General features: G+C 38.0%; 1 protein-coding gene across 1 annotated transcript; it reads right to left on the reverse strand.

Annotated features, from left to right (window-relative positions):
• Positions 1–20,755: 20,755 nt before the first annotated feature.
• Positions 20,756–97,871, reverse strand: LOC137234445 (uncharacterized). Its single transcript, XM_067757980.1, has 3 exons — positions 97,795–97,871; positions 21,360–21,540; positions 20,756–21,302 (listed from the first exon to the last, which is right to left on the reverse strand). Exons 2-3 carry the CDS (start codon positions 21,492–21,494, stop codon positions 20,847–20,849), a joined length of 591 nt encoding a protein of 196 aa, XP_067614081.1. The 5' UTR covers positions 21,495–21,540; positions 97,795–97,871; the 3' UTR covers positions 20,756–20,846.
• Positions 97,872–144,179: the final 46,308 nt, after the last annotated feature.

Consider the following 144,179-nt stretch of genomic DNA (forward strand, 5'->3'; position numbering starts at 1 on the left):
TGAAAATAAAAGTGAGGTTAGCGTGAACTTCATGAAAAAGAAGAAAAATTACAACAGAGACACAAGTCAATCCAACAAAAACGACCGAAAAACATGTAGTCATTGCGGTTGGCGTAATCATGAGTCCGAAAAATTCAAATTTAAGAAAAGCAAATGCAATTCATGCGGTAAAATTGGACATCTTGCTTTTGTATGCCGGATGAAAGTGCAATTAAATTATGTATCAAATATTAGTAAGGTTGAAGATGACTGAAAAGATGATATTTTTAATTATTCTATCTTTAGTGTAAATGATCAAAAGCCGAACGGGGTGTATTCTGTTTCTGTGTCGTTTGATGGAGTTGAGGTTAGAGCAGCCTGCGATACAGGTGCACCATGTACGCTGATATCAGAAAAATTTTTCAAACAACACTTTAACAAAAATATTCGCAAGTGTAAAACACCATACCTTGATTATAGTGGTGATCGCATACAAATTGTTGGTGAGTACAATGCACAGATTATGCACTTGGGTATTAAGAAAGAGATTACTGTAGTTGTGACCAAACATGATAACCCACCTCTGTTAGGTAGATCATTTTTACGGGCGTTCAATTTCGAACTTTTACAAGTCAATTCAATTAACAATCTTACTAAAGAGGAGTTAGCTCGGAATAGTAAGAGTGAATTTTCAAAGGTTTTTCAAGACTCACTTGGTATATACAATGTGAGCAAAGTATCTTTACCTATTATTGAAGGTTCGAAACCAATTTTTTTTAAACCGCGTCCGTTGCCATTGGCATGGAAAGCCAAAGTTGAAACAAAACTACGTGATCTAATGAAACAAGGAGTTCTTGAATTAGTTGACCACTCTGACTGGGGTACACCTTTAGTCCCAATCTTGAAGTCAAACGGTGATTTGAGAATATGTGCTGGTTACAAAGTAACTTTGAACAAGTATTTAGTTGACGTAAAATATCCCTTGCCGCGCATTGAAGAAATTTTCGCAGCTCTACAAGGTGGGGAATTGTTTACCAAGCTCGATTTAACGAATGCGTATAACCAATTAGAGTTAGATGAAGCATCACAATTATTATGTACGTGGAGTACACACATAGGCACACTCGTTTGCCATTTGGTATCAAGCCTGCGGCTGCAATATTTCAAAAAACTATTGAAAGCCTATTGCGTAACATCGCAAACGTCGTAGTTTATCAAGATGATATTGCTATTACAGGCAAAAATATGGAAAAGCATATAAAAACTTTAAGACTTGTGTTGGAGAAATTAAGATCAGCGAACATAACTTTAAATTCGAAAAAGACAGTTTTCTTTCAAGAAAAATCACCTATCTAGGATTTTCCATAGATAAGAACGGGTTAACAAAAACTGACGAAAGAATAAAAAGCGTAAAAGATGCACCTATCCCTAAAAATATTTCTGAAGTTAAAGCCTTTGCGGGGATGGTAAATTATTATGCAAAATTTATTAAAAATTTTGCACATAAAATTACACCTTTATACGAATTACTGCAAAAGAATGTAAAATTTGTGTGGTCAGAGAAATGTCAGAAAGCCTATGAGGAGATAAAAAATTATATATGTTCGGATCAAGTTCTTGTTCATTTTAATCAAAAATTACCAATAGTTTTAACTACTGATGCATGTAATAACGCAGTAGCGGGAGTTTTGTCGCATAAGTTTCCTGAGAATTCTTTGAGACCCTTAGCTTTTGTTTCTAGAGCTCTAAGCAAAAGTGAAAAGAATTATAGCACTTTAGAGAAAGAAGCACTAGCAATTACATTTTCAGTAACCAAACTCAAACAATACCTATTAGGCAACAAATTCAAGTTGTTAACAGATCACAAACCACTGGTGTCAGTTTTCAGTGAAATTAAGGGTTTACCTGGTATGGCATCGGCTCGGGTTCAAAGGTGGGCACTAATTCTATCTGGCTGTATACTGTAGAATATGTCAAGGGCAGTCTTAATGATGCGGACAACTTATCAAGAATTCCACAATCTGTTATTGGTAAAGATTTACCAGAATGCAATTATATAAATTTTGTTGAGTCTGATTATCACATTTCTTTAAGTTTTAATGATATCGCAAGAGAAACCAAACGGGATCCTTTATTTTCAAAACTGCTTGAAGCAATTCAAGGTGGTACACTACAAAATGTAAAAAATTAAAGTTTTAAAGCATATCGCGACAAGGCAGACCAGTTGATCGTTGAATATAGAACGGTCATTCCACAGAAATTAAGACAATCGGTCTTAGACTCTTTCGGATCTTTCTCATCTGGGTATAGTTAAAACAAAAGGTCTCGCGCGATCCTATGTATGGTGGCCAGGGTTAGATAATGATATCGAAATGTTAATAAAAAGTTGTAAACCATGTCAAGTTCTACAGTCTAGTCCAGAAAAGAGTAAGTTAATTTCATGGAAACCAACAGATTCTGTTTGGAGTAGAATTCACCTAGACTTTGCAGGACCTATTAAAAACTTTCATTTTCTTATTGTCATTGACTCTTATTCCAAATGGGTGGAGATATTTAAGACCAAAGACATAACATCCAAGTTTGTTATAAGTAAACTAAGAGAAACTTTCAGTCGTTTTGGACTGGTGGATATGTTGGTCAGCGACAATGGCTCACAATTCACTTCAGCCGATTTCAAGGAATTTGTACGTTGCAATGGAATAAAACAAACATTAACACCACCTGGCCACCCAGCATCAAACGGTCAAGCTGAAAACTTTGTAAAAACCTTTAAAAAGTCATGTCATGCTTGTCTGAAAGCAAATAATAATGCTAACATTGACATTATAATTAACCGATTCTTGGCAGACTATCGCAACTCAGTACATTGTACCACAGGCGAGTCTCCAGCTAAAATTTTTTTTTGGTAGGCAACTCAAGACACGTTTCTCTACTCTCAAGCCTCCTTTGGTAAAGCACAAAATTATTGAAAAACAAGAGAATAGTGAACGCAACTACCGTGGAAAACGAGAATTAGAACTGAGTCAGGGTCGGAAAGTTTGGGTCCGTGATTACAGTAATCCTAACAAAGCTAGTTGGTCACCTGGTACAATTCAAAAAGCACTAGGTCCTAGGTCGTACAGCTGTGTATTGTTAAATAATAAGACTATTAAAAGACATTTAAACCAAATTCGTTGTCGAAATTCTGATGACGGGTCGGAATCAACAACCACTAAAGATACAAATATTGGTGCTGGTGATCCCGAATCGCCAAGTGTAAACGATAAACCGGATAACGACAACAATGATAAGGACAATAGTGAAGAGAATACACTTCAGTCAGCCGATATAGTAACTCCTAGACGTAAATTAAGACCTCGTCAGGACGGTAAAGTCATTAAAAATTAATTAAAACATTTCATCATTTATAGTATAACTAAAACTTCAAATAATATCACTTGTTTTTTTTTTATGAATATCAATACTTTTATGTAAACGTTCACAAGATGATTAATTAGCATTGTAAGAAAAGAAACATAAGAAGAAAAATTTCATATGAAGCATGAATTACAAACAATACCAATTTTAAGTACTAATCAAACTTCAAATAATATCACTTGTTTTTTTTTTATGAATATCAATACTTTTATTTAAACGTTCACAAGATGATTAATTAGCATTGTAAGAAAAGAAACATAAGAAGAAAAATTTCATATGAAGCATGAATTACAAACAATACCAATTTTAAGTACTAATCAATGTTCTTGAATTTTCATCAAAATAATTAATTGGCATTATATAAAAGAATATATTATAAACTTAAGAAAGTTTCCACTTGTAAGGGGGCGTGTAAAGGAGCCTTAATTTTATTATATTACCTTTCCATTAATATTATATTACATACAACAACAACCGAATCTCATTGTACTATGTACTAGACTAAGCAATCGATAAATAAAGACACTTCACTATTACATTTTGACCAACCTAAGGAAAAGTCGTTTTCAAATCTTTTTTCTGTAAGACAACCAATAGTAAGGATCTGGGCACTATTATACCCATAGATATTCACTGGAATATTGGTGATACACCAGGAACATAAATTTATACAAATTCAAGTAAGTACATTGAATGCAAGAACACCACCATATATATACTATATATACCACCGATCTTTATGATTTTTTCAGACAATAATATATGCTATATACGTAAGCATTCGTTGAAATTTTAAGCCTCTAGCTCTTAAAATAGGGCAGTAATTACGAAAAGTTTCATATCTGAACAATCGGTTGTGGGAGATATATACTATATATACGACCGATCTCATAAATTTTTTCAGGCAACAATATGTGCAACATACGAAATTATATGGTGAAGTTGGAAGCTTCAATCTGTTAAATTGAGTAAGATATGACAAAAATCCTCTTTTTCTGAAAAATCTGTTGTATGAAGGATACATGCTATAGTGGTCCGATCCGGCCGGTTCCGACAAATGTCTAATCGGACACCCAAGTTCACCCGCTCACCAAATTTTATCAAGATATCTCAAAAATTGAGGCACTAGTTTGCATACAAACAGACAGACGGACAGACGGACATGGCTAAATCAACTCAGCTCTTCATCCTGATTATTTCGGTATACTTAATGGTGGGTCTATCTATTTTCCTTTAAGGACTTACAATTTTGGGTTTCGTGACGAAATTAATATATCATTTCATTTTCATGAAAGGTAAAAAAATCAGCCCGATTCTAAACGAAAATTCCGTGCGAGTTTTGTCCCTTCTCCCATTCCTCGTATTCTAAATAAAAATTCCTTGTGAGTTTTTTCACTTCTCCCTTTCCTCCTATTCTGAACAATGTTCGAAAAAGCGGAAACCGGTTATTGGAGAAAAGTAGGTATTATGAATGTGAGGGAGAGGGAGATTTCTCTGCCATTTCATAGGAGTTTTTTCACTAGTTAAATTAAAGGGAATGCATCAAAATATTTAAAGGAAATTGGTTCTTTTAAGAAAAAACACTTGTTTGTACAAATTTGTGCTAAAATATGTATTTACATTCTACCACAATATACTCACTGTTAATGCAACAACAACAACAACCACAATATTCATTATTTTAAGTCGAAAAGTATATCATAAGCAACGGAAGGGCTCTTCGTATATTTGATACAGCCATCCAGAAATTGCGCAAGGATTTTTTAAGAAGGCTTAAATAGATTTTGGCATATGGCGAAAGGCGAACTCAACTCAACTTGGCCGCCAGAAAATTGCTTTGCAGAATGAATGCATGCAACTCCGGCGGATTTGTGTTATCCCGCCGTCTTCTTCTTCTTATGCTCCTCTGTTGATGTTGCTGTGGCACCTTTTCATTACTTATTCCAGTGAATACCACATGAAATGCAATAATGTGCATTGTTTATACGTTATTTCTTAATTTCAAACAAATTCGCAACAATAATTAAACTTTTTAATTTTTTAAACAAAATAAGAAATGCGCAACGAAATTTCAAGTGACAAATCAGCTGATTTCGAAAATTCGAAATTCCTATTCCCCAATTATTCTTCTCCCTAGGAGAAAAGAACTGGAGGAATTTTTCCGCGGGAATAAAAAAATCCGCGAGAACAAAATTCCGCGAGAATATTTAGAATTGGTCTGAATATGTTGCGTTTAGCTAACTACACTTTGGTAAGTAATGCATTTTGACCAACTTTTCGAAATTGGCTAACTTAAGTTACAGTGACTCGTAAAAATAAAGTGGCCGAAATCTACGCAGGATTTTCTTTAAGCCTGGCTGCCAGTCTAACAATATTCGTTAATTCATTAACTTTCATAAAATTAATTCCAGTTTCTCTGCAACACTTTATGCATCTAAATTTTTGTTTCTAAACCTGAACTAACGAAGAAGAAGAACAAGTTTCTTCGAGTTTGAGTTGGAACTCTTAAAAAATTTACATTATAGATATATTATGTGTATGTATATTAAAAATCTAATTTTTATACTCAGTTGAGCAGAGCTCACAGAGTATATTAAGTTTGATTGGAAAACGGTTGGTTGTACATATATAAAGGAATCGAGATAGATATAGACTTCCATATATCAAAATAATCAGGATCGAAAAAAAATTTGATTGAGCCATGTCCGTCCGTCCGTCCGTCCGTCCGTTAACACGATAACTTGAGTAAATTTTGAGGTATCTTGATGAAATTTGGTATGTAGGTTCCTGAGCACGCATCTCAGATCGCTATTTAAAATGAACGATATCGGACTATAACCACGCCCACTTTTTCGATATCGAAAATTTCGAAAAACCGAAAAAGTGCGATAATTCATTACCAAAGACAGATAAAGCGATGAAACTTGGTAGATGAGTTGAGTTTATGACGCAGAATAGAAAATTAGTAAAAGTTTGGACAATGGGCGTGGCACCGCCCACTTTTAAAAGAAGGTAATTTAAAATTTATTCAAGCTGTAATTTGGCAGTCGTTGAAGATATCATGATGAAATTTGGCAGGGACGTTACTCCTATTACTATATGTACGCCTAATAAAAATTAGCAAAATCGGAGAAGGACCACGCCCACTTAAAAAAAAAATTTTTTTTAAAGTAAAATTTTAACAAAAAATTTAATATCTTTACAGTATATAAGTAAATTATGTCAACATTCAACTCCAGTAATGATATGGTGCAACAAAATACAAAAATAAAAGAAAATTTCAAAATGGGTGTGGCTCCGCCCTTTTTCATTTAATTTGTCTAGGATACTTTTAACGCCATAAGTCGAACAAAAATTAACCAATCCTTTTGAAATTTGGTAGGGGCATAGATTTTATGATGTTAACTGTTTTCTGTGAAAACGGGCGAAATCGGTTGATGCCACGCCCAGTTTTTATACACAGTCGTTCGTCTGTCCTTCCGCATGGCCGTTAAACCGATAACTTGAGCAAAAATCGACATATCTTTAATGAACTTAGTTCACGTACTTACTTCAATTCACTTTATCTTGGTATGAAAAATGAACGAAATCCGACAATGACCACGCCCACTTTTTCGATATCGAAAATTCCGAAAAAAGAAAAAAATGCCATAATTCTATACCAAATACGAAAAAAGGGATGAAACATGGTGAGGTAATTGGATTGGTTTATTGACGCGAAATATAACTTTAGAAAAAACTTTATAAAATGTTTATGACACCTACCATATTGAGTAGAAGAAAATGAAAAAGTTCTGCAGGGCGAAATAAAAAACCCTTAAAATATTGGCAGGTATTATATATATAAATAAATTAGCGGTATCAAACAGATGATGTTCTGGGTCACCCTGGTCCACATTTTGGTCGATATCTGGAAAACGGCTTCACATATACAACTACCACCACTCCCTTTTAAAACTCTCATTAATACCTTTAATTTGATACCCATATCGTACAAACACATTCTAGAGTCACCCCTGGACCACCTTTATGGCGATATTTCGAAACGGCGTCCACCTATAGAACTAAGGTCCACTCCCTTTTAAAATACTCATTAACACCTTTCGTTTGATGCCCATATTGTACAAACAAATTCTAGGGTCACCCCTGGTCCACCTCTATGGCGATATCTCGAAAGGGCGTCCACCTATGGAACTAAGGATTACTCCCTTTTAAAATACTCATTAACACCTTTCTTTTGATGCCCATAATGTACAAACAAATTCTAGGGTCACCCCTGGTCCACCTTTATGGCGATATCTCGAAACAGCGTCCACCTATGGAACTAAGGATTACTCGCTTTAAAAATGCTCATTAACACCTTTCATTTGATACCCATCTCGTACAAACGCATTCTAGAGTCACCCCTGGTCCACATTTATGGCGATATCTCGAAGAGGCGACCACCTATACAACAACCACCACTACCTTTTAAAACCCTCATTAATACCTTTAATTTGATACCCATATCGTACAAACACATTCTAGAGTCACCCCTGGTCCACCTTTATGGCAATATTTCGAAACGGCGTCCACCTATAGAACTGAGGCCCACTCCCTTTTAAAATACTCATTAACACCATTCGTTTGATGCCCATATCATACAAACGCATTCTAGAGTCACCCCTGGTCCACCTTTATGGCGATATCTCGAAAAGGCGACCACCACCTATACAACTACCACCACTCCCTTTTAAAACCCTCATTAATACATTTAATTTGATACCCATATCGTACAAAAAAATTCTAGGGTCACACCTGGTCCACCTTTATGGCGATATCTCGACACGGTGTCCACCTGTGGAACTAAGAATCACTCCCTTTTAAAATACTCATTAACACCTTTCTTTTAATACCCATATTGTACAAACAAATTCTTGGGTCACCCCTGGTCCACATTTATGGCGATATCTCGAAACGGCGTCCACCCATGGAACTAAGGATTAATCCCTTTTAAAATACTCATTAACACCTTTCTTTTGATACCCATATAGTACGAACAAATTCTAGGGTCACCCCTGGTCCAGCTTTATGGCGATATCTCGAAACGGCGTCCACCCATAGAACTAAGGATTAATCCCTTTTAAAATACTCATTAACACCTTTCTTTTGATACCCATATTGTACAAACAAATTCTAGGGTCACCCCTGGTCCACCTTTATGGCGATATCTCGAAACGTCGTCTACCTATGGAACTAAGGATTAATCCCTTTTAAAATACTCATTAACACCTTTCTTTTGATACCCATATTGTACAAACAAATTCTAGGATCACCCCTGGTTCACCTTTATGGCGATATCTCGAAACGGCGTCCACCTATGGAACTAAGGATTAATCCCTTTTAAAATACTCATTAACACCTTTCTTTTGATACACATATTGTACAAACAAATTCTAGGGTCACCCCTGGTCCACCTTTGTGGCGATATCCCGAAACGGGGTCCACCTATGGAACTAAGGATTACTCCCTTTTAAAATACTCATTAACACCTTTCTTTTGATACCCATATTGTACAAACAAATTCTAGGGTCACCCCTGGTCCACCTCTGTGGCGATATCTCGAAACGGGGTCCACCTATGGAACTAAGGATTACTCCCTTTTAAAATACTCATTAACACCTTTCTTTTGATACCCATATTGTACAAACAAATTCTAGAGTCAACCCTGATCCACCTTTATGGCGATATCCCTAAAAGGCGTCCACCTATAGAACTATGGCCCACTCCTTCATAAAATACTCTTTAATGCCTTTCATTTGATACACATGTCATACAAACACATTCCAGGGTTTCCCTCGGTTCATTTTCCTACATGGTTATTTTCCCTTATGTTGTCACCATAGCTCTCAACTGAGTATGTAATGTTCGGTTACACCCGAACTTAACCTTCCTTACTTGTTAACTTTAGTTTTATAATTCACATTTCCTTATATGATTTGGAGTATTGAAGACTCCAACGATGATGAACGTATGTATGTTAAGACGAGATTTTATGTACGGCCTAGATGAAGATCAGGGGCCTGTAGATTTTCAGGAACTGGTGATGATTTGAAGCTTATCACCGTGGAAGCGGAATGCGGGTGAGGTAAAAGGGAGAGTTTCTTGCGATTCGCGCAAGCAACCCACATGCATATGATGCAAAAATATTCTGGCAAATAAATTTTCGGTAAAATGTGGTGTTTGTTTTCGTGTAGAAAGGATCTGCGGAAGAAACCGATACCGCTCTATTAGAAATTTTACTTTCACTTTTAACACCACACAATTAAATATTAAACAAAGGGGTAAAAAGTGTTTAATTCTTTAAAGAAAAAGTATAAAGACTTACCACAGACATGTATGTTCTTCTGCTCAAGGTGCGTTTGATATGCTGACGAAAGGAAAAACTAAAAGCAGCTATAAATTAAAGTGGAAAAAAATTAAATTATATTTGCAGCTTAGTACTACGGTACACGTGATAGATTTTTGTCACTTCTTGAGCTTAAAAAAAGTTGTGGCATATGAACGTGCAACTCAAAGAAATTTGGCGGAATTTGCCACTGAAAAAAACTATTCTTAAATTGAAAACTAAATCAAAGCATGAAACTAATTTCTTTTATATAGTGCAAGCATTCCGATAGGTATTGAAAGTTTGTGAAACAATATATCGAAATGCCAAAAAAAGCAACCTTAAAAAATTTGTATAAAGAAATCCTATGTAAATATTTTGAAAGTGTTACTTTTCGTTTGAAATTTCGATATTTAAATTTTTCTTACACAGCCCAAAACAAAAGGATGAGTTTAAGGAATTTCCTTGTGAAAAGTGTCTTCTTGCGCACGACTCACACTGCGATACGGCTCTATTTTCTATCTTTGTGTCTGGAAGTTAATGGTATTTCTGCTATACACCTCTCATATTCAGTATCAGTCAACATTAAGAGTTTATTTATATTTCCGGCCTGCACTAAAGAGTTCAATCAGAAAAAGTTTTTCTGTCGATATTATACCATCAATATGAAGCAGATTTTGATTAATTTTAGGTACAATGATTATATCCAAATATTGGATATTTAAAAAATTTCAGTGTACATAATTTAGAATACTAAGCATTTTAACCCAAGGAATATTTTTATTGGAAGTAAGGCAGAAATATGTTTTGAAAGCGATAACTTTACAAATGCTCAACGTAGATCTGATATAAACGCTTTGTGCCAAATTATTCTCGTACGTGACACATCTGATCAAAATTTCAATACTACACAGTTGACAATTTTAAGACTTCTCAATGGTTAATCTGAGGACTGTGGCTATATTCAATAAATGTGCGAAATGTACATTTTCCTCGAACACAAATTATATGGAAAAAAGTGTACATTTCAAAACTCGCACTTACTGAATCTAGGCCATAGATGGGAAAACTGAAGCGCGAGGGAACACTGGTAAACGGAAGAGTAAAGAATTAAATAAAAAAATGGAACACCCAGCTATTGGAAACATTTTTTTTTCTTAACTTTTAGGACTGAATTTATGATAAATTGATACAACCAAGCTCTGGAGAAATTTATTTTAAAATCAAGATTTTTATGTAAATAAAACAGAACTAGTTTGGCTTGTGGCACGGGTTTTCCTCTAAAGGTTTTCGTTAAAACATATATTCATAGAAAGAAGGTTTTTTGTTAAAATGAAAAAGTTTGGGACATTGTGTGATATTTACGACAACCTGAATTAAAGATTTTGCAACGAATTCGTCCATTTGTGAAGTACCAAAGCCAATTAAAGAATACAAAAATTTGGTTCTAACCTTCAGATTTGGTCCTTTTTTCGATGAATTTTGGTCCCAAATGAAAACATGGCGTGGCAACCGTGGTTGCATTACATGTACTGGCAATTACACAACCGAAATTATTATTTACTGCAATAGACATTGATTTATCAAAATGCTGGCGTTCCCCTGTAAAAATGGTCCACAACTGATCAGCACCAATTGTGACATCGACAGATCCCTTGACAAAAAATGTTGGGTCAGCTAATTGCGAATTAAGGATTTGTTCCCACCCTGAGGTTGATCAGACGATGCGGTGTGTAGGTAAATCGATTGCCAATTTAGGTAAAACATATGCGCTTATTTCAACAAAATAGCCAGACAGGCGCGAAAGCCATTTAAGTTGAACACAGCCTCGTATAGTTCCTGCAGTACAGGCAGACAAACCAAGCACTGAAATACGTGCATTTGTACGTGAAATTCCGATACCCTGCGCGAAGTTTTCAGCAACGAATGATACATTAGACACTGTGCCAAGTAAAACGCGACAGTTCACCACATTCCCCCAAATCGTCAACCACGTTCGCAAGGATAGTCGGTAAGAGAGTGGTAGGCCTGAACGACATTTAGGCATTTGTGTTGTTAGCATATGCCGAGACAACCGAACTACAAGGAGCGTGGTCCGTTGATACTGTAGCTGTGATCGCAATACTTTCTTTAGGTTTCATGCTTGATTGTTATTGTAACTGCTGTGTTTTCTTCAATGGCTCTTTATTCATATGCAATAACGTGTGGTGATTTGAGCGACAAAGTTTGCACCGGAAATTGGATGGACATTGGCTTACATTATGAGATGATCGCAAGCAATTGAAACATAAATGCTTACCTTTTAAAAATGTCCTCCTTGTTCCGCTATCCTTTTGCTTAAACTTTTGGCATTGAGAATCTGTATGCTGCTCCGCACATACAATACAACAATGGGTTGTTGCTGTTGACTCTCCTGATTGAGCATAATGTGCCAATGCTGTGCGCTTTTTGTTGACTAAACGAGATTGACTACACGATTCTAACGCATCACACCGATGTGACAGAAATTTAACAAACTCATCAAATGACCGAACTGCGTAAGAATCACCATTCTTTGCCCATTCCCTTTTTGTTTCTTCATCAACTTTGCCCAACAAAATTGTTACAAACCAAGGGTCCCGACTATTGCAATTGAGGGCGTCCGAACCGCGTACAGTTTCGTCAGCTTTATCGGCAAAGCTACGAAAAGCTGCTATGTTGGGACTACTACATGGTGACAAATACAAAATCTGTTGCACAAGGGAATCAACAATTAGCGGCATTATAATTATTGTCAGTCAACGGTATATGCTTAACAAGATTTAATGCTTCATTTTGTAAGTATGACTTTAGGTAATGGAACTTTTGGATGTTGCTCAAATTTGACTTTTCGTCAATTGCGCTTCGATAAAGGTCGCGTAATGTCGGCCAAACTGAATAGTTTCGAGAAAAACTAGGCAGAGAAATTTTAGGGAGATACACATTTGAATGAGTTACTGATGCACTGAAGTTATCCAATAACTTGGCTTGCTGAGTCTGTAACTTATCAATAAAATCTTCGGATTAAGTTTCCTTCACGGATTGGGAACTCAGTTGCTCATTGATCAAACGGGATATAGCGGCATGAGCGACGAAGTATTTTTCTTCGTACAAATTCATTGTAGGACTCCTCCAACGAATGCAATCTATTCTTTAAATGTTCCATCGTCGTAGACTTATCAAAGCCCCTAGCGTTTGCACAGGCACGTGTGATAGTGGCTTTAACCCACCCACGTTCTTTTAGCAATTTATCCATTTTAAATTGAATTAAATTATAACACATAGAACGCGGTATTATTGTTTCAATTCAATCGAACATTATTTGTGGTATTATAGTTATTAAATTAACAGAGAAAATACGTTATGCGCGGTGTTTTACGAATAATTAAAAATTTGTCCGACTACGAAATTAACGAAATGACTGATGCCGTTTAGAGTTTAACCTTGACTGATTTATTAACAAAATGCATAATCCAAAATGAGTACAGGAAGTAATAAGTAATATATGCACATATGTATGTACATTTGAGTGGGTCGATTTGTATGGACGAAAGTTAACCGATATCGCGCCAACGATTTTTTGATAGGAATTGGGCTCAGGAAAAAAAAAGTTCCACTACGCATACCAAAAAAAATAATGTTCGAGCCTGCGAAATTTAATTTTTTTAACTTTTTTCGACATTGATTTTTAAGGTTTTTTTCACGACCTATTAAAACAATGTTCATATGTATACCCTGTCCGAACCAAAAATATCCGCTAAAAACGTTGTTGATAACAGTTTTTTGAAAAAGAAATATTTTAGCGAACATTTTTGGGTCGGACAGGGTATACATGAAAATTTTAAAACCAAATGAACAATTTTTTAGTAGGTCATGAAAAAAACCTTAAAAATCAAAGTCGAAAAAAGTAAAAAAATTAAATTTCGCAGACTCGAAAATTATTTGTTTGGGTATGCGTAGTGGAACTTTTTTTTCCTGAGCCCAAATCCTATCGGAAAATCGATGGCGCGATATCGGTTAATAAATCGACCCAGTCTAATGTAAATTCATACACACATATATACATATCGTATATGAATTACTGTAAGTAGGTAAAATCAAGAAATAAGGAATAGAAGTTTAGTTATTACAAATAGTATTGACCAGCGATAACAATTATCGATTATTACATATCGAAGCTTACGATATAAATTTAATGAATAATACTAAGGGCATATCAGTCGCGAACAGTGAACTTAGAAAACTTATCAATACAAGTAAGAAAATGAAATTTATCTACAGATCTACTTCTGTTTTTAAATACTGCCTATTGGACTTATTTTCTAAACATGGTCTATAACTTCGGATATTGTTGCTAAAGTCTGCTTTAATCGTGGGAAAAATATTCTGAAATCAGTTTGTAATTTTCTTGAACTGATCGGTGTCCCCTATTATGTTCCGTAGTAGCAACCTCGATTTGGTCTTATTTTCTGATCCGATCTATTACTAGTTTTTCGGTGTGTACAAATTCCGCATCCGGAAAGTTTGAGAAAAGTAAACATTGTACCCTGGCTAAAGTTTGATGACCGCAATAGATTCCGTTAACTACATTCGGATCTATCTTCTCTCGAATGGTTTGCAAGAGATATTCAACACTTTTAAAACGTATCGTATGCCATATTAGTTTCTGAAATAAAATTTTGGTCGATTTGCTGTTTACCTCGAATGGTATAAGGACTAGTTGCGCTTTAAATTGACTGACAGGATTCTTTATTGATTTTATTATTTCTGAAAGAGAAATCTCACTGTGAGCAGTCGACAATGAGTCTTTAAAGTTGTGGGTATACTGCCGCGAAAGTGCGTCGGCCACCTTATTTTTTTCCAAGGTTTGTAAAAGTATTTTGGTGCAAATGAGTTTAATAATTTATTTAATAATTTTGGAAAAATTTAAACAAGGCGACAGCTGTTTCGATTATACCTTGTAAATCTCTTCAAAGCCTTTTTCTCCCGGGAGTGGAATTCGAACCCGCACTCCTTCGATAGTTGAAATGGTTACAAACGCATTCAGCTACGTCATGCTTTAGTTGTTGTAAAGTTTTTCCCAATTGCCTTCTTTTGCATATATTACTCTTCTACACATCACATGCTTCGTATTTAATTATGTGTCGAAGTTATGCATGTTTGTAAGGCGGTTTCAGAGAAACTTTGTAATGTTGCTGTTTTTTGTTCTATTTATGGAACTACAACGAATTAAACAAATGTTGTCTGTTGTGTATGAATTAATTGGGGATTGCCCGTATTTCTTTAAATGTATGAAAACATTTATTTTAAGCAATTTTTAATTTTATAATTTATTTAATAATTTGGGAAAATTTAAACAACGTGACATCAGGACGGACAAGGCGACAGCTGTTTCGATTATACCTTGTAAATCTCTTCAAAGCCTTTTCTCCCGGAAGTGGGATTCCAACCCGCACTCCTTCGATAGTTGAAATCGTTACAAACGTATTCAGCTACGTCATGCCTTAGTTGTTGTAAAGATTTCCCAATTGCTTCCTTTGCATATATTAATCTTCTACACATCAAATACTTCGTATGTAATTATGTGTCGAAGTTATGCATGTTTGTAAAGCGGTTTCAGAGAAACTTGGTATTGTTGCTGTTTTTTGTTCTATTTATAGAACTACAACGAATTAACCAAATGTTGCCTGTTGTGTATGAGTTAATCCGGGATTGCTCGTATTGCTTTAAATGTATGAAAACATTTATTTCAAGCAATTTTTAATTTTATAATTTATTTAATAATTTGGGAAAAAATTAAACAACGTGACATCAGGACGAACAAGGCGACAGCTGTTTAATTATGTTGTCCATTTTTTAAATTTCCAATTCGGATTTCTATCCGAAATGGCAAACTCCAATGGTTGATGGTCGGCCAAAATTTTAATATTTTCGATACCGTACAAATATGCCTTAATTTTTGGAAGGCCCAAGCTATTGCCAGAAGTTCTCGTTCGTTTGCGGCACAGTTTTCTTCTATTTTTGATAATGCACGCGATATCATTGTAATGGGCTTTCCGTTTTGTGAAAGAACAGCACCTAAGGCGACGGACGAAGCATCCATGGTGTTATCTCAAATGGCTTTGAGTAAACTGGATATTGAAGGAGAACATCTTCTGAGACTAAAATACTTTTGAGCTTATTAAAGGCTCTGATTGCGTCGTCGTCAAGTGATATATTTTTTTTAGTGTTTCCGCTATTGGCATGTCCATTTTCACAGATACCTTAGTGATTTCGGTTCTTGATAATCTATATATATATAAATCAAATTATGTGTGTGTGTGTGTTTGTGTGTGCTCGCTATGGAAATGTATTTCCCACACTTCAATCATCACCCAAACTTTGGCTATAGGTTCCATCGATCAACGCGAAAGTTATAGGCTAAAAATAATTTCGATATATAAAAGGGGCGTGGCACCTCCCATACAAATCGAATCTTTCGTACTGCATAACTATGAAGGTATACATGCTAGAACATTGAAATTCAGTAAGGAGTTATATGAGGTCAATCCCTAGCACCACCAAGAAAATGTGGAATTGGGAAAAAGGGGGCGTTGCACCTCCATACAAATGGAATATATCGTACTGCATATCTCTGGACGTAGTAATGATAGGATAATGAAAATTGGTAAGGAGCTATAAGACGTTAAGTCCTGACACCTCCAGTAAAATGTGGAATTGGGAAAAAAGGGGCGTGGAACCTTCCCTAGAAATGGGATTTTTCAGAGCTATGGCTGCCGTACAAACTTAGGTTATTTTAACACCTTGACTGCAGGCCAAAGCGTGAGCCCGTGAAAGCCCAGACAGTGTTTTTACATTATGGGTATCAAATTGAAACTGTTGATGAGTGCTTTAGTACAGGGTAGTTTTCATACCTATTGGTGACTAGGGTCTCGAAGTATAGGCCAAAACGTAGATCAGGATAACACTAGGATGTGTTTTTACATACATTATGGGTATCAAATTGAAGCTGTAGATGTGTGCTTTAGTACAGAGTATGCCGCTGGGTAACTAGGGTCTCGAGATATAGGCCAACACGTGAACTCGGATACCACTAGAATGTGTGTGTAATATGGACATCAAATGAAAGCTGTTGCTGAGAGCTTTAAAGTAATTTTCATTGTGATATTCGATTTAGTCGCATCAACCTAGCAAAACTGATAAATATGCATGCGAAGCCGAAATTAAGACGTGAATTTATAATACCCACATACCTATTTACAAACGTTCTATTCGATTTGCCTGAAATTTGGTATATAAATTTGCCTATATTAGTATTTACCATCCTTTTTTCCAGGAAGTAGACTAGAGACAGACTGGGACTGCGATTAGGACTAGGAATGGGATTGGAACAAAAGACATACCACCCTCTGGGACTGGCAATAAGGGATGAATGAGAAGAACTTGAGAGAGGAGAAAGAGAACGAGACTGAGAAATAGATAGAATGAGACGAAGTTAAAGATAGACGAAGCGAAAAAGACGGAGGGTGGAGTGAATAAAAGGATTAGGAAAAAGTGAAGAGGGGGTAGGGCAGAGTTAGACAGAAAAAGCTTATTAAAATGTATGCAGATAGACCAAATTTAGGGCAGAACAACGTCTGCCGGGTCTACTAGTGTTCTATAAAAATCACATTCTGTGTGTGTGTGTTCCCTATGGAAACGTATTTCCCACGCTTCAATCATCACCGACAATGGTTATAGGTTCCTTCTATCAAGACGAAGGTTTTTCATATTTCAGAATTAAGAATTCAAAGTATGTTTGAGCTCTAGGCCAATATATACATATGTTTATTAAAATACAGCAAATGTGTTTAAACAATGTATATTTATTTGTCTTGCCAATATTTCGACTTCAATCTGAAGTCATCTTCAGGAACTTATGACTGCACCTGGTTCGACAAATAAATATACATTGTTTAAACAAATTTGCTGTATTTTAATAAACATATGTATATATTGGCCTAGAGCTCAAACATACTTTGAATATATTAACTAAAAGGCCGGAATACAAGAAATTAAGAATTAAGAATTTTAAATTTAAATTTTATTTTTTTGGCTATGCGAGCGAGCAATTTAAGCTCCCAAAAATGATCATGTTAACAAAATCAATGATCGCATTGAAAACCAAATGAAGTGACGAAATATAAATGAACGAAAAAACCAAAAATATTGTGTACCAAAATGCATTACAATAAGATACAATAATAAAATGTTTTAAACGAAAATGTCACCAAATGTGCGTACAAAATTCAATTGAATTTACAGAAAAATAAACTTAATTATCAACAGACAAAAGAGAAAAAATAACGCAATATTCATTCGATCTCGGGCGTTACAACGTACGCCGGGTAAAGCTAGTCTTCTATAAAAATCTAATTCTGTGTGTGTGTTCCCTATGGAAGCGTATTTCCCACACTTCAATCATCACCAAATTTTGGCTATATGTTCCTTCGATCAGGACGAAGGTTTTTCATATTTCAAAATTAAGAATTTAAACTTTTTTTTTTTTTTGGCTATGCTTCAACTTTGTTGGGGCATGTTTTAATTTCCTTATATGAAACGATGAACTCTAAAAATTCAACTTCTTCTTTGAAAAATTTGGACTTTACCAAGGATACTCGCATTCCTGCACGCTCAATTTTTTTCAATACTAGCTTTACCCGGCGTACGTTGTAACGCCCAAGATCGAATGAATGTTGCGTTATTTTTTCTGTTTTGTCTGTTGATAATTTAGTTTATTGTTCTGTAAATTGAACTAAATTTTGTACGCATATTTGGTGAAATTTTCTTTTAAAACATTTTATTATTGCAACTTATTGTAATGCATTTTGATACACAATATTTTTGGGGTTTTCGTTCGGTGCAAAGATAAACAAATTTTTTGGCGTTCCAACAATAGAGCAAGCAACATATAGCTGGCCATTGCAGACAATATAATCTTACAACTTTACACGCCTCCCTAAATTAATATTATTTTCAAGTCAATATATACATATCATATTTCTGAACTTTTCAAATTTTTCTCGACATAATGATTAAGTAAATCATGAGTGTTACAAAAAAGATATCGGATTTGCAATTGTCGGAATTTGAAACCGATATCGGTTTGAAATGGTGTTATGAAACCGAATTGATTTTGCTTTTTTCGAAGATAAGCAAAACCGAAATTCGAAATCAGCTGTTTTGTTTATTGTGAAGCAAGAAATAAAAAGTGAAAGTGCAAAAAATATGACTTCGGCCGTGATTGCGTTTATTTTAATGAATGAGGACAGAAAAGTTTCTCAAAAAATTAAGCGCAAGATTTTGAGAGATAAGAGTAATCCACTGGAGCTCCCCGAGGCAACGTAAGTGTAGTGTATCAAGTTTTCTGTGTCTTCAAGATTCTTCGTCGCTTTTGCAGGTTTGTTGATCAATATCGCCTAAATAAGGATGCTTTTGTTATGGTGCTAGATACTGTAAATGTAAGCTCAATCGGCTATCTATTCCACCAGTGTTGCAACTTGCAGCGGCTATGAGATGAGGGATCTTATCAAAGATTCGTAGGTAACGATCTGAGAGTGTGCTTGGCAAGGGGCACGGTGTCTGTGGTGTTAACAGAGGTATTGAAAGCCATAGAACAGTTGATATGCAGGCGCTGGGTTAAACTTGAAATTAGCGAAAGTGAGAAACGAAGGGCTAGATAATATTTCTACAAAAAACACCGCATTCCAGGTATTACTGGGTGCATTGACGGAACGCACATTAAGATTGTTAAGCCCTCTGTTAATGAACATTTATATTTTAATAGAAAGGGATATTTCAGCCTCAATGCTATGATTGTAAGTAAAAAATGTAGATTGAATGTGTCGTTAAATCTTTTAATTTTTTATATCTACTTTTTTCAAAGATCTGCGTCAACGACATGTTAATTCGGGCGGTTGATGCCAGGTATCCTGGTCCAAGCCACGACGCTTTTGTTTGGAACATGAGCAGAGCGTGACTATGCTATCTTAATCAATATGAGGACGGCGAAAAAAATCATAGGTTGCTAGGAGATGGCGGTTATGCAACTAAACCATTCCTTTTAACGCCATACAGGGATCCACAATACAATACCCGTGAATACAAATTCAATATGGTACATTCCTCAGTGAGAAATCTCATTGAAAGGACGATCGGAGTGCTTAAAAATCGATTTCGGTCTTTGATACGAACGCTGTATTACAGCCCAAAAAAGTGGTTCAAATTGTGAATATTCGTTGCGCACTTCACAACATTTGCAGACATTACAAAATACAATGTATCGAGAATCATTTGGAATCCTTCGAAGCTTTGCCTGACGATAGTGATAGTGATTCACTTCCTACCTTATAAAAAAAAAAAAAAATTTAAGGCGCGATAACCTCCGAAGAGATCTAAGGCCGAGCTTCTCTTCCAATTTGCTTCGTGCTCCTCTTGATTTTCCCTACAGATTGGCCGGACGGGACCTACATGTTTTATGCCGACTCCGAACGGCATCTGCAAGGCAGATGAGTTTTCACTGAGAGCTTTTCATGCCAGAAATACACCCGGAGCGCTTGCCAAACACTGCCGAGGGGCGACCCCGCTTAGAAAAATTTTCTTCTAATTGAAAAACTTTATTTCTAAAATTTTGATGTTGCTTTGCCCGGGGTGTGAACCCACCTTTTCTTTACAAAATGAAGGTCAAAGAATAAGGAATGAAATCGCAGCCACCCTTCAATAAACGTATTTAAGATTGCAATAGAAAGCCTTATTTTCAATTATCACATTTCATATATTTGTTACAGTTCATTTCAGTCTATTAATTTCAACATAAAAACAAAAAACTAAAAAAAAATAATTCACTTCTTAGAAATAGTATAAAGAAATAAGTCTTTAGATATGTGCAAAAGGTCAATAATCCAGATCGGAAGGAAAATTTAGCATGCAAAAATATCTAAATCTAACTGCCTCTTCTTCAATTCATTTTTCTCCTGCATGGCAGTTAACACGCGGACACTGATGCTAGACAGCTAATTTTTAAATTCTACTGCTTTCTTCTCAAACGACTCAGTACTTTTTCAATGGCTTTATATACCCGTCGTATATTACTAGCATTTTCTTTTTGTATATTTATAAGTTCACCGAGCAAACTATTTAAGTCCTTTTTATTTTCAGTGTCCTCTTCTAAAAATGATGTGAGCTGCTGCGAAATGTCTTTTTTACGTTTCTTCGGTGTGTTGGGAGCAGGTGGAGTCTCGGTTCTCCTCCTTGATGATATCGTGGGAGTATCATCACTTTGTTCATCGTCCGCCTCTTGCCTTAGGCCTAGTGACTTGCCTGGTACCCCGTCAACAGCCTTCGCCATTTCACATATTCGGACAATAGCCTCTTCGGTCTGTGTTAAAGAGTGTTTGGAGAAAGGCCCTCCACCAGTTGCTCGCGTTTCTTGTTTATTCTCTCCCAATTTCTTTTTTTTGTCGCTTTTCCACTCGGCCCATACCTATAGAAGATGTACCGTTATACAAAATTTAAGATTTCATTTAAAGTTCTTATTTACTTTTTTCCATCCACTAATATCCTTTGTTGGTGGACGTCCAGCGTTTAACGACTCTGCTAATTCCTGCCATAAGGAGTTTACGAGGGACCTATCTCGCTTGGAAAATCCCTTAGCTAAATCCGAATTCTCTTCCATAAACTCTATTAAAATTGCGATTTGGCTCTGATTTTTATGTTTGCCCCTAAATAGGTATGAGAAAAACAATTAAAGATTAAAAATTATTTTATTTATATAATTAAATTACGAACTTTTTACCACACTCAAATATTTAAAAGAAAATAAGCACGCAACGCGACCAAGGATGAAAAACGACTATTTGCGCATTATATTTGCAATTCCGTTAACTCAAAGCGCTTCGGTTTAGTTCAGATGAATAAACCGATAAATCAGTTTCTGTAACACCTAAAATCGATATCAGTTCAGATTCGAACATGAAACCGATAAAATCAGAATCTGCGACACCAAACCAGAATTTTCGTCGCTTTTAATTCCGATTCCGATAACGATAAAAATCCATAACATACATGAATATGTCAGCAATATTCCCATTTGAGTTTACTTTTACTACATTTATGATATTTCTTTGTACGTATTCATGTACATAATGATAGTGAATTTCAATATGCTTAGAATTTTTAGTAAAGTTACCATGCTTTGCTATATTAACTTCTCCGGAGTTATCTTCATATACACTAATTGGTTTTACAAATTTTAAATCGAACGCTTTCAATATTTCTATTACAATTTTCAATTCACTTACTGCTTCTGACAATGCTACATACTCTGCAAATGTTGAAGATTTCGTTACATATTTTTGCTTTCGCGATTTCCAATATACAACTCCTATCAAAGGTGTCACCAACCCAATCGGCATCGACATAACAATCGATAATATTGACACTTTCGTTTCATTTATAGATAAGTTTCAAATCTTTAGTTGAGTCTAGATACTATAAAATACGTAGCAAATATTTGTAATGCGTTTATCGTAACAGTTTTGATACCTACTCAAGTAGTTTACAGTAAAACTTATGTCTGGTCTTGTTGCTGAACTTAGATATAATAAAACCCCAATTAAATTTCTATATTTAATGCTTGATTCACTAGGGCGGGTCGATTTAAAAATCGCTTATTGCTCTGTGAAAATCGTATTCTAGGGATAAAAATGCCGAAGGAACTATACCTCTAAAACGAATTCTGATGCTCCCCCCCCCCCCCCCCCCCCCCGGTAGGGGCAAATTTTGAAAAATCCCACTTTGACCCATTTAGAGTGCTCCAATCGAGTCCAAATGTGTGACCGACCCCCACTAACTTTGGAGGCCCGACCCACCGATGCCAGTGGCACACCCCCTGAAACCCCCCTGGGGGTTCACCATACAAACATTTCCAAATATCGCCGGTTTTGCACTTTACATGAAAAAATGAGCTAAATGGCTATGTATTTTCTTTATTTTTTTTTTTTATTTATTTATAATAATATTTATTATTTATTTATAATAATATCTATTTTTTCTCTTAAGAAATTTATTTAGTCAGAAAATATGTAAATGAAAAATTAATTTAAGTGAGTTATAGAAAAGAAACTAAAAAAAAATTATTGTTTGAAGCCTTTTTTACTTTCAAGTCTGGGCAATTTCGCACGGCTCTCTAATGTCGTCGCATTACAGCCTCTACATTTTCCGGTATAACTCGTTTGGAAACGCTAGCTAGCAATTGAACATGTCGTTCCGTTCCTTGTATGTGTGATGGAATTTTTGGATCATTAAACGGTGGATCATCTTGATTTAAATATTCTTTCAATGCATCGTACGGAAAGCTTCGCGTGAATGGTGGTTCAAATACGATATTTATATCATTCAAATTGATCATTTCCGTATAACTTGTGCATTAAAGTTTATATCTGGTTTTTTATAAACTCTAAGTTCCATTGGCTCGTCAACATCGGTTCGATAGCGTAGAATTTTCTTGATGGCACAGTCGCGCTTTTCTTTGCTATCATCAAACAACATTGGTAACAAGATATTTTCCGAATGCGCATAAAATGAATTATCTTTAATTACTTGATTGACAATTTTGCATAAACGAGGTTCTAGAAATCGTGACCAACCAATGAACTTGAAAAATAATGCACTGCCGTACACGACAGAGCTGTAATACTTGATATTGAAGTACATTGGCACATAACATTTAATTATAAATTCAACCAGCTTCAAACAAATGCCGAAACGGAAGTTCGTTGAAGTGTAGAAGGCAAACGAACCAATGCAATGGTCTTTTTAACAGCAATTCGAATCGTCGTATAATTCCACCGTGTGGGCCAATGTTTGTTGGCTCACCGTCAGTGCATATTTCAATTAATGCATCCAGTGATATATTTTTATAGTTGAAAACACCATTTAATTTGGTTGTTTTGTATTCAGCGGTTTCATGTTCCAGTCTTACGTAACCAATCAATTCAGAATTGGGTTCTATCAAAATAACAAGTTGAGGTTCTTCTACCATCCTGGTATGATACTTCTCATCAATCGTTTAAGTATCATCTTTTCTGCCATCGAATGAAAACGCTAACAAATTGGTATCATCTAACCGTTTGCGAAGCACTTCTTGTCTGCATTTCTCTTTTTCTCTGCGAACTTTCGATTTATTCATGATGAGAGGTTTCCCATGCTTATCTTTAATTTTAAAATCTTGAAAAAGAGCGGTTCCCAATGCTGATGCTACCTGTCAGGCACACCAAATCTGTCACATACCAAGGCAAAGTTAAAACAATCGTATCTCTCTGTGTATTGTGAACTTTTGCTTCTATCCATATCTTCTTGAACCGGTGGCGGTGCGTATGTTGAATCATCGGGATCTTGGTATGTTGCCATTGATGACATAGAAGTTGCTCTTTGCTCTTCAGTTTCCATCATAAATGCATCCATTGTTAGTCTTCTCTGATAATGTTGATCGTGCATGAACTCTTTGAGGCGTTCGGGAACCCAGCCGCATGCACACGGAGCTTTTACATGTTCCAATGTAAAAAATTGTTTCAAGAGATTTTACATACTCTGTAAATTGTTGGGTGTTGTTTCTTCTCTTGATTTGCTCTTGATACTTGTCAAGAAATGTATTCAATTTATTAAATACACTTTTTTCAGCAGTATTTCCATACCAAGTTTTTCCCAAATTCCTATCAATTTATCTTGTACTTGAATAGTGAATGATTTATGGGAATACTTTTTTTGTTCTGTTTTAGCACGTTCGCTTAAGTAAAAATAATATCCCAAGATATCCAGATGGGTTGGTAAATTAAGATCAGTTAAATCAGTAGACACAACAAAAGCAGTAACATCATGCTTGGGTATATGACTCAATGGGTTTTCGATAGTTGTTGATGTAGTTGCTTGTAAAGGATGGTGGATTCATTGTAAACTTTTTGATTTGGAATGGTCACTTCACTTACTATTTTTTTTTTTTTTTGAAATATTTTTTTATCTGAAATTAGCACTTCACACTTTGAGTTCTTCACAACGACTTAATGCATTCACAAAAACTGTTGCGTTATATATGGTCTACGAGACGAGGTAATAAGAATGAAATGGTAAATTCAATTCTACCTGCTGTATCTTGTGGTGGCTTAAAAAAAACAACACAAGCAATTTTACGATCTGCAATTGTGTCACAGTGATACCTTCATTTTTTAAAACCGTTGAATAAAAAACCCACACAACTATGTTTACGACATGCAAATGCATCACAGTGATGTCTTGGTTTTAAAAGGGTTCTAAAAACGATAATTCTAATAATTATTTTATATTTTTTTTTTCTACTACTAAGTTAAATTAATTTTTTCATTTACATATGTTCTGACTAAATAAATTTCTAAAGAGAAAAATAAACTCCAAAAAGAAAGAGCATAGGCATTTCGCTGATTTTTTCATGTAAAGTGCAAAACCGGCGATTTTTTGAAATGTTTGTATGGTGAACCCCCAGGGGGATTCCAGGGGGTGTGCCACTGGAATCGGTGGGTCGGGCCTCCAAAGTTAGTGGGGGTCGGTCATACATTTGGACTCGATTGGAGCACTCTAAATGGGTCAAAGTGGGATTTTTCAAAATTTGCCCCTACCCAAAGGTTCGACCCAAATTGGGGGACATCAGAATTCGTTTTGGAGGTATGGTTCCTTTGGCAAAGTTTCTTATTTTGATCCCTAGAATACGATTTTCACAGAGCAATGAGCGATTTTTAAATCGACCCGCCCTACTATATATATACTATATATACCATCATATATATATTATATATATCACCGATCTCTACGATTTTTTGACACAACAATATATACTATATACGTAAGGAATCGGTGAATATTGAAGCTTATAGCTGTTAAAATGGGGTAGAATTTGCGAAAAATTTCTTATCTGAACAATCGGTTGTATGAGATATATACTATATATACAACCGATCTCTCTGATTTTTTCAGACAACAATATATGCTATATACGTAAGCATTCGGTGAAATTTGAAGCTTGTAGCTGTTATAATGGGGCTAAAATTGCAAAAATATATATATATATACTATATATATATACTATATTATAAAGGAGCCTTAATTTTATTATATTACCTTTCCATTAATATTATATTACATACAACAACAGACGAATCTCATTGTACTATGTACTAGACTAAGCAATCGATAAAAAAAGACACTTCACTATTACATTTTGAGCAACCTAAGGAAAAGTCGTTTTCAAACCTTTTTTCTGTAAGATAACCAATAGTAAGGATCTGGGCACCCATAGATATTCACTGGAATATTGGTGATACACCAGGAAAATAAATTTATACAAATTCAAGTAAGTACATTGAATGCAAGAACACCACAAACTGGCGACGAGTCCAAACACACAGTCATTCAAAATGGAAGACTAATTTAAAGCAATGATTATGGTACCTCAATTTGAGCCCAGCATGGAGGCATGGGCAATATGGCGTGAAAAATTAGACATTCACTTGGACGAAGTAAAATGTGAAGAAAAGGAAGAAAAGAAAAACGTGTTGCTCAAAATGGTGGGTACGGCCGCATACAGTACACTACACAGTTTATGTAGTCCGAAATCTCCTCGACAAAAAACCTTCAAAGAATTGTGCCTAATTTTAGAGACACATTATACGCCTCCAGTAATTGTGTTCCAAGAACGAAAGAAGTTTCACTCATCCAAACAATTAGATAGCGAAACAGCTGCAGAGTGGTACACTGGCGTAAAAAAGCTTGCGTTAACCTGCAAATTTGCAGAAAATTTAAATGCGTTTATTTTAAATCAGTTTATCGTTGGGGCAAAGACAAAAATATACGAAAAATTATGTGAAGAAACTGAAAAGATAACGTGTGAAGAAGCTTTAAGGAAAGCAATGGTTCTTGAGTGCAAAATGGCGGCTAAGGTTGAAAATAAAAGTGAGGTTAGCGTGAACTTCATGAAAAAGAAGAAAAATTACAACAGAGACACGAGTCAATCCAACAAAAACGACCGAAAAACATGTAGTCATTGCGGTTGGCGTAATCATGAGTCCGAAAAATGCAAATTTAAGAAAAGCAAATGCAATTCATGCGGCAAAATTGGACATCTTGCTTTTGTATGCCGGATGAAAGTGCAATTAAATTATGTATCAAATATTAGTAAGGTTGAAGATGACTGCAAAGATGATATTTTTAATTATTCTATCTTTAGTGTAAATGATCAAAAGCCGAACGGGGTGTATTCTGTTTCTGTGTCGTTTGATGGAGTTGAGGTTAGAGCAGCCTGCGGTACAGGTGCAACATGTACGCTGATATCAGAAAAATTTTTCAAACAACACTTAAACAAAAATATTCGCAAGTGTAAAACACCATACCTTGATTATAGTGGTGATCGCATACAAATTGTTGGTAAGTACAATGCACAGATTATGCAAAGAAAGAGATTACTGTAGTTGTGACCAAACATGATAACCCACCTCTGTTAGGTAGATCATTTTTACGGGCGTTCAATTTCGAACTTTTACAAGTCAATTCAATTAACAATCTTACTAAAGAGGAGTTAGCTCGGAATAGTAAGAGTGAATTTTCAAAGGTTTTTCAAGACTCACTTGGTAAATACAATGTGAGCAAAGTATCTTTATCTATTATTGAAGGTTGAAACCAATTTTTTTTAAACCGCGTCCGTTACCATTGGCATGGAAAGCCAAAGTTGAAACAAAACTACGTGATCTAATGAAACAAGGAGGTCTTGAATTAGTTGACCACTCTGACTGGGGTACACCTTTAGTCCCAATCTTGAAGTCAAACGGTGATTTGAGAATATGTGCTGATTACAAAGTAACTTTGAACAAGTATTTAGTTGACGTAAAATATCCCTTGCCGCGCATTGAAGAAATTTTCGCAGCTCTACAAGGTGGGGAATTGTTTACCAAGCTCGATTTAACGAATGCGTATAACCAATTAGAGTTAGATGAAGCATCACAATTATTATGTACGTGGAGTACACACATAGGCACACTCAAAGTCACTCGTTTGCCATTTGGTATCAAGCCTGCGGCTGCAATATTTCAAAAAACTATTGAAAGCCTATTGCGTAACATCGCAAACGTCGTAGTTTATCAAGATGATATTACTATTACAGGTAAAAATATGGAAGAGCATATAAAAACTTTAAGACTTGTGTTGGAGAAATTAAGATCAGCGAACATAACTTTAAATTCGAAAAAGACAGTTTTCTTTCAAGAAAAAATCACCTATCTAGGATTTTCCATAGATAAGAACGGGTTAACAAAAACTGACGAAAGAATAAAAAGCGTAAAAGATGCACCTATCCCTAAAAATATTTCTGAAGTTAAAGCCTTTGCGGGGATGGTAAATTATTATGCAAAATTTATTAAAAATTTTGCACATAAAATGTCACCTTTATACGAATTACTGCAAAAGAATGTAAAATTTGTGTGGTCAGAGAAATGTCAGAAAGCCTATGAGGAGATAAAAAATGATATATGTTCGGATCAAGTTCTTGTTCATTTTAATCAAAAATTACCAATAGTTTTAACTACTGATGCATGTAATAACGCAGTAGCGGGAGTTTTGTCGCATAAGTTTCCTGAGAATTCTTTGAGACCCTTAGCTTTTGTTTCTAGAGCTCTAAGCAAAAGTGAAAAGAATTATAGCACTTTAGAGAAAGAAGCACTAGCAATTACATTTTCAGTAACCAAACTCAAACAATACCTATTAGGCAACAAATTCAAGTTGTTAACAGATCACAAACCACTGGTGTCAGTTTTCAGTGAAATTAAGGGTTTACCTGGTATGGCATCGGCTCGGGTTCAAAGGTGGGCACTAATTCTATCTGGCTTCAATTATACTGTAGAATATGTCAAGGGCAGTCTTAATGATGCGGACAACTTATCAAGAATTCCACAATCTGTTATTGGTAAAGATTTACCAGAATGCAATTATATAAATTTTGTTGAGTCTGATTATCACATTTCTTTAAGTTTTAATGATATCGCAAGAGAAACCAAACGGGATCCTTTATTTTCAAAACTGCTTGAAGCAATTCAAGGTGGTACACTACAAAATGTAAAAAATGAAAGTTTTAAAGCATATCGCGACAAGGCAGACCAGTTGATCGTTGAATATAGAACGGTCATTCCACAGAAATTAAGACAATCGGTCTTAGAATCTTTCGGATCTTTCTCATCTGGGTATAGTTAAAACAAAAGGTCTCGCGCGATCCTATGTATGGTGGCCAGGGTTAGATAATGATATCGAAATGTTAATAAAAAGTTGTAAACCATGTCAAGTTCTACAGTCTAGTCCAGAAAAGAGTAAGTTAATTTCATGGAAACCAACAGATTCTGTTTGGAGTAGAATTCACCTAGACTTTGCAGGACCTATTAAAAACTTTCATTTTCTTATTGTCATTGACTCTTATTCCAAATGGGTGGAGATATTTAAGACCAAAGACATAACATCCAAGTTTGTTATAAGTGAACTAAGAGAAACTTTCAGTCGTTTTGGACTGGTGGATGTGTTGGTCAGTGACAATGGCTCACAATTCACTTCAGCCGATTTCAAGGAATTTGTACGTTGCAATGGAATAAAACAAACATTAACACCACCTGGCCACCCAGCATCAAACGGCCAAGCTGAAAACTTTGTAAAAACCTTTAAAAAGTCATGTCATGCTTGTCTGAAAGCAAATAATAATGCTAACATTGACATTATAATTAATCGATTCTTGGCAGACTATCGCAACTCAGTACATTGTACCACAGGCGAGTCTCCAGCTAAAATTTTTTTTGGTAGGCAACTCAAGACACGTTTCTCTACTCTCAAGCCTCCTTTGGTAAAGCACAAAATTATTGAAAAACAAGAGAATAGTGAACGCAACTGCCGTGGAAAACGAGAATTAGAACAGAGTCAGGGTCAGAAAGTTTGGGTCCGTGATTACAGTAATCCTAACAAAGCTAGTTGGTCACCTGGTACAATTCAAAAAGCACTAGGTCCTAGGTCGTACAGCTGTGTATTGTTAAATAATAAGACTATTAAAAGACATTTAAACCAAATTCGTTGTCGAAATTCTGATGACGGGTCGGAATCAACAACCACTAAAGATACAAATATTGGTGCTGGTGATCCCGAATCGCCAAGTGTAAACGATAAACCGGATAACGACAACAATGATAAGGACAATAGTGAAGAGAATACACTTCAGTCAGCCGATATAGTAACTCCTAGACGTAAATTAAGACCTCGTCAGGACGGTAAAGTCATTAAAAATTAATTAAAACATTTCATCATTTATAGTATAACTAAAACTTCAAATAATATCACTTGTTTTTTTTTTTTATGAATATCAATACTTTTATGTAAACGTTCACAAGATGATTAATTAGCATTGTAAGAAAAGAAACATAAGAAGAAAAATTTCATATGAAGCATAAATTACAAACAATACCAATTTTAAGTACTAATCAAACTTCAAATAATATCACTTGTTTTTTTTTTATGAATATCAATACTTTTATTTAAACGTTCACAAGATGATTAATTAGCATTGTAAGAAAAGAAACATAAGAAGAAAAATTTCATATGAAGCATGAATTACAAACAATACCAATTTTAAGTACTAATCAATGTTCTTGAATTTTCATCAAAATAATTAATTGGCATTATATAAAAGAATATATTATAAACTTAAGAAAGTTTCCACTTGTAAGGGTGGCGTGTAAAGGAGCCTTAATTTTATTATATTACCTTTCCATTAATATTATATTACATACAACAACAACCGAATCTCATTGTACTATGTACTAGACTAAGCAATCGATAAATAAAGACACTTCACTATTACATTTTGAGCAACCTAAGGAAAAGTCGTTTTCAAACCTTTTTTCTGTAAGATAACCAATAGTAAGGATCTGGGCACTATTATACCCATAGATATTCACTGGAATATTGGTGATACACCAGGAACATAAATTTATACAAATTCAAGTAAGTACATTGAATGCAAGAACACCACCATATATATACTATATATACCACCGATCTTTATGATTTTTTCAGACAACAATATATGCTATATACGTAAGCATTCGTTGAAATTTTAAGCCTCTAGCTCTTAAAATAGGGCAGTAATTACGAAAAGTTTCATATCTGAACAATCGGTTGTGGAGGATATATGCTATATATACGACCGATCTCATAAATTTTTTCAGGTAACAATATGTGCAACATACGAAATTATATGGTGAAGTTGGAAGCTTCAATCTATTAAATTGAGTAAGATATGACAAAAATCCTCTTTTTCTGAAAAATCTGTTGTATGAAGGATACATGCTATAGTGGTCCGATCCGGCCGGTTCCGACAAATGTCTAATCGGACACCCAAGTTCACCCGCTCACCCAATTTTATCAAGATATCTCAAAAATTGAGGCACTAGTTTGCATACAAACAGACAGACGGACAGACGGACATGGCTAAATCAACTCAGCTCTTCATCCTGATTATTTCGGTATACTTAATGGTGGGTCTATCTATTTTCCTTTAAGGACTTACAATTTTGGGTTTCGTGACGAAATTAATATACCATTTCATTTTCATGAAAGATAAAAAAATCAGCCCGATTCTAAACGAAAATTCCGTGCGAGTTTTGTCCCTTCTCCCATTCCTCGTATTCTAAATAAAAATTCCTTGTGAGTTTTTTCACTTCTCCCTTTCCTCCTATTCTGAACAATGTTCGAAAAAGCGGAAACCGGTTATTGGAGAAAAGTAGGTATTATGAATGTGAGGGAGAGGGAGATTTCTCTGCCATTTCATAGGAGTTTTTTCACTAGTTAAATTAAAGGGAATGCATCAAAATAGTTAAAGGAAATTGGTTCTTTTAAGAAAAAACACTTGTTTGTACAAATTTGTGCTAAAATAGGTATTTACATTCTACCACAATATACTCACTGTTAATGCAACAACAACAACAACCACAATATTCATTATTTTAAGTCGAAAAGTATATCATAAGCAACGGAAGGGCTCTTCGCATATTTGATGCAGCCATCCAGAAATTGCGCAAGGATTTTTTAAGAAGACTTAAATAGATTTTGGCATATGGCGAAAGGCGAACTCAACTCAACTTGGCCGCCAGAAAATTGCTTTGCAGAATGAATGCATGCAACTCCGGCGGATTTGTGTTATCCCGCCGTCTTCTTTTTCTTATGCTCCTCTGTTGATGTTGCTGTGGCACCAATTCATTACTTATTCCAGTGAATACCACATGAAATGCAATAATGTGCATTGTTTATACCTTATTTCTTAATTTCAAACAAATTCGCAACAATAATTAAACTTTTCAATTTTTTAAACAAAATAAGAAATGCGCAACGAAATTTCAAGTGACAAAACAGCTGACTTCGAAAATTCGAAATTCCTATTCCCCAATTATTCTTCTCCCTAGGAGAAAAGAACTGGAGGAATTTTTCCGCGGGAATAAAAAAATCCGCGAGAACAAAATTCCGCGAGAATATTTAGAATTGGTCTGTATATGTTGCGTTTAGCTAACTACACTTTGGTAAGTAATGCATTTTGACCAACTTTTCGAAATTGGCTAACTTAAGTTACAGTGACTCGTAAAAATAAAGGGGCCGAAATCTACGCAGGATTTTCTTTAAGCCTGGCTGCCAGTCTAACAATATTCGTTAATTCATTAACTTTCATAAAATTAATTCCAGTTTCTCTGCAACACTTTATGCATCTAAATTTTTGTTTCTAAACCTGAACTAGCGAAGAAGAAGAACAAGTTTCTTCGAGTTTGAGTTGGAACTCTTAAACAAATTTACATTATAGATATATTATGTGTATGTATGTTAAAAATCTAATTTTTATACTCATTTGAGCGGAGCTCACAGAGTATATTAAGTTTGATTGGAAAACGGTTGGTTGTACATATATAAAGGAATCGAGATAGATATAGACTTCCATATATCAAAATAATCAGGATCGAAAAAAAATTTGATTGAGCCATGTCCGTCGGTCCGTCCGTTAACACGATAACTTGAGTAAATTTTGAGGTATCTTGATGAAATTTGGTATGTAGGTTCCTGAGCACGCATCTCAGATCGCTATTTAATATGAACGATATCGGACTATAACCAAGTCCACTTTTTCGATATCGAAAATTTCGAAAAACCGAAAAAGTGCGACAATTCATTTCCAAAGACAGATAAAGCGATGAAACTTGGTAGATGAGTTGAGTTTATGACGCAGAATAGAAAATTAGTAAAATTTTGGACAATGGGCGTGGCACCGCCCACTTTTAAAAGAAGGTAATTTAAAATTTATTCAAGCTGTAATTTGGCAGTCGTTGAAGATATGATGAAATTTGGCAGGGACGTTACTCCTATTACTATATGTAAAAAAAAAAAAAAATATAAATAAAATATATATGTACGCCTAATAAAATTTAGCAAAATCGGAGAAGGACCACGCCCACTTTAAAAAAAAAATTTTTTTAAAGTAAAATTTTAACAAAAAATTTAATATCTTTACAGTATATAAGTAAATTGTGTCAACATTCAACTCCAGTAATGATATGGTGCAACAAAATACAAAAATAAAAGAAATTTTCAAAATGGGCGTGGCTCCGCCCTTTTTTTCTTTTAATTTGTCTAGGATACTTTTAACGCCATAAGTCGAACCAATCCTTTTGAAATTTGGTAGGGGCATAGATTTTATGATGTTAACTGTTTTCTGTGAAAACGGGCGAAATCGGTTGATGCCACACCCAGTTTTTATACACAGTCGTTCGTCTGTCCTTCCGCATGGCCGTTAACACGATAACTTGAGCAAAAATCGACATATCTTTAATGAACTTAGTTCACGTACTTACTTGAATTCACTTTATCTTGGTATGAAAAATGAACGAAATCCGACAGTGACCACGCCCACTTTTTCGATATCGAAAATTCCGAAAAATGAAAAAAATGCCATAATTCTATACCAAATACGAAAAAGGGATGAAACATGGTGAGGTAATGGGATTGGTTTATTGACGTGAAATATAACTTTAGAAAAAACTTTATAACTTTACCTACCATATTGAGTAGAAGAAAATGAAAAAGTTCTGCAGGGCGAAATAAAAAACCCTTAAAATATTGGCAGGTATTATATATATAAATAAATTAGCGGTATCAAACAGATGATGTTCTGGGTCACCCTGGTCCACATTTTGGTCGATATCTGGAAAACGGCTTCACATATACAACTACCACCACTCCCTTTTAAAACTCTCATTAATACCTTTAATTTGATACCCATATCGTACAAACACATTCTAGGGTCACACCTCTATGGCGATATCTCGCAAGGGCGTCCACCTATGGAACTAAGGATTACTCCCTTTTAAAATACTCATTAACACCTTTCTTTTGATGCCCATAATGTACAAACAAATTCTAGGGTCACCCCTGGTCCACCTTTATGGCGATATCTCGAAACAGCGTCCACCTATGGAACTAAGGATTACTCGCTTTAAAAATACTCATTAACACCTTTCATTTGATACCCATATCGTACAAACGCATTCTAGAGTCACCCCTGGTCCACATTTATGGCGATATCTCGAAGAGGCGACCACCTATACAACAACCACCACTACCTTTTAAAACCCTCATTAATACCTTTAATTTGATACCCATATCGTACAAACACATTCTAGAGTCACCCCTGGTCCACCTTTATGGCGATATTTCGAAACGGCGTCCACCTATAGAACTGAGGCCCACTCCCTTTTAAAATACTCATTAACACCATTCGTTTGATGCCCATATCGTACAAACGCATTCTAGAGTCACCCCTGGTCCACCTTTATGGCGATATCTCGAAAAGGCGACCACCACCTATACAACTACCACCACTCCCTTTTAAAACCCTCATTAATACATTTAATTTGGTAACCATATCGTACAAAAAAATTCTAGGGTCACACCTGGTCCACCTTTATGGCGATATCTCGACACGGTGTCCACCTGTGGAACTAAGAATCACTCCCTTTTAAAATACCCATTAACACCTTTCTTTTAATACCCGTATTGTACAAACAAATTCTTGGGTCACCCCTGGTCCACATTTATGGCGATATCTCGAAACGGCGTCCACCCATGGAACTAAGGATTAATCCCTTTTAAAATACTCATTAACACCTTTCTTTTGATACCCATATTGTACAAACAAATTCTAGGGTCACCCCTGGTCCACCTTTATGGCGATATCTCGAAACGGCGTCCACCCATGGAACTAAGGATTAATCCCTTTTAAAATACTCATTAACACCTTCATCTTGCGGTGTAGAGGATGGTGGATTCATTGTAAACTTTTTGATTTGGAATGGTCACTTATTATTTTTTTTGAAATATTTTTTTATCTGAAATTAGCACTTCACACTTTGAGTTCTTCACAACGACTGTTGCGTTATATATGGTCTACGAGACGAGGTAATGGTAATTTCAATTCTACCTGCTGTGTCTTGTGGTGGCTTAAAAAGAACAACACAAGCAATTTTACGATCTGCAATTTTGTCACAGTGATACCTTCATTTTTTAAAACCGTTGAATAAAAAACCCACACAACTATGTTTACGACATACAAATGCATCACAGCGATGCCTTGGTTTTAAAAGGGTTGTAAAAACGCTAATTTCTAATAATTTTTTTAATTTCTTTTCTATTACTAAGTTAAATTAATTTTTTCATTTACATATGTTCTGACTAAATAAATTTCTAAAGAGAAAAATAAACTCCAAAAAGAAAAAGCATAGGCATTTCGCTGATTTTTTCATGTAAAGTGCAAAACCGGAGATTTTTTTAAATGTTTGTATGGTGAACCCCCAGGGAGGTTCCAGGGGGTGTGTCACTGGCATCGGTAGGTCGGGCCTCCAAAGTTAGTGGGGGTCGGTCATGCATTTGGACCCGATTGGGTCAAAGTGGGATTTTTCAAAATTTACCCCTACCTGGGGGGGGGGGCATCAGAATTCGTTTTACAGGTATGGTTCCATCGGCAAAGTTTCTTATTTTGTTCCCTAGAATATGATTTTCACAGAGCAATGGGCGATTTTTTTGCCTCCCCACAAATCGACCCGCCCTAATATATATACTACATATATACTATATATACCATCATATATATATTATATATATCACCGATCTCTATGATTTTTTGACACAACAATATACACTATATACGTAAGTAATCGGTGAAATTTGAAGGTTATAGCTGTTGAAATGGGGTAGAAATTCCGAAAAGTTTCTTATCTAAACAATCGGTTGTATGAGATAAATACTATATATACAACCGATCTCTATGATTTTTCAGACAACATATATATGTGCTATATATGCTATATACGTAAGCATTCGGGTGAAATTTGAAGCTTCTAGCTGTTAAAATGGAGCTAAAATTGCGAAAATATATATATATATATACTATATATACCATCATATATATACTATATATAACACCGATCTTTATGATTTTTTCAGACAACAATATATGCTATATACGTAAGCATTCTTTGAAATTTGGAGCCTCTAGCTCTTAAAATAGGGCAGTAATTACGGAAAGTTTCTTATCTGAACAATCGGTTGTGGGGGATTAGTTAATTTGGGATGGAGGATACAACACTCACCTGGTGTCCCGATGTTCCTGCTGTGGCTGCGGAGATGGCACTGAGGTGCGGCGATGTCGGCGACAGCTGGAGTGGATGGTTCCTGATGTATTAGCTGTTATGGACTTTGCTGTTGCGGCTGGTGCTTCCGTCACGTTGCTTTAAACCCAATGTTATAAGCAAAATTTTGTTTGATTCCGCGTTTCGTCTTTGTTTGCTTACTTCTTGATTATGCGCGTAAAATAAATTTACAAAGAAAACACTACCGGGATTCATGTTTCAAACCTTTTTATTGGCTTCAATTTCTCATTAAGTAGTTAACTCACAAATTTTAATGGTGTACAAATGTAATCGAAAGTAAGTCCAATAATAATTAAAATATGCAATAAAATGGTTTCCAGACTTGTAATACAAAAGGAAACGATTTATTCGCTATTGACCACAAACGCACAACAAAAGGCAACTTTTTTAATAAGATTTGCAGATCTCCAAAACTATTTTTACAAACTAGATATAGATATATAATTTGCACGAAAAAAAGTTTAGCAAGAAATGGGACGGGTGGCAGCCTACAGCGCGTAAACTTCCTGGTCCGCCTATGTGTACTAAGCGCCTAACGTGTGCTGCAGCTCGGTCAGAGCTCGAACTGCTTCTTTGATTAGGATTTTGCCCACTTTACTTTTGTACGTGGCGGTGCGTAAACCGGTGGCGCTGCACCGGATGGTGCGATCTGACACGGTCGGTGGGCGCTGGTTACGCCGGGAACGGGGTGTGGGCGCTCTTGCTGCCGGTTGTTGTTGATGAGTGCTGCGTTTTGGTGGTTCGCGGCGGCGCGACTGATGATGATGGCGCCCCGGCTGCGAGGGTTGGCGACTCCCGGTGTCGCGGTGGAATAGTGTGTGGTGGAATATTGTGTGGTGGTGGAGCCCACCGACGTGGAAGCGCTCGTGGGACGTACACACGCTCGTGTGATGGGACAATGCCAGGCAATTGGTACGGTATTTGTGCGCCCTGGCAATCAAGGCGCGTTGTTAGGGTTCCATGGCCGTTGGAAAGTCGAGAGCGCGTGGCGCCGCATACACAAACGGCATCGTCGATAGTCGGCGACGGCATCGGCATTTCTTGGTGGGATCGTTGGGCTTGTAACTTGCGATGCCAAGGAGCGGCGCGGTGTGGGAACCGGGGGCGTTGGCGATCCATCTGAAGAAGATAGGATAAGGTACGTGTTAGTCACTCATGATGATATCCTAGGCTCCATTCGGTAGGGGGTAGGTTGTCTTCCTTGATGACGACTAGATCGCCGATTTTAGGGGGAGGTTGAGCGGTTTGCCATCGATAACGCTTGTGTAGCTCCATGAGATATTTATTCTTCCAGCGCTTGCTGAATTGGTGATGTAAAACTTTCAACCGCTCCCAATGGTTGATCAAAGAGAGGTGTTCATAGTTCGGCTCGGGGATGGCGAGAAGGGGTGCGCCTCGGAGAAAGTGGCCAGGTGTGAGGGCGGTGAGATCCGCTGGGTCCTGGGAAAGCGAGGAGATAGGACGAGAACTGAGTACGGCCTCTATGCGAATTAATAACGTTGAGAATTCTTCAAAGGTGAAGGTGTGTGTTCCGGCGACCATTTTAAAATGGGTTTTAAAGCTTTTGACGGCAGATTCCCATAATACGTCCATGTGGGGTGCGCCGGGGGGTATAAATATCCATTCGATACCTTGTGGCGCGTACTTTTAAACAATATCTGTTTAGACTTCGTTGAGGAAGGTGACGAACTCTACTTCGGTAGCTCGCTTAGCACCAATGAAGGTTGTGCCCTTGTCGCTCATCATTTGTTTCGGGTACCCTCGCCGCCCTACAAACCGGGCGAAGGCAGCGAGAAAAGCCTTACTAGTGAGATCCGAACACAATTCCAGGTGGATCGCCTTGGTGGTGAAGCAAACGAAAACGGCCACATAACCTTTTACGAGGGTTGGAGATCGGAGCATCGAAGCTTTAATTTGAAACGGGCCGGCGAAGTCTACGCCAGTAGTAGTGAAGGGGGGCGCGAAAGTACATCGTTTGGGGGGTAAAGCTACCATTATCTGGGATTGCGTTTGTCGCTTATGGATGGTGCAGACTTTATATTGGAAAATACCTTTTTTCAGCTGAGGTTTGAGTCGGGGGGTATAGAATTCCTGCCTCATAGCTTGTTGCAGGAGCGGAGGTCCGCATGGAGGCAGCTCTCGTGTAGAAACCTTATACAGAGGGAAGTAAATCGAGCCTTTTCGGGGAGAATAATGGGATGACACTCATTGTAGGTCATGTCGGCGTTTACTAATCGTCCGTTGGCACGGAGAGTCCCGTTTATGTCCAGGAAGGGGTCAAGTGCCAGTAGGGGACTTCGCTTTTCGATGGGTTTTTAATTTTCGAGGGAAGCTCTTTCGGAAGCGAAGAATCTCGACTGAGTCGAGCTCAGCAGACGGATTTTCGCGAGCATGACTTCGGCGTAAGAGAGGGCGGGATCGTTAGGGGTACGATTGCCTCCTACAGCATTTCTAAGCCTAGTTACAAATTTCAACACGTACGCTGTTACGCGTAGGGCGCGGGGATAGGCGGAGAACCGTTCTAAGAAGTCTTCTGACTCTTCCGCTGCATGCAGTGCTTCAACTCGGCGAAGTTCGGGGGTTCAATATTTCTGGCCGTTGGTGTTGGCCAGTCCTCGGGGGGTCGGGAAAGCCACTCTGGACCATTCCACCATAGCGATAAGTTAGCGAGATCGTCGGGGCTGCATCCTCTGGTTCCAAGATCCGCGGGGTTGTCTGTGCCAAGGGACATTTCCAACGAGGTCTATAATCTGCGCTGTTCGGTTGGAGACGTATGTTTTCCACGAGTGGGGTGGCTTTTCCAGCCAGGCTAGCACGATTTCCGAATCGGACTACGTGATTAATTTTTTTTGACTTAGGCCGAGATGGGGTGGGACTACTGCGACTAATTTTGCTAATAAGAGTGCTCCGCATAACTCCAGGCGTGGCAAACTAATAGTTTTGAGAGGACCCACTTTGCCTTTGGACACTATAAGGTGAGAGTGGACCTGAGTACCGACGGTACTTCTTAGGTACAGGGTTGCGCAATAAGCCTTTTCTGAGGCGTCGCAGAATCCGTGGAGCTCAACATATTGATCGGGCGTAAAATTCATCCATCGGGGTATATGGATGGCTGAGATAGAGGGAAGATTTTAAGAGAACTGCGCCCATTTGGCTAGACGGATGGTTTTAACCTTCTCGTCCCATTCGGTCCCGTCTAACCACAATTCTTGCATGAGCATCTTCGCTTGGATCATTATGAGCGTCAGCCACCCTGCGGGATCGAAAAGTTTCGCAATGGAGGAGAGGATTTGCCGCTTCGTGGCTGCAGTGGATGCCGGATTTGAGTCGACGGTATACGAGAATGCATCCGTTAGGGCGTTCCACTGGATGCCCAGGGTCTTGGCGGTGTTAGTTTTTTCGAATTCGAGAAAGTTTGTTTCCAGCAGATCAGTTTTCGATATTTTTTGGAGGATGTTGGGATGGTTTGCCGTGATCTTTTTAGGGGAAAGCCGGCTGAATTGAGAGCGTGTATAGTCTTTGTTAGGGATTGCTCGGCTGATTGGAGATCATGACTGCCAGATAAAATATCATCAACAGACGTCTCGGATTTTAGTATTGGCGCTGCGCGTGAATGCGAATCGGCTATGTCTTTCGCCAGCTCGTGTAGGGTGCGAATAGCCAGGAAAGGCGCGCAATTAACCCCGAAGGTGACCGTTTTTAACTTGTAGTCCTTTATTGGACTGTGTTCGGGATTCGGAATATTATCCGTTGGTAGTCTCGGTCATCGGGGTGCAACAGAATTTGGCGGTACATTTTCTCGACATCACCATTAAACACATATTTATATGTTCGACATTTTAACAACATAAGTCGGAGATCGGGTTGGAGGGTTGGTCCGGTACATAAAACATCGTTAAGGAAGTGACCGGAACCCGACTTTTTAGAGGCGTTGAATACAACTCTGACTTTTGTTGTCTTCCTGTCTGGCCTTACGACTGCATGGTGAGGGAGATAGAATGAGCATTATTTACCCAGGGATTCTATTTCATTGGGACTGCATTCTTCCATGTGGCCTAGGACAGATATTCTTCGAGTATCTGGTCGTATTGCTGCTTGAGATCGCCCTTTTTTGAGAGAGTACGTTCCATGCCATGGAACTGTCCTAGGGCTCCAGTACGGGATTGACCTAGGTCGATATCGTTCAGGAATGTTGGTATAAGGGGAGCCGAAGCATATATCGACCGTCATCCATGCGAGTGATTGTGCTTTGATAAAAGTCTTCGCACATTTTATCTTCTGGGGTTTCCACTCGCACTCTGGGTATTTCTTCGATTTCCCAGAATTGTCTTAGCTGTCCATTCAGCTGGACATTCGTCACTTCCCATGCTTGAGAGGAGTATGATCCGACCTTTTCGGGGGTTTGGCCGCTTAGTATCCAGCCAAATATTGTGTTTTGGGCTAGCAGTGTGGGGGAGATCTTTTCGATGCCATTTAGCATTATTTGTGGGATAAGATCACTGCCTAATACCACATCAATTTGGGAGGTGTTCTGAGTGTTCTGGTCTGCTAGCTTGAGATGGGACCATTTACGCATTTGGCCGTTATTTAGCCTGAGTGTTGGGAGTTGCCTAGTGAGCCGAGGTAGCACTATTGCCTAGGCCTTTATTTTTACCTTGTGGTCATTTGAGACTAGGGTCAGTGAGCATAACTTGTTGGCGGTTTGTACTACTCCGCCTCCCATGTCCGATATTTCAAATATGGAGTGGGTATATGGGAGGCCTAGCTTGATTTGAGCTTTTGACGAGATGAATCTACGTTCTGGCCCTTGATCCACCAAGGCTCTGAGCCTGAAGCAGTCCCCTCGGTGTTCTATGGACACTATCGCTGTGGGGAGAATGATCCAGCTATCATTTTCTGCATGCAAAGATTGGATGCGGGCAGCGTTTGAGGTGGTGGGAATTACCTCGTTGGGATCTGGGTTGGTAACGCCTGACTAGTTGCTACTTGAGATGTTGTTTTCCGAGGGCCATTGGTTTTATGAGATACTCCAGCGTCGTGGAGGGTGGAGTTGTGACGACCTTGGCAGTAGAGGCACGTTCTTGTGCTTGTGCAATCTTTTAAAAGGTGGGTTTGGGACAGGCAGTTTTCGCACATATTGTTTTCTCTCACGAATTTTTCCCGTTCAGGGATTGCCAGCTTTTTGTAATGCAAGCACCTTTGTAACGTGTAGGAGGCCTGCTTGCAATTCTGCAGGCGTAGATTTTTTGATGCTCGGCCACGTGAGCATTTGTTCGATTTTGCGCATAGTTGCTGTTCTGCGGGGGGTTGCGGCTTTGGTTTTGGGTCTGAGCCTGCCTGAACTGGGAATTGTTCTGACTTGGGGAAGGCCTTGAGAAGTCGGCGGAGGGTGGATTATATCGGGGTTTGGCTGGTCGCCATTGATCCACCCTTTCCACTATCTCGTAGCGAGTAGTCAGAAGCTGATCCATTTGGGACCAGTTCGGTAGGTCGCTTCGCGAACTTAATGATTGTTCCCAAAGCGCAACATCATTTTCTGGGAGCTTGGACGTTACTAAATAAATTAAACTGGGATCCCAACTCTCTGTCGAGACTTGTTGGGTTGCTAATATCTGGAGGCAGTTGTTTACAGAGGATTGCAATCTTTGGATTTGATCGCTGTTTTCCGATTGAATCGTTTTTGGATTCATAGAATTCGGATTTGATTGTCGACCAGGACTACTTTGTTTTCATAACGGGATTTCAGGGCTTCCCACGCCAGAGCAAAGTTGTCATCACTAAGTGGGAATTGCTTTACTATCTGGCCGGCTTTTCCTTGGGTCTTGTACCTGAGGTGGTACAGTTTTTGGGCGCTCGAGAGTTTGGGGTGGTTGATATAGACCGCCGTGAACATGTCACGGAAGGACGGCCATTGATCATAACTCCCGTAAAAGACTTCGGTGTCACAGGCGAATACTTTGAGATGCATCCCGGAACTTTTTTGGGGTGTGGTGGTTGTAGCGGGGACGGGATTGCTTAGTACCCTTAGCTGGAGCTGATCGCCTATTCTTGCCTTTGTGTCCTCATACGCTATAAGGCAGGCGCGGAGTTTGCTGAAAGCTGAGGCCATAAAGTCGTCGGGAAGGTCGTTGTCATCTGACTCTACGACGGCGTCATATGCGCTCTGTAGCCTTTCCCAGAACACATCGATATTTTTGTCTTTTATTTTTAGGGATGCCTCGGTGTTATCTTGGATGTCGGTTGTACCGAACCGAGCGCAGTAATCCGAAAAGAGATCCGTTTCGGATATAAATTTACTTTCGACCACGCTAGCCATTCTGAAGAGGGATTTGCTTAATTTTACTTTAGCTTTTTTGTTTATTTTGGAGATTGCCGAGTGTTTATTTATATGGGAAATCCAAAGCGAGAAGTTTCCCTATTGGTCGAGAGTGTAGTAGGCTTGGACCAGTTAGACTGAATTGGGAGTAGACTGGGTCAGTTGGGATGAGCGGCCGAATTTGCTGCTGGGTATTTCAAGCAATGCAGATGTGGCTGAATTTTGTGCTGGGTATCGCCAACAATGTAAATGTGGGGATATGTATTTAAATTATACCGCAACGGACTCAAGTATTAAAGGGCAATGAGCTAACTTTGTGCAAGTGTGTGTGGGATTTGCCTCGAAATTTTTTAATGCACCGCTTTTAGGCACAGGTGTATATGGGGGTGAGAACGTATATATATATATATATATATAAATGTATTTTTGGCGGGAAATTATAATTCTGGCGGGAGAAATTTGGATTTGGCGGGAGCCACCAAAATTTATTCGGGGGATATCCTTATTATATTTACGTGTTCGTATATTGTTGAGAGGCTGGTTTCGTCAATGCCGACGAAGGACCATTAGTTAATTTGGGATGGAGGATACAACACTCACCTGGTGTCCCGAAGTTCCTGCTGTGGCTGCGGAGATGGCACTGAGGTGGGACGATGTCGGCGACAGCTGGAGTGGATGGTTCCTGATGTATTAGCTGTTATGGACTTTGCTGTTGCGGCTGGTGCTTCCGTCACATTGCTTTAAACCCAATGTTATAAGCAAAATTTTGTTTGCTTCCGCGTTTCGTCTTTGTTTGCTTACTTCTTGGTTATGCGCGTAAAATAAATTTACAAAGAAAACACTGCCGAGATTCACATTTCAAACCTTTTTATTGGCTTCAATTTCTCATTAAGTAGTTAACTCACAAATTTTTATGGTGTACAAATGTAATCGAAAGTAAGTCCAATAATAATTAAGATATGCAATCAAATGCTTTGCAGACTTGTAATACAAAAGGAAACGATTTATTCGCTATTGAGCGCAAACGCACAGCAAAAGGCAACTTTTTTAATAAGATTTGCAGATCTCCAAAACTATTTTTAAAAACTAGATATAGATATATAATTTGCACGAAAAAAAGTTTAGCAAGAAAAACTGCTCTGCCTTGGCAAAGATGACAACAAACGATAATAATAATTTCAATACCCAAAAGGTGGTGGCAGGATCGCTACTACGTAGTTGCGGCGAATTCCATCTGGTGGATTTGCGCGGTGGAGGCTGCCACACGTCCATGAGGAGACCCAATAGGGAATTTAAAGGTAAATACAATGCATTGATTCTAGGGGATAATTCGATACAATACAATTCAATAATCGAATACAGTACAAGATACGGGTATATATAAATTCATAGATATTCGATACAATACAATTCAATAATCGAATATAATACAAGACACGGGGTAGATATATAAATTCATGGATATACGTATGTGCAAGGGGGGGTTGGGGGGGGGGGGGATGGGACGGGTGGCAGCCTACGCCGCGTAAACAGGGATATATACTATATATATGACCGATCTCATCAATTTTTTCAGGCAACAATATGTGCAATATACGAAAGTATATGGTGAAGTTTGAAGCTTCAATCTGTTAAATTGAGTAAGATATGACAAAAATCCTCTTTTTCTGAAATATCGGTTGTATGGAGGATATATGCTATAGTGGTCCGATCCGGCCGGTTCCGAAAAATGTCTGATCGAACACCCAAATACACCCGCTCACCATATTTTATCAAGATATCTCAAAAATTGAGGGCTAGTTTGCATACAAACAGACAGACGGACATGGCTAAATCAACTCAGCTCTTCAACCTGTTATTTCGGTATATATTAATGTATATTAATGTGGGTCTATCTATTTTCCTTTAAAGACTTATAATTTTGGGTTTCGTGACGAAATTAATATACCATTTCATTTTCATGAATGGTAGAAAAACAGGTAGGTACTTTGTGTGAGGATGCAAAGTTTCAGGTTTTTTGTGGTCTGCGTGTAACACCTATGACTACGAATCACGTATTTCAACAATATATGACGTAAACGTAACTATTTGATGAAATTTGATGAATTTTGAAGCTTCTAGCCGTAAAAAAGGGGCAAAAATGATAGTTTATATGGCGTATATAATATATATACCACCGATCTCTATGATTTTTTCAGACAACAATATATGCTATACACGTAAGCATTTGGTGAAATTTGAAGCTTCTAGCTGTTAAAATGGGGCAGAAATGGCGCAAAGTTTCTTATCTGAACAATCGGTTGTATGAGATATATACTATCTATACCACCGATCTCAATGATTTTTTCAGACAACAATATATGCTATACACGTAAGCATTTGGTGAAATTTGAAGCTTCTAGCTGTTAAAATGGGGAAGAAATTGCGCAAAGTTTCTTATCTGAACAATCGGTTGTATGAGATATATACTATATATACCACCGGTCTCTATGATTTTTTCAGACAACAATATATGCTATACACGTAATTTGGTGAAATTTGAACATATCTAAACGATTATTAAGATAAATATATAAAATTCTTTTGTCACGGTGTTAGAGGCTTAACTCCTCCGAAACGGCTGAACCGATTCTCATGAAATTTTGTGAGCATATTGGGTAGGTCTGAGAATCGGCCAAAGTCTACTTTTTTTCGCTACGTGCCTAGGGTCTTGCGATCAGAACGTGGACTCGGATACCCCTAGATTGTGTTTATAAAATATGGATATCAGATGAAAGCTGTTGATGAGTTGTTGTTGTTGTTGTAGAAATGCTCGCCCCACCTAATAGCCGCGACCGATCACAAATTGTCATCAATATCCTCTAACGGGAGTCCAAGGAAACTTGCCGTTTCAACAGGGTGGACCATAAGGAAAGGGGTGTTAGAGGCGTTGGTTCCACATTACAATTAAAGAGATGGTTGGTGTCATGTGCGGACACATTGCAAGCAGGGCATACATTTTGTATGTCGGGGTTGATTCTGGATAGGTAAGAGTTTAACCTGTTACAGTATCCAGAACGAAGTTGAGCAAGAGTGACACGCGTTTCCCTGGGGAGTAAGCGTTCCTCTTCTGCGAGTTCTGGATATTTTTCTTCAAGTACTGGATTCACCGGGCAATTCCCGACATAAAGGTCCGACGCCTGTCTATGGAGTTCACCAAGGACCTGCTTGTGTTTTTCCGCTTCATACGGCTGGGTTCTCAGGTGCCGTATTTCCTCAAAATGCTTACGGAGATGACTCCTTAAGCCCCTAGGCGGTGCTGGTTCGTCAATCAGATGTCTGTTGGGATGCCCAGGTTTCTGGGTATTCAACAGAAACTGCTTGGTCAGCATCTCATTTCTCTCCCTGATGGGGAGTATTCTCGCCTCATTATGCAGATGGTGTTCTGGGGACATAAGAAGACAGCCCTGTGCTAAAGCACTCATCAACAGCTTTCATTTGATATCCAATTGTATAAAAACATTCTAGGGGTGCCCTGGTCCACGTTTTGGCCTATAGTTAATTGGAGACTTACCCGAATATTTTGGGTGCCGCTTGGTGAAGGTGCTGATGACTATTCGGACGTCTGATGATGGCTTCGCTTTGGATGGCGATTTGGATGGTGTTGTGTCGAATGTGTCCCTTAGGTGGGGCGCAAACTTTCTTCAGCTAGTTTCTTCTTGCCACTTACCAAGTGTGACCACGTATAAGTGTACGAACGCTTGTGATAATCCTTGCAAAATCGATTGCAAGCCAAGTAGAGCACAGCAGGAGTGACGTTGGGTTAGGACACTTGGAACTGGATTTTTTTCCCTTTGGACAAACGAAACTCTAATTCACTTTCCTTTGGAATTTTCACACCGGACACAAGTCTGTGAATTTATTTAACGAATGTGTGAATTACATACAAAATTTAATTGTGCTGCTAAATTTGCAGATATCAACATACAGCTTACTCACTTTTATTTGTTCCCTGAAGCTTTTCTTCATTCGCGAAAGGATAGATATGGCGATGCGGCAACCAAACCACGATGACTTTAGCAGAAAACGCTGATGATTTCCACAAATTAAAGGTGATACATTTACAAATTATGTTAGCCGGAGAAAAGTATATTGATTTTGCAAAATGGAAAAAATTTACAAGCTGCGATGCTTTGCACGATATAATAATAAATCACAAAGTTGTTAATTAGCGTACAAACTGAGTAAATCGCGAAGTTATTAATTCGCATAAAAACAGAAGTAACTTTTGCAAAACTGTGCTGAACTTGCTAAGATGACAATAATAATAATAATTTAGCAAGGGTACAAAAGGTGGTGGTTTTCTGACAGGTCGGCGATCATGCCATATCGCCATTCTGTACTTGCGGCGAATTGGATTTTCGCGGTGGAGGCTGCCACACGTCCATGAGGAGACCCAATAGGGAATTTAAGGGTAAATACAATTCATTGATTTTGTGGGTAGTTCAATATAAAAAATATAATTCAATAATCGAATACAATGCAAGATACGGGATATATATACATTCATAGAGCTACGTATAAAAAAGGAGAGAGATGGGACGGATGACAGCCTACACCGCGTAAACATCCTGGGCCGCCTAAGCGCACTAAGCGCCTAATGTCTGTTTCAGCTCCTGCAAGGCGCGTACTGCTTCCTGGATCAGGATATTTCCAACCTTTTTTTTATACATGGATGTGCGCAAGCCGGTGACAGTGCACCGGATGGTACGGTCTCCGACGCTAGGTCGCGAGGTTGGATGTGTGGGTGGTGCGCGCCCATTAGATTGTTGACGACGACGAGCAGTGCGATGTTGAACGGCGGGATCGGGACGGCGCTGCTCCGGATGACGTGGTTGCGAACGAGTTGCCCGTTGTGATGGTACGACGTACGGCGGCTGGCGACCTCCGGTTTCCCGGTGTAGCAATGTATGGTGAGGATGCCCGCAGACCCGACAGCGTTCGGTGGTGGTGCACTCGTTGGTGCGATGGGACAGCGCCAAACAATTGAGACAGTACCGGTGTGCCCTAGCGATTAACGTACGTTGTTGCGGCTGCATAGTTGCGAAGACAGGGCACCTCAGGATTGCGTGATGCCGCATGCAAAATCGGCATTTTCGATAATCTGGCACTGTCTCGTTACGTTGCGAGCGGGCCACGGGCACAACCACTTGCGATGACAGCGAGCGTCGGGGTGTTGGAACCGGAGGGCGCTGACGATCCATCTGTCGGAAGAAAGCATATAGATGTATGTTAGTTTTACGCCTGAGAAGATGCGTCGAGTTAGGGACTGCCTGTGAGAGACACGGGACGATTCAGTTGGGTTCTGAAATAGTGTCGATAGGTAAGCTTAGTGGACTGTAGTTGGTTCGGGCGATGATAGGGAACCATGGGGATCTGAGTCGGGCTCTGGTGGTGGCAGGAAGCACAATTTTGTCTGGTGAGAACGCCATTCTGGGTGCGTACGTCGACTACTCGGATATGGCCGTCTCTTCCTAGATGGGCGTCTTCCACGCGTCCTAGGCGCCATTCGGTAGGGGGTAGGTTGTCTTCCTTGATGACGACTAGATCGCCGATTTTAGGGGGAGGCTGAGCGGTTTGCCATCGATAACGCTTGTGTAACTCCATGAGATAGTCATCCTTCCAGCGCTTGCTGAATTGGTGATGTAAAACTGTCAACCGGTCCCAACGGTTGATCATAGAGAGGTGTTCATAGTTCGGCTCGCGGATGGCGAGGAGGGGTGCGCCTCGGAGAAAGTGGCCAGGTGTGAGGGCGGTGAGATCCGCTGGGTCCTGGGAAAACGGGGAGATAGGGCGAGAATTGAGAACGGCCTCGATACGAATTAATAGAGTTGAGAATTCTTCAAAGGTGAAGGCCACATAACCTTTTACGAGGGTTGGAGATCGGAGCATCGAAGCTTTGATTTGAAACGGGCCGGCGAAGTCTACGCCAGTAGCAGTGAAGGGGGGCGCGAAAGTGCATCGTTCGAGGGGTAAAGCTGCCATTATTTGGGACTGGGTTTGTCGCTTATGGATGGTGCAGACTTTACACTGGAAAATACATTTTTTCAGCTGAGGTTTGAGTCGGGGGGTATAGAATTCCTGCCTCATAGCTTGTTGCAGGAGGCGGGCTTCCGCATGGAGGAAGCTATCGTGCAGGAACCTTATATAAAGGGTAGTAAATCTAGCCTTTTCGGGGAGAATGGTGGGATGACACTCATTGTAGGTCATGTCGGCGTTTACTAATCTTCCGTTGGCACGGAGAATCCCGTTTGTATCCACGAAGGGGTCAAGTGCCAGTAGGGGACTTCGCTTTCCGATTGGTTTTGAATTTTCGAGAGAGGCTCTTTCGGAAGCTAAGAATCTCGACTGAGTCAAGCTCAGCAGACGGGTTTTCGCGCGCATGACGTCGGCGTAAGAGAGGGCGGGTTCGCTAGGGGTACGATTGCCTCCTACAGCATCTCTAAGCCGAGTTACAAATTTCAACATGTACGTTGTTACGCGTAGGGCGCGGGGATAGGAGGAGAACCGTTCCAAGAAGTCTTCTGACTCTTCCGCTGCATGCAGTGATTCGACTCGGCGAAGTTCGGGGGGTACAATATTCCTGGCCGTTGGTGTTGGCCAGTCCTCGGGGGGTCGGGAAAGCCACTCTGGGCCATTCCACCATAGCGATGAGCTAGCTAGCTCGAGTGGGGTGCATCCTCTGGTGCCCATATCTGCGGGATTATCCTTGCTGCGTACATGTCGCCAAGTGGCATTGCCGATGAGGTCGATGATCTGCGCAGTTCGATTGGAGACATAGGTTTTCCAGGAATGAGGTGGTTTCTCAAGCCAGGCTAAAACGATTTCGGAGTCAGACCACAGGGTTAACTTTCGCTGATTGAGGCCGAGATGGGATTGGACCACTGCGACTAACTTGGCTAATAAGACCGCGCCGCATAACTCTAGTCGTGGCAAACTTACGGTTTTTAGGGGGGCCACTTTCCCTTTAGAGACTAAAAGGTGAGAGAATACTTGAGTTCCTACGGTGGTTCTTACGTAAAGTGTCGCGCAATAAGCCTTTTCCGAGGCGTCGCAGAAGCCATGGAGCTCAACTGGTTTATCGGGGTGGAAGTTTATCCAGCGTGGTATTTGAATATCCGAGATCGTTGGGAGATTGTCGGCGAACTGCGCCCACTTGATGAGACGGAGGGGTTTCACTGGCTCATCCCAGTCAGTCCCGTCTAGCCATAACTCTTGCATCATGACTTTTGCTTGGATCATGATTGGCGTTAGCCACCCTGCGGGATCGAAAAGTTTCGCAATGGAGGAGAGGATTTGCCGCTTCGTGGCTGCAGTGGATGCCGGATTTGAGTCGACGGTATACGAGAATGTATCCGTTGGGCGTTCCACTGGATGCCCAGGGTCTTGGCGGTGCTAGTCTTTTCGAACTCGAGAAAGTTTGTTTCCAGCAGATCAGTTTTCGCTATTTTTGGAGGATGTTGGGATAGTTTGCCGTTATCTTTTTTAGGGGAAAGCCGGCTGAATTGAGAGCGTCTATAGTCTCTGTTAGGGATTGCTCGGCTGATTGAAGATCATGACTGCCAGATAAAATATCGTCAACATACGTCTCGGATTTTAGTATTGGGACTGCGCGTGGATGGGAATCGGCTATGTCTTTCGCCAGCTCGTGTAGAGTGCGAATAGCCAGGAAAGGCGCGCAGTTAACCCCGAAGGTGACCGTTTTTAACTTGTAGACCTTTATTGGACAGTGTTCGGGGGTTCGGAATATTATCCGTTGGTAGTCTCGGTCATCGGGGTGCAAGAGAATTTGGCGTTACATTTTCTCGACGTCGCCATTAAACACATATTTATATGTTCGCCATTTCAGCAACATAAGTCGGATATCGGGTTGGAGGGTTGGTCCGGTACATAAAACATCGTTGAAGGAGTGACCGGAGCCTGACTTTTTGGAGGCGTTGAACACAACTCTGACCTTTGTTGTCTTTTTGTCTGGCCTTACGACTGCATGGTGAGGGAGATAGAATGAGCAGTATTTACCCAGAGATTTTATTTCATTGGGACTGCATTCTTCCATGTGGCCTAGGGACAGATATTCCTCGAGTACCTGGTCGTATTGCTGCTTGAGATCGCCCTTTTTTGCGAGAGTACGTTCCATGCCATGGAACTGTCGTAGGGCTGCAGTACGGGATTGACCTAGGTCGATATCGTTCGGGAACGTTGGTTTAAAGGGGAGCCGAACCATATATCGACCGTCATCCATGAGAGTGGTTGTGCGTTGATAAAAGTCTTCGCACATTTTATCTTCTGGGGTTTCCACTCGCGTTCTGGGTATTTCTTCGATTTCCCAGAATTGCCTTAGCTGTTCATTCAGCTGGACATTCGTCACTTCCCACGCTTGAGAGGAGTGTGATCCGGCCTTTTCGGGGGTTTGGCCACTTATTATCCAGCCAAATATCGTGTTTTGTGCTAGCAGTGTGGGCGAGACCTTTTCTATGCCATTTAGCATTATTTGTGGGATAAGATCACTGCCTAATAACAGATCAATTTGGGAGGGGTTCTGAGTGTTCTGGTCTGCTAGCTTGAGATGGGACCATTTACGCATTTGGTCGTTATTTAGCCTGAGCGTTGGGAGTTGCCTAGTGAGCCGAGGTAGCACTATTGCCTGGGCCTTTATTTTCACCTTGTGATCATTTGAGACTAGGGTCAGTGAGCATAGCTTGTTGGAGGTTTGTACTACTCCGCCTCCCATTCCAGATATTTCATATAGGGAGTGGGTATATGGGAGGCCTAGCTTCATTTGAGCTTTCGACGAGATGAAGCTACGTTCTGACCCTTGATCCACTAAGGCTCTGAGCCTGAAGCAGTTCCCTCGGTGTTCTATGGACACTATCGCTGTGGGGAGAATAATCTTGCTATCGTTTTCTGTATGCAAAGATTGGATGCGGGCAGCGTTTGAGGTGGTGGGAAGTTCCTCGTTGGGATCTGGGTTGGTAACGTCCTGACTAGTTGCCACTTGGGCTGCCGCTCTTCGAGGGCCATTGGTTTGGTGTGATATTCCGGTATCGTGGAGGGTGGAGTTGTGGCGACCTTGGCAGTAGAGACACGTTCTTGTGCTTGTGCAATCTTTTACGAGGTGGGTTTGGGACAGGTCGGCGATCATGCCATATCGCCATGCTGTACTTGCGGCGAATTGAACTTGGTGGATTTTTGCGGTGGAGGCTGCCACACGTCCATGAGGAGACCCAATAGGGAATTTAAGGGTAAATACAATTCGTTGATTTTGTGGGTAGTTCAATATAAAAAATATAATTCAATAATCGAATACAATGCAAGATACGGGATATATATATATTCATAAAGCTACGTATAAAAAAAGGAGAGACATGGGACGGATGACAGCCTACACCGCGTAAACAGCCCTAGTCACCAATAGGTATGAAAACTACCCTGTAGTAAAGCACTCAGCAACAGCTTTCATTTAATATCCATATTGTATAAACATATTCTAGGGGTGCCCGGGTCCACGTTTTGGCCTATATCTCGAGACCCGAGTCACCCAGGGGTACGAAAAATACTCAGTATAAAAGTACTCATAAACAGATTCTATTTGATACACACATTGTACAAACACATCCCAGGATTACACAGGTCCACGTTTTGATCTCAAGACTCTAGCCAGAACGGTATAAAAATTATCGTATGTCCGTTCCCTGGTTATACGCTACCTCTCCACCAATTTTCAGCCAAATTGGTTCATCCGTTCTTGAGTTATGCATAGTGTAACTAACACGACTTTCTTTTATATAGTATTTTTCTAAAAAAAAATCATAACTCAAGAATGGCTAAACCGATTTGGGATTTCAAAATCAACTAACCATCATCTCTCCTTCCTGTATCTTTCCTAAAAATTTCATGGCAATCTTTCTATCCGTTCTCGAGTTATGGAGTGACAATCAAAATGTACACTTCTTTTTATATATATACTAGCAGACCCGTCAGACGTTGTTCTGCCCTAAATTTGAACTATCTGCATACATTTTAATAATCTTTTTTCGTCTAACTCTGCCATCCCCCCTCTTCACTTTTTCTTTATCCTTTTATTCACTCCTCCCTCCGTCTTTTTTGCTTCATCTATCTCTATCTTCGTCTCACTCTATCTCTTCTCTATCTAGTCTCCTTCTCCTTCCATCTTTTCCTTTCTCTAAAATTTTTGCCACTCTTCTTAATCCCTTATTGCCAGTCCCAGAGTGTGGTATGCATTTTGTTCCAGTCCCATTCCGAATCCCAGTCCCACTCCGAGTATCAGTCCCAGTCCTAATCCTAATCCCATTCCGTCTTTGGTCTACTTCCCGGAAAAAAGGATCGTAAATATTAACATGTATAGGCAAATTTATATACCAAATTTCAGGCAAATGGAATAGGACGTATGTATGTAAATAGGTATGTGGATATTATTAATGTATGTCTTTATTTCGACTTCGCATGCAAATTTATCAGTTTTGCCAGGTTGGTGCGACTAAATCGAATATCACAATGAAAATTACTTTAAAGCTCTCATTTGATATCCATATTACACACACATTCTAGGGGTATCCGGGTCCACGTTTTGGCCTATATCTCGAGACCTTAGTCACCCAGCGGTATAAAACTTACTGTGTACTAAAGCACACATCAACAGCTTCAATTTGATATCCATAATGTAAAAAGTGGTTCCCTGGTCCACGTTTTGGCCTATATGTCGAGACCCTAGTCACCCACGGGTACGAAAAATACCCCGTATCAAAGTACTCATAAACATCTTCCATTTGATACCCATATTGTACAAACATATCCCAAGATTACCCAGCTCCACGTTTTGATCTCAAGACCCTAGCCAGAACGGGATTAAAAGTATCCTATGTCTGTCTCCTGGTTCTAAGCTACCCGTGCACCAATTTTCAGCGAAATCTGTTCATCCGTTCTTGAGTTATAAAGAATGTAACTAACACCACTTTCTTTTATATTTATACTTACATCACATTAGAAACTTCAAAAATAACAGTATTTCTCCACTAAAGGACATAGGTACCGAAAAAGTAACTTTCTTTTATACTATGTACTGACAGTGATAGTGATACATGCAAAAATACCAAAAAATTAAATTTTTGTTTAAGAATTTTAAGGAAATGTTCAATAGTTTTAACGAAAGAGTATTTTTCAAGAGATGTATGCATTCTTAACCATTTAGGTTGCATTAACTTGGCAACAAAGCATAAATATGTCAAGCTGATATGACATGAAAATACATACATACATCCATACATATAAATGTACTCCCGAAGTTAAATAACGTAGCGAATTCTATGTATTTACGGTTGTGTCGCATCACGCCTCACTCAAAAGCAATTTGCTCGAACAGTTGACACCGAACAATCACACACACGAATTTTTTGGTAAAAACGTTACTTTTGTTTGGCTGATATAAGAAAGGAATCAAGTATTTTTTTTGATGCAAATCGAAGGTAAATATTTCAAAGTTTTAGTGAAAAGTAGAATTTTTCAAATCCATCCATCCGTTAATGAGTTAAAGCTGTGTAAACAAAAATTTTATGATTTTTTACTACATTTTGGCAATTTGCCACGCCCCTATAATATATATCTTCAAATTATATTAACTGTACAATCTCCGGCCACCGTGGTGTGATGGTAGTGTGCTCCGCCTATCACACCGTATGCCCTGGGTTCAACTCCCGGGCAAAGCAACATCAAAATTTTAGAAATAAGGTTTTTCAATTAGAAGAAAATTTTTCTAAGCGGGGTCGCCCCTCGGCAGTGTTTGGCAAGCGCTCCGGGTATATTTCTGCGATGAAAAGCTCTCAGTGAAAACTCATCTGCCTTGCAGATGCCGTTCGGAGTCGGCATAAAACATGTAGGTCCCGTCCGCCCAATTTGTAGGGAAAATCAAGAGGAGCACGACGCAAATTGGAAGAGAAGCTCGGCCTTAGATCTCTTCGGAGGTTATCGCGCCTTACATTTATTTTTTATTTATTTTACAATCTCACGCAGCTAAGCTTTCAAATGCAAAAAAACGTATTAAAATCGGAGCATTCTGTGTGAAGTTATGTGTATACATGGCATTTAGCGACTTTATTTTATAAGATTTATAGATATATACAACCGATCTCTATGATTTTTTCAGACAACAATATATGCTACATACGTAAGCATGCGGTGAAGCTTGTAGCTATTAAAATGGGGCTAAAATTGCGAAAATATATATATATACTGTATATATATACTATATATACCACCATATATATACTACATATACCACCGATCTTCATGATTTTTTCAGACAATAATATATGCTTATACGTAAGCATTCGTTGAAATTTGAAGCCTCTAGCTCTTAAAATAGGGCAGTAATTACGAAAACTTTCTTATCTGAACAACCTTTTGTGGGGGATATATACTACCGATCTCATAAATTTTTTCAGGCAACAATATGTGCCACTTATGAAAGTATATGGGGAAGTATGGAGCTTCAATCTTTTAAATTGAGTAAGATATGACAAAAATCCTCCTTTTCTGAAAAATCGATTGTATGGAGGATATATGCTATAGTGGTCCGATCCCGCCGGTTCCGACAAATGCCTAATAGGACACCCAAATACACCCGCTCACCAAATTTTATCAAGATATCTCAAAAATTGAGGGACTAGTTTGCATACAAACAGACAGATGGACAGACGGACAGGCGGACAGCGGACATGGCTAAATCAACTCAGCTCTTCATCCTGATTATTTCGGTATACTTAATGGTGAGTCTATCTATTTTCTTTTAAGGACTTACAATTTTGGGTTTCGTGACGAAATTAATTTACCATTTCATTTTCATGAAAGGTATAAAAACAAGTAGGTACTTTGTGTAAGGACGCAAAGTTTCAGGTTTTTTGTGGTTTGCGTGTAAAAACTATGAGTACGAATCACGTATTTCAACAATATATGACGTAAGCGTAACTATTTACCGTAAGAAAGGGGCAAGAATGACAGTTTATATGGGTTTTATACCACCGATCTCTATGATTTTTCAGACAACAATATATGCTATATACATATGTAAGCATTCGGTGAATTTTGAAGCTTCTAGCTGTTAAAATGGGACCGAAATCGCAAAAAAAAAAAATATATATTTATACTATATATACCATCATATATATATTATATATATTACCGATCTCTATAATTTTTGACACAACAATATATACTATATACGTAAGCAATCGGTGAAATTTGAAGCTTAAGGCTGTTAAAATGGTATAGAAGTTGCGAAAGGTTTCTTATTTGAAGAATCGGTTGTATGAGATATATACTATGTATACCACCGATCTCAATGATTTTTTCAGACATCAATATATGCTATACACATAAGCATTTGGTGAATTTTGAAGCTTCTAACTGTTAAAATGGGGCCGAAATAGCAAAAAAAAATATATATATACCATATATACCACCATATATATATTATATATATCACCGATCTCTATAATTTTTTGACACAACAATATATACTATATACGCAATCGGTGAAATTTGAAGCGTATATCTGTTAAAATGGTGTAGAAGTTGCGAAAAGTTTCTTATCTGAATAATCCGTTGTATGAGATATATACTATGTATATAACCGATCTCTATGATTTTTTCAGACAACAGCATATCCTATATACGTAAGCATTCGGTGAAATTTGAAGCTTTTGGCTGTTAAAATGGGGCTAAAATGGCGAAAATATATATATATATACTATATATATACTATATATACCACCATATATATACTATATATACCACCATATATATACTATATATACCACCGATCTTTGTGATTTTTTCAGACAACAATATATGCTTATACGTAAGCATTCGTTGAAATTTGAAGCCACTAGCTCTTAAAATAGGGCAGTAATTACGAAAAGTTTCTTATCTGAACAACCGGTTGTGGGGGATATATACTATATATACGACCGATCTCATAAATTTTTTCAGGCAACAATATGTGCAATATACGAAAGTATATGGTGAAGTTTGAAGCTTCAATCTGTTAAATTGAGTAAGATATGAAAAAAGCCCCTTTTTCTGAAAAATCGGTTGTATGGAGGATATATGCTATAGTGGTCCGATCCGGCCAGTTCCGACAAATGTCTAATCGCACACCCAAATACACCCGCTCACTAAATTTTATTAAGATATCTCAAAAATTGAGGGACTAGTTTGCATACAAACACACAGACGGACAGACGGACATGGCTAAATCAACTCATCTCTTCATCGTGATTATTTCGGTATACTTAATGGTGGGCCCATCTATTTTCCTTTAAGGACTTACAATTTTGGGTTTCGTGACGAAATTAATATACCATTTCATTTTCATGAAAGGTATAAAAACAGGTAGGTACTTTGTGTGAGGATGCAAAGCTTCACGTTTTTTGTGGTCTGCATGTAAAAACTATAACTACGAATCACGTATTTCAAAAATATATGACGTAAACGTAACTATTTGATGAAATTTGATGAATTTTGAAGCTTCTAGCCGTAAAAAAGGGGCAAAAATGACAGTTTATATGAATATATGATATATACGTAAGCATTCGTTGAAATTTGAAGCCTCTAGCTCTTAAAATAGAGCAGTAATTACGAAACGTTTCTTATCTAAACAATCGGTTGTGGGGGATATATACTATATATACGACCGATCTCATCAATTTTTTCAGGCAACAATACGTGCAATATACGAGAGTATATGGTGAAGTTTGAAGCTTCAATCTCTTAAATTGAGTAAGATGTGACAAAAATCCTCTTTTTCTGAAAAATTGGTTGTGTGGAGGATATATGCTATAGTCGTCCGATCAGGCCGGTTCCGACAAATGTCAAATCGGAAACCCAAATACACCCGCTCACCAAATTTTATCAAGATATCTCAAAAATTGAGGGACTCGTTTGCATACAAACAGGCAGGGGGACAGACAGACATGGCTAAATCAACTCACCTCTTCTTCCTGATTATTTCGGAAAACTTAATGGTGGGGCTATCTATTTTCCTTTAAGGAGTTACGATTTTGGGTTTCGTGACGAAATTAATATACCATTTCATTTTCATGAAAGGTATAAAAACAGGTAGGTACTTTGTGTGAGGATGCAAAGCTTCACGTTTTTTGTGGTCTGCATGTAAAAACTATAACTACGAATCACGTATTTAAAAAATATATGACGTAAACGTAACTATTTGATGAAATTTGATGAATTTTGAAGCTTCTAGCCGTAAAAAAGGGGCAAAAATAACAGTTTATATGGGGTATATAATATATAAATCACCGATCTCTATGATTTTTTCAGACAACAATATATGCTATATAGGTAAGCATTTGGTGAAATTTGAAGCTTATAGCTGTTAAAATGGGGTAGAAATTGCGAAAAGTTTCTTATCTGAATAATCGGTTGTATGAGATATATACTATATATACAACAGATCTCTATGATTTTTTCAGACAACAATATATGCAATATACGTAAGCATTCGTTAAAATTTGAAGCCTCTAGCTCTTAAAATAGGGCAGTAATTACGAAAAGTTTCTTATCTGAACCATCGGTTGTGGGGGATATATACCATATATACGACCGATGAATTTTGAAACTTCTAGCCGTAAAAAAGGGGAAAAATGAGAGTTTATATGAAGTATATAATATATATACCACCGATCTCAATGATTTTTTCAGACATCAATACATGCTATACATGTAAGCATTTGGTGAAATTTGAAGCTCCTAGCTGTTAAAATGGGGCCGAAATCGCAAAAAAAAAAAATATATATATATATATACTATATATACCACCATATATAAACTATATATACCACCGATCTTTATGATTTTTGCAGACAACAATGTATGCTATCTACGTAAGCATTCGTTGAAATTTGAAGCCTCTAGCTTTTAAAATAGGGCAGTAATTACGAACAGTTTCTTATCTGAACAATCGGTTGTGGGGGATATATACTATATATACGACCGATCTCATAAATTTTTTCAGGCAACAATACGTGCAATATACGATAGTATATGGTGAAGGTTGAAGCTTCAATCTGTTAAATTTAGTAGCATATGACAAAAATCCTCTTTTTCTGAAAAATCGGTTGTATGGAGGTCCGATCCGACCGGTTCCGACAAATGTCTAATCAGACACCCAAGTACACCCGCTCACCAAATTTTATCAAGATATCTCACAATTTGAGGGACTAGTTTGCATACAAACAGACAGACGGACAGACGGACATGGCTAAATCAACTTAGCTCTTCATCCTGATTATTTCGGTATACTTAATGGTGGGTCTATCTATTTTTCTTTGAGGACGTACAATTTTGGGTTTCGTGACGAAATTAATATACCATTTCATTTTCATGAAAGGTATAAAAACATTAACAAATATACATATGTACCCTTACATATGTGGCAAAAGAATATTCTAAAATACCTTCGGCGGGGGCAATACTGTGGTAATACCAGTTTCATCCAAATTATATATGTCTACTGGGTTGAACGTATATTTACTATAGAAAATATCTATATTGTCGAAAAATGCCATTACAGCTGCTTTTGTGAAAGATGAACAACGAGATAGGCTAGTATTTTCAGGCTTTCTTAAGCTTAAAACTTTGTTTCTTTTCATGAAGCCTTTCATCTAATCTACTCCTGCTGTTTTGGTAGTTTTCCAAGTTACAGGAGTTTTTATATCGTTCACGTGGGAATAATCGAAAACAAATTTCCGCGCAGCGCTGTACGTGAATCCATGTTGGAGATTAGAACACACGTTGAAGTACTCTGCTATCTTGTTTTCCTGTTTTTTTGTGAATACTTGCGTTGCGCTGTATTTTGAAGAGAAGAGGAATGGTTCGTCGTCCGAGGAATTTCCCAAGTCATCAAGTGCTTCAGCTCTTTTTTTGCTAATTTTTGTTATTCTGTCTCTTAATGTTGTGCGACTTAAGCCATATGTTCGAGCAGACTCACTTTTGTTTAACTTTGTTACGTACAGGTTGTCGGATAACGCCGGAGCTCTACTGGTGTCTCTTCTCTCTGCTCTTCTACTCCTACTGTATCCGCTGGGCATGCTCGAAAAACACTGGGTACGCTTGCGTTAATGCACGAGCTAGCTCGCCGGACTATGGGGTGGTTCTTGTGCTTTCGCTGCATGCCAACCGCACCATACAAAAAAACTTGTACCCTTCATTAACTAGGAGGCGATACTGAGGTTCCCCCTCTCTCTTCCTCGCATCCGATGCCGAGGAAAATCGCCACTGATGTTGTGTGGCAAGCATTCATCTTCCCTCCCTCCCATGTGCGACATTGGCCGTTGTTGCTGTCGACCCCGACGATTGCCCACTGTGCTTTTTACAAATCCCTCATTCTGCCCCTCTTAAAGTCTGAGTTCGCCGTCGATGTCGCCCCTGCCCAGCACATAAGTCACGCTTTTCGATGATCAACATTTCATGGCATTATATTTACTACCATAACTTACATACTAAGTGTTTAAATTCTTGTTGGAATTAAGCGCTAAGCCTGTTAAAACGGCCGCATATGCTAAATAGTAATGTATAATAAATCAATGAAATATCAAATGTATTAAAGACACTAGCCTATATTAAAAGCTGCTGATTATTATATCGTATGAAACCCGGCGCTATCTCATCTACGCATGCCGAATTTTGGCTATTCAATAAAACGCGGTAAGAACACACCTACGTTGTTGGGAGACACCAGGCTCATCGTGGCCAACCGCTATATACACCCCCGCAAACCCTACAAGGCGTCTTGTGAAGGCCCTTGGTTGCACTTCTCTAGCGCGCTCTAATCACCCTACCACTCCCTTTGGTTCTGCTAGCGTCTGTGCGCTTCGCTCAACAAAAACAAAAAAAATTAGTTTAATTACTCGTGAGATGACGCCTTCACATTAATTAAATGAAAGCAACAAAATAGGAGAAACTAACACTAAGAACTGTAGCACAATAAGTGTGCAAAAAAAAATTTACATTTAACAAGTCATAGAACAAGCATATTTGGTGGTCATTCTCCACGTTGGATCACTCTTCGATTCATTGCCAAATTCCTGTCATATCACTCTTAGATTACAAAAATGTCTTCACGTTGTTGTGGAGCGTAGGTTAAGAGCACACCTAACCGCGCTCCTAACTATCAATTTGCTTAACGGCCGAGACGCGTGGCTTAAGCGCCAACGCAACACTTAAAACTAAAAAAAACCTGTGCTGACCGCTCCGCCGTTCACTGCTTCAGTTGATACTTGTTATTTCGTTATATATTTTCGCTGCTGTTGTACACGTGCACATGGATGCAGTTCAGCGACGGCACTTTCAGCTGGCGCTGACCTCGTGTGCGCGCTCAGCAAATTTTCTCCTTCCTCGCCGCCTCCCACTTGCTGGTGATAAAATAATTTGCTCACTACCAGGGCTCGCAATCCAGCCGCTTGCGTGATGTACGCTCTAAATTGGGAGAATAAAATCAGAGTCCCTCTTTTGTTTCTGTTGGCTGCTCACTTACCTTAATCTTTGCGCTTGCAATGGGCGTTGCTCCAATCAATTGGCGGATATTTCTTGCGCGTCAGGCAACGAAGCGAAAAAACTCTAACTCTTACAATATGAGTAAGCTTTTGGATAAAAAACAATTTTGGATAAATTGAGATATTAAATTTGAGACGTCAATCCGACCGCGCTGTTCATCAAGAAAGAAAGCGGAAGTTGGCCGTCGCGGCCTATGTATTTTCCAACAGCTGATATGACATACGTTACATGGATGGAAGCGTTTGGAAATGGAATAACAGAGTTACATTATTTTGGTACTTTATGTTATGAAGCTATTAGGGTGACCGCAACAGGGCGAGCTTTGCAGCTGAGCTCACGAGGCTAAGCGCTCGAAAAGGAAGTCCACCAATACATCACGTACGTATGCCTTCGCATGATAAATTCCAACGGAGCGCCCCGACGAGTCGCATAGCTCATAGAGGGAGTTTCCTTTCGCCGCCAGCACAATGGATATGAGATATTTGGCTGAGAGCTTCGCATTGAACTCTTCGCCTGCAAGATTTGTCCCTCTAGGTACTTCACTGGCCGAGATTTCATGTTGTAAGTTCGTTGTCCCTTACTGAATGCTTTCTCCAAGTTAAGAATGAGCTGGCTTCGTATCAAATTGAGGCGGTCATTCTTTGATAGAACCTCTAAATTTGGCTCCCTCAGAGCGTCCATGCGCCGTAGTATCTCATACGCGCTGCCGTGCTGCATCATTGTTTGCCCAAATACCGCTTTATATGGTTCCATCCCTATCGCTTCATGTGTTGCGCTTCGCAGCGCGAAAGCTGCGCACGACACGTGCTGATCCCATGCTTCCTGCCCCACTCCCTGCAAATATGTTCGAATCATAGCTAACAACGACCGGTTGATGCGTTCCGACGCGTTGGCCTGAGGTGAGTAAGGAGCCATCTTCACATGACTGACACCGTATCCTTGCAGAAACTTCTGAAACACTTCCGCGGTGAACTGACGACTATTGTCCGAATGGATCGCCTCTGGAACGCTGAAAACCTGAAACACATCACTTTCCAGATACCTTATCACCTCTTGTGTAGTCGCAAGGCGCATTGGCTTGAGGAAGACGAATTTGGATAGATGGTCGAGAACTACAAATACATAAACATTTCCCGATTTAAAGCGCGGATATGGGCCCCAAAAATCTACGTACAGGCGTTGAAATACCCTTTCTGATCGTAAGCGACCTATCATATGTGGCCTCGAGGTAACGTTCGGAGACTTAGAACACTTGCAGAGCTCGCAATCTCCCAGAAACTTCTTAGTGTCACCGAGCATTCCTGGCCAGAAAAACCAACTCCTCAGCCTGGCGAGCGTTTTCGCCACGCCTCCGTGTCCTGCTGACTCGCTGCAATGCATGTGCCTGAGAAGACCTTGTCTGAGACCCTCGGGAACCCAAATTCTCCATGTGCTCTCCTCAGACTCCTCCGCGCGCCTAGCATATATCCGTTTAAATACTACGCCACCCACTACCCGAAGATCTGGGTTTTTAGTTATATTCATATTTCAGTATTTTGTAACTCTGAATGGTGAATTCGGGAGAGGAGAAGTCTAGATAACGCTCCACTTTCTGTTCGTTGATCTCTTCCATGCGTACGCGGCTTAACGCGTCAGGGAAAATATTCTGGGATCCTTTCCGGTGTTCTATCTTGAAGTCAAAACCCTGTAGCTTGAGACTCCATCTGGCCAAGCGTCCGGAAAGGTCCTTCTGTCCCATCAACCACTTCAGACTCATATGTTCAGTGATGATGGTGAATGGGAGACCTTCCACATATGCCCGAAACTTTTTCACACTTACTACTGCGGCTAAGCACTCTAACTCCGTTATAGTGTAGCCGAGTTAAGCTTTTGAGACATATACGCGATGGGTCTCTCATTCCCCTCGTCATCTTTCTGGAACAGGACACTCCCAATTCTTGCGTTGATGCATCGCATTGAATATAGAATGGTTTACTAAAGTCCAGGTTAACCAATATGTCTGCTGACGTTAACGCACCTTTCAAGTCATTGAAGGCCTTCATCGCGGACTCGGACATGGCAAATGCTTTTCCTTTCCGCAAGCAGTCTGTCATGGGGCCCCCATGGTGGCAAAGCTTGGTATAAATCTCCGATACCACCCACACATGCCGAGAAAACGACGCAACTGCTTACTCGTCGAAGGGGTGGGGAAATCAAGTACTGCCCGTATTTTCGATGGATCTGTGGACAGTGTCATCAAAGGTTTCGATTACATGTTCCATAACATTTGTTCGTCCCAAGCCCAGTTCGGTGAAAGACGGGAGTAGCCTCTTCACTCGCTCTAGCCTACATTGTTCCTCCTCGGAAAGACTGAGCTGGTTCTCGACCCCGATCTTCAGTTCTGAAACTACTGCGGGAGCAACCCCGAATGTGTCCCAGAAGTCGATTCCGAGATACAGCTCCTGCTGCAGACTCGGGGCAAGATAGAGAATCATAATCTCCGTTCTCCCTCTCAAAGTCACCTTGACTTCCACTTTACCAGTAATGGGTTGAGACCTCCCGTCCGCCGTTTTCAGTCTCTCACTCCACATGGTTGCGCCAGACCCAAAGCAACTTATTGACGCACCACTGTCCAGCAGACCATTCACCGGGTTTCCCTCCATTTCCATGTTTACATAAGGCCGTCTGTCTTCTGCATCTCGGATGACAGTCTCCTCAATGGCCTTTCGTTCCCTTTTACTGCTTTTTGTACTTTTACGAATGCGAAGGATTTTTCGCCAGTTTCTCAGCGACTCGATCCTGCACCCGAAAATTAGATGTTTGATTCTTGGCTTCAAGTTCCTCCTTATGAGGTTGACTAGACTTTGCTCTGGCATCCTTGTCTTCAAGGTCAGCTCCAATCCTCTAATGGCGGCATAGAACTCCTCAAATCTCTCGCTATAATCTTGTTTCCGTTCATTCATCGCCTGCCGAATCTCCTCATCACATTCAGCCTCCGGAACTGCCCCACCATGGCTGCTTGAAACGAATCAAAATCCACTGTTTTATCCCTGGCATGTTCTTCGGTATATAACCAATACCAGTCCTGTGCCTGTCCGTCCAATAGCAAATGAAAGTTTGGGAAGAGATCTTGGGGAGAGATGTCTTGTTTTCCCCGCAGAGTCTGGACTCTAAAGAGGAACCGTTCAATCGGTATAGCTTTGGGCCCCCATCAAACTTAATATTCCAGTCGCGTATGGTTTTTGTAGTGCCCCTCTCAAAACGCTGACTTTTTCTGCCCTTTTGATCCTCCGATAGCGGTGTTATCCCACGATAAACGTCTGCTCTCCCTCTGCGTTGAGGTGAGCTGTTGTCCTCATTCGTTGCGAAATTGTCGCCGGCCTCTGCTTCCGCTTGCCAGCCCCCCCCCCCCCCCATTCGCTTCGGAGCTACCCTGTATACCACACTTTTCAAAATTCGACAGCCTATTTGCCAGACCGCTCAAGTCCTTCCTCAGAGTCTGGACCACTTCCTTCACCGCGTCTGATGTCGACCGACTGACAACCATCTGGTACTGAAAGAACATGAGCTGAAACTTCTGAAGCAGCTCATCTCCACCAATCCCCGAAGTCACGCCCGTATATTTTGTGGAATGTTAGAATTGTCCCCTTCTCGCTCCGAAGAACCTGTTTCCCCGTCGAGCTGTTGAGCTGGCGGAACCTGATCTTCAGCATCCCCCTCCTTCCCCGTATTACTACGGGGGCCTGCTTTCTTTTTGTTTGGATTAGTCATCTTTTGCTTTATGTACACAACATGAAGGTACCACGTTATGCAAGAATTTAAGTATGTATTTACGTTTGTATGTGATAATTTATATATGTGCGTAATTAGCTTGACCTATAGTGATTAGATGCGACCTCTCGCGGTGAAAACACACCTACATTTGCGAATCAATAAAGATACCAAACAAATTGTTGGGAGACGCTAGGCTCATCGTGGCCAACCGCTATATACACCCCCGCAAACCCTACAAGACGTCTTGTGCAGGCCCTTGGTTTCACTTCTCTAGCGCGCCCGAACCACCCTACCACTCCCTTTGGTTCTGCTAGCGTCTGTGCGCTTCGCTCAACAAAAACAAAAAAAAATTAGTCTAATTACTCGTGAGATGACGCCTTTCCATGAATTAAATGAAAGTAACAAAATAGGAGAAACTAACACTAAGAACTGTAGCACAATAAATGTGCAAAAAAAAATTTACATTTAACAAGTCATAGAACAAGCATATTTGGTGGTCATTCTCCACGTTGGATCACTCTTCGATTCATTGCCAAATTCCTGTCATATCACTCTTAGATTACAAAAATGTCTTCACGTTGTTGTGGAGCGTAGGTTAAGAGCACACCTGACCGCGCTCCTAACTATCAATTTGCTTAACGGCCGAGACGCGTGGCTTAAGCGCCAACGCAACACTTAAAACTAAAAAAATCTGCGCTGGCCGCTCCGCCGTTCACTGCTTCAGTTGATACTTGTTATTTCGTTATATATTTTCGCTGCTGTTGTACACGTGCACATGGATGCAGTTGAAAGTGCCGTCGCTGACCTCGTGTACGCGCTCAGCAAATTGTCGCCTTCCTCGCCGCCTCCCACTTGATGGTGATAAAATAATTTGCTCACTACCAGGGCGCGCAATCCAGCCGCTTGCTTGATGTACGCTCTAAATTGGGAGAATAAAATCAGAGTCCCTGTTGTTGTAGCAATGCTCACTCCACCTAATAGCCGCGACCGATCACAAATTGTCATCAATATCCTCTAACGGGAGTCCAAGGAAACTTGCCGTTTCAACAGGGGTGGACCATAAGGAAAGGGGTGTTAGAGGCGTTGGTTCCACATTACAATTAAAGAGATGGTTGGTGTCATGTGGGGACACATTGCAAGCAGGGCATACATTTTGTATGTCGGGGTTGATTCTGGATAGGTAAGAGTTTAACCTGCTACAGTATCCAGAACGAAGTTGAGCAACAGTGACACGCGTTTCCCTGGGGAGTATGCGTTCCTCTTCTGCGAGTTCTGGATATTTTTCTTCAAGTACTGGATTCACCGGGCAATTCCCGACATAAAGGTCCGACGCCTGTCTATGGAGTTCACCAAGGACCTGCTTGTGTTTTTCCGCTTCATACGGCTGGGTTCTCAGGTGCCGTATTTCCTCAAAATGCTTACCGAGATGACTCCTTAGGCCCCTAGGCGGTGCTGGTTCGTCAATCAGATGTCTGTTGGGATGCCCAGGTTTCTGGGTATTCAACAGAAACTGTTTGGTCAGCATCTCATTTCTCTCCCTGATGGGGAGTATTCTCGCCTCATTATGCAGATGGTGTTCTGGGGACATAAGAAGACAGCCCGTGGCGATTCTGAGAGCAGTATTTTGGCAGGCCTGTAGTTTCTTCCAGTGGGTGGTTTTTAGGCTTGGCGACCATATGGGTGACGCGTAGCATGTAATCGGCTGGCTAATTGCTTTGTATGTTGTCAAGAGCGTTTCTTTATCTTTTCCCCAGGTACTGCCAGCAAGGGATTTGAGGATTTTATTACGGCTCTGAATTCTTGGAACAATTGCGGTTGCGTGCGCACCAAAATATAGATCCTGATCAAACGTCACACCCAAGATTTTGGGGTGTAGGACAGTCGGTAGCGTAGTGCCATCGACGTGGATGTTCAATATGGTCGACATTTGGGGCGTCCATGTTGTAAATAAGGTCGCGGAAGATTTATTTGGTGACAATGCCAGGTTTCGCGAGGCGAAAAAACTGGAGAGATCAGGGAGATAGCCGTTTATTTTATTGCATAGCTCATCGATCTTTGGGCCTGGGCCTGTGGCCATTATTGTGCAGTCATCGGCGTAGGAAACGATTGTGACTCCTTCCGGTGGTGAAGGTAGCTTAGATATGTAGAAATTAAACAAAAGCGGCTATAGGACACCACCCTGTGGCACCCCTTGTTTAATTTTCCTTTGTTTTGATGTTTCGTTTCTCAATTGCACCGATGCCTGCCGACCACCCAGATAATTTGCGGTCCACCTTTTAAGACATGGGGGAAGGGTAGACCCTTCCAGGTCTTGCAGTAACGAGCCATGGTTGACCGTATCAAAAGCTTTTGATAGGTCTAACGCTACGAGTACTGTTCTATGGTGGGGATATTGATTCAAACCGCAATTTATCTGGTTGCTAATGACATTTAGCGCGGAGGTAGTGCTATGGAGTTTTCTGAAGCCATGCTGATGAGGGGCTAGCTGCAAATGTGCTTGGAAATAAGGGAGCAAAATGGCTTCAAGCGTCTTTGCCACTGGCGATAGGAGAGATATCGGACGATATGACTCACCTACGTTAGCTGGTTTCCCAGGCTTTAGTAGCGGGACCACCTTGGCCATTTTCCATTTCTCGGGTATGACAAAGGTGGAAAGAGACAGGTTGAAGACATGCGCTAAATATTTGAAACCCTCTTTCCCTAGGTTTTTAAGCATCGGCATGGCTATGCCGTCTGGGCCCACTGCTTTGGATGGTTTAGCGCGACCAATGGCGTCCTCAACCTCTCTAGCGGTGATGGTAATTGGTGACGCGCTGAGTTTGTGTTTATGTGCGTGTCTATTGGCTCTCCGTCTATCTTTGTCGACCGTAGGATGCATTATATATTGTCGGCAGAAAGCGCTCGCGCATTTTTTCGCATCCGACAGCACCTTATCGCCAAAGGCGATGGAAACTTTGTCTTTGTGCTTAGTCGGATTCGATAGGGATTTTACGGTGGACCAAAGTTTACCTACACCGGTAGAGAGGTTACAACCTCTTAGGTGCTCTTCCCATTTCGCCCGCTTGTGTTCGTCCACAAGCAATCTGATGCGTTGGTTTATATCCCTTATTTGGGGGTCGCCTGGATCAAGCTGTCTTATAAGGTCGCGTTCCCTCGCTAAGCTCGCGGCCTCCGCCGGGAAGTGGGCCGGATTTCGGGAATTCTCCCGGCGGGAATGAAATGTGCCGAGGCGGATTCAATGACCTTACGGAAGGCACGCTCCCCTTGGCGGGCATCAGTCGGGATAGGGAGGGCAGCAAAGCTGCTGTCTGTTGCAGATTTATATTCTTCCCACTTTCCTTTTTTGAAGTTTATGAAAGTGCGTTTTTCGGTGACGATGAAGTCGGCGGTATGCTCGAACGAAATAAGTATGGGCAGGTGGTCGGATGCCAATGTTACCATCGGCTGCCAGTTGACGCAGTTTACGAGTTCTGCGCTCACGATTGAGATATCTGGCGAGCTATGACAGCTTCCTACCATACGTGTGGGGGCGTCTCCGTTTATTGTGCAGAACGTCGTTTCGTCTATTTGATCCGCCAACATCTCACCCCTACTGTCCGCCCGCAAGTTTGAATGCCATAGGTCGTGATGGGCATTGAAATCGCCTAAGATAATGCGATTGTTGCCAGTGAGTAAGGCCTCGATATTAGGGCGGTATCCACTGGGGCAACAGGTGACAGGAGGGATGTAGATGTTGATGATTTCTAGATTTGGATCGCCTGACCGGACAGATAGGCCTTGACGTTCTAAGACATTGTCACTGCGGTCGATGCCAGGATCAAATATATGATATTGCACAGAGTGGTGTATAATAAACGCGAGGCCGCCTCCATTTCCGCTCTCGCGGTCTTTCCTGTGGACATTATAACCAGAGCAGGTCTGCAATGCAGATCTTGCTGTGAGTTTAGTCTCTTGAATTGCAGCAATGCGGATGTTGTGCCGCTTCATGAAATCGACTATCTCTGTAATCTTCCCAGTTAGTCCATTACAGTTGAACTGCAGAATTCTGAAGTGCATGAGGGGTGACGCCGCCACTCTAGGGGTAAGTGAGGGGTGACTACGCCTAGGTTGTGGAAGGCCAGGACGCAATTGCTGTTGTGGCCTTGGGACTGGGCGCCCTTGGGCAAGCATTGGGGTACCCGGATGATTTGGGTTTGCGACCTGGCAGCATGGCGCGATGAAACCCGTCGAGGGGTTGCCGTCGCGGAGACCAGAACATCTAGGAAAGTGGCACCACCCAAGGCAGGAGCTGCATTGATCGGATGTCGCAAACCTATATATTCTGTGCTGGCAGACGGTGCAAACGGAGGCAGGGACTAAGAGTCTGTTTCCCTGACCTGCACGATTGCTGCCAGAAAAGAGGGGGGAGAAGAAGACGGGGGCAGGGGCTAATGCTCAGCATTGCTACCAGCTCTACTACGAAGGTAGTAGTTATGAGTGGTATCAGCTGTTTGAGTTGTTGGCGCCGTGGGGCGCGAGCATCAGCGGGTACTTGTTGTGGCTTGCTGAGCAGCGAAGCTGCTGGAAGGTAGTGGGGATACGCTTAGGCGTAGACTACGGGACGCCCTTGGGCGTGAGCAGCAAGGAGCCACAAAAGATTTATAAAAGTTACGTGGACGTCGGGTTTTGGGATCAAGCCCAGAACAACCTGTCCGATGCAACCATCCCTTGCACGAGACACACTGAACAGAGTATGACCGTCCTAAAAAGATTCTTTTCTGGCAAATGCAGCAAAACCATTTCTCAGGACCGGGGTCAGGAGACGGACCCGGATTGGGTTCGATACCTTCCCGGAGTAAGAGAATATGTAGCAGTCCTGCTGCAAGGAGCTGCTGGAAGGATGACAATTTGTGGGAGGGACGAAACAAATTAAATGGGGTCACACTGAAATGACAGTCCTTGGTCGGGAAAAATCCCGAGTCGCTCCGCTACATAGAACCGACTGCCTTGGGAAGCGTAAATCAGAGTCCCTCTTTTGTTTCTGTTGGCTGCTCAATTACCTTAATCTTTGCGCTTGCAATGGACGTTGCTCCAATCAATTGGCGGATATTTCTTGCGCGTCAGGGAACGAATCAAAAAACTCTAACTCTTACAATATGAGTAAGTTTGTGGATAAAAAGTAATTATGGATAAATTGAGATATTAAATTTGAGACGTCAATCCGACCGCGCTGTTCATCAAGAAAGAAAGCGGAAGTTGGCCGCCGCGGCCTATGTATTTTCCAACAGCTGATATGACATACGTCACATGGATGGAAGCGTTTGGAAATGGAATAACAGAGTTACATTATTTTGGTACTTTATGTTATGAAGCTATTAGGGTGACCGCAACAACTTTTTAGAAAGAATGTCCTTGATTGCAAGTTTAAATTTTCCCTCATCCAAATTGCTCCGGTCAGTTTTTTATACTAACAACCCAAATATAAAATTTTATTAGAGCATCTAGTCTTTTTATTTAGTGCATATACATTTTCATGGGGCAGATGCGCCGGCGAAACTGCCCCCCATGGGGCACATACGCCGGCGAAACTTCCCCACCATGGGTCATATACGCCGGCGAAACTACCCCACTTTTGAGCTGGCGTATGTGCCCCAGGTGCACCCACTCTTACAAAAGTTAATTTAACTTTGCACTCCACAACACTTTTGTAAAACTAGTTTTAGATCTGATTTACAGAAGTATAGCCCATTTCACACTAAATTGAAATTTAAGTAACTTCCCGATAAGCTACAAGCTTGAAACTTGGAATATAGTTCAGAACCCGATGACATTGCAATAATAAGAAAAAAAATCGCCGCTAGGTGGTGCAAGGATCGAGATATTCGCAAATTCGCATTTGTGGTCCGATTTGGCTCATATTTGGAACACATAATACATGCAAGAATAGAAATCGACCTGTGAAAAAAATCGCCACTAGGTGGCGCATGGATCGAGATATTCACACAAATCGTATTTGTGGTCCGATTTGGCTCATATTTGGAACACATAATACATGCAAGAATAGAAATCGACATGTGAAAAAAATCGTCGCTACACTCAAAAAACATTTTCCTAAAAATGAGGAAAATAGCTATCAAACTGAGAAAAAACAGGTATGATTTTGCGCCATTGAAAAGTTCTCCTCAATCAAGATAAGTAATTTTCTTAAAAATGAAGATATTTTTTTTCCACGGTTTTAGGAAAATTATCTAAGGAAAGCAAAAATGTGTTAATAAAATAAGGAAATAACTGTATAGAATTTATGAAAATATTTTCCTTAAAATTAATAATAAATTAGTTAAAAATAGGAAAAAAGTATTTGTTTCATTGAAAAGCATTTCTTCAAAAGGAATAGGGATTATCGTAAGAAAGAGAAGAGGCTTTCTTACAATATGAAAATATTTGTATTGAATTTTTAGAAGTTTTTTCTTTAAAATGACTAATATTTTACTAAAAAATACTAAAAATTGCTCAGTTTCGAGAAAAAAAATCCTAAGAATGAGTTCTATTTTTCCGGTATTTGGAGAAAATATTTTTCAAAATGAGTAATACTTTACTTGAAAGTAGCAAAAATTTCTTACTTTCGAGAAAAAAAATCCTAAAAATTAGTTAAATTTTTCCAGCCTTTGGAGAAAATATTTCTTTAAATCTGGGGTACATTAAAAACAAAATATTTCTTCGGGTTTTCTTTAATTAGTTTTATTATTATATTTATTTCAGGAATTAAACAAAACAGTAAAAATTACATAACTATGAAACATATGGTATATTTCAATTTTATTCATGTACTAATCATATGTCCGTTATATACATAAATACCAAGTTCACTTTTTCTTTAACGCCTTTTTACATTTAAACGGAAACTGTTTAATATCTTTTGCACTTAATGCTTTTTTAATGTAATACTAGGGTGCAATTTACAAAAAACGGTTTCCAGGTGAAATCATTGTTTAAATTGCCTTGGATATAACGGACAGCCCAAACAATCCATTTACATCCATAATTAATATTACACATAATAATATACATAGTAATTATAACAAAAATAAAAATTTATTTGCAAATATATATCGATATTAAAAGAACTGCTTTGATCTCAAAAACATTCGATTTTGAACTGTTAAAGATGAATTGGTGGATTTTTTAAGTTATCTGCGTTAAAAAGTTTAAATTCTGACGATTTCCCACCAACCTCGTACGATAAAAAATGTGCATTATATGTTAGAATACTAATTTTTCCACAAAACATGAAAGTTTTATTATCCTTTATGAAAATCTCAAGTATTTGGCAAGCGGAAAAATTGGCATCATAAAAAAATATAATAAAATTCCGTTTATAAAATGTATTATACCTTTTGAAACTTAAATAACATACACATTCTTCCAGTGTTTCATTATTAAACATACTCTGTAAATGCGTCCAATACAAAGAACATTGTAGCAAACCTATTTTTTTACCAAGTAAAATCTCAATATTTTCGAAATTATTTACAGTTTCCGAAAATACTATTGCAAACTTAATGGCTAAAGACCATGTTAAGTTTTTTCTTGACGTAATATTTTTAGCATATTCTTTCAACTGTATATGCTTTGATTCAAAAGGTAGTGTCTAAAGCAATTTCAAGGGTCCCGAATGTTCAAGCACTCTACAGTAGTGGATGAGAAGATGATGCTTTGGTTTCAAAGTATAATAAAAAATGATTGGGTAATGCCTGTTATGAGTTTGTATATAAGATTTTAAATTTATCGTATCTAAGCTCGTGTACTGAGACAATAACAACAAGTCCAATAGCTCTATAAGATTCAAAACAAATTTCCATACGATATCATCTCTTTCTACTACATCTCCAACAATCAAAGTAAAAAAATGAGCAAATGTTAGCATTTCTCGACCAGAAAGCTTCAAGTTAAATGATTTTATATGATGCAACTGAAGAGAAAGTGATTTGTTCCCATTTTCAGTTTTACCATAGTCAAAATTTTGTTTCCGAAGATTAAGAAATTCCAATTCAAAAGTTTTCATATTGATATAATGTAGGATAATATTACAAAAACCATATTTCAATACGCCCTCTAGGATATCATGTAATATATCAACATAATAGTTTTCAGTAACATTAAAATTATGTATTTTATTAAAAATAAAATTTTCAGTAATCCCTGTGTTTCCGAAATCATTTTGTACAATATCCTGCTCATAACTAAGTTTATTTCGCAACTTGTCAAATTCTTCTGTAAATGCTGACTTTGTGTCTATTTTATTAGCTTTACAAAATCTACAAAAATAGTTTGAGGAAAATTATCTAGAAAAACCGAGAATATTATTTAATGCTAAGTTGTCTCCTGCTACTAAACCCAAGCAAGGAAAAATTGATAACTGATCACAGTTGTAGATAATAATTTACGGTATTTCGATGTAAGATTTTGTTTGTTTTCGTAGAACTTTAGGATTTGTTTTCCACTAGCTGTTTCATTGAAATATCTTCTACAGATTTCTGTTACAAGTTTTAAAAATGCTATACAAAACAGTTGTAAATACTGTATACAAATTAAGTGATCTGTTTAGGTGATCACCACTGGTGTAGTCAAATAACGCCCGAAGGCTTTATTTTTTTTATACAATAAAATTAATAAAAAGAAAATGCATTTTTTGATTTAATTTAATTAAAATAATAAAATAATACTGATACTCCCAGTCCTACCACCCAATTCCATTCCTAGTTCTACTCCCAATCCTAGTCCTACTACTATTCCAATTCCATTCCCATCCATACAACAACTCCTATCTTGTTCTTACTCCCACTTCCACTTCCATTCCTGCGCCTGCACCTGCTCCCATCCCTTTCTTACTACTACTACTCCAATCCCATTCCTCCTCACACTTCCACTCCCATTCCTCCCAGTCCTACTCCCAATCCTAGTACTACTCCTACTCCATTTCCATTCCCATTCATACTACCACTCCCATCTTGTTCTTACTCCCACTTCCATTCCTGCGCCTGCACCTTCTCCCATCCCTTTCTTACTACTACTACTCCAATCCCATTCCTACTCCCACTCCCCCTCCCGCAAAGTCAAGACGAACTTGGCACTGATTTTCATTTTCTAGCAGCAAGTACACTTACATCCTAAAAACTTCTGATACCACTGTTGAAACTTGAGGCTGGTGGCATGGGTTCCGATAAACAATGTGTCTCTGTAGTACCTCCTTCACCCTGTGAACAAAAATTATTTTAAATATTTTATGATTAAAAATGTTATGCTTTATTACTTCTTCCGCTTTCCATTTTAAAAGATTTCTCTCAAATAATACGCGCTGTCCAAACATAGATTTGTCAATTAGGGTATCCAAATGATTTGGTTTCAAATGACGCAAGCTTTCAATTGTAAAGCCATTATCTTTATTTTTAAAGTCTTAAATAAGCATAACAACTATAAAATATAAAGCAATAACTTACCTTTGAGAAGTTCAAAAAATACTCCTCCTTGCAGTTTCTCCACTAGATTTTTTAATTCTTCTGCCATTGCGCACACAATCGGATAAATGTATTTGTAAACACCCTAATGAAGAAATTAAACAATGCATCAATATGTAAAAGTTTAGCAAAGGATTAATATATGCTTTATTTACTTACAAATGCTTTATTTGCGACGATTTGACCGTGGATCGCAATTTTTGCGCTATTTTATTGGCAAAGAAACAGAACCTTTTTAAATCTTACCAAGAAGCGCAACTAACAGCTGATCGGTGAAAATTCGCACATTCACGCTGCTTTGCGTTGCGTTATTGCGCTCATACTGAGAGTGGCGCTGATACATAAATTCGGAACATGTCGCAATGGCGCCAGTGATGCCAATAACACTTTTTACGTGTATTTTTTATAGACAGCTGTACTTGTACACAGGGTATTATAACTTTGATTGGATAACGAATGGTATAAAGAAATCGAAATAGATATATATCAATGTGTCAAATTTCAGTGTAGTCTCATAAAACGTCAATACAAAAAATTGCATCAGGAAGTATTCTATGCGAAGACACTATTAAAAAAATCTTTTCATGCGATTCCATTAAGACATTGCGCTGATATCAAACTTAATGTTACTTACTTACTTAATTGGCGCTTAACCGTCTACACGGTTATGGCCGTCCAACAAGGCGCGCCAGTCGCTCCTTCGCTCCGCCAACCGGCGCCAATTGGTCACACCAAGGGAGTTTAAATCGTTTTCCACCTGGTCCTTCCAACGGAGTGGGGGCCGCCCTCTACCTCTGCTTCCATAGGCGGGTTCCGATAGAAACACTTTCTTGGCCGGAGCATCATCTTTCATTCGCATAACATGGCCTAGCCAGCGCAGCCGCTGCGTTTTAATTCGCTGGACTATGTTGATGTCTGTGTATAGCTCGTACAGCTCATCATTAAATCTTCTTCGGTACTCGCCATCGCCAACGCGTAGAGGTCCATAAATCTTTCGAAGAACTTTTCTCTCGAACACTCCCAAAGTCGCTTCATCTGCTGTTGTCTTGGTCCATGCTTCTGCCCCATATAGCAGGACGGGTACGATAAGTGACTTGTAGAGTATGATTTTCGTTCGCCGAGAGAGGACTTTACTTTTCAATTGCCTACCTAGTCCAAAGTAGCATTTATTAGCAAGATTGATTCTTCGCTGGATTTCAGTGCGGATGTTGTTGCTAGTGTTGATGCTGGTTCCCAAATAAACGAAGTCTTTTACTATTTCGAAATTATGGCTGCCAACAGTAGCGTGGTTGCCAAGGCGCATATGCGCTGACTCTTTGCTCGATGACAGCAGGTACTTCGTTTTGTCCTCATTCACCATCAAACCCATCAAACTTAATGTTGGCCTCACGATATCAGCGCATGAAGATTGACGCCAATACTTACCCCTGCAAGTTTGCAGCAGATGCCACATTGTTACAAATTTAAATTAAGATATTTTTTTATTATTTTTGGTTATTTACCTACGACCGGAAAATGGCTCATTCGTGCTGCATGCGTTGCTCCAGCTCAACTACGTAGCAGTATGCACGTGGCAACAAGCAATAACATTGCGTTCCTGGTACTTGCACCTGCTATCATACAAGTTTTCATGACTTTTGCTCAAAATAGCTAAAGTTGTTCATTTGCAACAAAATAATTTTTTGGTTTTGTTACCTATAATGATTTATCTGAATCAAACATTTTGGAAAAAATAGCCAAACTGGAAAACGCCTCAAAAATGTATTTGGCTCTTATTGCTTGTTGCATCAGATGTACTGCTAAAGGGCTTATTAATGGTGACTTAACCTTAATCACCAAGCTGATCGAAAAAACTGTATGAAAATCAATGAAATCGATTAATGGTGACATACCATAACGCTAACGCCTTAACTATACCATATCCAACGAATTGTTTTTTGGTTTTCTGCCATATCCATAAACACCTGATTGCCATTTTTGTGTTATTGAACATTTTTGTGTTTGCTTGTATTTGGTTTTTCGAAATTAAAATTATATTTTTCGTGAAAAAGCGGAAAATAAAATATAAATGTATCTCAAGAGATATTTGCAAAAAACGCGAAATGAGGCATCGTTTAAGCTGTTTAAGATTATGGCACCATTAATGGATCACATTGGAGACGGTTAAGGGGATGTTTAATAAAACTTTTGTGGCGCGTTGCGTGACATTTAATTTTTGACAGCTAAGATAAATGCTGGTAATTAAACGCAACATGTATCATAAATGATATTTTTGAAGAAAAATCCACGCAAGTGGGCGAAATGCGGTCGTGCTTTTATTACGCGCATATGCGTTTGCGCCTAAATTTTGTATGAAGAGATAAGCGCTCAAATATCTCCATGCGAATATTAAGCGCAAACGCATATGCGTAAAAAACACGACCAAAGTTCGTTAACATATTTAGAAAGGGTGGCAGCATTATATTTCGGTTTTCAGAAACAAAGATAAATATCTCCTCAAATTAATGGCAGGTTTTATACAGAAATAGAAAAATTTAACTCAATTCATAGAATATTTCTTCACTCTATAGAAATTTTTTTTAGGAAGTGATTTCCTCATTTTAGGGAAGAGCTTTTTTCTGAGTGTAGGTGGCGCATGGGTCGAGATATTCACAAAAATCGTATTTGTGGTCCGATTTGGCTCATATTTGGAACACATAATACATGCAAGAATAAAAAGCGACTTATGAAAAAAATCGCCGCTAGGTGGCGCAAGGATCGAGATATTCACAAAAAACGTATTTGTGGTCCGATTTGGCTCATGCTTGGAACACATAATACATACAACAATAGAAAGCGACCTATCAAAAAAATCGCCGCTAGGTGGCGCAAGGATCGAGATATTCACAAACATCGTATTTGTGGTCCGATTTGATTTGGTCCATATTTGGAACACATAACACATACATGAATAGAAAGCGACCTATGATGCCCGATTTGGCTCATATTTGGAACAAATATTGCATACAGTCCGGTAGAAGAGACATCAAAATATTTTGGAGTTGGAGGAGGGACAAGCATACGTGGCGCAGAGTCGAGTAAAGTCTTTGGAAGGATTATGTATTGAGGACTTAGATTGTAACAAATTGTCAGTAAAGAGTCCTTGTAATAATGAGTCACTAAATGAACTAAATAGAATGAGAAATAATAGACAATTAAATAAAGACTAAAAACTTGAAAATAAAATAATTTAAAAAAAAATTTTTAAGTTAAACGGTTTTATTGAAAACAATACTTACATGAAGTAATAATAATACGAAAAGCTAGAAAATAATTAGGTATGTAGGTCCTAGGTACTAGTCATCACACTCCTTATCAATCTATGGCGTTGATCAGACAATTAAATAAAAGCGTTGGACGCGTCATATTTCTATTGATAGTCATAAGTAAAAGCAACTGAACCTTAATCAGGTTATGCTACGCCTAACATTTTTAGAAATTTCACGCGCCCAACGCTTTTATTTAATTGTCTGATCAACGCCATAGATTGATAAGGAGTGTGATGACTAGTACCTAAATACCTAATTATTTTCTAGCTTTTCGTATTATTATTACTTCATGTAAGTATTGTTTTCAATAAACCCGTTTAACTTAAAATTTTGTTTTTTAATTGTTTTATTTCAGACAACAATATATGCTATACTCGTAAGCATTTGGTGAAATTTGAGTATATCTAAACGATTTTTAAGATAAATGTAAAATAAAAAATAAGTAGGTACTTTGTGTGAGGATGCAAAGCTTCACGTTTTTTGTGGTCCGCAGGTAAAAACTATGACTAGGAATCACGCATTTCAAAACTATATGACGTAAATGTAACTATTTGATGAATTTTGAAGCTTCTAGGCGTAAAAAAGGGGCAAAAATGACAGTTTATATGAAGTATATAATATATATACCACCGATCTCTATGATTTTTTCAGACAACAATATGTCCTATATACGTAAGTATTTGGTGAAATTTGAAGCTTCTAGCTGTTAAAACGGGGCAGAAATAGCGCAAAGTTTCTTATCTGAACAATCGGTTGTATGAGATATATACTATATATACAACCGATCTCTATGATTTTTTCAGATAACAATATATGCTATATACGTAAGCATTCGGTGTAATTTGAAGCCTCTAGATGTTAAAACGTGCCAGAAATTGCGCAAAGTTTCTTATCTGAACAATCGGTTGTATTAGATATATACTATATATACCACCGGTCTCTATGATTTTTTCAGACAACAATATATGCTATACACGTAAGCGTTTGGTGAAATTTGAACATATCTAAACGATTTTTAAGATAAGTATAAAATAAACAAGTAAGGACGGGACTGCCATCGGCTGTGCCGAAGACTTCATACCTTTCATGAATGAGGCTGAACAATAATCTTATCCCGTTCGTAATCTCCGAATAATCGGATGTATAAGATAAGAAATATATAGTGAACAGATCTACATACCTAAACGATTTTTAAGATAAATATAAAATAAACAAGTAAGGAAAGTTAAGTTCGGGTGTAACCGAACATTACATACTCAGTTGAGAGCTATGGTGACAACATAAGGGAAAATAACCATGTAGGAAAATGAACAGAGGGTAATCCTGGAATGTGTTTGTATGACATGTGTATCAAATGAAAGCTATTAAAGAGGGTTTTAAAAGGGAGTGTTGGCAGTTGTATAGGTGGTCGCTTTTCGAGATATCGGCATAAAGGTGGACAAGGGGTGACCCTAGAATTTGTTTGTACGATATGGGTATCAAATGAAAAAGGTTAATGAACATTTTAAAAGGGAGTGGGCCTTAGTTCTGTAGGTGGACGCCTTTTCGAGATACCGCCATAAAGGTGGACCAGGGGTGACTCTCGAATGTGTTTGCACGATATGGGTATCAATTTAAAGGTACTAATGAGGGTTTTAAAATTGAGTGGTGGTAGTTGTATAGGTGGTCGCCTTTTCGGGATATCGGCATAAAGGTGGAGCAGGGGTGACTATAGAATGCGTTTGTACAATAGGCTATTAAACGAAAGGTGTTAATGAGTATTTTAAAGGGAGTGGTCTTAGTTCTATAGGTGGATGCCTTTTCGAGATATCGCCATAAAGGTGGACCAGGGGTGACTCTAGAATGTGTTTGTACAATATGGGTATCAAACGAAAGGTGTTAATGAGTATTTTAAAAGGGCGTGGGGCTTAGTTTTATAAGTTAACGTCTTTTCGAGATATCGCCATAAAGGTGGACCAGGGGAGACTCTAGAAGGTAATTGTACGATATGGGTATCAAATTAAAGGTATTAATGAGGGTTTTAAAAGGGAGTGGTGGTAGTTGTATAGGTGGTCGCCTTTTCGAGATATCGGCATAAAGGTGGACCAGGGGTGACTCTAGAATGCGTTTGTACAATATGGGTATCAAACGAAAGGTGTTAATGAGTATTTTAAAATTGAATGTGCCTTAGTTCTATAGGTGGACGCCTTTTCGAGATATCGCCATAAAGGTGGACCATGGGTGAATCTAGAATGTGTTTGTACGATATGGGTATCAAATTAAAGGTATTAATGAGGGTTTTAAAAGGGAGTGTTAGTAGTTGTATAGGTGGTCGCCTTTTCGAGATATCGGCATAAAGGTGGTTTGGTAGTTGTATAGGTGGTCGCCTTTTCGAGATATCGGCATAAAGGTGGAACAAGGGTGACTCTAGAATTTGTTTGTACGATATGGGTATCAAATAAATGGTGTTAATGAGTATTTTAAAAGGGAGTGATCCTTAGTTCCATAGGTGTACGCCGTTTCGAAATATCGCCATAAAGGTGAACCAGGGGGACTCTAGAATTTGTATGGGTATCAGATAAAAGGTGTTAATGAGTATTTTAAAAGGGAGTGTTCCTTAGTTCCATAGGTGGACGCCCTTTCGAGATATCGCCATAAAGGTGGATCAGGGGTGACTCTAGAATATGTTTGTACGATATGCATATCAAATGAAAGGTGTTAATGAGTAATTTAAAAGGGCGTGGGGCTTAGTTCTATAGGTGGACGCCTTTTCGATATATCGCCATAAAGGTGGACAGGGGTGACTCTAGAATGGGTTTGTACGATATGGGTATCAAATTAAAAGTATTAATGAGGCTTTTAAAAGTGAGTGGTAGTAGTTGTATATGTGAAGGCATTTTCCAGATATCGACCAAAATGTGGACCAGGGTGACCCAGAACATCATCTGTTGGATACCGCTAATTTAATTATATATATAATACCACGAACAGTATTCCTGCCAAGATTTCAAGGGTTTTTTATTTCGCCCTTTTTCATTTCATTCTACTTAATATGGTAGATGTCACACCCATTTTACAAAGTTTTTTCCTAAAGTTATATTTTGCGTCAATAAACCAATCCAAATACCTTGTTTCATCCTTTTTTTCGTATTTGGTATAGAATTATGGCATTTTTTTCGTTTTTGGTAATTTTCGATATCGAAAAAGTGGGCGTGGTCATAGTCGGATTTCGGTCATTTTTTATACCAATACAAAGTGAGTTGAGATAAGTACGGTAACTGAGTTTAGTAAAGATATATCGATTTTTGCTCAAGTTATCGTGTTAACGGCGGAGCGGAAGGACAGACGGTCGACTGTGTATAAAAACTTGGCGTGGCTTAAGCCGATTTCGCTCTTTTTCACAGAAATAAGTTATTGTCCCAGAATCTAAGCCCCCACCAAATTTCGCAAGGATTGGTAATGTTTTGTTCGACTTATGGCAAGTATCCTATACAAATTAAATGAAAGAGGACGGAGCCACACCCATTTTGAAATTTTCTTTTATTTTTGCATTTTGTTGCACCATATCATTAATGGAGTTGAATGTTGACATAATTTACTTATATACTGTAAAGATATTAAATTTTTTGTTAAAATTTGACTTAAAATTTTTTTTTTAAAGTGGGCGTGGTCGGCCTCAGATTTTGCTAATTTTTATTAAACATACATATAGTAATAGGAGTAACGTTCCGGCCAAATTTCATCCTGATATCTTCAACGAATGCCAAATTACAGCTTGCAAAACTTTTAAATTACCTTCTTTTAAAAGTGGGCGGTGCCACGCACACTGTCAAAAATTTTACTAATTTTCTATTCATCGTCATAAGTTCAACGCACCTACCAAATTTCATCGCTTTATCCGTCGTTGGTAATGAATTATCGCACTTTTTCGGCTTTTCGAAATTTTCGATATCGAAAAAGTGGGCGTGTTTATAGTCCGATATTGTTCATTTCAAATAGCGATCTGAGATGAGCTCAGGAACCTACATACCAAATTTCATAAGAATACCTCAAAATTTACTCAAGTTATCGTGTTAACGGACAGACGGACGGACATGGCTCAATCAAATTTTTTTTCGATCCTGATGATTTTGATATATGGAAGTCTATATCTATCTCGATTCCTTTATACCTGTACAACCAACCGTTATCCAATCAAAGCTAATATACTCTGTGAGCTCTGCTCAACTGAGTTTAATAGGTAGGTACTTCGTGTGAGGATGCAAAGCTTCACGTTTTTTGTGGTCCGCATGTAAAAGCTATGACTACAAATCACGTATTTCAAAAATATATGACGCAAACGTAACTATTTGATGAATTTTGAAGCTTCTAGCCGTAAAAAAGGGGCAAAACTGACAGTTTATATGGGGTATATAATATATATAACACCGATCTCTATGATTTTTTCAGACAACAATATATGCTATATACGTAAGCATTTGGTGAAATTTGAAGCTTCTAGCTGTTAAAATGGGGCAGAAATTGCGCAAAGTTTCTTATCTGAACAATCGGTTGTATGAGATATATATTATATATACCACCGGTATCTATGATTTTTTCAGACAACAATATATGCTATACACGCAAGCATTTGGTGAAACTTGAAGCTTCTAGCTGTTAAAACGGGGCAGAAATTGCGCAAAGTTTCTTATCTGAACAATCGGTTGTATGAGATATATACTATATATACAACCGATCTCTATGATTTTTTCAGACAACAATATATGGTATATACGTAAGCATTCGGTGAAATTTGAAGCTTCTAGCTGGTAAAACGGGGCAGAAATTGCGCAAAGTTTCTTATCTGCACAATTGGTTATATGAGATATATACTATATATACCACCTGTCTCTATGATTTTTTTAGACAAAAATATCTGCTATACTCGTAATCATTTGGTGAAATTTGAACATATCTAAACGATTTTTAAGATAAATATAAAATAAAAAAGTAAGGAAGACTAAGTTCGGGTGTAACCGAACATTACATACTCAGTTGAGAGCTATGGAGACAAAATAAGGGAAAATCACCTCGTAGTAAAATGAAACCAGGGTAACCCTGGAATGTGTTTGTATGACATGTGTATCAAATGGAAGGTATTAAAGAGTATTTTAAGAGGGAGTGGGCCATAGTTCTATAGATGGACGTAATTAGGGATATCGCCATAACGGTGGGCCAGGGTTGACTCTAGAATATGTTTGTACGATATGGGTATCAAATGAAAGGTGTTAATGAGTATTTTAAAAGGGAGTAGGCATAAGTTCTATAGGTGGACGCCTTTTTGAGATATCGCCATGAAGGTGGACCAGGGGTGACTCTAGAATTTGTTTGTACGATATGGGTATCAAATGAAAGGTGTTAATGAGTATTTTAAAAGGGAGTGGGCCTAAGTTCTATAGGTGGACGCCTTTTCGAGATATCGCCATAACGGTGGACCAGGGGTGACTCTAGAATATGTTTGTACGATATGGATATCAAATGAAAGGTGTTAATGAGTATTTTAAAAGGGAGTGGGCTTCAGTTCTATGGGTGGACGCCTTTTCGAGATATCGCCATAAACGTGGACCAGGGGTGACTCTAGAATGCGTTCGTACAATATGGGTATCAAACGGAAGGTGTTAATGAGTATTTTCAAAGGGAGTGGGCCCTAGTTCCATGGGTGGACGCCCTTTCGAGATATCGCCATGAAGGTGGACCAGGGGTGACTCTAGAATTTGATTGTACGATATGGGTATCAAATGAAAGGTGTTAATGAGTATTATAAAAGAGAGTGGGTCTTAGTTCTATAGGTGGGTGCCTTTTCGAGATATCGCCATAAAGGTGGACCAGGGGTGACTCTGTAATGTGGTTGTACGATATGGGTATCAAATTAAAGGTATTAATCAGGGTTTTAAAAGGGAGTGGTGGTAGTTGTATATGTGAAGGCCTTTTCGAGATATCGATCAAAACGTTGACCAGGGTGACCCAGAACATCATCTGTCGGGTACCGCTAATTTATTTATATATGTAATACCACGAACAGTTATCCTTCCAAGATTCCAAGTGCTTTTGATTTCGCCCTGCAAAACTTTTTCAATTTCTTATATTTAATATGGTAGGTGTCACACCCATTTTGCAAAGTTTTTTTCTAAAGTTATATTTTGCGTCAATATACCAATCCAATTACCATGTTTCATCCCTTTTTTCGTATTTGGTATATTGGTCGGATTTCGGCCATTTTTTACACCAATATAAAGTGAGTTTAGATAAGTACGTGAACTGAGTTTAGTAAAGATATATCGATTTTGGCTCAAGTTATCGTGTTAACGGCCGAGCGGAAGGGCAGACGGTCAACTGTGTATAAAAACTGGGCGTGGCTTCAACCGATTTCGCCTTTTTTCACAGAAAAGAGTTATCGTCCTAGAATCTAAGCCTCTACCAAATTTCACAAGGATTGGTAATGTTTTGTTCGACATATGGCATTAAAAGTATCCTAGACAAATTAAATGAAAAAGGGCGGAGCCACACCCAATTTGAAAATTTCTTTTATTTATGTATTTTGTTGCACCATATCATTACTGGAGTTGAATTTTGACATAATTTACTTTTATACTGTAAAGATATTAACTTTTCTTTTAAAATTTGACTTTAAACATTTTTTTTTAAGTGGGCGTGGTCGTTCTCCGATTTTGCTAATTTTTATTAAGCACACATGTAGTAACAAGAGTAACGTTCTTGCCAAATTTCATCATGATATCTTCAACGACTGCCGAATTACAGCTTGCAAAACTTCTAAATTACCTCCTTTTAAAAGTGGGCGGTGCCACGCCCATTGTCCAAAATTTTACTAGTTTTCTATTCTGTGTCATAAGTTCAACTCAGCTACCAAGTTTCATCGCTCTATCCATATTTGGTAATGAATTATCGCACTTTTTCGATTTTTCGAAATTTTCGATATCGAAAAAGTGGGCGTTGTTATAGTCCGATATCGTTCATTTTAAATCGCGATCTTAGATGAGTCCCCAGGAACCTACATACCAAATTTCATCAAGATGCCTCAACATTTACTCAAGTTATCGTGTTAACGGACGGACGGACATGGCTCAATCGAATTTTTTTTCGATACTGATGATTTTGATATATGGAAGTCTATATCTATCTCGATTCCTTTATACCTGTACAACCAACCGTTATCCAATCAAAGTTAATATACTCTGTGAGCTCTGCTCAACTGAGTATAAAAATAGGTAGGTACTTTGTGTGAGGATGCTAAGCTTCATGTTTTTTGTGGTCCGCATGTAAAAACTATGACTACGAATCACGTATTTCAAAAATATATGACGCAAACCTAACTATTTGATGAAATTTGATGAATTTTGAAGCTTCTAGCCGTAAAAAGAGGCAAAAATTACAGTTTATATGGGGTATATAATATATATACCACCGATCTCTATGATTTTTTCAGACAACAATATATGCTATACACGTAAGCATTTGGTGAAATTTGAAGCATCTAGCTGTTAAAATGGGGAAGAAATTGCGCAAAGTTTCTTATCTGAACAGTCGGTTATATGAGATATATACTATATATACCACCGATCTCAATGATTTTTTGACACAACAATATATACTATACACGTAAGCATTTGGTGAAATTTGAAGCTTCTAGCTGTTAAAATGGGGAAGAAATTGCGCAAAGTTTCTTATCTGAACAATCGGTTGTATGAGATATATACTATATATACCACCGATCTCAATGATTTTTTGACACAACAATATATACTATACACGTAAGCATTTGGTGAAATTTGAAGCTTCTAGCTGTTAAAATGGGGAAGAAATTGCACAAAGTTTCTTATCTGAACAATCGGTTGTATGACATTATATATACCACCGGTCTCTATGAATTTTCGGGCAACAATATATGCTATACACGAAAACATTTCATGAAATTTGAACATATTTAAACGATTTTTAAGATAAATATAAAATAAACAAGTAAGGAAGGTTAAGTTCGGGTGTAAACGAACATTACATACTCAGTTGAGAGCTATGGTGACAACATAAGGGAAAATAACCATGTAGGAAAATGAACCGAGGGAAACCCTGGAATGTGTATCAAATGAAAGGCGTTAAAGAGTATTTTATGAGGGAGTGGGCCATAGTTCTATAGGTGGATGCCATTTAGGGATATAGCCATAAAGGTGGATCAGGGTTGACTCTAGAATGCGTTTGTACGATATGGGTTTCAAATGAAAGGTGTTAATGAGTATTTTAAAAGGGAGTAATCCTTAGTTCCATAGGTGGACGCCATTTCGAGATATCGCCGCAAAGGTGGACCAGGGGTGACCCTAGAATTTGTTTGTACAATATGGGTATCAAAAAAAAGGTGTTAATGAGTATTTTAAAAGGGAGTAATCCTTAGTTCCATAGGTGGACGCCGTTTCGAGATATCGCCATAAGGTGGACCGGGGGTGACCCTAGAATTTGTTTGTACAATATGGGCATCAAACGAAAGGTGTTAATGAGTATTTTAAAAGGGAGTGGGCCTTAGTTCTATAGGTGGACGCCGTTTCGAAATATCGCCCTAAAGGTGGACCAGGGGTGACTCTAAATATGTTTGTACGATATGGGTATCAAATTAAAGGTATTAATAAGGGTTTTAAAAGGGAGTGGTGGTTGTTGTATAGGTGGTCGCCTTTTCGAGATATCGCCATAAAGGTGGACCAGGGTTGACTATAGAACGCGTTTGCACGATATGGGTATCAAATGAAAGGTGCTAATGAGTATTTTAAAAGGGAGTAATCCTTAGTTCCATAGGTGGACGCGGTTTCGATATATTGACATAAAGGTGGACCAGGGGTAACCCTAGAATTTGTTTGTACAATATGGGTATCAAATGAAAGGTGCTAATGAGTATTTTAAAAGGGAGTAATCCTTAGTTCCATAGGTGGACGCGGTTTCGAGATATCGCCATAAAGGTGGAGCAGGGGTGACCCTAGAATTTGTTTGTACAATATGGGTATCAAAAGAAAGGTGTTAATAAGTATTTTAAAAGGGAGTGGGCCTTCGTTCTATAGGTGTTCGCCTTTTCGAGATATCGCCATAAAGGTGGACCAGGGGTGACTTTAGAATATGTTTTTACGATATGGGTATCAAATGAAAGGTGTTAATGAGTATTTTAAAAGGGCGTGGGGCTTAGTTCTATAGGTGGACGCCTTTTCAAGATATCGCCATAAAGGTGGACCAGGGGTGACTCTAGAATGAGTTTGTACGATATGGGTATCAAATTAAAGGTATTAATGAGAGTTTTAAAAGGGAGTGGTGTGAAGGCGTTTTCCAGATATCGACCAAAATGTGGAACAGGGTGACCCAGAACATCATCTGTTGGGTACAGCTAATTTATTTATATATGTAATACCTGCCAAGATTTTAAGGGTTTTTTATTTCGCCCTGTAAAACTTTTTCATTTTCTTCTACTTAATATGGTAGGTGTCACAACCATTTTATAAAGTTTTTTCTAAAGTTATATTTCGCGTCAATAAAACAATCCAATTACCTTACCATGTTTCATGCTTTTTTTCGTATTTGGTATAGAATTAGGGCATTTTTTCATTTTTCGTAATTTTCGATATCGAAAAAGTGGGCGTGGTCATAGTCGGATTTCGTTCATTTTTCATACCAAGATAAAGTGAGTTCAAGTAAGCACGTGAACTAAGTTCATTAAAGATATGTCGATTTTTGCCCAAGTTATCGTGTTAACGGCCATGCGGAAGGACAGACGGACGCCTGTGTATAAAAACTGGGCGTGGCATCAACCGATTTCGCCCATTTTCACAGAAAACAGTTAGTGTCATAAAATCTATGCCCCTACCAAATTTCAAAAGGATTGGTTAATTTTTGTTCGACTTATGGCGTTAAAAGTATCCTAGACAAATTAAATGAAAAAGGGCGGAGCCACGCCCATTTTGAAATTTTCTTTTATTTTTGTATTTTGTTGCACCATATCATTACTGGAGTTGAATGTTGATATAATTTACTTATATACTGTAAAGATATTAAATTTTTTGTTAAAATTTTACTTAAAAAAAATTTTTTTTTTAAAGTGGGCGTGGTCCTCCTCCGATTTTGCTAATTTTTATTAGGCGTACATATAGTAATAGAACTAACGTTCCTGCCAAATTTCATCAAGATATCTTCAACGACTGCCAAATTACAGCTTGCAAAACTTTTAAATTACCTTCTTTTAAAAGTGGGCGGTGCCACGCCCATTGTCCAAAATTTTACTAATTTTCTATTCTGCGTCATAAGTTCAACTCATCTACCAAGTTTCGTCGCTTTAGCTGTCTTTTGTAATGAATTATCGCACTTTTTCGGTTTTTCGAACTTTTCGATATCGAAAAAGTGGGCGTGGTTATAGTCCGATATCGTTCATTTTAAATAGCGATCTGAGATGTGTACTCAGGAACCTGCATACCAAATTTCATCAAGATACCTCAAAATTTACTCAAGTTATCGTGTTAACGGACGGACGGACGGACATGGCTCAATCAAATTTTTTTTCGATCCTGATTATTTTGATATATGGAAGTCTATATCTATCTCGATTTCTTTATATATGTACAACCAACCGTTATCCAATCAAACTTAATATACTCTGTGAGCTCTGCTCAACTGAGTATAAAAATAGGTAGGTCCTTTGTGTGAGGATGCAAAGCTTCACGTTTTTTGTGGTCTGCATGTAAAAACTACGACTATGAATCACGTATTTCAAAAATATATGAAGTAAACGTAACTATTTGATGAAACTTGATGAATTTTGAAGCTTCTATCCATAAAAAAGGGGCAAAAATGACAGTTTGTATGAAGTATATAATATATATACCACCGATCTCTATGATTTTTTCAGACAACAATATATGCTATATACGTAAGCATTTGGTGAAATTTGAAGCTTCTAGCTGTTAAAACGGGGCAGAAATTGCGCAAAGTTTCTTATCTGAACAATCGGTTGTATGAGATATATACTATGCATACACCCGATCTCAATGATTTTTTCAGACATCAATATATGCTATACACGTAAGCATTTGGTGAAATTTGAAGCTTCTAGCTGTTAAAATGGAGCCGAAATTGCAAAAAAAAATATATATATACTATATATATCATCATATATATTATATATATCACCGATCTCTATGATTTTTTGACACAACAATATATTCTATATACGTAAGCAATCGGTGAAATTTGAAGCTTATAGCTGTTAAAATGGGGTAGAAATTGCGAAAAGTTTCTTATCTGAACAATCGGTTGTATGAGATATATACTATTGTAGTAGGACTAAATATAAGGTTTTAGTACTTAATAAGTCAGACTATCTGGCAACGCTATTCGATTAAGGTAAAAACATACTGGTAACTTGTAAGCACTTATGTCAATCGTTTTAAAGTATGAAACAAAAAACAAAAAGAAATAAAAGGATCATTCGATTGTAACCCCGAAGACGGTCAGTTGTGCTTTATTTAAACGAAAGAGTGTGTATCTACATATTTTACCAGAAGTGGTCGTGAATCCACCATCCTAAATATACAAATTCAATTTATGTGATAATGGACGAAATCCAAATTAACGCCAAAAGATACACACAATGCAACTTAAGGCATGGTGTACCGCAGTCGGGGTAAACGCTAGCTGAGCAAAGGCATCGCTCGCAGCTAGATTGAGCGAATCTGCTGAAGCCAGAACCGACTCCGACGTTTACAAGTTTAAACTCTTAGAAAAAGAAATCGAACTCCTTAAGCTTAAGTTGGAAATGGAAAAAGCAGGCGCGCCTCAAAGCACCAAACATGATATGCCCCTACAAACCGTAAAAGAGTTAATGGCTGAGTACGACGGTGGTGATCGCTTCGAGACATGGTGCTCCCAAAGCGTCGCTCGCAGCTAGATTGAGCGAACTCTCGGCGGAAGCACGCGGATTATGTCCAGCGCAACAAGAAAAGAGTAACACAAAATCCAGCGGAAAAGATGGCGGCAACGGGTTACAAAGAAAAAACAATGGCAGGGGCTTGCAAGTAAATGACGGCGTTAGCGACAACGAAAACGGCAATCACAACGGCGATGGTAACGGAAATTGCAATGAAGGCGAGGCGGTAAGCGAAGATGACTATGACGCAAGCAGCGCTGTTGGCAGCAATGTCGCTTAAAACCACGATGACGCCCGAAATAGCGGAATTTTGTGCGCCGATAACGGCGTTTCAGGCAAAAGTAATGTAGCAAGCCATCACGACGCCAACGAATCTGCTGAAGCCAGAACCGACTCCGACGTTTACAAGGTTAAACTCTTAGAAAAAGAAATCGAACTCCTTAAGCTTAAGTTGGAAATGGAAAAAGCAGGCGCGTCTCAAAGCACCAAACATGATATGCCGCTACAAAACTTAAAAGAGTTAATGACTGAGTACGACGGTGGTGATGGCTTCGAGACATGGTGCTCCCAGCTGCGACACTTCCAATGAGTACTACACATTCCGGATGAAGTTTTAAGTTTGGCGATGAGACTTAAATTGAAGGCATGGCGTTGTCGTGGTATAACGCAAATCACATATACAACCGGGGCGTCGACGATACTCTCCATGAAATGGCAGCGCTATTCGCGTGCAAACAAACCGTATTAGTAGTACGCCAAAAATTTGAAAAACGTGCTTGCAGACTGGAGAAAGTTTCGGCGATTACGTTAACGAAAAGCGCTTGTTAAGCGCTGCTTTAAATCTTGTAGAAAACGAAATCATCGATTACGTGAAAATACAAAATTTTAAAACGGTAAACGAGTTGTTGATGGCGTTCAGAACAATTGCATTACATAAACGTACCGCAGCAAAGCTTATGTCCACACTAATTACATGCTATAATTACAACTGCTCCGGTTTCATCTCGAAAGAATGTCGAAAACCCAAACGCAGTCCAGGAACATGCTACGCTTGTGGAGAACTAGGCCATTTCGCTGCGAGATGCAAAAATTACAAAAAGCCACCACCAGTAAATAAGTTTGTAGGTAAATTTAGTATAAAAATAGTAGCGCACCCTAATGTTAACGAATGACTAATCGATTCGGGGAGTCCGGTGAGCCTGATGAACCGTAACCTTGTACCTAAAGAAGTTAATTTAAAAAGAGTTGGCGAAAAATACTTTGGAATTAATAGTTGTTTACTTAATACTATTGGAAGTATACTTTGTTTCGTAAAACTTAAAAATAAAAACGTGTTAACAGAATTTATAATTATTCCTGATGAATCGATTAGTTATTCGGCTATTTTAGGCAGGAATTTTATAGAGTCAAGTGGGGCAAAACTTCAAATCGATTGAATTGAGTTTTTAAATGAAGATATGGGAAAGTATGTTGGAAACAAAACATCTGATGTCAGCGGTGACGACAAAATAAATTTAGCCACGAGCAATCAATCGATGGCTGAGGTCATAGAAAAAATACTAGCCTAAGAAATACAAACTAAAATGTTGAGTAGTTGAGTATAAAGTCGGAAGTGAAGTCACTTACAAAGAAAGGAAAGCTCTCCATAAATTGTTTTGCAAAGAATATCTAGATCCATCCAGGCCAAACGAATCTAGTATAAGAAAATAAATACATTTGGTGTTAACCGATAACAAACCCTTCAGTTGCACCCCTAGAAGATTATCTTATAACGAAAAGGCAGAATTGCAAACAATTATAGATGACTATATTAGGAAAGGGTATATACGCCCTAGTGATCCAAGGTTCGTATCCCGATAGTGCTAGTTAAAAAGAAAACAGGAGATCTTAGAATGTGTGTCGATTATAGGAAGTTGAAAACACTACGGACTCAATCAGTCTATGTGAGGTCCTCATGTACCGGCCAGTTCAACCTACCATAGGAAGTTGAATAAAGTCACTGCCAAAGATAATTACCCCATACCACTCATAGATGACTTACTCGATAGGTTAGCGAATAAAAAACTTTTTACGAAGCTAGATCTAAATGGATTTTTCCACGTTTTCGAAGATGAAGAGTCATTAAAATATACCTCGTTCACTACGCCATTAGGGCATTTCGAATTTTTAATGATGCCTTTTGGGCTAAGAAATGCCCCTGCTACTTTTTAAAAATTCATCAACAAAAGTTTTGCTGATTTGATAGCGAAAGTGAGATAATTGTATACCTTGACAACATAATGATAGCAACGGAAACGTTGGAAGAACATTTGCTTATGTTACGTAAAGTTTTCCAACTACTAGTTCAAAATAAACTAGAGCTACGATTAGACAAATGTGACTTTATGATGACAAAGATATCCTTTCTAGGCTACTCTATTACAGGCGAAGGAATAAGGGCAGATGAAAAAGGGTTAGGAGCAATTAAAAACTATGCAGTACCAACCAAGTTGCAAGAAGTACATAGTTTTCTAGGATTATGCTCATACTATCGTAGATTCATAAAAGATTGTTCTACCATAGTGAAACCACTTTACGACCTCTTAAAGATAGGAGAAAAATTTCGGTTTGGTCCAACTGAACTAAAAACTTTCGACACACTTAAAGAAAAGTTGTTGGCAGCCCCAGTATTAGCACTATACGATCCTAAAGATTCTACTGAACTTCACTGTGATGCAAGCTCTCTAGGTTTCGGACCAATATAACTCCAAAAGAAAAGGGATGGTAAACTGCACCCAGTCTTTTATTTCTCCAAACGTACAACAGAAGTAGAATCTAGATATCACAGTTTCGAACTTGAAACACTGGCAATAATATATGCGTTAAAAAGATTTAGAGTGTATCTACAGGGGATAAAGTTTAAAATCGTTACCGACTGCAATTCTCTCATTCTAACACTTAATAAAAAAGAGATGGATCCACGAATCGCCAGGTGGGCGCTAGATTTACAAAATTATGATTACGAGCTTGAACATAAAGAGGGAGACGATCAAGTTATTATTCACCGCCTTTGTTATGTCGCCTTTGGAATATGCAGTTTTTATTTGGAGGCCAAGCCAGCAGACAGCTGTAAATAGAATAGAGCGTATACAGAAGATCTTTCTTAAATATGCTCTTCGACCTTTAAACTTCTCTGAACCTATGCCTCCTTATTCTTCTCGTCTCTTGCTATTATACCTTAAGACCTTGATGGATCGTAGATCTATTATCTGCTTAAGTTTCGCTTATAATATTATTAATGGGTTTATTGACTTCCCGTACTTGCTGGAGCGGTTTCGATTTAATGTTCCTCAACGTTCTCTCCGAAATTTCTATCCCTTTTATGGTGATAATCTTAGAACTAATTATGCCTGTAATGGTCCTATTGCCCGTGCTATACGTGGGTTTAACTCACTGAGCGTTAGGGTTCCTTGGATTTTTCACTACCAAGGTTTACATTTTTAATTATTTTAAACTCTGCATTTTAAGTTCTGCGGTCCATATATGTATATAAGTTTCATACTTTTAGCTCTACATTTAATTTCAGAATTATTTAATATATTTAGTCTGTAAGGCTTTATTCCTTTGCTGCAAATAAATGAAATGAAATGAAATGAAAAAGAATGCAACATGTAGACGCATTAAGCCGAACAAAAATATTAGTTATTTCCACAAACACCTTTGAAGAAAACCTAATAATATGCCAAAATAGGGACAACCATATAAGGCAAATAAGGGAAGAGTTAGAAAACAAAGAAAGTACTATTTACGATGTGAGAAATGGACTAGTCTATAAAAATAACGGCAACGACCTGTTGTTATACGTACCCGAGGATTTGGAACAGCACGTGCTGTATAAATATCATGACGAAATGGGTCATATGGGAATAGAAAAAGTTGTAGAAACTTTAAGTAAAAGTTATTGGTTCCCGGGAATTAGAAAAAAACTGCCGTTTACGTAGAAAACTGTTTAAAATTCATAGCGTTCTCTAGGAAATGTGGCAAAAAGGAAGGATTTTTGCATATGATGCCAAAAGGAAATAAACCATTCGAAATGATTCACGTAGATCATTATGGACTAATCCATAGTGAAAATACAAAAAAGAAACACGTTCTGGTAGTTATAGATTCCTTTACGAAGTTCGTTCGCCTGTATCCCTCAAAGACGACATCGTCAAAGGAAGCCATTGCGATGTTAAAAGAATATTTTAGAGCGTATAGTAGGCCCAAAACGATATTTTCAGACAGAGGAACATGTTTTACATCGAAAGAATTTGAAGAATTTTTACAAGATAACAATAGATAAAAGATATAAGCTGGGATAGAGTATTAGAATCAGCAGAATATTCAATGAATAACATGATACACAAAGCGACCAAAGAACACCCCAGCGTACTGCTGTTCGGTGTTACTCAAAGAGGAAAAATCATTGATAGCATACAAGAAAATGTTTTAGAAGCGGCGAAACACCAAGAGCTTCGGGACATAGAAACCTTCGGGAATCAAGCGGAAGTAGTACAACAGAAAGCACAAATGTATAATAAAGAATATTCAGATTCCAAACGTCAAGAGCCACGTACGTTCAATGTAGGAGATAATGTAGTAATATCTAATATAAGCTCTCAAATAGGAGCATCTAGCAAACTCATACCAAAATTCAAAGAACCCTACAGAATATCCAAAATTCTAGAAAACGATTGTTATCTGGTTGATGATGTTGAGGGTTTCCAACAAACACAAATTCCCTATAAAGGTATATGGTCAATTGAAAACTTAAAGCCATGGTTAAATCATAAGAAAAACTATGACATAAATAACGATAAATAGTTTTAAATGAGGACGTACGTAGTGTGCTAATGTAAACTAATACTAAAATATTTGGCATAGAATCAGGGGATTCTATTTCGTCAGGATGGCCGAGTCATTAGATAAATATATCTACATTTTATGTCCATTGTATAAAATTTTCGATTATGTTAATGAAACGTTGACAAGCAAGGTAAATATGTCTACATTTAATGTTCATTGTATAAAATGTTCAATTATGTTAATGAAACGTTGAGTAAATAAAATAATATATCAACATATTATGTTCATATGTACAACATTTTCGATTATGTTGGTAAAACTTTAACTAAACGTAAATGTAACAAAGTGTTTATGTTTTTATGCATCAAAGTTGTATTATGTTGTTAAAACGTATGTAATTGTATAATAGATGTGGTTATTTACATATAATGGCCGAGCTGTAGTAGGATTAAATATAAGGTTTTAGTACGAAATAAGTCAGACTATCTGGCAACGCTATTCGATTAAGTTAAAAACATACTGGTAACTTGTAAGCACTTATGTAAACCATTTTGAAGTGTGAAACAAAAAAGAAAAAAAAAATAAAAGGATCATTCGATTGTAACCACGAAGCCGGTCAGTTGTGCTTTATTTCAACAAAAGAATGTGTATCTACATATTTTACTATATATACCACCGATCTGTATGGTGAAATTTGAAGCTTCTAGCTGTTAAAATGGAACTGAAATTGCGAAAATATATATATATACTATATATACCACCATATATATACTATATATACCTCCGATCTTTATGATTTTTTCAGACAACAATATATGCTATATACGTAAGCATTCGTTGAAATTTGAAGCTTCTAGCTATTAAAATACGGCAGTAATTACGAAAACTTTCTTATTTGACTTTAAAGTGAGGAATAGTTTACCTGCCCGATAGGTAAATTAAAGTTTATTGGGTGGATGACATCTCAATCCGTTTCCGGGATATATACCTAAATATTGACTAGGGCTACCAGCGGATGGGTGTTCACGATATGGGTATCGAATGAAAGGGGTGTCAAATCGGGTAGGTCTGATAATCGGTCAACATATATCTGGTATGGTCCCATAAATGTTAAGGGTAGGCTACCACATATTTTTTTTGGCAACATTTGTTTTATTTTTTTAAGATATAGCATTCAAAACTACATACAACCATGAAGTTTTTTTTAACTATTTCAAGAAATTTATTATAAGGAAATTATTACAAGGAAAATGAAGAAAAGAAGGATGATGTGGAAGATGAAGAGAATGAGGAAGTTTTAATAGTTACTAAGAGTCGTAATTTAAATTATATTTGTTACTTTAACAACGAATAATTTACTACCATAAATAAAGTATACTTTCACTACGGTTTTTAGCAAAACAACGCTTGCCGGGTCAGCTAGTGATTTTATATAAATTGTCTCACGCTGAATGCATATGGTTTTATAACTTTTCAAATGCAACATGACGGTTCTAAGAGTTATCCAATTCTGCTGAAATTTTCCACAGCTTTTTTTCAGATCATAATTTATTTTACCCTGCCCGAAAAGCAAACCTTTTTTTAACGCACAGCTTTCTCGAAACGTTGCTTGGTTACCGTTAAGTTTAACTCTAATTTAACTTACATATTTTTGCAGGCCATCATGTCTAGAGTAGCAAATTGCCTGATTCGCTGTTTTTACGCTCACAAATTTTAGGTGACGATAACAATAGCCAAGCATTGGTTACTTGATTACTTTCAAGGTTGTAACCACAAATATAAATTAAAGCAAACAGTAGCGAAAAATTGTGAAAAAAATATTAATTATGTTTAAAAAATGCCCAAAAGAATGATTTTTAGCTTTTAATTTCTGTTATTTATTCCAGTTTGGTTTTTATTGAAAACATATAAAGGACGCCACTCACTTTCACTACCCAAAAATATAATAAGGTTTAATCTGGCTATAACGTCAATAGATATTGATTGTCGTGCTGCTCTGTCGCGCCGTAAATAACGACCCTCATAAGAACATGTGTAAAAATAATTTAACAGATCTCACTAAGCTCCTTATCTAGACAATTGGTTTGTATGAAATATATACTATACATATTACCAATCTCTACGATTTTTTCAGACAATAATATATATGCTTTATGCATGCCGGTTCCGACAAATATACATATGTATAATCTAGTCCTAATATACCCACTCACCAGATTTTATCAATGATTAAGGGACTAGTTTGCCTTCAAACAGACCTGACGGGCATGGATAAATCAACTCAGATCGTCATCCTGATAAATTCGGTATACTGGTTGATCTATATATTTTCCCTTACTACTCACAATCAAACTTCATTTCCATGAAAAGTTTAGAAAATAAGAAAGGCATATAAATAAAATCAAACCAGAGGAGTAAATGAAAATATAGTTTTAAAGCCAGCATTAAACATAATTTTATATAAAAAAGTGTTTTCCTAAAATAGCTTTGAAACATTTTTAATCAAGTAGTAAATAAGAGATTCCTGCCCTCGGGCCTGTCTCTAAAACCTATTGCTTACCTTTGGGTTTTAAGGTGGTCGCCCTCCTTCTCAACTATAAACATACGGTAATGTGAGGAATATGGAAAATCCGAGCTACTTTCTTTTTTGATACTCTCTAATATAGATATTTGATCATTTAACACTAACGTCTGCCGAGGTTTCCCGCTTCACCTGTTGCAACAAGTTGTGGATAGGAATTCCACCTGGGCCACTGTTCATTCACATTAAAACTCCTACAGCTTGTTTTTGATTAATACATTTTCGATTACTGTATGTTAAACAAAATATTTGGTTACTTATTTTCCATATTTTTTATTATTAACTAGTTCGTTTAATGAGTTTCGAATAGTCTGGTATTAACTACATAAAATAAACTTCCAGTTCGGGGCTTCACCTACAATTTAATTAAGCTAAGTATATTTAGAACACATTGACACGCGCCGCTATTTGTTTTTTTAAGTACGTACTTAAACTGTGCGCGAAGTAAGACATCGAACCGGCGGCCAAAAGAACACTGTTTCAGCATCGACCGCCAATTGATATATGTACGTAAGCACCACCATAATAAAATGTCTTTAGCACAATCACTTCACGTCAGAAAAGCTTGCCTACTTGCTAGATAATGAGGGTAGAAAAAACAAAAAAAATATAAAAGAAGGCAAGAGAGGAAATGTTAATGTCCAATTTAACTCAAAGCTGGCATATGCAAACATTATTGGTCCTGGTTTTGAGAAGTGTGACTGAGAACGCGAAATGATTGAGACAATCCATCCTTTAGCAACCAATGTGGTATTATATAATATATATGTATATCGTGCATGTATAAATGTATGTACTCACGAAATATGTTAGTCCAATCACATAAATTATACAAATCGAAACATTGAGCAATTCACCATTTCATAAGTTGGGCCCCTAGACTTTTTATTCTACCTCTCATGAAAATGAAATTGTATATTAAGTTTGTCACGAACCTCAAAATTGTAAGTCCTTAAAGGATAAGAGGTAGACTTAGTGTGAGGATAACTGATCTTATTTTATACCTTTCATGAAAATGAAATTGTGTATTAAGCTTGTCACGAATCTCAAAATTGTATGCCCTTAAAGGGGAAGCGATAGACCCACGAATAAGTAACCCAAATCGATGAGTTCATTTAGCCATGTCTGTCCGTCCGTCTGTCCGTTTGTCTGTTTGAACGCAAGTTTCACCCAATGCTTTCGTATAGGGCAAACAATGCTTCTGAAAAAATTGTAAAAATCAGTATTTGTAGTATATATACCAGACAACCGCCTATTCAGATACGAATCTTTTCGTAATTTCTGCCCCATTTTAATAGCTTCAAGCTTCTATCTGAATACATTGTTTAGATCGGCCCTTATACCTATACTATTTATATAAAAATGCTGTTATGAAAAATTAAAAATAAATAATTGTTTGAAAAAACTTACAAAACTTAAAAACTTTTTAATCACAAGAGTTTTTATTATACAAGTAGAAGGTGGAATAATTAACCATAAATAATTTAATCAAATTAAAATTTCCTATCATAAAATATAAGTTATTAACAGACTTATCAAATTCAGAGTAAAAGCGTGGAGTGGTTAATACATTAAATGTTACAATTTGTCTCTTTTCAACTTGTATGAAAATATAGTTCATATGGTGGTAGCCCGTAGGGGTTGAGAGAGTTGAGTAGTTCCGTTGAATAGTGAACAACGTTTTGTTTATCTGTCACTTCGTCGCAGGAATTATAAATGTTGTTTATTAAATTCGTCCGCAACTGAGTTCGTTGATGTGACGATATCTCGCTCATATAACAAATTGGAGTGCTTGTGTTGCAAATTAGCAAGTTCATCAATTGTTCTTATTCAGGGGTCATACAATTTCTGGCATTGTTACATAACTATCGCAGGTTATAGACTTGCAGCCGTTGACTATTTTCAGTATGAAAACTGCAAATTGATTAAAAGGGCAACCTCCACAAAGATTCACTCGCATATTGGCAGTCATTTTTAATCTTTTTACATTCGATTACATATCAGATTCCTTATGCTTGCGTTGAAAATATCTGCTCTTGTACCCTTCGGAAGCACTAAAAATGTTGTGAAAGAAATGCAACTCCACCCATTGCCGCCTGAGAAAATCTTAAATCTTTTTAATCGAGCTAGCACCCTTTTGTTGTGGTCAGAAATTAAGTAACAGCCTAACCTGCAAGTCTAATAAAAACGCAGTGTGGTTTTCTTACCACACTTTTTTTTGCCTGAACCGAAATAAGCCTGGGTTGTGTCAATGTAAAACATGTAAGCAAAAGTCAAACCGAAAGTCACGCAGGACAAAAATTGGAGATCGGGTTAGCATTTTTGCAGTAACTTCAATTTCGATTGCATTCATAAAATGTGTATGTCTGCGAGGCGTTTTTTCAGGTTGGCCTGTAAAGTTTAAATGAGCAGTTCTTCCTCTCTGCAGAAGAGTATCATCAATGCCAGTAGAAGCAACTGCAATACCAAGCTTACCTTCAACACAAACTTTAGCTAAAATAAGTAAAGTCACAAGGGTTTTACGAGTACCCCAGGCGCAAATATAACAAAAAATTTTCTAGCATTTTCTTTCACAATGGAGCAGACTTTATCATATATTACTCGTTGCTCTGTATTTCGCTTTGGCTCATTTTCTAATAAAAATTGGTACAGCTTATGGGTATTGTGCGTTATTTCGCACATGTTAGAAACGGGGTCTACGTCTGATCTACTGAGTTTAGGTTTGGGCAAGCCGAAATCTTTATACGTTTTTCTCCATAAAACTAAATTACTAAGACGCCTAAAAAGGCCTGTATTAAAAAATTACAGAAATAGTGTGTTTATTATTTAAGCGTTTTCTTTTCTGACAAAAGGGTTGTAAATATATTTTGTTCTATTCTAAAAAACAGGACACGCCTTTACAGGGTATTTCGTTCTTTTGTGAAAATTGTTACCTGCTAGCAACACAAAAGCGTTACACTTTACCCTGCATAAAATGACGGTGTGGCAGTGTAACCCTGCCAAACCAGCTGATCGTGACAATTTATTTTATTTCCGGCCACTGATTTTCCAAGATGCTTTCGAGGTGTGCAATCCTTTATAGCGTTTTCTTTTCTGAAATAAATTGCTGCCTAAGTAAATCGTAAAGCCTTAAAGAGTTACACCTACCCCAGAACATTTTCAACATTTATAGTGCATGCAAAAAACATAAATGGCTACCCCGTATATTAGCTGATTTTCACAAACGCGCTGTCAATGATAATAAAAATTCATTAACAATTACTTCCTTTATTTCAATTTTCTTCGCTAAAAATTTGTGACATTACGAAAATAAATTGTCACGATCAGCTGGATTAGCAGAGTTGCACTGCCACACCGCCATTTTATGCAGGGTAAAAGTGTAACGCTTTTGCGTTTCGAGCAGGCGAGAATGTTCACAAAAGAACGAAATACTCCGAAAAGGCGTTACCTGCTTTTTAGAATAGAACAAAATATATTTACAGCCGTAACACTTTTTCCAGAAAACAAAACGTTATTAGACTTATCACAGCAGAAACATAAGCTCGGTAAGATATGTAGATGATGTCAGGTATAGATCAGTGATAAACAACATACAACTGATTACATTGTGTACTAGGGTTGCCAAATTTTTATTTCGGGTTCCCGGAACAAACCTCAAATTTGAGCCAAATTCCCGGGATTTTTAAAAATTTCCTGGGAAATTTGAAAAATAAGAAACACCTATATATTTGTATGGGTTGCTCATTCGGCGAAATAATTTTTAAATAGAATTAAACTTTTTAAACTCATTTATTTATAACAAATATTTTTATGAAACAGGATAACAATTAATAGGTTTACTGTGCTAAATGCGAATTCAATATTCTATGGATTCATTTTCCAAACGTTATTTTAAAACCAAGGCGAATCCATACCAGGTGGTGGCAAAGCGAATTCAACCAATTAGTGGTGCAGAAGAATGTCAAGTCAAACGAAAATTTTCATTGATTTCGATTAACTGACTTATTGGATTACAAGGCGTTGTATGGAAAATTATCAAGAAAAAGCAATCAGATGTTGGGATAACAACACCTGGTACTGGATTCGCCTTGTTTTAAAACACAAAACTTGCTTTGCACAGTGAATATTTAGGTATGGGAAATGTCAAACATTGACAATATTCAGAACCACAGTAGGAATGAATTTTTCTTCTTTACAGAGTTGCATGCAATATGCTAATGACCTGAATACAATCGAGGCCGCAAATATGGCCATGTTTCGTAGCAGATTATAATTTATTAATTTTGATATTGTGACAATGCCGGGCCATAGCATTTCCCGGCGGGACACTTAAAAATTTGTGAAAAATACGGGATGTCCCGGCCAATACGGGACACTTCGCAACGCTACTACTACTGAGAGTCCTTAAAATTTTAGAATCAGGGTGAGTAATTATATTGGATAGTAAAGAGATTTGAACGAGAAACCCTTGGTGCTGTGTTTTCTGTAATTGGTGATAACCTGGGTTCAAATTTCATCAAATGCTTACGAACAAGGCATCCATTTCATCTGAATACATTGTTTAGAACGGCCCTTTTACGTATACTAATTATATAAAACTGCAATGGGGGCATCTTGCCCCGGGCGCTACTCACAGGGGGGGGGGCGCCAAATGGTCCGCAAATCAGAACTTCCTGGATAATTTGTATTTTTTTTCTAGAAAAAATTTTCTATACTAAAAAATACACGCATATATCCGGAAGACGTGTGACAGATTGTGGAATAATTGAAAGCATATATTTTTTCCTCACGTTCAACGTAACGATGGGAATATTAAAAAATGCTTTAACAAAAACTGTCAAACGTAAATCTAATAGCGTTTTATTTACGCTTTTTGTACGCCGCGCAAGGGTTGTAATTATATTTTGTTTTGCTCTAAAAAGCAGGTAATGCCTTGCAAAAGCGTTACATTTTTACCCTGCACAAAATGGCGGTGTGGCAGTGCAACTCTGCTAAATCAGCTGATCGTTACAATTTATTTTCGTAACTTCACATATTTTTAGCGAAGAAAATTGAAATGAAGGAAATAATTGCTAATGAATTTTTATTATCTTAAAGAGTTTGTTTGGACTAATTTTAAATCTTATGGTTTGCTGGGTTGAGCTTATTGGTCGTATAAATAAGCAAAATTTGTTTTTGTTTAATTTGCTGGCGGCCACCGTGGTGTGATGGTAGCGTGCTCCGCCTATCACACCGTATGCCCTGGGTTCAACTCCCGGGCAAAGCAACATCAAAATTTTAGAAATAAGATTTTTCAATTAGAAGAAAATTTTTCTAAGCGGGGTCGCCCCTCGGCAGTGTTTGGCAAGCACTCCGGGTGTATTTCTGCCATGAAAAGCTCTCAGTGAAAACTCATCTGCTTTGTAGATGCCGTTCGGAGTCGACATAAAACATGTAGGTCCCGTCCGGCCAATTTGTAGGGAAAATCAAGAGGAGCACGACGCAAATTGGAAGAGAAGCTCGGCCTTAGATCTCTTCGGAGGTTATCGCGCCTTACATTTATTTTTTTTTAATTTGCTTCAACGCATTTCAACGCGTCATGCGTCATCCTCAGGAAGCTATTTATTGAAATATTTTAATAGTTTAACAATTTTTTAACAAACATGAAATTATTATTTACATTGATTAATTTACATAAATAGTATCACATTTTTTTACACTGTGTATGGAATATATATATATATATATAGGTAGCTTAATGTTGATATTTACTTGTTTTATTTTCTTTTGCACAACCGCAGTATAGACATTACTTATTTTTTTATATCTTCTTTGAAGTTCATTACATTGTTTATCTTTTGCTGTATTCTTAAGCTCTCTAAAATTAGTCTTGTCTTTTCTCTTTCTTCTATATCTAATATTTGTGCATGGTCAAAGTCCGCTATATGGCTACTCTTAGTCAAGTGTTGCGCAAGAGCTGTGGTTATTTTCTTGTTTTTTGCATCTGCTCTGTGTTCGTTTAGACGTATACCCAGTTGTCGCTTTGTTGTGCCCACATAGTACATATCGCATTTTTTCTCATCTTTGCCGTTGCACTTTATTTGGTATACTACGTTATTTTGTTGATCTTTTTCCACCTTGTCCTTTGTTTTGGTAAAAATATGTCGTATAGTGTTTTTTGGTTGTAGGCGTAATTTATATTTTGAAATTTTATGGTTTTTTGGAGTATTTTGCTATCCGTTAGGCCCGGTATAAATGTTACTCCGATAAATTTTTGGTTTTTCCTCTTACACAATTAGATGTTTCCTTTCCCTCTTTGTGTATTTTTTCCGTTGTATTTTCTAGAAGCCTGTCAATGAGCTTCTGGGATAGCTGTTCTTAAATAAAATACTTTTTATAATGTTTTGGGTTTCTGCCATTAACTCGATGTCGGTTATATCATTTGACGTAGTTTCACTGTTCACAAACATCCCGATACACATTGCAATACAGACAATAATGAAAAAGTGGTCAGAGTTGGAAAAACATACAAAAATTACAAAGAAACGATTTCAAAATATACTCGAATTTTGTCTGAGAGAAAACAATTACTTCATGTACAACTCAACAATATATCAACAAATATACGTCATGCCCATGAGTAATCCACTATCTCCCACCATATCCAACATAGTACTGGACAAAATACTTGACAGCAGCATAGCTGAACTTAACGCAAATGACATATATATCAAATACATAAATAAGTATGTGGATGATATATTCGCTATCATAAAGAAAAAGGAGGTGGAAGAAATTTTAAGAGTATTGAACGCACAGCATAATAATTTAAAATTCACAGTAGAAAGAGCTCAAGAAAGTAAAATAGCCTTCCTAGACTTACAAATAATTAGAAATAATAAAAAGCTATTAACGAATTGGTACGCAAAAACCATTGCATCAGGAAGAATAATTAACTACCATTCGTACCATCCGTACAATCAAAAACTAAATATAGCGACAAGCCTTATTAGCAAATCCATAACGCTTACCGATATCGAGTTCATGTCAGAAACCCAAAACATTATAAGAAGTATTTTATTTAAAAACAGCTATCCCCAGAAGCTCATTGACAGTCTTCTAGAAAATACAAAGGAAAAAATACACAAAGAGGGAAAGGAAACATCTAATTGTGAATGGGAAAAAAACCAAAAATTTATCAGAGTAACATTTATACCGGGCCTAACGGATAGCAAAATACTCAAAAAACCACAAAATCTCAAAGCATAAATTACGCACACAAACCTAACAACACTATACGACATTGTTAAATCACGAGCTGATTTATATTTTAAATTCAATGATTGCAATTTATTCTCAAAATTTTGGCATTAGTCTAACAAAATTAATTTAAAGTTACGTACTCACTTTCAGTAGTGTATCAAATTATTCAATTATTACAAAATTAAATTGCTATGTAATTCTTTAAAGCAATTCCAAATGAAACTTTTATTTACGCAAAATAAAGGGATTTCATAGAATTATGTTGAATACTTATGTATGTTGATTGTAGTTGTTGCTGAGTAGGATCCCGTGTCTTTACGGGAGATGCTCCGTCTTGTGGATTGTTGATGAAAAAAGAGAAGGAAGTGGGAAAGCGCCCAGCGCTTATATAACCTTTTGGAAATTGGAAGCCCGTCCCAATGAGTTGTCAAATAGTAACGGGTGCATGCAGGGATGCATTATGCACATAGGTGTGACTGATGTTGGGAAAACTGCGGGAACGTGAGTCACCGCAGTACTCGTAGACTCTTCACATGAGCGTGAGTCATAGAAGAGTGGTTTAAGTGGAGAAACTCACTTAAACATCGCGCCCCCTTTGCACCGGTGCAAGGCTGTCCCTTAATCGCTCCAAATATCTGATCACCCGGTTTAATTGGGTGTGCATGTCTACCGATGTTGGCCGTGCTCTGCGTGGTAGCTGGATTGGAGCCGGATCTTCGCCGGCTTGCGGCCGGTATAAGAGCTAATGGTGTGGTTCATGACAAATTTTGTAAGTTTCCGGCGACGAGCACTGGCGTACGTTGTCATCGTTGCGCGCCAAACAATTTGGGCAATACTTGTGTTGCCGTACACATATGATGCGCTCATTGGTAGACATATCCTGAAATTTGGGACAATAACGCAAGGCGTGATATCCCTGAAAAAGCTGACACATGTGAAGTCGTGGGTTTCGTGGCGCCCGAATCGGTGACGGAAGTTGTGGGCATCGTCTGTAAATAAAGATGATATAAGTCACAATTCAATAAAGCGATAAGTTGAAATATGTGTGTTGTGTGAGATTGTGAAGTTAGTGTAGATAAAATTAGGGAGTTGGGGGAGTTGGCGCATCGGAATAAATTGGTAGCGGACATAGTTTTACGATTGGTCTAGTGAAACGAACATGCTGTGTTCAAACATCCGCAACTCTGTCGCGATTATCCGCTCCAAGGTTGACTTTTCAATTCGGCCTAAGCGCCATTATTGAGGGGGAAGTAAGTCATTTTTGACGACCACAAAGTCACCTACGGATATATCTTTCTGAGGGTGTTTCCATTTATAACGCCGATGTAACTCCTTAAGATATTCGTCCTTCCATCTCTGGCTGAATTGTTGGTGAAGAATCTTAGGTTTTTCCCATGACAGAAAATGTCCTGATGTCAAGGCTAGTAATTCGTCGGGATTGTCCGACATAGGCGATAGTGGACGCGAATTTAGCACCGCTTCGATACGCGCGAGCAATGTGGCTAAGTCTTCAAAGGTGAAGTGATGGCTTCCACGTTTGAAGTGCAATTTGAAACTTTTGACAGCTGCCTCCCACAGGCCACCCATGTGAGGTGCATTCGGTGGTAAGAACTGCCATTCGAACCCATGTATGCCATGTCCTGATTGAATATCGACGGAGGTAGATTTGAGGAACCGGCCGAAATCCCTTTGAAAGGCACGGTTTGCGCCGACAAGGTTTTTCCCGTTGTCAGAATATACGCATTTTGGTAGCCCACGCCTTCCAATAAATCGCAGAAACGCTGCTTCGAAGGCTTTGCTGGAAAGGTCAGAACAAGGCTCTAAATGAATTGCTTTTGTTGAAAAACATACAAAAATGCAGACATAACCTTTTATTAAGGACGATTTTCGGAGAGCTGTGGATCTGAGATCCAAGGGACCTGCGAAGTCTAACCCGGTAAATATGAAAGGTAAGGAGAAGTTGGAGCGTTCTGTTGGTAACGCTGCCATGATTTGGGATTGAGTATGCTTCTTAAAAATGGTGCACGTTTTGCAACAGCGAATACATAGATTTATTTTCGACTTCAGTCGAGACTGACCGTCCGGATCATGAGTTGATGCTCAGCATGCACTAATACATTGTGTACAAATTGGAGAAAAAGATGGCAAAACCGTGAAGATTCAGGGATGATTATTGGGTGTTTTTCATTATGTGGGAGATTGGAGTTGGCTAATCGACCATTTACTCGAGAAGGATTCAAAAGCAAAAGTTAAATTTTGTTGGAAATAGGTAGTTGGTTCGAAAGTTTGGCATATTCATTATGGTAATATCTTTCCTGAGTGAGCCTAATCAGACGTGCTTTGCCCTAGTGAATTTCTGCTTGGGAGATAACTAGGGATTCATAATTTATTGATGGAGTGGACTGTATGGGCTTGATTCGATGTATAAAACGAAACATGTAAGTTATCACCCGGAGAGCTATCGGCTATGATGAGAAGCGATCAAGTATATCAGGTTCACTATCCAAAGTAAATAGAGCTTGGACTTTTCGTTCTTCTGGAGGGACTATCTTTTCTCTGGACGAAATGGGCCATTGATCGGAATATTTTAGCAGCCAGTCAGGGTCTTTCCACCAAAGTTGTAGTTGGATTAAATCCTGCGGCCTACACCCTCGAGTACCGAGATCAGCAGGGTTGTGCTTTGTGGATACGTGGCGCCATTTGATGTTTCCAACATTCTGTATGATCTGGGATGTGCGATTTGCCACGTAGACTTTCCATGTGCATGGCGGTTTTTCAAGCCATGATAACACCATCGATGAATCTGACCATAAAGAGGTTCGATATTTCTTAAGGGAAGTTGATTGATGGCATTTTTGATGCATTTAGAGAGTAACACTGCTCCACGCGGCTCCAGGCGCCGTAGGTTCACTGTTTGTAATAGCACAAACTTAGTTTTAGAGAAAAGTAAAGTGACGAGACTTTGCTGTTTGACTGTGAACGAAGGTAAACGGCTGCACAATACGCTTTCTCTGAAGCATCACAAAATCCGTGTTCTTGTATTTTATTATTAGGGGAAAATTCAGTCCATCTCGGTATTCGAATTTGCTCTATCATTGGTAAGTATGCTAAAAATTGTAGCCATTTTTGGAGATATAATGGTTTGACGCATTCGTCCCAATCCGTGCCTTCCAGCCATATTTGTTGCAAAAATATTTTCGCCTGAATAAGAATTGGCGCTAGCCACCCTGCGGGGTCAAACATTTTCGACACCGACGATAAAACTTGTCTCTTGGTTGCACTAGTAGGGGGCTGGGTTGGCTCAATGGTATATGAAAAGTCATCGCTTAAAGCATTCCATCGGATGCCAAGAGTTTTAGTAGAACTGGAACAATCGAATTTCAGAAAATCTGAATCGAGCAAGTTTTCTGCTTAGATGTGACTAAGGAGATCGGGATGATTAGCAGTTATCTTTTTCAGGGGAAAACCTGCAGACATTATACAATTAATTGTTTGGGATTGGGCCTGGATACAATATGGGATGTCATGTCCACCGGACAGTATGTCATCCACGTAGGTTTCCTCTGTTAAAATTCGCTTTGCTAAGCGATAAGTGACTCTTGGATCATTCCACAACTGATGTAAGGTGCGTATGGCTAAGTACGGCGCCCAGTTTACTCCAAACATGATAGTCTTGAGGGCAAAATCGGTAAGCTTTATTTCGTTGCTCCTGCGGAAAAGGATCCTTTGAAATTGTTGATCCTCCTCATGTAATAGTATTTGGAGTACATATTCTGTATATCCCCGTTGAATACGAATTTGTAAAGACGCCAATTTAAAATTACTAACATTAGATCGGACTGCAGCGTGGGACCAATGTGGAGAATATCATTCAGAGACTTGCCAGATGAGGTTGATTTGGAGGCATTAAAAACTACTCGAACCTTAGTAGATTTACTATCTGGCTTGACTACTGAACAGTGGGGAAGGTAATATGAGAAATAATTACCATTTTCCTGAATTTGATTGGGATCGATGGGTTTCATGTGATTCAACACTAGATATTCTTCCAAGACACGCTCGTACTCGTCCTTGAGATCTGGACTCTTAGTGAGCATGTGCTCCATTCGAATGGCTTGCGCCCGAGAGGGACCAAGGGCGAGATTAGAGGGAAATTCCGATTTAAATTGTAGACGTACCACGTACCGTCCATCAAAAACAAACAAAGTCAAAAACAAAACAAAGTCGGATAATGATTGATTTTATTAAAAGAAATTCTTTCCCTTTTATACATAATTTCTTAACCTATACATTCATAATTATTCTAATACTTACGAATTAAAGATATGTAGATTTGTATTAGGGGTATATATATGTAGATTTGTATTAATAGTATGCATATATGTAGATTTGTATAAACGGTATGCATACATGTAGGTTTGTATTAATAGTATGCTTATATGTAGATTTGTATAAATGGTATGCATATATGTAGATATGTATGCAAAGTCAGCAGATTGCTATTCATGTAAAATGTTTGTATGTGAATATTTGGTTAATTCACATTATTGGTTTTATGTAAATATTTTGGTGTCAAACTAACATTGACGATCGGCAGTGTATTGACCGGAGTGAGTGACTAAGCAAAATTTGCAATGTGTGAACAAGGGTTTCATATTCGGCATTCCATTGATGTTGGCTTAAAGCTGTGTTAGGTCGATGTAATTTATGTCGCATAATATTGTAATATAATTATGATATTACAGAAATGTATTGGCATAGAAGTTCATGATGCGTAATGCCGCAAATGTATTGCATAGGTGGGCATGACGCATAATGCTACACCGTCCGCCTTAGAAAAAGAGTATTATATAATTGTTTTGTGAACAATTGTATAAGACTCTTTGTTCGAATTTTAAATGATTTTGGTATTTTACTGTAACTTGATATTATAGTGAAAGAGTTTGTGTACATTGTTTCTAATTTGCTGACCTTGATACTTTTATTATTTTTATATTTTATATATATATTTTTTTTAACAATGTTTTGTACAAATCTTTTTTTTTATAAAATTTTAAATTTAACGATTATTTTAATTATTTTAAATATTTTATTTATTTTACTTATTTTATTTATTTTCTATATATAACTTATTTTACAGCCGGATTTTAAATGTGTCGACCCGATTATTAAATAACCGAGTAAATTGGAATGCTTATTTTACGATTATTTGCTTTACATTATTAAAAGGTGTTTCAAATCTGTTTAAGCCTATTCTTATGAATTATTAATTCCTTATCTTTATTGTTCCCGTCCAGGGTTCCTATAGTTGGTGGGAGAACCTATTCCGCTTGGAATAAATAAACAAAGGAGTTCCGAAAAACGTTATAAGATTTATTCAAAAAAATTCAATGTCCTTAATAGCTACTCCTATTCTCTGTCCCTGTCTAGATAAGGGTAGCTGAGGTAGAACCCCTCTGCTAAGCTCTCCGTCAGTTGGTGTAGAAACCTCCTACTGAATATAAAACTAATCCCGAAATGAAGTAGAAACCTTCAGGTCGTGTTCTGGTCAGTGGTAGAAGCCCACTGACTCATATGCCTATCTCCTAGTTTCTGATCTTACAAGCTAATTTGTCGCCCTTATATACGATTTCGTACGCCGACGGATGGTTATTTCCTAAAAAAAATTCATCGGTAATAATTCCTCCATTATAAAATTATGTAGGATTGCGCGCAGGCAGTCAGTAATTTTAAAATAACAATAACAATTAAAACAACAAACCGCGGATAAATACACTCTTTATTGATGACGACCATGGCAAACGTTTGAAGGGCAATGAATTGAGGGCATGCACCTGGAACGTCCGCTCCCTGAATGGCATTGGTGCAGATGCCCGGCTGGTTGATGTCCCCGTCAAAGCAAAATCTGACATCACCACCATCCAAGAAATGCGTTGGACGAAGAAGGAAGAAAGAAGATCAAAAATTGTGACATATATTGGAGTGGCCATACGAATAAGCGCAGTTTCGGCGTCGGATTCGTGGTGGGAGAGAGACTTTGTCGCCAAGTTCTGGCGTTCACACCTGTGGACGAACGTCTCGCCGCTATCCGAATAAAAGCAAAATTTTTTAATATATCATTCATCTGCGCCCATGCGCCGAGAGAGGAGAAAGACGATGAGGTGAAAGATACTTTTTATGAACAATTAGAACGCACATACGAGCGCTGCCCCCGTCACGATATAAAAGTCGTGCTAGGTGACTTTAACGCCAGGGTGGGCAAAGAAGGTGTTTTTGGCCCTACAGTCAGAAAGTTCAGCCTACACAATGATACTTCTCCTAACGGGCTGAGGCTGATTGACTTTGCCGGTGCTCGAAACATGGTCATATCCAGCACGAGGTTCATGCATAAAAAGATACATCAAGCTACGTGGCTGTCTCCTGATCGAAATACTCGCAATCAGATCGATCACGTTGTGATAGATTGATATTTTCGTTTTTGTCATATCAAATTTTAAATTAGTCGATCTGGTACATCCAACGATGTAAGTCAAATGTATACATGTACTTTTATGTTTTTTATTATAATACTTGTATTTTTGTATTTCTAGTCCTGAAGATGACTTCTAATTGAAGTCGAAATATCGATAAATAAAAAACGACAATATATAATATATACAAATAAACAGTTTTCTTTGTTTGTTATTTAATATTGTATGGCCTCGAGCTCGACAATTTACAAACATTTTTAACTTTAACTGTAACTTTAACTTTAAATTTAACTTTAACTTTAACCTTAACTTTAACTTTAACTTTGACTTTATCTTTAACTTTAACTGTAACTTTAACTTTAACCTTAACTTTAACTTTAACTTTAACTTTAACTTTAACTATAACTTTAACTTTAACTTTATTTTTAACTTTAACTTTAACATTCTTTTTAACTTTAACTTTAACTTTATTTTTAACTTTAACTTTCGCTTTAATTTTAACATTCACTTTAACTTTAACTTTAACTTTAACAGACATTAAACAATTAATTGTTTGGGATTAGGCCTGGATACAATATGGGATGTCATGTCCACCGGACAGTATGTCATCCACGTAGGTTTCCTCTGTTAAAATTCGCTTTGCTAAGCGATAAGTGACTCTTGAATCATTCTACAACTGATGTAAGGTGCGTATGGCTAAGTACGGCGCCCAGTTTACTCCAAACGTGACAGTCTTGAGGGCAAAATCGGTAAGCTTTATTTCGTTGCTCCTGCGGAAAAGGATCCTTTGAAATTGTTGATCCTCCTCATGTAATAGTATTTGGCGGTACATCTTCTGTATATCCCCGTTGAATACGAATTTGTAAAGACGCCAATTTAAAATTACTACCATTAGATCTGCAGCGTGGGACCAATGCACAGTGGCCAATTTGGCTTCGCTAGCGGCATTTAATTAAAATTTTCAAATTTGAAAAACCGTAAATTTTTTTTTAACAATCGATAACACATACATTCACTAGATTTGTATCGATTTTTAAAAGCTCAGTTTACAGCTGATGAACAGATGTGCGCTGTCAAAGTCAGCACATGTTTCTGCAAGTGTTGTGCAAAATATTTCCGCCTTTTTGATCATCCTTTTCGTATTCGTGTTAAACTTGCAAATTTTATTATTTTCATTAAAAGTTTTGTTATATACTAACGCCAAGGTATGTATTATACAAAAAAAACTGTGGTTGTGATCTGTGTATACTTATGTTATTTATAAAACGTAATCGTGTTCAAGTGTATTAGTAACTCGCCCATTGTAACGTACACCTGTTTTTCGTGGAGTAGAACTTTCAAAATTCACCTAGATTCAGTGTAATTTTAAATTTTCCTATATGTGTAAACCACTGTGTGTCCGAAATGTCCAAAATGAACTGCGAGTACCTGCGAGCCTTCAATTTATTGTACTTTTTAGGCAAAATGTCTGTGTCAAAACGCACCCTTTTTTTAATATGGCATGAAGAAGCGATCCCCACCAAGAAGTTTCTCGCCGTAGAAAATTATGTTTTTGGTACCGTTTTGAGTAAAATTACCTATACTCAGAAGGAGCAGTGCAAAAATGGAAAGAAACTGCGCAATTTTGTTAGTAGGCTTATCCAAAAGTGGAAGGCCTGTGGCAGAAGTAAGGTGTTTTTCGAAAAAATTAACCAAGAATGGTTAGATACACCAATGGTATTGTTGGGAAAAAAAGCAAATGAAAATATTGGTCGGCCGGAAAAAGAGCTTTCCAAGTGCTGCAGAAAAACGCAAGTCAATAAGATGTCAGGGCTTACAGAGGAAGTGTCATGTGAAGGATTGTTGGTAGCTGCAAGCTGCAGTTTATATAAAGCTGGAAAGCGCAGTGCTTCCAAAGTTGTAGAAATGGTAAATGGCGATGAGGAGTTTAGCGGAAAGGTAATACAAAATATAAACAAACCAAAGCCCCTTCCATCCAAATTTTCGGACGATAAAGCGCTTGCGCTATTTGTAGATCTTGGACATACCAGATACACTTGGAACTTGAATAAGAAAGCAGCAAAAAACCAAAACGCCGATATATATCCATGCTACGAAAAATTACGCTTCGCCAAAAAAAAGTTCTATCCTAGTGACATTACAGTCACTGATTATTATGCTGAAGTGCCACTACAAAGTCTTGTGGACCATACAATAAACAGGATCATGGAAGCACACTCTGAAAGTTTTGAAATCCCATCTAGAAGTAATAATAACACCCATTTAACTGCTGTCTACAAATGGGGTTGTGATGGCAGCAGCGGCCATTCCACATATAGGCAAAAATTTAATGACTGCGAAGGAAACATGAGAGACCAATATTTATTTTCAATTTGTATTGTACCACTGCAAGTGCAGAACGGACCGACAGTTTTATGGAAAAACAATCGACCTTCTTCTACACGATACTGTCGACCAATCCAAATACTTTGCGACAAGGAAACGGCGGACCTGAGTCGCAGGGAAATTGAAAATATTAAGAGCCAAATATTAAATATTGTACCAACATATGTAAACTTATTGATTATTGATCACCAATTTCACATGACCATGCTTGATGGTAAAACTTTCAGCGTCATTTCAGAATCTTCTTCGCAAATATGCGGAATCTGTAAGGCAACACCGAAAAATATGAATGACTTAAATTTGGTGAAGAGGCATTCAGACTTTACGCAATGGAAACTGCCGAAATTTTTGTTACTTTATACACTTGGTTTTACATGCCCTCGTCTGTTCACAGAATTTTATTTCATGGAGCAGACATAATCAATCATTTTCGCTTCCAATTCGTATGATGTCCGAGGAAGCGCTTGAAGCCAGAAATAAAGATTATCGGAACATCCGTGAAAATAATACCAGAAAAAATTGCAGAAAAAATACAATGGAAGATATAATTTACGCTCTTTTTGTTTCTTCCGATCCGTTAATATCTTCATTGTCCAACGGCTCATCAATTTCCTATTCCAGAAATATTAGTTTCGATAAGGAAGTTAAAAGCTTGCTTATAATGCATCATTTTGAAGATGATTTCTCTGAATCTGATACTGAAGAATCTGATTAATATTTCTTTTATAATATGGTTTCTCTTTGAGTTGACAATTTTTTTCTATATGGTGGAAAATGTTTATTGAATTAAAAACAAATTTAAAAATTAAAAAAAATTAAAATAAAAAATTAAAAATTAAAAAAAAAATTTAATTTTTTTTCCAAAAATTGTTTCATTTTTTTCTGAATTGAGAAAAAAAAATTTTGAAGATAACTTCTTTACTTTGGAAGCTATGAATAAAATGCCGCTAGCGAAGCCAAATTGGCCACTGCGCAATGTGGAGAATATCATTCAGAGATTTGCCAGATGAGGTTGATTTGGAGGCATTAAAAACTACTCGAACCTTAGTAGATTTACTATCTGGCTTGACTACTGAATGGTGGGGATGGTAATATGAGAAATAATTACCATTTTCCTGGATTTCATTGGGATCGATGGGTTTCATGTGATTCAACACTAGATATTCTTCCAAGACACGCTCGTACTCGTCCTTGAGATCTGGACTCTTAGCGAGCATGTGCTCCATTCGAATGGCTTGCGCCCGAGAGGGACCAAGGGCGAGATTAGAGTGAAATTCCGATTTAAATTGTAGACGTACAACGTAGCGTCCATCAGGTTGTCTGTAGGTGGTTTCCTTGTAAAACGATTCGCAGATTACGTCGTCGTCTGATGGTTGATGTGATTCTTGCACTTCTTCTATCTCCCAGAAACGTTTAATTTGCGTGTTGAGATTTTCATCGGACATCCCGGTAGCGTATGTATGAAAAGTGGAACAATAAGTGGGAGATAGAGGTCCACTAAGCTACCAACCAAATATGGTATTTTGCGCGAGAACCTGATGTTTGATGCCTTGGAGGAGAATTTGAGGAATGAGGTCACTGCCTTTAACAAAGTCTATTTGGCCGAGAGTGTAAAAATAGGGATCGGGTAGATATAGATCTTTAATTTGGGAAACATCTGGTTTAGTGATTTGAAAAGAGGGGAGAAAACTGGTTAGCTTTTTCAAAACGATCGCATTGGTGTTGATGCGTGTGTTGTAGCGCTAGGATATCAGCGTAAGTTGACAAACGCGGTTTGCATTTTCAACAATTTTTCCACCCACTCCTGTGACTGAAAAATTTTCTTTAGACATAGGGAGTTGTAGAATAGTCTGAAACTTTTGGGATATAAAGGTTTTTTGAGAACCTTGGTCAATCAAAGCTCTTAAGGTGTAAAGCGAACCCAGGTGTTCAATCTGAACTTGGGTGGTGGGAAGAAGCGTTTTCTCATTATTGGTGGAGAAATTCGCTTGGATCTTTGACACACTACCTAGACAAGTCTTGGACGAGGAAGGTGATTCCTGCCAATTGCCTTTAAAAAAAAAAATAAATGTAAGGCGCGATAACCTCCGAAGAGATCTAAGGCCGAGCTTCTCTTCCAATTTGCGTCGTGCTCCTCTTGATTTTTCCCTACAAATTGGCCGGACGGGACCTACATGTTTTATGCCGACTCCGAACGGCATCTGCAAGGCAGATGAGTTTTCACTGAGAGCTTTTCATGGCAGAAATACAATCGGAGCGCTTGCCAGACACTGCCGAGGGGCGACCCCGCTTAGAAAAATTTTCTTCTAATTGAAAAATCTTATTTCTAAAATTTTGATGTTGCTTTGCCCGGGAGTTGAACCCAGGGCATACGGTGTGATAGGCGGAGCACGCTACCATCACACCACGGTGGCCGCCAATTGCCTTTGGTTAGGTCAAATATCGGATGCCTGGACTTCTGATTTGACTCACTGTGAAGTAAGGCTGTATTTTGAGAGGATGTAGTAGAGGAAGTTCTACCGTTTGCTTTTGGGTTAGGCTTATTAGTGACTTGGGGGTGCAGCATTGTATGATGCTTTTTATTACAATGTGCACATCGGAATGCACTTGAGAAAGTGCATGATTGTAGGCGAAACAGTTACTACAATACTGGTTTCGCCCTACGAACTGCGTGCGTTCGGCGACAGTTAGCTTACGAAATTCAGAACATGACTTCAGTGGATAATAATTAGTGCATAACTTGTATTTCGGAGTTAAATTTCCATGCGAATAATATTGTTAGATTTTGGGAAGAATTTAGTGGTAACTGAGTTCCGGGATTTGATACTGGTTCATTTGGGCCCAGTTGGGGAGCTCTTTTCGGGATTCAAAGGATTGCTCCCATAAAGAAAGGGTTTCTTCGGGAAGCTTGGTGGAACACACATAAATCGTAATAGGATCCTAATCGGACACAGAAACCATTTGGGATTTGAAAATAATTAAACAGTCGTTAAAGGTATTTTGTACTATTTGGATTCCCTCGCTATTTTCCGACGTGACTGGAGTAATATTAAAAAGCGTTTTAAGTTGCATATCAATGAGAATCCGTTTATTCTCAAATCGTGTTCTTAGCGCTTCCCAGGCCAACTGAAAATTCCCATCAACCAATGGATACTGCTTCACGATTGCTCCTGCTTTTCCTTTGGTTTTGTTTCGTAGGTGATACAATTTTTGGGCAAGGGTTAATTTGGGATGATTGATATACAACGCCGTGAACATGTCACGGAATGACGGCCAATCTTCGTAGCTACTGTAAAATATTTCGGTATCGCAAGGGTGTACTATGATACAAGGGACTGAATTGGGATTGACATATGTGCAGAGGGATTGACGGGATTGGTTGTTTGTTTCGCCCGATGCGCCTTGGAGAAGCTTAAGCTGATCAAAAATTTGGGACTTACAGATATAAAAACTATCAGTACAAAGTTAAAATTTCTTAGCTGCTTCCTCATAGAAACTTGGTATTTATTGCTGTTTTTGTTCTATATATATAACTACAACGAATTAACCAAATGTTGTCTCTTTATATGAATTAATCGTATTGCTTTAAATGTATAAACATTTATTTCAAGCAATTTTTAATTTTATAATTCATTTAATAATTTGGAAAAATTTAAACAACGTGACATCAGGACGGACAAGGCGACAGCTGTTTCGATTATACTTTGTAAATCTCTTAAAACCCTTTTCTCCCGGGAGTCGAACCCGCACTCCCACGATAGTTGGAATGTTTACAAATGCATTCAGCTACGTCATGCCTTAGTTGTTGTAAAGTTTTTCCCAATTGCCTTCTTTCGCATATATTATCTTCTAGACATCACGTACTTCGTATGTAGTTATGTGTTGAAGTTATGCATGTTTGTAAGGCGGTTTCATAGAAACTTGGTATTTATGCTGGTTTTGTTTTATTTATAGAACTACAACGAATTAACAAAATGTTGTCACTTTATATGAATTAATCGGGGATTGCCGTATTGTTTTAAATGTTTGAACATTTATTTCATTCAGCTACGTCATGCCTTAGTTGTTGTTAAGTTTTTCCGATTGCCTTCTTTCGCATATATTATCTTCTACACATCACATACTTCGTATGTAGTTATGTGTTGAAGTTATGCATGTTTGTAAGGCGGTTTCATAGAAACTTAGTATTTATTGCTGTTTTTGTTCTATTTATAGAACTACAACGAATTGACCAAATGTTGTCTCTTTATATGAATTAATCGGTGATTGCCCATATTGCTTTAAATGTATGAACATTTATTTCAAGCAATTTTTAATTTTATAATTTAACTAATAATTTGGGAAAAATTTAAACAACGTGACATCAGGGCGGACAAGGCGGCAGCTATTTCGATTTTACTTTGCAAATCTCTTCAAAGCCTTTTCTCTCGGGAGTGGGAGCCGTACCCGCCCTCCTACGATATTTGAAATGGTAACAAACGCATTCAGCTACGTCATGCCTTAGTTGTTGTAAAGTTTTTCTCAATTACTTTCTTTCGCGTATATTATCTTCTACACATCACATACTTCTTTGTAGTTATGTGTTGAAGTTATGCATGTTTGTAAGGCGGTTTCCCAGTAACTTGGTATTTATTGCTGTTTTTGTTCTATCTATAGAACTAAAACGAATTAACAAAATGTTGTCTCTTTATATGAATTAATCGGGGATTGCCCGTATTGCTTTAAATGTATGAACATTTATTTCAAGCAGCTTTTAGTTTTATAATTTATTTAATAATTTGGGAAAAATTTAAACAACGTGACATTAGGACGGACAAGGCGACAACTGTTTCGATTATGTCTTGTAAATCTCTTCAAAGCCGGAGCGGGAGTCGTAACCACACTCCTACGATAGTTGAAATGGTTACAAACACATTCAGCTACGTCGTGCCTTATTTGTTGTAAAGTTTTTCCCAATTACCTTCTTTTGCATATATTATCTTCTACACATCACACACTTCGTATGTAGTTACATATGTGTTGAAGTTATGCATGTTTGTAAGGCGGTTTCATAGAAACTTGGTATTTGTTGCTGTTTTTGTTCTATTTATAGAACAACATCGAATTAACCAAATGTTGTCTCTTTATATGAATTAATCGGGGATTGCCCGTATTGCTTTAAATGTATGAACATTTATTTCAAGCAATTTTTAATTTTATAAATTATTTAATAATTTGGGAAAAATTTAAACAAACTGACATCAGGAGGGACAAGGCGACAGTTGTTTCGATTATACCTTGTAAATCTCTTCAAAACCTTTTCTCCCGGGAGTGGGAGTCGACCCACACTCCTACGATAGTTGAAATGGTTACAAACGCATTCCGCTACGACATGCCTTAGTTGTTGTAAAGTTTTTCCCAATTGGCTTCTTTTGCATATATTATCTTCTACACATCACATACTTCGTATGAAGTTATGTGTTGAAGTTATGCATATTTGTAAGGCGGTTTTATAGAAACTTGGTATTTATTGCTGTTTTTGTTCTATTTATAGAGCTACAACGAATTAACAAAATGTTGTCTCTTTATATGAATTAATCGGGGATTGCCCGTATTGCTTTAAATGTATGAACATTTATTTCAAGCAGCTTTTAATTTTATAATTTATTTAATAATTTGGGAAAAATTTAAACAACGTGACATCAGGACGGACAAAGCGACAGCTGTTTCGATTATATCTTGTAAATCTCTTCAAAGCCTTTTCTCCCGGGAGCGGGAGTCGAAACATCACTCCTACGATAGTTGAAATGGTTACAAACGCATTCAGATACGTCGTGCCTTAGTTGTTGTAAAGTTTTTCCCAATTACCTTCTTTTGCATATATTATCTTCTACACATCACACACTTCGTATGTAGTTATGTGTTGAAGTTATGCATGTTTGTAAGCCGGTTTCATAGAAACTTGGTATTTATTGCTGTTTTTGTTCTATTTATAGAACAACATCGAATTAACCAAATGTTGTCTCTTTATATGAATTAATCGGGGATTGCCGGTATTGCTTTAAATGTATTAACATTTATTTCAAACAATTTTTAATTTTATAATTTATCTAATAATTTGGGAGAAATTTAAACAACGTGACATCAGGACGGACAAGGCGGCAGCTATTTAGATTTTACCTTGTAAATCTCTCCAAAGCCTTTTCTCTCGGGAGTGGGAGTCGAACCCGCCCTCCTACGATATTTGAAATGGTAACAAACGCATTCAGCTACGTCATGCCTTAGTTGTTGTAAAGTTTTTCCCAATTACCTTCTTTCGCATATATTATCTTCTACACATCACATATGTACTTCGTATGTAGTTATGTGTTGAAGTTATGCATGTTTGTAGGGCGGTTTCACAGAAACTTGGTATTTATTGCTGTTTTTGTTCTTGTTATAGAACTACAACGAATTCACCAAATTTTGTCTATTTATATGAATTAATCGGTGATTGCCCGTATTGCTTTAAATGTATGAACATTTATTTCAAGCAATTTTTAATTTTATAATTTATATAATTATTTGGGAAAAATTTAAGCAACGTGAAATCAGGACGGACAAGGTGACAGCTCTTTCGATTATACCTTGTAAATCTCTTCAAAGCCTTTTCTCCCGGGAGTGGGAGTCGAAACCACGCTGCTACGATGGTTGAAATGGTTACAAACGCATTCAGCTACGTCATGCCTTAGTTTTGTAAAGTTTTTCCCAATTACCTTCTTTCGCATATATTATCTTCTACACATCACATACTTCGTATGAAGTTATGTGTTGAAGTTATGCATGTTTGTAAGGCGGTTTTATAGAAACTTGGTTTTTATTGCTGTTTTGTTCTATTTATAGAACTACAACGAATTAACCAAATGTTGTCTCTTTATATGAATTAATCGGGGATTGCCCGTATTGCTTTAAATGTATGAACATTTCTTTCAAGCAATTTCTAATTTTATAATTTATTTAATAATTTGGGAAAAATTTAAACAACGTGACATCAGGACGGACAAGGCGACAGCTGTTTGGATTATACCTTGTAAATCTCTTCAAAGCCTTTTCTTCCGGGAGTGGGAGTCGAACCCGCTGAAATGTTTAATAGTAAATAAAAGAAACTCTGACTTTGGAAGTCGGATAATGATTGATTTTATTAAAAGAAATTCTTTCCCTTTTATACATAATTTCTTAACCTATACATTCATAGTTATTCTAATAAAAAATAAAAAATAAATGTAAGGCGCGATAACCTCCGAAGAGATCTAAGGCCGAGCTTCTCTTCCAATTTGCGTCGTGCTCCTCTTGATTTTCCCTACAAATTGGCCGGACGGGACCTACATGTTTTATGCCGACTCCGAACGGCATCTGCAAAGCAGATGAGTTTTCACTGAGAGCTTTTCATGGCAGAAATACACCCGGAGTGCTTGCCAAACACTGCCGAGGGGCGACCCCGCTTAGAAAAATTTTCTTCTAATTGAAAAATCTTATTTCTAAAATTTTGATGTTGCTCTGCCCGGGAGTTGAACCCAGGGCATACGGTGTGATAGGCGGAGCACGCTACCATCACACCACGGTGGCCGCTATTATTCTAATACTTACGAATTAAAGATATGTAGATTTGTATTAGTGGTGTATATATGTAGATTTGTATTAATAGTATGCATATATGTAGATTTGTATAAACGGTATGCATACATGTAGGTTTGTATTAATAGTATGCTTATATGTAGATTTGTATAAATGGTATGCATATATGTAGATATGTATGCAAAGTCAGCAGATTGCTATTCATGTAAAATGTTTGTATGTGAATATTTGGTTAATTCACATTATTTGTTTTATGTAAATATTTTGGTGTCAAACTAACATTGACGATCGGCAGTGTATTGACCGGAGTGGTGACTAAGCAAAATTTGCAATGTGTGAACAAGGGTTTCATGTTCGGCATTCCATTGATGTTGGCTTACCGCTGTGTTAGGTCAATGTAATTTATGTCGCATAATATTGTAATATGATTATGATATTACAAAAATGTATTGGCATAGAAGTTCATGATGCGTAATGCCGCAAATGTATTGCATATGTGGGCATGACGCATAATGCTACACCATCCGCCTTAGAAAAAGAGGATTATATAATTGTTTTGTGAACAATTGTATAAGACTATTTGTTCAAATTTTAAATGATTTTGGTATTTTACTGTAACTTGATATTATAGTGAAAGAGTTTGTGTACTTTGTTTCTAATTTGCTGACCTTGATACTTTTATTATTTTTATATTTTATATATATTTTTTTTAACAATGATTTGTACAAATCTTTTTTTTTTATAAAATTTTAAATTTAACGATTATTTTAATTATTTTACTTATTTTATTTATTTTACTTATTTTATTTATTTTCTGTATCTTACTTATTTTACAGCCGGTTTTTAAATGTGTTTCAATTTTGTTTAAGCCTATTCTTATGAATTATTAATTCCTTATTTTTATTGTTCCTATTACTCGTTTCTTCTCTATGTGGTGTGACGAACATATTTCTGCTGAGGTATGCCCAGTCCGTCCAGGGTTCCTATAGTTGGTGGGAGAACCTATTCCGCTTGGAATAAATAAACAAAGGAGTTCCGAAAAACGTTATAAGATTTATTCAAAAAAACTCAATGTCCTTAATAGCTACTCCTATTCTCTGTCCCTGTCTAGATAAGGGCAGCTGAGGTAGAACCCCTCTGCTAAGCTCTCCGTCAGTTGGTGTAGAAACCTCCTACTGAATATAAAACTAATCACGAAATGAAGTAGAAACCTTCAGGTCGTGTTCTGGTCAGTGGTAGAAGCCCACTGACTCATATGCCTATCTCCTAGCTTCTGATCTTACAAGCTAATTTGTCGCCCTTATATACGATATCGTACGCCGACGGACGGTTATTTCCTAAAAATAATTCATCGGTAATAATTCCTCCGTTATAAAATTATGTAGGATTGCGCGCAAGCAGTCAGTAATTTTACAATAACAATAACAATTATAACAACAAACCGCGGATAAATACACTCTTTATTGATGACGACCATGGCAAACGTTTGAAGGACAATGAATTGAGGGCATGCACCTGGAACGTCCGCTCCCTGAATGGGATTGGTGCAGATGCCCGGCTGGTTGATGTCCTCGTCAAAGCAAAATCTGACATCACCGCCATCCAAGAAATGCATTGGACGAAGTAAGGAAGAAAGAAGATCAAAAATTGTGACATATATTGGAGTGGCCATACGAATAAGCGCAGTTTCGGCGTCGGATTCGTGGTGGGAGAGAGACTTTGTCGCCAAGTTCTGGCGTTCGCACCTGTGGACGAACGTCTCGCCGCTATCCGAATAAAAGCAAAATGTTTTAATATATCATTCATCTGCTCCCATGCGCCGACAGAGGAGAAAGACGATGAGGTGAAAGATACTTTTTATGAACAATTAGAACGCACATACGAGCGCTGCCCCCGTCACGATATAAAAGTCGTGCTAGGTGACTTTAACGCCAGGGTGGGCAAAGAAGGTGCTTTTGGACCTACAGTCGGAAAGTTCAGCCTACACAATGAAACTTCTCCTAACGGGCTGAGGCTGATTGACTTTGCCGGTGCTCGAAACATGGTCGTATCCAGCACGAGGTTCATGCATAAAAAGATACATCAAGCTACATGGCTGTCTCCTGATCGAAATACTCGCAATCAGATCGATCACGTTGTGATAGACGGACGGCATGCCTCCAGTGTTTTAGATGTGCGCACGATCCGAGGACCTAACATCGAATCGGACCATTATCTCGTTGCAGCTAAAATACGCACCCGTCTCAACGCGGCTAAAACCAAGGAACAAAAAACACAAGGGAAGCTAGACGTCGAAAAGCTTCAATCACAACAGACTGCCAATGATTTCGCAACTCGACTCTAACACCTGCTTACTGAGAGCACAACTCATCCTGAAGGAATACAGGAGCAGTGGGAGCATATTTCCAAGCACTTCGTACTGCCGCCAAGAAAAATATTGGTTACCGGCGACCACGAAAAAACAACTGGTACGATGAAAAATGCCGCGTTGCAACTGAAAGAAAAGACTCTGCCTACAGGGCTACGTTAAAATCGAGCGCGACAAGAGGAGTGTGTGAACGCTATCGTGAGTTGAAAAAGGAAGCGAGATGCCTTTTCAGGAAGAAAAAAAGGACGTGTGGCTATAGAGTTAAACTATATTTTTATTAAAAATTTATTTTATATTCAAACTAAATATTTTCACATTTTAACAATTCTAAAATAACTGATTTGAAAATTTTCATTTTGCAGTAACATTAAAAGTAAAATGGCATAAAAATAATTTACAAAATTAAAGTATATTTTACAAAGTAGATAACGCTATATATACTCCCCCTCCAGTGAAACGAAAAATTTATTTTTTAAATGTTAATTCACAGTGTATATTGATTACTGTAAGAATTTTGTGTTGTAGTTTGAAAAATGTTTCAATTTTATGTTGTAGATATATTGTATTTTTATTTTTTAATTGTCAGAATTTTGAGAAATGTATTTTTGGTATTGATGTATGTACTCAATCTTTTGATGATTCGATGTATTTGATAGCTTATTTTATTTTTTAATTTTCGGTACGTGTTGTTATTGTTTACTACTTGTAATAACATTTTATGCATATTAATATTAGGTTGTGTTATTGCTATGTTGTTGAGGTTAAAAATAACTTAATAACTGTTTGTAAAATATTGTCAATTATAATTATGGTTTTGAAGAAATTGGAATGAGGTTGAATGATAGTAGAGGGCAACTTTGTGTGCACAATCATTCAAAAATTAAAAACTTGTATTTATGCAGAATATATGTTCAATATATAATTGTACTCTGCATAATGTATGTCCAAGTTGTTGATAAGGAATAAAAAGTTGATTACGTTAATTGTTTGAGGTAGATATAAAATTGTCATATGATTTTAATTTCAATATGAAAGAATTGATATATGTCAATAAAAATTATTTTAAGAAATCTTTTGAGATTTTCTAAAATTGACTATAGTAATTAGTTTGATTTTAAAAATGTAAAGTTATTTCTTTGCTCTTTGGTTTGTTAAATATGAATTTACTTGTATTGTGAAGTTTGTATGTCTGTTGTAAAATTTCTTAAATGTGTTAATGAAATTTGATTATAAACTGGAGAAAGAGTATTCATAATTAATATAAATAATAAATTGACTATTGTTTTAAACCAATTAATATAAAGTTTTAAATAATGTAGCATTATTATTCTAAATGGAATTATTTTGTTTAGATTAAATTTTCATGTCATTATGTAACAAAAGATTGAAGAAACAAACTTCTTTTTATGAATATAAATATTTTGTTGGGTACACATTCCCTTAGTTAAATATACATGGATTTTCTTTTGTATATGACAGTTTGATGTTTATAATGATTTAAATTTCCAATTTGTATATATATATATATATATATATACATATATATATATTTTATTAAATGTTTAGGAATGAAAACACTCACTTATATGAGGTACACATGATTTTATCTTTAAATTATTAATTTTAAATATATATTTATATAGTATGTGTATTACTACTAAAATATAATTGTTGTTGTCAAAACTAATATTTTTAGTCATATGTTTTCTTGCATTTATAATAATATATCCTCGCTAAGAAACATGTGCAGCGTTGTGATTATAATCTTGATTTGTTTATAGGTTCACCCGACTGGCTTAATGGTTGGTTAAGTGTCCAAAAATATATTTATTTCTTTTCTTTGTGTAATTAATTGGAACTGCATTTCAATCTCGATTTGTTCTTGCATAGCGCACCGTTTATCTTTTATAATATATTTTGCAATTAGGAAAAAGAAGATATCACCCAAAACTTCAATAAAACTTGTTGAAAATAATGAATATTGTAACGCTTTAAATTTAGTTTTATGGGTTTCTTAGAAATTTGCAGTCCTCAAGACAATATCTTCATTATTATATGATAAGACAGTTGAATCCGCAATAACATCTGTGATATTTCGATGTATAAAATTGGTAGTGTTTGTAAATAAATGACTAATAGACTAAAATAAATTTAGGTCCGTTGGTAGAATCGCCAAATTATATAGTGTTAAACTATATTTTTATTAAAAATTTATTTTATATTCAAACTAAATATTTTCACATTTTAACAATTCTAAAATAAATGATTTGAAAATTTTCATTTTGCAATAACATTAAAAGTAAAATGACATAAAAATAATTTACAAAATTAAAGTATATTTTACAAAGTAGATAACCCTATAGTGGCACTCGGGGACTGCCGCAGTAAAGCTATTGCATATTATCAACATATGCAATTATAATATTCATGCAACATTTTGTTTTATTTGATATTAATTCAAGTTTTGTCTTTGATATTAATTCAAGTTAACCTTTTTAAGCGTGGTGACCGATAAGAAAACAAATTGTTTACTTTTATTGAATAAATGAGAAGTTAATATTTAACTTTCACTTTAACTTTAACTTTAACTTTATTTTTAACTTTAACTTTAACTTTCACTTTAACTTTAACATTCACTTTAACTTTAACTTTAATTTTAACTTAATTTTTAACTTTAACTTTAACATTCACTTTAACTTTAACTTTAACTTTAAATTTAAATTTAACTTTAACTTTAACTGTAACTTTAAATTTAACTTTAACCTTAACTTTAACTATAACTTTGACTTTAACTTTATCTTTAACTTTAACTGTAACTTTAACTTTAACCTTAACTTTAACTTTAACTTTAACTTTGACTTTAACATTAACTTTCATTTTAACTTTAACTTTAACTTTATTTTTAACTTTAACTTTAACATTCACTTTAACTTTAACTTTAACTTTAACTTTAACTTTAACTTTAACTTTAACTGTAACTTTAACTTTAACTTTAATTTTAACTTTAACTTTATCTTTATTTTTAACTTTAACTTTAACTTTAACTATAACTGTAAAAGCAGGTATACTGGTGGAATAGCGAAATCGCGGAGCTGCGGAAAATATGCCACAGGATGCGAAGGCTAGCAACTCGCGCGCGCGGCAGGTCTGAGGCTCTAGAAAAGTCGGAAGCGTACAAAGGAGCGAAGAAAGCTCTTAGTGCTGCCATTAAGCAAAGCAAGCTTAAGTGCTGGAAAGCGCTTTGTGAGGAAGTGGATCGAGACCCATGGGGGCAGGGATATAAGATAGTAATGAAGAAGTTCCGTCCGCCAAACCAGCTGATGGACGAGAACCAAATAAGGAACATTGTGGATGGCCTGTTTCCCACCCAACTGCCTAGGGAGGGCGGGTACGTTACCCATGAAGATCGCAACGTGGAACCATTCCAAGAAGAAGAGCTTAAAACTGCCGTACGAACTATGAAACCTAAGAAAGCATCTGGGCCCGACGCAATACCCGCGGAGGCAATTAGACTAGCTGCAAACGACTGCCCAGAACTTATGTTGCACATGTACAACAAATGTCTCGAAGAAAGAACTTTCCCCACCAAATGGAAGACAGCACGACTTGTTCTCATTCCAAAAGGGAAAGGAGATCCCAACTCTCCATCATCCTACCGTCCCCTATGTATGTTGGACACAGCAGGGAAATTGATGGAGAGTCTCCTGAAGCAACGCCTCACCAGAGCGTTACAGGACGCCGGAGGACTGTCGCCCAGACAGCATGGTTTCCGGAGGGGCACTCCACAATCGATGCCATAGCAGAAGTTATAGACGCAGTCAAGAAAGCCGAGACAGCGTGCCACAGAGCAAGACCTATAGTGTTGCTGGCCACGCTGGACGTCAAAAACGCTTTTAACTCAGCTAGGTGGGAGGACATGCTTGAGGCACTAGAAAGCACTTTCAAAGTTCCGCAATATTTATTAGGAATTTTAAGGGACTACCTAAGAGAGAGGTATCTAATATATGAAAGTACTCACGGTCAAAAAAAGGTAAAAATAACAGGTGGAGCAGCCCAGGGTTCGGCACTAGGTCCCGATCTCTGGAATATAACTTACGACAGCCTTCTTCGATTAGACATGCCAGAAAGCACCTTCCTCGTTGCCTTTGCAGACGACGTGGCAGCTGTGATAACAGCACCAAGCTGCGAGCTGGCACAGCTAAAATTAAACCAGGTCATGCGTAATGTAAATAGGTGGATGGCTGATCACGGTCTCCAGTTAGCAACAGCCAAAATGGAGATCGTCATCCTCACAAAGAGACGTATTCCCACTACCAGGAACATGATGGTTGGGGACCAGCCAATAGAAACAATCGCTTCAACGAAATATCTGGGAGTGAGGTTAGACAGCAAACACAACTTCTCGGATCACATACGAGGGGCTTGCGAAAGAGCTGCGCGCATAATAGCGCAGTTGAGTAGATTAATGGCAAACACAGGTGGCCCAAAGCCATGCACAAGGAAGTTGCTTGCATCAGCCTCGGATTCTATACTCTTATATGCTGCAGAAATCTGGGCGAACGCAATTAAATACCGGAAGAACCGAGTCGCCCTCACCACAGTCCAACGCAGAGGGGCGCTGCGAATATCTTCGGCTTACCGCACGGTATCAGCTGAAGCTGTCTTGGTTGTTGCGGGAACCATACCGATATATCTTCTCGTTGAAGAAAGAAAAACAATATATGACAACGGATCGCAAGCAAGTAGAGCTGCTGTTGCCATGCAGGCGCGAGAAGAATCGATCTGACGTGGAGCAACAGCATCGTAGGAAAGTGGACTAGGGAACTAATCCCTGAACTGAATCCATGGTTGAAGCGACCGCACGGAGAGGTAGACTTTTACCTGACCCAGTTTCTAACGGGACATGGTTACTTCCGCAAATACCTACACAGAATGGGTAAGGTTGATAGCCCGAGCTGCCTGTACTGTGGGGAAATAGACGATGTACGCCACACCTTCTTCGAATGCAGGCACTTCTCTCATCAGCGAAGGAGGGTAGGAGATGTACTTGGCGACCTATCCCCGGGCAGTGTCATTAATAACATGACCTGTCCAAGAGACAGATGGGATACGGTCAGCACATATGTGAGGCATATACTTACTAGTAAACGAGAAGACGGATGCCTAGCCCATTAGCGTGAGAGTAGCCATAGAGCTCACGTAGCGCGCACCCGTACCCGAAGTAATGCTAAACGCGGTCTCAGGTACGGGGATTAGCGCGGGCCGTGGGAGGTTAGGTTTTAGTGGGTAGGCCTTCACGGAAGAAGGGAGTCCTACACTCGGATAGTCTCGCAGTGAGGCATAAATATCCCGGTCAGTGCATAAAGCATTTCCTCCTTCCACGAAACACAAAAAAAAAAAAAAAACTATAACTTTAACTTTAACTTTATTTTTAACTTTAACTTTAATAATAATAATAATAATAATAATACCCAAACGGATTAAACCCTCCAAAGCCCGCCCGACCAGCGCGAGAGCGCATCCGTATGACGCACGGATTTGTTATTGCCGAGTTGTTGATAGGCGGAGGTTTGTTAAGCGTCGAGATCTACAACTGCTCAGCTACAGAATAAAAATCATCAGCTGAGTACTATACATAACAGTTAAAAATTACATAGAAATTATACATATATATACTACATTGTTACATAAGTGAACATTTTTAATTTATTTGATTTTTTTTTTTTTTTTTTTTTTTTGAGTTAAGATAGGATAAGATAGTTTTCTTTATGGTAAAAAGTGAATCCGTTATATCAAATGAATTAGAATGAGTGTTAAAATCATGACACAAACACCGAAAAGATTCATTTAATTCGAAATTAGTTCTACACTGCCTCAAAAGAAGAGGTTTGTAATGTCTTGACACCCGTGATGGGACGTTGAAATGTACTTCGTTTAAAAGAATTGGACTAGAACTCAGTCCATTCAGGAGTTTAGCCATAAATATAACGCCTAGCATTTCTCTACGACTTGCAAGAGTTGGAAGATTGATAAGCTTCAACCGACTAGTATAAGGTGGAAGATTATACGCAGAGCCCCACTGAAAATTCTGTAAAGAGAAAAGTAGAAATTGCTTTTGTATTGATTCAAGTCTATCTGCATGAACTCGATATTGTGGATTCCAGACTATTGATCCGTATTCTAGTATCGGTCTTACTAAGGTGATGAAAAGGGCTTTATTTACATAAGGGTCACTAAATTCACGTTTCACGTATGAAAGAACACCTCTAGTCTTATTGACAGTAGCATTAATATGAAGGTTGAAACTAAGTTTAGCATCTATCGTGACTCCCAAGTCCTCTAAATAGTTTACTGATAGAAGACAAAAATTATTAATTACGTAAGAGGCTGCTGGCACATGAATTTGCATTTATTGAGGTTCAGCGGCATTGAATTTACGTTGCACCAAGTAACTAGGCAGTTTAAATCCGCTTGAAGCAAGGGACGTTCTTCGATAGACGCATAAGACCTAAAAAGTTTTACATCATCAGCATACATTAAGATTTTGGAATATTTTATAGTGGTACAGATATCATTAATAAATAGCAAGAACAGAATTGGACCAAGGTTGCCTTGTGTGACGCCAGAGGCAACATCGATGACATTTGAAAAAGTATTTTTAAAAATAACTTTTTGCGTTCGACCGCAGAGATACGACGAGATCCACTGGGTGAGACCAGGTTGGAAGCCAAGCCGATCCAGCTTATAGATAAGTAAGGAGTGGGATACTTTGTCAAATGCTTTACTGAAATCAGTATAAATAACATCTGTGTGAAGATTTTCTCTAAATCCCTTAGAAACATGAGTTGTGAATTCAAGTAGATTAGTAATGGTAGATTTGCCTTTACAGAATCCGTGTTGCGGTTCTGCAATCAAAGTAGAAATGGAAAATGTTAGCTGATTGGTAACGATAGCTTCAAACAAATTTGGGATGGCCGACAACTTTGGTATTCCTCGATAGTTCTCTACACACGACCTACTACCACTTTTGTGAAGGGGTATGAGAAAAGATTCCTTCCAAGCAGAAGGAAAGACTCCACTTTTTAGGGACATATTGAATAAATCAGTTAGAGGCTGATAAATGTGTTCAGCGCATTTATTAAGAAAACAAGTGGGAATTAAATCAGGACCGTACTTGCAAGATTCTTTCAAAGACGTTAAATATGAAAAAACTTCATCCGGATATATTTCTGGAATATTAATGGTGTTAAGTGAGTTAAGCTGAAATGGATATTCATTTGAAAAAGTATTAAATTCATTGGAATAGTTGGACTTGAAAAATTGTGCAAAGAAGTTAGAAATATCTTGATCGTAGCTAGACAAATCACCCTGGTATTTTAAAGCAGAGGGAAACCCTTTAACCCTACGTTTAGAGTTCACGAAATTATAGAAATTCGGATTGCAAGTTATTTTCCTTTTCATCTTACAGATGTACGTATTATAGCACTTTTTGTTTAATTCAAAATATTTAGGACGCCAAATAGAGTAATGCGAGTAATCGGAGTGAGAGCCCGACCTTTTGTATAATTTGAAGAAGCGAGATTTTCTGTTTTTTAAGGACTTCAGCTCTTTAGTGAACCATATTTGGACTGATTCGGTAGACACACGTTTTCGCTTAGGTACGTGTTTTTCCAAAATACCGTAAATGGTGGTATAAAAGTCAGGAACATTTTTGTCAATATCTACATCATATTTGGGCCAAGCCACTGTAGATAAAGTTTGATTAAGTTTACTAAAATTAGCTTTCGCGAATTGAAATCTGAAACTAGAGTCGTATTTAGTAGCAATGCTACTCGGAAAATTTCTTTCGAATTCGTATGCTATTTCCAGGGAACGATTGTAAGGGTCTTCAGGTACAGTAAGAGGTTCACCCCGGCTTAGAGTACATTTTGATGTATCATCGACAAATACCACATCAAGGGTCCTCCCGAACATGTTAGGAATTATATTTATCTGTTTAAGGCAAATTTCAGTTATTTCGGCTAAAAATTCGTTGTTGGACAGGTTAGAAGAAATAGGTACAATATTCTGATCAGATATGGTCCATAATACATGCGGGAGATTAAAGTCACCCAGGACTATCATCGAATCAATGGGCTTCATCAATGAATTAACAATTTTGAGCAGGGAAATATGATCCATATACACCGAAGGATCAGAAGATGGTGGGATATAGCAGACCGCGATATAGACACAACCCATTCCGAGATTGATTCTAATGCATTTGAATTCTGTAGAATCAATAATGGGTAAATTAACCTCAGCTGAAGGTACAGAAGAATGTACCGCAAGCAAAACTCCACCTCCAATTCTGTTCTTTAACATTCTTTTTAACTTTAACTTTATTTTTAACTTTAACTTTAACTTTCGCTTTAACTTTAACATTCACTTTAACTTTAACAGACATTAAACAATTAATTGTTTGGGATTGGGCCTGGATACAATATGGGATGTCATGTCCACCGGACAGTATGTCATCCACGTAGGTTTCCTCTTAAAATTCGCTTTGCTAAGCGATAAGTGACCCTTGAATCATTCGACAACTGATTTAAGGTGCGTATGGCTAAGTACGGCGCCCAGTTTACTCCAAACGTAACAGTATTGAGGGCAAAATCGGTAAGCTTTATTTCGTTGCTCCTGCGGAAAAGGATCCTTTGAAATTGTTGATCCTCCTCATGTAATAGTATTTGGCGGTACATCTTCTGTATATCCCCGTTGAATACGAATTTGTAAAGACGCCAATTTAAAATTACTAACATTAGATCGGACTGCAGCGTGGGACCAATGTGGAGAATATCATTCAGAGATTTGCCAGATGAGGTTGATTTGGAGGCATTAAAAACTACTCGAACCTTAGTAGATTTACTATCTGGCTTGACTACTGAATGGTGGGGATGGTAATATGAGAAATAATTACCATTTTCCTGGATTTCATTGGGATCGATGGGTTTCATGTGATTCAACACTAGATATTCTTCCAAGACACGCTCGTACTCGTCCTTGAGATCTGGACTCTTAGTGAGCATGTGCTCTATTTGAATGGCTTGCGCCCGAGAGGGACCAAGGGCGAGATTAGAGGGAAATTCCGATTTAAATTGTAGACGTACAACGTACCGTTCATCAGGTTGTCTGTAGGTGGTTTAGTTGTAAAACGATTCGCAGATTACGTCGTCGTCTGATGGTTGATGTGATTTTTGCACTTCTTCTATCTCCCAGAAACGTTTAATTTGCGTGTTGAGATTTTCATCGGAGATACCGGTAGCGTATGTATGAAAAGTGGAACAATAAGTGGGAGATAGAGGTCCACTAAGGTACCAACCAAATATGGTATTTTGCGCGAGTAAGCTGCCAAGAACCTGATGTTTGATGCCTTGGAGGAGAATTTGAGGAATGAGGTCACTGCCTTTAACAAGGTCTATTTGGCCGGGAGTGTTAAAATAGGGATCGGGTAGATCTAGATCTTTAATTTGGGAAACGTCTGGTTTAGGGATTTGAAAAGATGGGAGAAAACTGGTTAGCTTTTTCAAAACGATCGCATTGGTGTTGATGCGTGTGTTGTAGCGCTAGGATATCAGCGTAAGTTTCCACCCATTCCTGTGACTGAGAAATTTTCTTTAGACATAGGGAGTTGTAGACTAGTCTGAACCTTTTGGTATATAAAGGTTTTTTGAGAACCTTGGTCAAACAAAGCTCTTAAGGTGTAAAGCGAACCCAGGTGTTCAATCTGAACTTGGATTTTCTCATTATTGGTGGAGAAATTCGCTTGGACCTTTGACTCACTACCTAGACTAGTCTTGGACGAGGAAGGCGATTCCTGCCAATTGCCTTTGGTTAGGTCAAATATCGGATGCCTGGACTTCTGATTTGACTCTCTGTGAAGTAAGGCTGTATTTTGAGAGGATGTAGTAGAGGAAGTTCTACCGTTTGCTTTTGGGTTAGGCTTATTAGTGACTTGGGGGTGCAGCATAAATCGTAATAGGATCCTAATCGGACACAGAAACCATTTGGGATTTGAGAATAATTAAACAGTCGTTAATGGTATTTTGTACTTTTTGGATTCCCTCGTTATTTTCCGACATGACTGGAATAATATTAAAAAGCGTCTTAAGTTGCATATCAATGAAAATCCGTTTATTCTCAAATCGTGTTCTTAGCGCTTCCCAGGCCAATTGAAAATTCCCATCAACCAAAGGATACTACTTCACGATTGCTCCTGCTTTTCCTTTGGTTTTGTTTCGTAGGTGGTACAATTTTTGGGCAAGGGTTAATTTGGGATGATTGATATACAACGCCGTGAACATGTCACGGAATGGCGGGCAATCTTCGTAGCTACTGTAAAATATTTCGGTATCGCAAGGGTGTACTATGATACAAGGGACTGAATTGGGATTGACATATGTGGAGAGGGATTGACGGGATTGGTTGTTTGTTTCGCCCGATGCGCCTTGGAGAAGCTTAAGCTGATCCAAAATTTGGGACTTACAGATATAAAAACTATCAGTACAAAGTTCAAATTCCTTAGCTGCTTCCTCATAGAAACTTGGTATTTATTGCTGTTTTTGTTCTATATATAGAACTACAACGAATTAACCAAATGTTGTTTCTTTATATGAATTAATCGGGGATTGCCCGTATTGCTTTAAATGTATGAACATTTATTTCAAGCAATTTTTAATTTTATAATTTATTTAATAATTTTGAAAAATTTAAACAACGTGACATCATGACGGACAAGGCGACAGCTGTTTCGATTATACTTTGTAAATCTCTTAAAACCCTTTTCTCTCGGGAGTGGTAGTCGAACCCGCACTCCCACGATAGTTGGAATGTTTACAAACGCATTCAGCTACGTTATGCCTTAGTTGTTGTAAAGTTTTTCCCAATTACCTTCTTTCACATATATTATCTTCTAGACATCACATACTTCGTATGTAGTTATGTGTTGAAGTTATGCATGTTTGTAAAGCGGTTTCATAGAAACTTGGTATTTATTGCTGGTTTTTCTATTTATATAACTACAACGAATTAACCAAATGTTGTCTCTTTATATGAATTAATCGGGGATTGCCGTATTGCTTTAAATGTTGAACATTTATTTCATTCAACTACGTCATGCCTTAGTTGTTGTTAAGTTTTTCCGATTGCCTTCTTTCGCATATATTATCTTCTACACATCGCATACTTCGTATGCAGTTATGTGTTGAAGTTATGCATGTTTTTAAGGTGGTTTTATAGAAACTTGGTATCTATTGCTGTTTTTGTTCTATTTATAGAATTACAACGAATTAACCAAATGTTGTCTCTTTATATGAATTAATCGGGGATTGCCCGTATTGCTTTAAATGTATGTACATTTATTTCAAGCAATTTTAAATTTTATAATTTACCTAATAATTTGGGAAAAATTTAAACAACTTGACATCAGGACGGACAAGGCGACAGCTATTTCGATTTTACCTTGTAAATCTCTTCAAAGTCTTTTCTCCCGGTAGTGGGAGCCGAACCCGCCTTCCTACGATATTTGAAATGGTAACAAACGCATTCAGCTACGTCATGCCTTAATTGTTGTAAATTTTTTCCCAATTACTTTCTTTCGCATATATTATCTTCTACACATCACATACTTCGTATGTAGTTATGTGTTGAAGTTTTGCATGTTTGTAAGGCGGTATTTATTGCTGTTTTTGTTCTATTTATAGAACTACAACGAATTAACCAAATGTTGTCTCTTTATATGAATTAATCGGGTATTGCCCGTATTTCTTTAAATGTATGAACATTTATTTCAAGCAGCTTCCAATTTTATAATTTACTTAATAATTTGGGAAAAATGTAAACAACGTGACATCAGGACGGACAAGGTGACAGCTGTTTCGATTATATCTTGTAAATCTCTTCAAAGCCTTTTCTCGCGGGAGTGGGAGTCGAACCCGCACTCCTACGATAGTTGAAATGGTTACAAACGCATTCAGCTACGACATGCCTTAGTTGTTGTAAAGTTTTTCCCAATTGCCTTCTTTTGCATATATTATCTTCTACACATCACATACTTTGTATGAAGTTATATGTTGAAGTTATGCACGTTTATAATGCGGTTTTATAGAAACTTGGTATTTATTGCTCTTTTTTGTTCTATTTATAGAACTACAACGAATTAACCAAATGTTGTCTCTTTATATGAATTAATCGGGGATTGTCCGTATTGCTTTAAATGTATGTACATTTCTTTCAAGCAATTTTTAATTTTATAAATTATTTAATAATTTGGGAAAAATTTAAACAACGTGACATTAGGACAGACAAGGCGACATCTGTTTGGATTATACCTTGTAAATCTCTTCAAAGCCTTTTCTCCCGGGAGTGGGAGTCGAACCCGCTGAAATGTTTAATAGTAAATAAAAGAAACTCTGACTTTGGAAATCGGATAATGATTGATTTTATTAAAAGAAATTCTTTCCCTTTTATACATAATTTCTTAACCTATACATCCATAATTGTTCTAATACTTACGAATTAAAGATATGTAGATTTGTATTAGTGGTGTATATATGTAGATTTGTATTAATAGTATGTATATGTGTAGATTTGTATAAACGGTATGCATACATGTAGGTTTGTATTAATAGTATGCTTATATGTAGATTTGTATAAATGGTAGGCATATATGTAGATATGTATGCAAAGTCAGCAGATTGCTATTCATGTAAAATGTTTGTATGTAAATATTTGGTTAATTCACATTATTGGTTTTATGTAAATATTTTGGTGGCAAACTAACATTGACGATCGGCAGTGCATTGACCGGAGTGAGTGACTAAGCAAAATTTGTAATGTGTGAACAAGGGTTTCATATTCGGCATTCCATTGATATTGGCTTACCGCTGTGTTAGGTCAATGTAATTTATGTCGCATAATATTGTAATATGATTATGATATTACAAAAATGTATTGGCATAGAAGTTCATGATGCGTAATGCCGCAAATGTATTGCATATGTGGACATGACGCATAATGCTACACCATCCGCCTTAGAAAAAGAGGATTATATAATTGTTTTGTGAACAATTGTATAAAACTATTTGTTCGAATTTTAAATGATTTTGGTATTTTACTGTAACTTGATATTATAGTGAAAGAGTTTGTGTACTTTGTTTCTAATTTGCTGACCTTGATACTTATATTATTTTTATATTTTATATATATATATATTTTTTTAGCAATGTTTTGTACAAATCTTTTTTTTCTAAAATTTTAAGTTTAACGATTATTTTAATTATTTTACATATTTTATTTATTTTACTTATTTTATTTATTTTCTATATCTAATTTATTTTACAGCCGGATTTTAAATGTGTCGACCCACCTAAAATCATCTTGTTTCTAGAAGTTTTTATTAAATAACCGAGTAAACTGGAATGCTTATTTTACGATTATTTCCTTTACATTATTAAAAGGTGTTTCAATTGTGTTTAAGCCTATTCTTATGAATTATTAATTCCTTATCTTTATTGTTCCTATTACTCGTTTCTTCTCTATGTGGTGTGACGGACTTATTTCTGCTGAGGTATGCCTAGTCCGTCCAGGGTTCCTATAGTTGGTGGGAGAACCTATTCCGCTTGGAATAAATAAACAAAAGAGTTCCGAAAAACGTTATAAGATTTATTCAAAAAAATTAAATGTCCTTAATAGCTACTCCTATTCTCTGTCCCTGTCTAGATAAGGGTAGATGAGGTAGAACCCCTCTGCTAAGCTCTCCGTCAGTTGGTGTAGAAGCCTCCTACTGAATACAAACCTAATCACGAAATGAAGTAGAAACCTTCAGGTCGTGTTCTGGTCAGTGGTAGAAGCCCACTGACTTATATGCCTATCTCATAGCTTCTGATCTTACGAGCTAATTTGTCGCCCTTATATACGATTTCGTACGCCAAGGAACGGTTATTTCCTAAAAATAATTCATCGGTAATAATTCCTCCGTTATAAAATTATGTAGGATTGCGCGCAGGCAGTCAGTAATTTTACAATAACAATAACAATTATAACAACAAGCCTCGGATAAATACACTCTCTATTTATGACGACCATGGCAAACGTTTGAAGGACAATGAATTGAGGGCATGCACCTGGAACGTCCGCTCCCTGAATGGGATTGGTGCAGATGCCCGGCTGGTTGATGTCCTCGCCAAAGCAAAATCTGACATCACCGCCATCCAAGAAATGCGTTGGACGAAGTAAGGAAGAAAGAAGATCAAAAATTGTGACATATATTGGAGTGGCCATACGAATAAGCGCAGTTTCGGCGTCGGATTCGTGGTGGGAGAGAGACTTTGTCGCCAAGTTCTGGCGTTCACACCTGTGGACGAACGTCTCGCCGCTATCCGAATAAAAACAAAATTTTTTAATATATCATTCATCTGAGCCCATGCGCCGATAGACGAGAAGGACGATGAGGTGAAAGATACTTTTTATGAACAATTAGAACGCACATACGAGCGCTGCCCCCGTCACGATATAAAAGTCGTGCTAGGTGACTTTAACGCCAGGGTGGGCAAAGAAGGTGTTTTTGACCCTACAGTCGGAAAGTTCAGCCTACACAATGAAACTTCTCCTAACGGGCTGAGGCTGATTGACTTTGCCGGTGCTCGAAACATGGTCATATCCAGCACGAGGTTCATGCATAAAAAGATACATCAAGCTACATGGCTGTCTCCTGATCGAAATACTCGCAATCAGATCGATCACGTTGTGATAGACGGACGGAATGCCTCCAGTGTTTTAGATGTGCGCACGATCCGAGGACCTAACATCGAATCTGACCATTATCTCGTTGCATCTAAAATACGCACCCGCCTCAACGCGGCTAAAACCAAGGAACAAAAAACACAAGGGAAACTAGACGTCGAAAAGCTTCAATCACAACATACTGTCAATGATTTCGCAATTCGACTCTCACACCTGCTCTCTGAGAGCACAACTCAGCCTGAAGGAATACAGGAGCAGTGGGAGCATATTTCGAAAGCACTTCATACTGCCGCCGAGGAAAAAATTGATTACCGGCTACCACGAAAAAACAACTGGTACGGTGAAAAATGCCGCGTTGCAACTGAAAGAAAAGACGCTGCCTACAGGGCTATGTTAAAAGCGAGCGCGACAAGAGGAGTGTGTGAACGCTATCGTGAGTTGAAAAGGGAAGCGAGACGCCTTTTCAGGAAGAAAAAAGGACATGCGGCACTCGGGGACTGCCGCGGTAAAGCTATTGCATGTTATCAACATATGCAATTATAATATTTATGCAACATTTTGTTTTCTTTGATATTAATTCAAGTTTTGTCTTTGATATTAATTCAAGTTAAACTTTTTAAGCGTGGTGACCGATAAGAAAACAAATTTTTTACTTTTATTGAATAAATGAGAAGTTAATATTTAACTTACACTTTAACTTTGACTTTATTTTTAACTTTAACTTTCACTTTAATTTTAACATTCACTTTAACTTTAACTTTATTTTTAACTTTAACTTTAACATTCACGTTAACTTTAACTTTAACTTTAACTTTAACTTTAACTTTAACTTTATCTTTAACTTTTACTTTAACTTTAACTTTAAATTTAACTTTAACTTTAAATTTAACTTTAACATTAACTTTAAGTTTAACTTTAACTGTAACTTTAACTTTAAATTTCACTTTAACTTTGACTTTAACTTTAACCTTTACTTTAACTTTAACTTTAACTTTAACCTTAACTTTAACTTTAACTTTAACATTAACTCTAACTTTAACTTTCACTTTAACTTTAACTTTCGCTTTAACTTTAACTTTCATTTTAACTTTAACTTTATTTTTAACTTTAACTTTAACTTTCGCTTTAACTTTAACATTCACTTTAACTTTAAATTTAACTGTAACTTTAAATCTAACTTTAACTTTAACTTCAACTTTAACTTTAACTTTAACTTTAACTTTAACTTTAACTTTAACTTAAACTTAAACTTAAACTTTAACTTTAAATTTAACCTTAACTTTAACTTTAACTTTATTTTTAACTTTAACTTTAACTTTCGCTTTAACTTTAACATTCACTTTAATTTTAACTTTAACTTTAACTTTATGATCCGGGGTGGGCGTGAGCTTAGCACCTGCTAACAAGCCAACCTAATATAAACGCACGCAAGTCATTTTCTTTCAAAAATGTCTCATGCACATACAACTTGTATGAGAGCAACTCAAATTAAATTTGCTGCGTGAAAACCTAACTCGATTTCCAATTTTTGTTCTGCGTGACATTTAGATTTGACATTTGCACACATGCTTTACATTGTCGCAACGCATGCTTATTTGGGTTAGGGCAAAAAACGCCGGTTGTATGCGTGCGCTAAAAAACGCAGTGCGGTTTTATTAGGTTGGCTTGTAAGTGACCATATATGTATACGATAAGCGATAGCACAATGGCTACTTCGTGAAAATCAACGACAGCTCTTTTAGTTTGATTTCGATGTTCGTACGGTGAGGAAGTGTCGCACGCGCGCTTAAAAAAGAGTACCAAAGAGTGCGTGTGACACGTGTTCACCGTTCAAGCATTGAAATCAAACTAAATAAATAATTGATTTTGCTTTCGTGCTCGCTACGCGTTCGTGTTTACTAACACATTCTCAATTTGGTAACCGTGCAAATGTAGTGGTGCCCACCGCTGTTTATGATAGAGATCCAATTTTATGTATTTGGCCTGTTGCTAACACCGAACCTTTTCGAGCTTTTTCGAATCTTTTTTGACAAATATCCGTTACGGTTTTTTTTGAATAAGTCGCCAAGCCCGCGATAAAATCTATACAATAGCTTAAAAGCAGAAGCAGAAAGGCGTGAGTGCGAGGAGCTTGAGCTGCTAGCCACCAGCAATAACGCCCGAAAATTCTACCAAAATATACGGCGACAGACGGAAGGTTTTAAGACCGGGGCAAACTCCTGTAGGAACAAAAACGGCGACCTTGTAACTGATGTCCAGATAGTGCTTAGATTATGGAGGCAACACTTCTCTGTTCTCCTAAATGGAGGCAGCAGTTCACCGCGCAGAGATGAAGATCCCGATCCCGCAATCGATGATTATGGAATATATGTCCCCCGCCCGATTATGACGAAGTTAGAATAGCAATAACCAGATTGAAAAACAACAAGGCCGTGGGCGCTGATGGGTTGCCTGCGGAGCAATTCAAGTACGGCGGCGAGGAGTTGGTAAGGCGCATGCAGCAGCTTCTTAGCAAAATATGGGCGGAAGAGTGCATGCCCGACGGTTGGAATCTAAGTGTTCTTTGCCCAGTCCACAAGAAGGGGGATACTGCAAAATGCACCAACTATCGTGGAATCAGCCTTCTCAATATTGCATATAAGGTCCTTTCAAGTATTTTGTGCGAAAGATTGAAGCCCACTGTGAACCGGCCGATTGGACCTTATCAGTGCGGCTTTAGACCTGGTAAATCTACTATCGACCAGATTTTCACAATGCGCCAAATCTTGGAAAAACCCCGTGAAAAAAGAATCGACACACATCACCTCTTCGTCGACTTTAAAGCCGCCTTCGACAGCACGGAAAGGAGCTGCCTATATGCCGCTATGTCTGAATATGGTTTCCCCGCAAAACTTATACGGCTGTGCAAAATGACGCTGAGCAACATCATCAGCTCAGTCAGAATTGGGAAGGACCTCTCCGATCCGTTCGAAGCTAAACGAGGTTTCAGACAGGGCGACCCCCTATCGTGCGATTTCTTTAATTTAATGCTGGAGAAAATTATACTAGCTGCAGAACTTAACCGCACTGGAACAGTATACTATAAAAGCGTGCAATTACTGGCATATGCTGATGACATTGATATCATCGGCCTAAACACCCGCACTGTTAGCTCTGCTTACTCCAAACTGAAAAAAGAAGCGGTAAAGATGGGTTTGATGGTGAATGAGGACAAAACGAAGTACCTGCTGTCATAGAGCAAAAAGTCAACGCATATGCGCCATGGCAACCACGCTACTGTTGGCAGCCAGTTTATTTGGGAACCAGCATCAACACTAGCAACAACATCAGCACTGAAATCCAGCGAAGAATCAATCTTGCCAATAAATGCTACTTTGGAATAGGTAGGCAATTGAAAAGTAAAGTCCTCCCTCGGCGAACGAAAATCATACTCTACAAGTCACTTATCGTACCCGTCCTGCTATATGGGGCAGAAGCATGGACCATGACAACAGCAGATGAAGCGGCTTTGGGAGTGTTCGAGAGAAAATTTCTTGACCTCTACGCGTTGGCGATGGCGAGTACCGAAGAAAATTTAATGCTGAGCTGTACGAGCTATACGCAGACATCAACATAGTCCAGCAAATTAAAACGTAGAGGCTGCGCTGGCTAGGCCATGTTATGCGAATGAAAGATGATGCTCCGGCCAAGAAAGTGTTTCTATCGGAACCCGCCTATGCAAGCAGAGGTAGAGGGCGGCCCCAACTCCGTTGGAAGGACCAGGTGGAAAACGATTTAAACTCCCTTGGTGTGACCAATTGGCGCTGGTTGGCGCAGCTAAGGAGCGACTGGCGCGCCTTGTTGGACGGCCATAACCGTTTAGACAGTTAAGCGCCAATTAAGTAAGTAAGTAAGTAATTATAACAATTATAAAAGGTGGAAATACAAAAATCGAATACCAGTTTAACGCTACTTTCGCTGCATTCTATTAGTACATACATACGGTTACATGCTAACATACGTTTTCCCTCCTTCCATTTCCATGCCTATGGTTTGTACACATGTATCTAATCTAATATCTAATCTAATATATCTAATCTAATATCTAATATATATTATAAATGGGAAAGTTTGGATGTTAAGATGTTTGGATGTTTGGATGTTTAGATGTTTGGATGTTTGGATGTTTGGATGTTTGGATGTTTGTCCAGACGTTTGTCTTTGTGACTCAATAACGCAAGAACGGCGGGACCGATTTGGATGAAATTTTGCACACATATAGCCAATAGTCTAGAAGGATCTACTAGCTATATATTTTTCAAAAGGGGCGTGGTCCCCGCCCCCTAGGAACAGTTATAATTTAATTATTATATTTTTTCGTCTTTGCGACTGAATCACGCCAGAATGGCTACACGGATTTTGATGAAATTTGGGACACAGACAGTAGTCTACTAGCGAAATTTTTTTCGAACATGGGGGTCCCACGACCCTTCGAGAAATTATTTTTCATAATTTTTACACATTATAAATTTACGTATACTGGCCTTCACCAATATCACAGACTCAAGGGGTCAAATAAGTCGAGGGCTTACAAAGTAAGCAGTGACACCCTCCGCCCGCCCCCCTTTATCAACCACTCTGGTGTAAAATCCATAAATTGTTATAACTCAATCTAAATTTTCTCCTAAATCAATAGTTTTTGGTATCTGGTACATACAGAACGAGATCTAGACAATTTTGGAGGAACGATCAGTGGTCCTCTCCTCTACTCCCGCCATCCGCCCTCCATCAATTGTTTTTATTAGCACGCTTTTATTAGCTTTACCTGTATGTTTCTATCTAACTTTTTATTCGCTCCAATGCGCCTGCTGCCTTATTAACATGGTTTTATAATTAGCTTCACCTTATTTGTAATCCCGTAAGGGTCATATCGAGACCCTTCCGGGATCATTTCTGGATGGTTTTCGGGATCGGTCCGGGATTACGCCGGAGTAATTTCGGGACTTTTTCGGGACTATTTCGGGATCATTTTGGGACCCTTCCGGGATCATTTCTGTATAGTTTATGGGATCCGTCCGGGATCCCGTCGGGGTTATTTTGGAACATTTTCGGGACTATTCCGGAATCATTTCGGGACTATTTCGCGATCATTTGGGGACCCTTCCGGCATCATTTCTGGATGGTTTTCGGGATCCGTGCGGGATGTCGTCGGGGTCATATGGGGACTTTTTCGGGATCATTTGGGGGCTCTTCCGGCATCATTTCTGGATGGTTTTCGGGATCCGTCCAGGATATCGTCGGGGTCATTTGGGGACTTTTTCGGGATTATTTGGAGGCTCTTCCGTCATCATTTCTGGATGGTTTTCGGGATCCGTCCGGGATCTCGTCGGGGTCATTTGGGGACTTTTTCGGGATCATTTTGGGGCTCATCCGGCATCATTTCTGGATGGTTTTCGGGATCCGTCCGGGATCCCGTCGGGGTCATTTCGGGACTTTTTCGCGGCTAATACGGGATCATTTGGGAACCCTTTCGGCATCATTTCTGGATGGTTTTCGGGATCCGTCCGGGATCCCATTGGGGTAATTTCGGGACTATTAGGGGATCATTTGGGAACCTTTCCGGCATCATTTCTGGATAATTTTCGGGATCCGTCCGGGATGCCGACGAAGTCATTTCGGGACTATTTCGGGATAATTTGGGATACCTACCGGCATCATTTCTGGATGGTTTTTGGGATTCGTCCGGGATCCCGTCGTGGTCCTTTCGGGACTTTTTTTCGACTAATACGGGATCATTTGCGGACCCTTTCGGCATCATTTCTGGATAGTTGTCGGGATCCCGTCACGGTCATTTCGGGACTATTAGGGGATCATTTGAGGACCTTTCCGGCATCATTTCTGTATTGTTTTCGGAATCCTTTCGGGATCC

The sequence above is a fragment of the Eurosta solidaginis genome, chromosome X, assembly GCF_040869045.1.
Source record: "Eurosta solidaginis isolate ZX-2024a chromosome X, ASM4086904v1, whole genome shotgun sequence".
NCBI classification, from domain to species: domain Eukaryota; kingdom Metazoa; phylum Arthropoda; class Insecta; order Diptera; family Tephritidae; genus Eurosta; species Eurosta solidaginis.

What these genes read in the sequence shown, in the direction of transcription:
- LOC137234445 (XM_067757980.1), bottom strand. Translation starts at nt 21,494, where the DNA reads ATGGAAGAGAATTCGGATTTAGCTAAGGGATTTTCCAAGCGAGATAGG. An exon ending in ATATTAGTGGATGGAAAAAA is followed by an intron (nt 21,303 to 21,359) that starts GTAAATAAGAAC and finishes CATCTTCTATAG; the next exon opens with GTATGGGCCGAGTGGAAAAG.